This window comes from Gadus macrocephalus, chromosome 18, assembly GCF_031168955.1.
Source record: "Gadus macrocephalus chromosome 18, ASM3116895v1".
Classification (NCBI taxonomy): domain Eukaryota; kingdom Metazoa; phylum Chordata; class Actinopteri; order Gadiformes; family Gadidae; genus Gadus; species Gadus macrocephalus.
The window spans coordinates 5,652,670-5,790,017 of record NC_082399.1 but is presented as its reverse complement, the minus strand read 5'-3'; the positions used below and the strand labels follow the sequence as shown (position 1 = coordinate 5,790,017).

Sequence of the window (137,348 nt, the reverse complement as noted above, 5' to 3'; positions counted from 1 at the left end):
TAGAAAACATTCTATTTTCCCTCTACAGGTATGCCTATGACAATGCCAGGCTATCCCGCTGGTAAGTTGGCGTATGTCGACTAAAACGTGTTGATGTCCTGTTAATGACGTCATACTGATCATGGCATGTTGATGATGATGCCAAGTCAATGATGCCATGTTATTGATGATGTAATGTACGTCACTCTCTGCCCAGGGATGCCAGTCAACCCAGCCATGCAGGGCTACGGTGGAATGCCTATGATGCCATCCATGCCATCCATGCCATGTAAACTCTTCATTCATTCATAATCACCCATTCATTCAGTTTGACTCCTTCATATCGATATTCTCTGTTTGAATACCGACAACAAAACTTCTGTAATAACATGTCATACATGTATTAAAGACATGTATAATAACTGTAAATGTACAACATGTTAATGTATGACATGTATATGCCTTCCCATCACAGCCATGATGATGCCCCAGATGGCAATGCCTGCACCTCTGATGCAGATGGATCCAGCCCAACAAGCTCTGATCAACCAGCAGGCCTTGCTCATGGTGACAACACAACACAAACACAACCACATCCCTATGTCCACTCCTCTATCTGTGTGTTTGTTTTGGTGTCTATCCTCCTCTCACCCTTTCTCTCCTCTTCTCTCCCCTTCTCTCCTCTCCTCTTCTCTCCCCTTCTCTCCCCTCCTTTCCTCTCCTCTTCTCTTCTCTCCCCTTCTCTCCTCTTCTCTCCCCTTCTCTCCTCTCCTCTCCCCTTCTCTCCCCTTCTCTCCTCTCCTCTCCTTTCCCCTTCTCTCCTCTTCTCTCCCCTTCTCTCCTCTCCTCTCCTCTCCCCTTCTCTCCTCTCCTCTCCCCTTCTCTCCTCTCCCCTTCTCTCCTTCTCTCCTCTCCTCTCCCCTTCTCTTCTCTCCCCTTCTCTCCTCCCCTCTCCTATTCTCTCCCCTTCTCTCCTCTCCTCTCCCCTTCTCTCCTCTTCTCTCCCCTTCTCTTCTCTTCTCTCCTCTCCTCTCCCCTTCTCTCCTCCCCATCTCTCCTCTCCCCATCTCTCCTCTCCCCTTCTCTTCTCTCCTCTTCTCTCCCCTTCTCTCCCCTTCTCTCCCCTTCTCTCCCCTTCTCTCCCCTTCTCTCCTTCTCTCCCTCCAGGCCCAGCAGATGACCACGCAGGCCATGTCTCTCTCCGCGCAGCAGCAGCAGGCCCAGCAGCAGGCCCAGCAGCCCAAGGTTAAGCCCATAGCGGAGCGGTTCTCCAGGGACCGGGAGAGCGAGCGAGACAGAGACCGGGAGAGAGAGAGGGAGAGGGAGAGGGAGAGGGACAGGGACAGGGACAGGGACAGGGACAGGGACAGGGACAGGGACAGGGAGAGGGAGAGGGAGAGGAGGAAGGCACGTAGCCCCTCGACCTCCCCTCCCCGCCCCGTGTCCCGGCCCAAGGTGTCCCCATCCAAGCACACCCCGAAAACCAAAATCCGTGAGCCTCAGGTCAGTGTGTGTGTGTGTGTGTGTGTGTGTGTGTGTGTGTGTGTGTGTGTGTGTGTGTGTGTGTGTGAGACGTGTGTGTGTGATTATTAATATGTTCTGACGTCAATGGGAACACATGTGTTTACTTGGACATGTGTGTTTGTGTGATTATTAACATGTACCGATGACACTGGGAACACATGTGTTTATGAGTGTGCCAGGACATGTGTGTGTATGTGTTTGTGTGATTATTAATATGTTCGACGTCACTGGGAACACACGTGTTTATATGTGTGCGTGGACATGTGTGTGTGTGTGTGTGCTGCTCATTCCCTGTCTACAGGAGGTGCACCTATGGGTGGATACTGGTGAGTTGCGTTACTTCTGCTTAGTGTTTGTTCCTTCTGTGCTCCGTTTAAACAGCCGGAGAAACACGTGGACGACTCTGATCCGGAAGATCCAGAAAACTTTAGAGACAAGATGAATTACTTCCAGAAGAAAGGTGGGTTGTGAGACTGTTGTTCCTCTGCGTGCATTGTTAGTCGTCCTTTGATTGAAGATTTACATGATGACTTAGGGAACGTATTTTATAACCTTGAGCAAGCCGTTCAGTCTCTTCTTCAGAGTGCAGCCCTGTTGCTCCAACAACAGGAGCCATTGAAGTCCAGTCGGTCGTCGCTCACATGGGAGTCTAACCTCTGGCCTTCCGATCTGTCTCTGCGACCCACAGGCACTGAGCCCTCAGCCAAAGCCCCGCCCTCTAAGCCTGCTCACTCCCCAGCAAGAAAACCCTGGAAACCGCCCGCCTCTTCCCCTCCAGCCCCCGCCTCCCCACCCCCATCCCCAAAGCCCCCGGGTAAGTACAGGAAGAGGCTGGTTCTACTACTTCTACACCTGATCCACCAATTCTTATTGGGCCACGGATCATTGAATCAGAGAACCAGGAGTAGTCAAAGTCAAACAAAAGCTGAAATGTGTGAAATGTGAATATGCGAGGGGGTGATTTTGGGGTTAGTTGAAATTTAGAAAACATTACTTCAATCTTAATGGAAGGAGGAAAGACACACACACACACGCACGCACGCACGCACGCACGCACGCACACACACACATTCACTCACACACACACACACGCACGCACGCACGCACGCACGCACGCACGCACACACACACACACACACACACACACACACACACACACACACACACACACACACACACACACACACACACGCACACACGCACACACGCACCGCACACTCACGCACACACACACTGATTGAACTCCCACCTATCGGTTGAGCCTTCCTCCGTCCCGCCCGCAGCCCTGCGCCACCACTCCCCCCCGCCCCAGCGACGCCCCTCGGTGGTCCCCTCGTCCCCCCAGACCGAGCCCACCACCAGCATCCGGGACATCATCAAGATGTACAACTGCCGCCCCGTGCCGGAGCCCAAACCCTTTGAGCCCGTCAGGTAACACACCGCCGGGGTCAGGGGTCACCAACACAGTGCCCGCGGGCACCATGGCGCCCGCAAGGACCACATGAGGCGCCCGCAGGCCGGTTCTAAAAATAGCACTACTCGTTCTTGAACAACTCTTTCCCACCTTTTTTAAGTCATTGTTGATAATTATTGTGAGAAATCATTAACATGACTTAATTAATTAACATGTTTTCACATTGATGAGTATCATTAATCATTAATAGTAATATAGAACTAAAGGCAAACTGAGCAAATTTGTTATTTCAGAAGAGTGTATAGAACTGGGTGCCCTTCGTATGGCTCAGTACCCATGAAGTAGCACTCAGGTTCAAAAAGGTTGCTGACCCCTGGGTTAGGGTCAGGGGTCAGCGTTGTATCACGTCGTCTGTCTCTTTGAGGCCGGAATTGGTATTAATGGCTAGACTAATGACGCTTACTTGACATGAGAATGGAGGACGGATTACTGTGATTATAGAGCAAGGTATGTAGTCAGAGCAAGATGTTTGGGTCAAATGGTTTGAAGTGCTTACAGGGATCTGGGGGAAGGTTTGGGTGGTTTGACCGTTCAAGAACGTTCCAGAGATGGAATACTGTTTCTAAGCAATAAGGACACTGAGGTAGACTCCTTCTTTCACTCAGCGCCACCTCTGTCCCTTCTCTTATATACTATTATATACTACTAATACTATTCCACATCCTCTTGACAGAGTTCCTGGCCGCCATTTTGTCAAGAAGAACGACCCCAAGGAGGAAGCACTGGCCATTCTCAAAAGTAAAGGACCTCCACCGAAGGTAAGAGGAACCCGATGAACCAAAAATGTACCGATGTTATTCCTTGTGTATGCCGTATTGGTCGTCAACCAATAGACCCCAAGGGGGTTTGTCATATGCAAATTGACCAGAAAATCGAGATTCAGATACAATCTCGATTAAAATGTGGTAGTGGAATCTGGATATCTCTCTACCGCATAACTGAGCCCTGACACCCTCCCCTCTCTCCCCGATGTATCTCATTCACAGAAACATTGGCACCCGCCCCCGCCCCCGCCCAAGGCCCCGCCCTCCCCCACGCCCCCCCGCTCCATATCCAACAGCATGCGGGAGAAGCAGGGCTTCCTGGCCAACCTGTTCGCCAACAAGCTCGCCCAGAACCCCCCACCGGCGCCACCGGAGCCTCCTCCAAACAGCTGGAGTCCGCCCCCCTCCCCGCCGCCATTCATCCCAGAAGCGCCCTCCATGGCGGCCCCCTCTCTAAGTACGTAACCCCCCCCCCCCCCCCCCCCCCCTCGACAAATCCACTTTTAAAACATTTTTAATTTAGAATTTCTATGCATTTGGTATTTTGAATTTGTAGCTTTGATTTTATTGAAATCATTTGAAACTAGCAATGTATACGCAAAATGATGCAAGGCGAAGAGAAAACATTAAATAACAGCGTGGTAACTTTTGGTTTGAATGTGTTCAGATTCGATGCCTGACGACAGTGGCATCCGCACACAGCTCCACCGCTTCAACGCCAGCGTCTACTTCTCCTACTCCGCCATGATGGGGAAGCTGTTCATACGCAAGGAGGTGCGCACACACACACATGCACTCACACGCACACACACGCACTTACATGCACACACATGCAAACACACGCACACACCCACACGTAAGTGGGTGTGTGTGCGTGTACGTACACGCAAACACACGCACACACCCATACTTACACGCACACACACGCACGTACTAGCATACACGTGAGAACACACGTGTGATTTTGGTCACTTCTTATGCTCTGATAACGGAGTTGTTTATTTCCTCTTGTCCAGGTGTTCTATCCCAGAGAGAAGTTCAACCAGCAGTACGTCCTCAACCTGCTCTGTGAACAGGTTAGACACCGTCCTCTTCGCTGTATTTCAACGCATTTCAATCTGCTTCGCATATTTGAAACCCTTGCAAACGTGCTTTGTAACAGGCGTTTTACCATGCCATGTTTTAGTCATATTATTGTTGTGTTTTTTTGTAAAGCACTGTGTATGTAAAGTATGTTTATTAGGTTAGCCTCACCCTCACAGTGTATTGTTTTTCTTCTGTTTGCATCATGTCACAGTCTGGTGTTTTCCTGATGTTTAGCTCATGTCTTGGTGTTTTGTTTGCTGCGGTTTAGATCATGTCTTGGTGTTTTGTTTGCTGCGGTTTAGATCATGTCTTGGTGTTTTGTTTGCTGCGGTTTAGATCATGTCTTGGTGTTTTGTTTGCTGCGGTTTAGATCATGCGGGACACGTTTTCAGACAGCTGCATAAGGATCACCCGAGAGGAGCGCAGGAAGATGAAGGACCTTCTCGGTGAGACTCATGACAATAATCAGTAGCAATAATCAATAACAATTGTATTTTTTGGATAATATTTATTGTTAATTATTTGTGTTTTTCAAGGTACTCTTACAGTCGACATTCTTAAGGACATTATAACAAAAATCACAGTTCAGGTTCAGTTAAGTTGTTAAAAAATAGAAAGGTGTTATTGTCCATGGTGTGGTTCAGATGCTGGCTAGTGAGTAGTGACTAGTGTTGTCCTAATAGTGACTGTGTTGTCCATGGTGCGGTAGAGGTGCTGGCTAGTGAATAGTGTCATAGTAGTGATGTTGCATTGTCATGTCACAGGGAGTTTCCACGTCGGCACCAGCATCAGCAGCATCCAGGACGACAGCATGAAGAAGAGGATCGTCATCGCAGCCCGCGACAACTGGGAGAACTACTTCACCCGTCTCTTCCCCGTAGAGGTGAGTTAACATGTCACACGCACACACACACACACATATACACACGCACGTACACACGCATGAACCCACACACACACACAGACAGATATACACATAAACATAGCACACACACTCACTCACTCACTCACTCACTCACTCACTCACTCACTCACTCACTCACTCACTCACTCACTCACTCACTCACACACACACACACACACACACACACACACACATGCACTTGTAAGCATTTCCCTTCCTTACACACGTTCACGCTCAGCCCCGGTGTGTGTGTTGCAGGCCGGCAGCGGGGACACCCAGGTGCTGGGGGTCTGCCACCGGGGGGTCCGCCTGCTGAAGGTGGTCAAGGCCTCAGGGATCAACCCTAAACACCTGCATCTGCTCCGGAGCTACAGGTAAACATCCACCAACACACACACATTAAGGTGTGCACGCATACACACACACACACACACACACACACACACACACACACACACACACACACACGCGGGCAGGCACACACACACACACACACACACACACGCGCGCAGGCACACACACACACACACACACACACAGACACACACACACACACACACACACGCAGGCACACACACACACAGACACACACACACACACAGAGACACACACACACTCACACATCCCATTTTATGTTTGTGTGATTCTTTTTCTGTGTGTCCGTGTGTGTAGTTTTGCCGAGATGCTGTCTGTAGGGCTGAGCCAGAGCAACACGGTGGAGCTGGAGGTGAAGAACGAGACCATCCAGCTGCAATCACCAAAAGCCCCGCAGATAGTCAGCATGATGCAACTCTTCCTCAGGGAGCTGATGAAGGTACCATCTGTGTTTATATCCTCCTCACCCACACCCCAAAATAGACAGGAGAACTCTTTAGCCCAAGGCCCGGACATTGCCGGTTAACACACCGAAGTCAACAATGCAAGGCGACAGCCAGGTGGTCGGGAGCAGATAGGCAGAGTTAGGTGTCTCGCTCAGGGACACCATGACACCTTCCTGTTACAAGTCAACCCCGCTCTATCTTCTGAGCTAAGCAGACCGGGTTTTGGTTTTACAAATCCATCCGTTGGTTCAAACCCCCCATGTTCAGAGCGCTGCTTTTCTGTGTCGGTTGCAGGACTCGAACCATGTGATCGCCTGGAAGAGCTACATCACAGACGACAAGAGTCTCCTCAGCTTCTCCAGAGGGGACATCATCCAGCTGCTGCCAATGGAGAGGCTGCAGACAGGTGAGGACGTCACTGTTTGAATCCCGCTGTGTGGAAGGACTGAGTGGTGTAGTGAAGTACTGAGGGGTGTAGTGAAGTACTGAGGGGTGTAGTGAAGTACTGAGGGGTGTAGTGAAGGACTGAGGGGTGTAGTGAAGTACTGAGTGGTGTAGTGAAGTACTGAGGGGCGTAGTGAAGTACTGAGTGGTGTAGTGAAGTACTGGGTGGTGTAGTGAAGTACTGAGTGGTGTAGTGAAGCACTGAGTGGTGTAGTGAAGCACTGAGTGGTGTAGTGAAGTACTGAGTGGTGTAGTGAAGTACTGAGTGGTGTAGTGAAGCACTGAGTGGTATAGTGAAGCACTGAGTGGTGTAGTAACAGATATAGAGTATGTGCCCAATGTCCTAACAGAGGACGACGTTCACGTGCTATAGTGTAGAATTGATACCTTTTTTAATCGGAGGGGAACCACTAAAAGCCGTTAGCCGTGAGTGAACCCTCCACTGAAGAGGGTCTGCTCTCCACCCCCCGCCAGGCTGGCGCTTCGGCACCTTTCGGGGCCGGTCCGGGCTCTTCCCCGACGAGCTCACCCAGCCGTCCGCCGCCCCGGACTACCACCACGTCCACCTGGAGCGCCGGGTGAACAGGCGCAAGAGCATGAGGGCGCCCGCCGGAGCCCACGGCCAGCGGCCCCGCAGAGAGGGCTCCGTCCAGGGCTCCGTCCAGGGCTCCGTCCAGGGCTCCGTCCAGGGCTCCGTCCAGGGCTCTGAGATGGAGCTGGTTCAGCACGGCCTCATTGGGTTCGCCACCAGGTTCTTCAGGTAGGACGGAGACGGTGCTTCACTGGCTCGCACTGAGGATGTTTTAGATGTTGTTTATGTTTTATGTTTTATGTGTTGAAGATGTGTATTTTTATAAGAGTTGTTTATTAGATACCGCATTATTTTTTGCGGCTGGACATTTGCCCACCAGAGGCAAATTGGTGTCTTCCCAAAAGGAGGAGAAAATACTGTCTAAAAAATGAATTTCATTCATGGAAGTAATCAAGGTATTTTTTTTTCCACCATCAAAGGGTGGACACCGACGGGCTGCCAAAGACGGGGCGCGACTTCGCAGACATGGTTCAACATTCAGAGGTACGTTGACCCAACAACGACTGACCCCCTGGGAACCTCTGATTGACGGCTCTAACAGCTCCTCTATTGTGTTTCCAGAAGCCCATACAGCACTCCCTCATCTTCTACAACGACCCTGAGAACCACAGCAAGGCGGTTCTGTGTTTCACCAGTGAGTCCATAAGGAATCACTCTGCCCAGTTTTTTTTTTAATCTACCTTCCAACCCAACCCACATGCCGTTCTACTCACCCGTGTTCTGTGTTGTGTGCGTCGCGGTCCAGATGTGATGCAGTTCATGGGAGATATGGCGCTGAAGAAGAAAGCGACTAAGGCGGACTGCCTCACTCACATCCTATCGGTCGGTTTTAGTTTTGCATCTGCCTAGAGGCGCGGCCCGGACGGGTTCACGTGAAGCCTCGACATCCTACGCATTAACAAAAGAAGCGAGGGATTAGAAGTTGACCATTTGTTTTTTTTTCACTTTGTTCAGCTCGGCAATGAGAAGGAGTCGTTGAGAGATGAGATCTACTGTCAAGTCATGAAGCAGAGCACGGGCAACCCCCAGCAGTGAGTGTGTGTGTATTTGTGCGTGCTTGTGTGCGATTGAGAAAGACGAAGTGTGTATGTCATTGACTACACATTCATTTAATTTTCGTGTGTATGTAATTATGTGTGTCTAGTCACTGTTTGATAAGAATACAGTTCTGTGGTAGATCTATGTTATTGGTTGCTGATTGGTTGTCGTGACGTCCTGCAGAGAGAGTTGCATGCTGGGATGGCATCTGCTCCAACTGGTGACTGGTTTCTTCCCCTGTTCCACTACCCTGCAGCCGTACCTCAACCAGCACCTCCAACACATCACCCAGGACCCCTCCCACGCCTACCACGGTAACACACACTATATTGTGTTATTTACGTTTTATTATGTCAATGCAACAATACAATTCTTTACACTACACTCAACGTGAAGCCCAAACACACCACTGTGAACTCTAGAACATGAACACACCACTGTGAGCTCTAGAACATGAACACACCACTGTGAGCTCTAGAACATGAACACACCACTGTAAACTCTAGAACAAGAACACACCACTGTGGACTCTAGAACATGAACACACCACTGTGAACTCTAGAACATGAACACACCACTGTGAGCTCTAGAACATGAACACACCACTGTGAACTCTAGCACATGAACACACCACTGTGAACTCTAGTACATGAACACACCACTGAGAACTCTAGCACATGAACACACCACTGTGAACTCTAGTACATGAACACACCACTGTGAACTCTAGTACATGAACACACCACTGTGAACTCTAGTACATGAACACACCACTGAGAACTCTAGCACATGAACACACCACTGTCAACACTGGCACTGTACATTAATCCACATATGAATCGACAATGGTGAACTCTACACTATACACTAATGTGTAAAACTGTACCCCCCCCCCCACCCACCCCTTCCCCCCCAGAGCTCGCCATCTTCTGTCAAAACAACCTGCTCCAGTCTCTGAGCTACGGCGGCCGCCGCAACATCCCCTCACGTGTGGAGATTGAGGCCACCCTGGTGAGACCACCTGCCCTCTAGTCTGGAGGAGATGTTGTCCACTTCAGTGAGTCAAAATCAGTCATGGTGCTGTGTTCTCATTCCTCAGGCCGGTAAAACCACCAGAAGAGTTCCTCTGCATCTGCCGGGAGGGGTGGAGTTCCCTGTGACCATACGCAACTTCGGCGTAAGCCAACATTATCCTTCCGTCTCCCTCCCTCTCACTCACTACCTCCCCCCCTCCCAGGTGGTGGAGGAGATGGTGGCAGGGTCTGTCTGTCTGTCTGTCTGTCTGTCCCTCTGTCTGTCTGTCTCCCTCTCACTCACTACCTCCCCCCCTCCCAGGTGGTGGAGGAGATGGTGGCAGGGTTCTGTGCGGAGATAGATGTGGTGAATCCAGCCGAGCTCCGAGAGTTTGTCATCCACGTTAACCGCGTCAATGGTAAAGTTTCAAGTAAAACTAGCCCAATTGAGTTGGGTTTAACGGTTCGGTTCTCCATTCAAAGGTTGGGGTTAGGGGTTCCTATGGGTTGGATTTTAGGGTTTGGTTTTCAGTTCTAGGGTGAGAATTTCACATAAGGGTTATGTTTGAGGGTTTGGTTTTTGCTTCTTTGGCTCCGAAGGGGGAAATAACAAATTAAGACGAAGGAAAACCGCCAAAATCATGCAGAAAGCTTGTGGCCTAAAATAGTTACAGAAAAATACACAACGGATTAGGGTTAAATTAGGAGAATAGATGAGAAAATATGCTTAAATTAGGTCAGCCAAATAAGCGTAATGCAGCGGTTAAAACCTAACCCTCAAACCCAAACCCTTAAACAAACCAAGGGAATAACAGTATATTACGTCTCTCACTCCTACCCGGTCTCTGCCTCGCTCTTCTTCTCCTTCTTCCTGTCCATCTATCAGGTGGTGTGCTGCGAACCCTCAACGTGGCAGAGTACCCCTTTGACTTCCTGTTGGACGACAACTCCGTCTTCCTGTCGCTGCGGCGCGTCCTCTGGGAGACCCCGATGAACTTCAACAACGCCCTGTATGTGGAGTTCCACTACCAGCAGGTAACATCCACATCGCTTTCTGCACGATTTCGTCATACTAAAGACGAAAACTTAACAACATGCTGGTTTAAGAGCAGGTGAGAGGAATTTCAAGTCATGTTGTGTTGATGAATTGAGTGCAGTGGGAATGAAGGAGTGACGTGTGCTACACTCATACACTCAAACTATGTGTGCGTGCGTGTGTGTGTGTGTGTGTGTGTGTGTGTGTGTGTGTGTGTGTGTGTGTGTGTGTGTGTGTGTGTGTGTGTGTGTGTGTGTGTGTGTGTGTGTGTGTGTGCGCGTGTGTTGAAGTTTATTTGTCATTACACAGTCACAAGTTATTACAGATGAAATGCTGGAATTCCTTGCTCTCTAAAACAGAGCAAATGAGAAACAGCTAAATAAATGCACTGATAATACATCAAAGTATATGTGTGTGTTATATATATTTAATAAGAGCGTGGGTGCCTGTGGGTGTGTTTCTAGTTACGCGGGGACTTCCTGGACGGCAGTCTGATACTGCCCTATGACAGCGCCTCCATGGTCCAGCAGCTGGCCGAGCTGTCGGCCCTGGAGCGATCGGTGCAGGGTCTCCCCGGCCCGCCTTCACTGTGAGGAACCAGGCTGCTCTGCACTGCAACAGGGCTTGTACAGCAGAATGCATCATGGGAGATGTGGTTGCCAGTGCTCTGCCATTAGTGACGAGAGAGAGTAGTAGTAACGTCAGATCCATAATAATATACCGTAACCTAGGCTAATCTAAACTTTGTTTTGCCATATTATTTCACACGAGGAACTCTGGGGCAGTTTTGAACACAATAATGTCACCACATAATGAGAAGTAATTGCACGATTGATTATTAAACAGCAACACTATTTCTACCATTAACAAAACATTACTATTAATTTACATACCCTGCATACATCTAGGGGGTTGGGGGATGCACGGTGCAATAATGTGCACAGAGGTCATCTTCTATGTCGGCCTCACTAACCCACCTCTCTCTCTCTTTCTCTCTCCCTCGCTCTCTCTCTTAAGGCAAGAGCTGAAGGCGCACCTCCCAAAAGACGACTTTGTCGCCAGCAACCTCAAGGAGATCCACGCTCTCTCCCCGAGCCAGATGGCTGCCGTGGCAACGCTGGGTCCTGAGGTCGCCAAGATGCGATTCATTGGTGCGGGACTTTTCTAGGGCTGCAACTAACGATAATGTTCATAGTGGATACACCCAAACAATTATTTGTCCAGATTTATCAAGCAATAATTGAGTCAACACCATTTTCCCAGATGAGTATAATAAGAAAAGGTAGAAAAAGAGCCCTAAATAATCCATCCGATCATATCCTCACCTGCAGATCTCCTGAGCACCATGCCTCTGTTTGGCTCCAACTCCTTCCGGGCCGTGAAGGTCAGCATTCCCAGCTGCCCCTCCCCCTGCCTGGTGGTCGTCAACAAGGAGGAGGTGGCGTTTGTGCACCCCAAAACACAGGTACAGTAGCCATCCGCTGTCTTCCACAGCAGCGGATCCTCAAACTTTTCACCTCGGGACCCAAATGACCATTTCATTGTGTCTGTGGGACCCAGCGAAATACACAACATCAGCCAGTTCCGGTGTGCTCAAAGGTTTTCTGGATGGATTGAGACCCGTAGTTTAAGAGACCCAGCTCTATCTGGTTTTTCCTGAGTGAGGCTATTCTAAAATGACACCTACAAACACAATGCAAGCTATACACTATATACAAACTAATTATCTATAATTAAATAGAAACAGAGGGACTTTAGGGGAAAAATACTATTATTAAAACTGCACAATTTGTCACAATTTACACACACTGTTCTTCTGTCTGTGTGTAATATTTATATTTATGTATATTTGAATTTCTTAATTTAGGATATATTTACCGAACCTCGGTGACCTTATAGCTGGCTATCGCTAACGACTGCCATACATCTGGTAGTTTCATATCAACGCTAAATGTGTGCATTCGGTGTGTATGCATATCTCTGTGCCAGGTGCGGAGCTTCGCCGTCGCACTAGCAGACGTGCAGTCCATGCGAACCATCCGGGCGAAGAAGCACGACAAGATCCCAGTGGTGGAGATAAACTACGTCTACCCAGGGGGGCAGCCCGAGAAAATCACCATCCACCTCAAGCAGGTAATAGCACCATCGGACATAACTGGTATCAATAATACCATAAAACACAGAGTATACAAAGCAACCGGAAAACTAATAAAAAAAGAAGACGTGCCGTTGTGTACTGCAAGATTTTTAACAGAGATCACCAGGCAAACCGAAGCAGGTTTTAGCACATGCTCCGGGTAGTCGTTAAGGTTTTTCTTTGGTTATACCTGCGCTGTGATTCACCCTCTCTCACTCGTTATCTCTCACCTTAGGCCAAGGAGCTGTGCCATATACTCGCCGCAATCATTGAAGAATATGTGCGGCCATCTTCCAACGTTTAGCTCTATACACCACCTGAGACCGGAGACAGCAGAAACAGCAGTTGTCACGAAATCCATCGGTACTTTGAAGAACATGACATGAGTCTGTCAACTTTAGTTATGAATGGCCAGCTGTTTATTCTTTGAGACATGCATCATTTGTTTATCTCATTCAATTGCATCCAAATGGTATACATGGGTTCTCGCAGATTTTAATAAGTTATTTAAAACGTTATTGCATTATAATGATTAAATTAATTAAGTATAATTTTTAATTATGACTTAAATGTACATAAGCTGCACTTCATAAATGTACTTTAGGGAATGTATTGTTAAATTATTATTATGTTATTTGACTGAATGCTCGAATTTTTTATCAAATCAAGGCCCCCAATGTTTGAATGTTAAATGAACTTATTTCAATTGAATCAACTTTATTTAATGATGTTCACCAGTCTAAAATCCTCTATCATACGATTTTTATTTCACTAAAGAATAACTAATTTATTCGTAATTTATAAGCAAAAAAGTATTGGGCTTACAGTATACTACGAGTAAATATTTACATCATGTTTGCTGATTATTTGAGGGAATTGTTAATAATTCACAATGATGATTGAATGATTCATAAATATAGATGCAGTGGAGGATTCCACTCGTTTTATAAATGATTTTGTTGATATTTGTCTTGCTTTACAATTTGTTGATTTAACTATACCAAGTACAACTTCACTCATAAACCTGCAGCACCTTATATAAAGTGGCTAAATGCAGCCCTCTAGTCAAAGAGTAACATTTATTTTCAATGCATTTCACGTCACATCAATTTCGCAATTTAAGGACAGGTAAGCTTGCCAATGTATTCAGATGCCTGTATGACATGAACGGGTCACTCTGGCACGCTCCCCGGTTGAAACACATGGAGGTGGATGAGAAGCTGCAGACTGCAGGGGGCCAAATGTCTGTAAGGAGTGGTGGGACGGCCTTATCTTCTTTCCTTTTGGGATGGATTTTCCAGAGTAACCTATGTTAGCATAAAAAAAAACCTGAGGTATATGTATTTTCTCCCCCCTCATAAATGTAATGAGATTATTAATTGTCTTCATATGAGCTTGTGTTTCACCCGGAGTCCACCAGGTGACGCTGTTAACACACATTGACAAGGCGTGTGCTATGACAGCATGCGATATGCATTGTTTTGTTTAAACCAATATAGGTCCATGGTTTTAACCAAGGTATCAATCACCATATAGCCTACTCTAAGGAGTCCAAAGGTACAAGCCTTATCATTTTGTGAGATTATCTCGATTAACTAGATTTGAAAGGATAATGTCAGCAGCATGATGACCCCCCCACACACACACACACACACACACACACACACACACACACACACACACACACACACACACACACACACACACACACACACACACACACACACACACACACACACACACACACACACACACACACTGTAGCACTTCAAACTTTATACCATTTCCATATCCATTTCTAACGTATCAGCTATTCTATATTTTATTTCAAATGCATTCAAACTTGATCACTTTAGCTATTTGTTTCTTTCTCTTAATTTTTTTTAAATAGTGTACATGTTAGACTTTCGAACTCTGTTTAAACATTTTCACTTGATTTAAGCCATTAAACATTTCTTTACGCCTTAAACGATTTTAAACCTCACTTTGCACTACAGCGCTCTGCAACACATTTTCTAGTTGATAATGCTATTCTTTCTTACTTTTACTACTTTATTAGAGTGTGTGAATCAATACCATAAAACACAGAGCATACATAAATAAAGCAACCGGAAAACAAAAAAAAAAAAAAACGTGCCGTTGTGTACTGCAAGATTTTTAACAGAGATCACCAGGCAAACCGAAGCAGGTTTTAGCACATGCACTGGGTAGTCGTTAAGGTTTTTCTTTGGTTATACCTGCGCTGTACCTGGGATATTTTCAGGTCTGCCACCAACAGTCTTGATGAGTACACTGATGCTGTGACATCTTATGTCAGCTTCTGTGAGGACAGCTGTGTACCATCTCGCAGCAGGGTGAGCTACAACAACAACAAACCCTGGTTCACAGCAGAACTCGGACAACTAAGGTCGGCAAAGGAGAAGGCGTTTCGGAGCGGAGTCGAAATACAGGTTTAGGAAGGCGGTGAGAGATGCTAAACTCTCGTATTCAAAGAGACTCCAACGAGTTCAGTTCTCAGACAACGACCCAGCGTCTGTCTGGAAGGGTCTGAGACTGCTCACCAACGACAAGCCGTCTGCCCCCCCGCTCCGTCGACGACCCTCACCTGGCCAACGACCTGAACAAGTTCTACTGCAGATTTGAAAGGCAATGCAGTCCTGTTACCATGCCCCGTACCCCCGTTCACCACCCCCAGATCACCACACCCTCCTCCCCCACCTCAGCAGGAGCCCAGACGTTCCCTCTCCAGCCTACCTCTGAGACCCCCCCCCGTCCCCCCCCCCGTCACCTCTCTCCATCCTGGAGAGGGACGTCAACAGACTCTTCAAGAGGCAGAAACCCCGCAAGGCAGCTGGACCGGACTCTGTCTCCCCCTCCACCCTCAAGCTCTGTGCAGATCAGCTGTCTCCAGTATTTACAGACACCTTAACACCTCGCTGGAGACATGCCATGCACCAGCCTGTTTTAAATCCTCCACCATCATCCCCATCCCCAAAAAAACCTAGGCCCAAAGAACTCAAAGACTACAGACCAGTCGCCTTGACCTCTGTGGTCGTGAAGTCCTGTGAGCGCCTTGCCCTGTCGCACCTCACATCCATCACGGACCCTCTCCTGGACCCCGTGCAGTTCGCCCACAGAGCCAACAGGTCTGTGGACGATGCTGTAACCATGGCCCTCCCCTTCATCCTCCAGCACCTGGACTCAGCAGGAACCTACGCCAGGATCCTGTTGGTGGATTACAGCTCTGCCTTCAACACCATCAACCCCACTTTTGCTACAGGACAAGCTCTCCCAGCTGCACGTGCCCGACTCCACCTGCCGGTGGATCACTGACTTCCTGTCGGACAGGAAGCAGCATTTGAAGCTGGGGAAGCACGCCTCCAACAGCCTGACCATCAGCACCGGATCCCCTCAGGGCTGCGTTCTTTCTCCCCTGCTCTTCTCCCTGTGCACCAACAGCTGCACCTCCAGTCACCAGTCCGTCAAGCTCCTGAAGTTTGCAGATGACACCTCGCTCATCGGGCTCATCGCTGGTGGAGATGAGTCTGCCTACAGGTGGGAGATTGACCACCTGGTGACTTGGTGTGGCCAAAACCACTTAGAGCTCAATGCTCTAAAGACACTGGAGATGGTTGTGGACTTCAGGAGGAACGCAGCCCCACCCTCCCCCATCACCTTGTGTGACTCCCCAGTCAACACCGCGGAGTCCTTCCGCTTCCTGGGCACAGTCATCAGCCAGGACCTCAAGTGGCAGCAGAACGTCAGCTGCATCACCAAAAAGGCACCGCAGAGGATGTACTTCCTGCGGCGGCTGAAAAAGTTCAACCTGCCAAAGGCCATGATGGTGCACTTCTACACCTCCATCATAGAGTCCTACTCACCTCCTCCATCACCATCTGGTACGCTGCTGCTACCGTCAAAGGCAGGAGCAGACTGCAGCGTATCATCCGCTATGCTGAAAAGGTGATCGGCTGCAACCTGCCGTCCCTCCAGGACCTGCATGCCTCCAGGACACTGAAGCGTGCAAGGAAGATCATGTTGGACCCCTCCCGAACCCGGACATATACTCTTTGAAACAAGAGGTTGAGGTCTGTCAAGACCAAAACCTCCCGCCACAAATACAGTTTCTTCCCGTCTGCAACCGGCCTCCTCAACAACGGCCCCGGACCCCCACCAACACTGACACGCACACTACCCCCCCTTCCCCCATCAACACCCACCGTCATCTGCCTATGATGACAACAAGTTATGCACTACTTTCACCATCACTCACAATTGTACATATATTCTTATCTTATCTTATCTTATAATCTTATTACGGTGCATATGTATATAGAGTATCTCTATTTAAACATTTTTTTATTTTTATTTAATCTTATCTTTTTAAGTACTTATTATTCAATACTTGCTTTATTGTTTATTGTTTACTGTTTATTGTTTGTTAAGACAGTGCGCAACGAATACGAATACCAAGACAAATTCCTAATATGTGTAAATGTATTTGGCAATAAACCTTTTCTGATTCTGATTCTGATTCAATACAATGGTTGTTGATTCCATAGATGCCATACTGGTACACCTACACCATGGTGAAGCAGCATTTAAAGATATCAATGGGTGGTACTTAAGATGGTACCACACGAATATGAGCACGGCTCCTCGCCAATCACGTGGGTCCTTGACCCACATGGCCACGCCTCCTCCCGGATCCCATATAGCAACACGACTGGAGGGAGTACAGTAGACAAACCGAGGATAACCATACGGTTTAATTATACCGAACACGACTCGAGGGAGTAGATATAATACTATAATTTCATATCATTAATATATGTTTATGAGACAAACGGAGGATACACATAAGGTTTATGGGAACATCTACATCACTTCAGCTGAGGACATGCGGATGTAGAACAAAACAACAGTAGGTGAGTTCCATTGAAAACGCTTGATATCAACCAACCGAACGACGCGACATGTTATCCTGCGGCTTGTTCTATCTGCAAATTGTTCTGTTTCTGCAAACCTAATGCAGAATCGGGTTGAATGAGTAGAGGATCTGGTATAGCTGGCTAAGCTATCTAATTTGGAGCCAAGTTATTTGTTATGAGTCGTGCAGAACTTGATGTGAGCTGTAGTAAAAAAGTGTGAGGTGATCAACTTGAATCGAGACTGTGGGGGTGGGGGTTTGAATGGATTTTTTCAGGAGGGCCCAAGTAGGTGAGAAGTAGCCAAGTATGTTTGTGGGGGTTGGGACAGGGGCCTTTTCACCTAGGACAGTTACTCTGCATCAGTAATATGTACTGAATATGTAGTGGATAAATAGTGCCACTAAAGAAAACGATCACTCTATTAACAGCAAAACTGGCAGGAATGGAAACAATCAGAAAAAGAGTCAGACCACAAATCAGGCAATGACGTATGGACTGTATTGTTTATTTTTTGTTACAGTACAGGACCATTGCAACAAATCGCTGTCTCCAAACCCCAGATGAGATGGACATCCCAGAGAGTACTCTCAGGGATCTGCTAGAGATATCCAGCAGTGATTTTACGGATTCATCTTCTTGCACTGAAGAGGAATTATCTATGTTGGAAATTGTAATTATTGGGTTTATTACATTGCAAAAGGCTTGTGTATTTAAAGTATTTTTAATATATATATTTCATGTAATATTCTAATTTTCTGAGATTTTGAACTTGGGGTATTCTTAAACTGCAAACCATAATCATCAAAATTATAACGATAAAGGCTTGAAGTATCTCACTTTGCATTTAATGAGTCTATATAATATATTAGTTTCACCGTAAGTTGAATTACTGAAATAAATTAACTTTTGTACGATATTCTATTTTTTTTAGTTTCACCTGTAGATGATAAATAGGTCAAGCCGGCATGCAATTATTATATACATTCTTTAATTTAATACATTTTCTTTCTCTTTTTTTCAGAAAACTGTGCAACCGTTTTCCCTATCCCTGGAATCATCAGATGAAGAAGACCAACCAGCAGAAGCAAACAAAAAAGTAAAACGCACAAGAAAACCACCTTCAAGAACCATAGAGGCAATGGATAAAGCTGCACATGGAAGTAACCCTCAACAACGTCATATCAACGTGAAAATGTCCTCAAACACGGAACACCAACGAATATATGATAAGAAAAATTACTGCTTTTACTGTGAGAAGCCGTTTGCAAAGATTACAAGACATCTAAAGCAAAAGCACTCTGAAGAGGTTGAAGTAGCTAAGGCACTTGCACACAGGCAAGGTTCAACCATGCACATTCTTCTGCTGGGGAAAATAAGAAATATGGGAAATTACAACCATAACTGTTCAGTCCTATCCTCTGGGAATGGACAAATAATACCAAAAAGACAAGCAACCTATCCAACCACAGCAACAGACTATCTGCCTTGCAAGTTTTGCTTCGCTATGTATGTCAGAAAAGACCTCTGGAGACATCATAAGCGTTGCAAACTGCAAGTGGAAAGCGAAGGACCGGTGAAAAGAAAAGTTCAGGCAACTTGTTCACTGATGTTGCCCATGGACACAACAATTTCCAGCGGACTCAAAGAAATTCTTCAGGACATGACATATGACATTGTGACGCAAGTGGTGAAATCTGACAACCTGATACTTTCACTGGGAGAAAGAATGTTCCTAAAAAATTGAGAAGTTCAACGTCATCGGGCAGACATCAGAAACAAGTTGAGGGAACTTGCAAGATTGGTTTTGATGGCGCGAAAAATTGACAAAGACATTATCTCTTTGAAGGACTTGATCAGCCCAGGAAAGTTCAACACTGTCCTTGAGGCTGTTAAAAATATGATTGGGTTTGATGCATTGACAAACCGATTCTCAGTTCCCTCCACAGCACTAAAACTGCGCCACTCCCTTGTGAAGGTGTCGTATATTGTGCAAGGAGAGGCTCTGCGTCAACAGGACAATGTCTTAAATGGAAGGGCAGAACAGTTCGTCAAATTAATTGAACTAGAATGGACAACACACTTGTCATCCAACGCACTGCAAACCCTGTCCGAAAATAAATGGAACAGCCCAGCAGACATCAAAAAGCTCCAGGATCATTTGAAAACCCTTGCAGAGTTGTACAAAAAAGCACTCATTGTCCATCCATCACAAGGGTCATGGAGTGAGCTCTCACAAGTCACCCTGACACAGCTGATTTTATTTAGTCGATGTTGTGAGGGAGAAGTTTCAAGGATGAAAGTAACCACATACTTGCAGAGAAACAAAAGCAGTATGCACGATGAAATTCTGAAGAGCCTCTCACCATTTGAGAAGAAATTGTGTGAGAACTTCATCAGGGTGGAAATAAGGGGGAAAAGAGGACACACGGTACCAGTGCTGTTCCCAACAGATGTACAAGAGTCTGTGGAACTTCTGATAAGAACAAGAGATGAGGTTGGAATTTCCCCAAGCAACCCTTACATTTTTTCCCACCCACATTATGGATCTCAGCGGAACATGCGTGGATGTGAGTGCTTAAAGCGATATGCCGAAAGCTGTGGAGCTCAACATCCAGAAAATATCACATCAACAAAACTACGAAAGCATGTAGCTACAGTATCACAGCTCCTGAACCTTCAAACTCATGAACTTGACCAGCTAGCTACATTCATGGGTCATGATGTTGAGATCCATAGGGAGTTTTATAGACTTCCTGACGAAACCCTTCACGTTGCTAAGGTTAACAATATTCTTCATGCCCTGCAAGATGGAATGGGACAATTCAAGGAAGAATCCCTGGAAGACATTACCCCAAACATCAACTGTAAGTAAAGCATTTCGAGATTTCTGTTCATTTTACTGAACAAAGTGAACGCTTTATACTTGGTAGAAAGATTATTTGTTTATCTGCACATGTATTTAATTTAAACGTTTAAATGCAGATGAAGAGGAGTTCAGCAACTTGGATGCAGAGGATGTCCAATCTGAGCAGACAGCCACAACAAGTCAAGAAGGCAAGATTTTATATTAATAAATAAAGACAAATGTGTGTGACTCAATTATTTAATCACTTTAATTAAGTGCTAACATTTGCCAACCGTGTCTTTTCAGGAAACTCAGAGGATGGATATTCTGATGAATTCACTACTATCTCAAGACAAGCAATTGGAGACATTCAAAAATCAAGTCAAAAGGGTGTGTTATTTTGTTGACTCTGAAGAATGTTATCTACATGGAACACCTTGATAATTTGTTAACAAGAATTAAGTGTTCATTTGCATTAATCCAATCATTAACTTGCTTACTCTCTCCATTTATTTACAGCGAAACCCAGAAGACCTTTGTCCGAGACCGAGAGACAAGCTGTGGAACATCATTTCAAGGACTTTCTGATGCAAATGAAGATCCCTGGAAAAACGGACTGTCAAGGATTCTTAAATGGAAATCCGAGGCTAAGGGATCGTGGAAGAGACTGGAAAGTAGTGAAATACTTCATGCACAACAAAATAATGTCTCTCAAGAGAAAGTTGTGCCAATAGTATTAAGACCCATAGTCAAAATTATCTGCCGAAATCATGGCGCTTGCACTATGGAGCATCAATGTTATGTGCCTCTGTTACATCACTATTGTTTCCTGTTTGATTGGGGTCTTCCTCTGGTGACTTTCAGAACCTTCAGACAATTATATTTAGGCAACGCCTCCTAATTAACCTGTCTCCCCTCCCAACTTCACGGCAGCAAAACCTCAGTAGTTTGTTTCCTGGTTTTCAGGTACTTTGCTATTTGTCAATAAATTAAAAACGAAGAAATTAAAACCTTAGTGTTGTGTCATTTATTTTGTTCGGCATTTGAACCAGCCGTAACATAATAATGGGGACTTGTCCTTGATGAAACAGACAGCCAAGATCGGCTGTCGCTCAGTACCGAGCATCCACTACTAAATGGCAGTTGCTGCGTTTCGCTTTGCTGCCATTGTTGCTCAGCTGACTGATCTTGTCAGTCCGTCCAGAGAGTTGGTGTGGGATTCCAGATGTGAGCAGGCTTTTGAAGCAGTCAAAGCCGTCCACCAGCTCACGAGTCCTAACTGCCCTGAAATTTGCTGTTCCATTCAAGCTCGAGGTTGATGCTAGTGGTAAGGGTGCGGGAACTATTCTGATTCAGGAAGATCCGGCAGGCATTGACCACCCTGTGTGCCTCTTTTCTAAAAAGTTTTCACAGGCTTAACAACTACAGCACTATTGAGAAGGAGGCCCTGGCTTTGCTATGGGCTCTACAGCATTTTGATGTTGGTTCCTCCTGTAAATATAACGTAAATAATATATTTATTTCAGTTTTATGTTTCCTGACTAGTCATTTAATACTCTTACTCTTACGCTCTTACTCTTAGCTTGTATACTACTGTATACCTTTAGATGTATACTGATATGAACGGTTCACTCTGGGCATGTTTCCCGGTTGAAACACTTGGAGGTGGATGATAAGCCAAGCAGGTGTAGCATTGCAGAATCAGCAGGGGGTCAAATGTCTTAAAGGAGTGGTGGGACAGCCTTATCTGCTTTCCTTTTGTGATGGATGGTCCAGTTTAACCTATGTTAGCATCGAAAAAAAAATTAGCTTGAGTTTCCGCAGGAGTCCACTAGGTGGCGCTGTTAACACACATCGCCAATGCGTGTGCTATGACAGCATGCGATGTGAAGGATGTATGAAGAGCCCAACCATCTGGCCAATGGTGAGAGAGGGGAGAAAAGTGAGCTAGAAGGGGTAAACATATATCATAAATAGTGTCTTAATGTAAGTGTTTATTGTATTTCAATAGAAAGATTTATTCTCATTAAGATAGTTTGTTGACATACACATACCATAGTTAAAAAATGTCAATGCCTTCCTTTGTCTACAGGTACTTCAAGGAGTCCAAAGGTACAAGCCTTATCATTTGGTCATCTTGATTAACTAGATGTGAAAGAATAATGCAATAGCACACTTTTCCTGGTTACTGTAAGTGATGACCCACCCCCCCCCCCCCCCCCCCACACACACACAGTTGATGTCAGCCATTAAACATTTAAAGTCTTACACTATTCTCCACCTTACTTTGCACTACACAGCACTCACCTCATTTTCTGCAGGAAATGCATTTACTAGTCGATGCTATTCTATCTTACTTGAAAACAACTATGAGAGTGTTTGAATCAATACAATGGGTGGTAGGCGAACCCATAGATACCGCACTGATACTATGTTTAAAACATTTAAAGTTAAGTGAAACGATCACTGGGTTGTACCATTAAACGGATGATACCACAAATATAACCATGCCTCCTCGCCAATCACGTGGGTCCGTGACCCACAGGGCCACGCCTCCTCCCAGAGCCCACAACATGGCGGGTTTATTGGTAGAGCAACACGACTAGAGGGAGTACAGGAGACAAACCGAGGGTAAACACACGGCTTAATGATAAGGAACTCGACTCGAGGGAGTATACATTATACTATAATATCGCATCATTAATATGAGTTCATGAGACAAACGGAGGATACGCATAAGGTTTATGGGTAGGGAACATGTATATATGAGATCAGCTGAGGATTACACATGAGGATGTTGAACAAAACAACAGTAGGTGAGTTCCAATGAAAACGCTTGATGACACCGAATGACGAGACTTGTCATTCTACTGCATGTTCTGCAAATTATTGTTCTGATTATTCCAACCACCCTATGCAGAAGCGGGTTGAACGAGTATAGAGGACGTCTGAGATAGCTGGCTAAGCTAGCTTACGGAGAGCCAAGTTATTTGTTATGAGTCGTGCCATGCAGAACGTTGATGTGAGCTGTTGGGTCGAAACCCTTTCGGAGCGTTGATGGATGCAGTATTACAATGGAAAGGATGGCAGAATTGACCTCTGCTATGTCAGGGGGGTTCTGCTGAGTTTCACGGACACTTTATAGCTACGGTTTGCTCTGACAGATCAAGTGAAGTACTTTCACTTCACTTGCAGCAGACTGGTACAGCAGGTATAGTGACAACGGATTAGCGCCGTCTGTGAGGAGGAACCAAGCAAGAGGAAGTCAGTGACAGGTCCACATAAAAGAAGTTTCCAGCTAATTCGTGGGTGTTTCCTTTTCAGTCGTTTAATAACCTCTAATCAGTGGCCACTTTAATCTCAAACGGAACAATTTGGAGACGTTGGAGTTCACTGGCTGGCTGTGGATAATCTGTTTATGAAGCTGAAGAGGCTCCTGTTAATTCTGAGCCTCTGTCCCTGTTTACAAAAAAAATAGCAGACATATTGGCTGTGCAGTAACATTGCAATATCTAAAATGAATGCACCTCCCCGTCCCCACCCCAAGCCAGGTCGATGAAATGTGCTGCTCTGCGCTGCATTACCTATGTGCATGCATTACTCAATTTAATATAAAAGGGTTTTAAATCATTTAATTTTGTTCACCCATAGATCCTTCCACGTTTGTACTGAAGAGGACTCTAACGTGCTGGCCAGACCTGAACTATTACTAGGATCTCTTCTCTGCTCCAGGATCCAGTTTTCCACTTTGAGTGTTGCAGGTGTGTGTGTGTTTGGGGGAACTGGGAAGGCCTCGAGAAGCGGCAGGACGAGGTTTGCCCTCCGGACTTGTATACACCTCTGCTTCGCCCAGCCGTGAGCAGCTCAAACTGGATCTGGGAGAGCGCTGGTGTCTCGGGGGCGTGTACCAGCAGGGGACTGTGAACAGCCTCCCAACAGGTGAACAGCCTCCCAACAGGTGAACAGCCTCCGACAGGTGCAGTTGGCTACAGGAGGAGCATGTTGAGTGGCTTCGGTTGTCATGGAGCCGCAGGATAAAAAGCAGGTGAGTTGGCTGTCCCGCTCCCCGTCCTTAATCAGATGTTTTTTTGTTTTTTAAAGGGTTATGTCCTTGCTAGCCTTGGTGCTCGATACACCTACATGTTTGCATGCATCTCTTAAATATTATCCAAGACTGAGTTAAAGCACATAGATTTATGTGTGCTCTTTTAAATAAGGTTGTTATTCTATGCAATAGAATGCAACCAGTATGCTTTGTTAGCAACATTTGATTGCATCACTCAAAATAGAAGAGAACCAGGTCACATGTTCTTCATATCAGACATATTTTTTTGCATCATTTTTTGTCCAAAAAAAATGTTGTTTTATAAAATCGATTTATGTCTGATAGCAGACTAGCTCAAATTTGGGTGAACCAGGCCTTCACTTTATTTCACTTCCTATTAGTTTCAGCTCGTGGTGCAGAGTTTTGCCCTTTGTTCGCCCTCTGCACATTTGAGTTAGTTCTGTAAAATTTTACGCACTTTGCGCTCAGACCGGCTTAAACATCCTGTCGCAACAGACACCAACATTCTCTGAAAAAGTGTGAAGGTTTCAGATCGACAGTGTCTGGACTGCCCTCTGTGGAAATGCTCTTATTCAAATCAACTTTTGAAAGCTCCATCTTGTCTCTAGCGACCGAGTTTATTTTTGATAGTATATCTCATACCGCAGGTAACTAGACGTTCCACCCTTTTCAATTCTGGGTTTCTGGCCCAGGCTCTGAGCCGACTCCCCCAAGAAGTTCTGGCATAGCATAGTAAGACTTCTGGATCCAAGATTGGGCAGGTGAAATGCTGAATGCGTACTTCAATTCACCACCTGACACCCTGTGAAATGCAAGCGCTTACACTCAGTGTCTCCCTTTGTTATTGTCCTGTTCCTTTATTTAAACTCCCATGTTCTGGCGTTCAATGCCCTAATACGTGGAAGAGGTCAACAGGTCAATCCTCATGAATGCAGAAGTTAAACATAGACGTGTGGGACCTTTCACCCACGGTTTCAAACGAGTCTACGCTTGGAATGGAAAATCGTTTGCACCCACCCTTTACTCAACAGGTCAAAGTAGTCTTCCTCTGTCTCACCTATCTTAGTTGATGTTCCACCTTTTTGCCTCTCTGCTCCACCTGTTGTATAACCACTAACTCAAGTGTAGGGGAAAAGAGAAATGGGATAGTTCTAACTAATTGAGGCAGGAAGTTGAAATTCACAACTTTGTTGATATGGAAATTGTAACCCACCACAGTGACACGTAAAAATACAGACATGATACAAACTATGATTCATATATTTTTCTCTATTATATATATTCTCGGATTTTCACATATGGGTGAGCTCAACTTTACATACAGATCATCAGCATATATTTGTGTGACCCAGTTGTTTGCAACTGTTAGCCAACGGCCATCCTGCATTTGTGTATGTCCGCGTGAGGAGGAAGGGAAGGGACGGGCACCTGCACCAGTAGCACAATATCCAGTGTCCTCTCCCAGTACTGCGCTGGATCTGTTGCTGGAATACTAAACAAACCATTGGCACAAAGAACCGTCTATATAGTCACGGGTAATCTTCCAAAAGGCCGCTAACCCAAAGATAAACACCTCTATAAGGGGAGCGGCTCTTTTAAATCCCAGCAGTGGCTATTATGATGAGCATTAAGTTGGTCACCTAGGCAGGCATGTGATTATGTGTGTGTTGTGTGCGCGTGAATTGCTTACATGGCACGAGAGGTGCAGTGTTGAGAGCTCTCCCTGCGGCAGCCCACTTTTTGGTGTGTGTGTGTGTGTGTGTGTGTGTGTGTGTGTGTGTGTGTGTGTGTGTGTGTGTGTGTGTGTGTGTGTGTGTGTGTGTGTGTGTGTGTGTGTGTGTGTGTGTGTGTGTGTGTGTGTGTGTGTGTGTGTGTGTGTGTTGCCCGTGTGTGTGTGTTGCCCCTGTGTGTGCGGTCCCAGAGACTCACGCCTGGGACACTGGGTCGTTCACCATGGCCACCTGTTCTCCACTTTTCTGTTTCTGCTTAGTCTTGGTCGCTCGCGTGCTCTCAGTGCTCTCAGTGTCTCTGCCTCGCTCCATCATCATATCAGCATCCCAAAATGTGCTTGGCTTGCAGGAGAGGAACAAAGCTGGGCGTGGGGTTACACCGGGTTGGTGTTTCTCTCCCCTCCTATTGTGGAGAACCCGACAACCTGCCAGCTGCTGAAGCGGCTCCTGGCAGCGAGGGGTCCACAGTCTGTGTGTGTGTGTGTGTGTGTGTGTGTGTGTGTGTGTGTGTGTGTGTGTGTGTGTGTGTGTGTGTGTGTGTGTGTGTGTGTGTGTGTGTGTGTGTGTGTGTGTGTGTGTGCAGACCCCCCCCCCTAACCCACCCCTGTCTCTCCTGTCTAGAGAGACAGGACTGTGCTGCTGTGTGAGGGCTGGACTGGAGAGACAGGGGTGTGTAGGGGGGGGGGGAGAGAGAGAGAGAGACACAGGTCTTTGCTGCTGTATGAGGTCTAGACTGGAGAGACGGGGGGGGGGAGAGACAGGGCTGTGCTGCTGTATGAGGTCTGGTCTGGGCTTTGCTTTGCTGCTGTGTGAGTTTATTACAGCATCCGCGCTCTGTTGCTGTGACAGAAAGCGCTGAGCTGGTTTTTCACTTAGGCTGACTCCAGTTTGGTATCACTTATCACCTTAGGTATCACTTCAAATAAGAAACTAATAAATAATAAGCGCAGCCTCGGTGTGGTGGGAGGTCAGTGCTGGCACGGTGTTGAATGTGGGCGGTGGTTTGTGTGTGGCAGACAGCAGGGACCTGGCAGTGAACCGTTCTGGTTCGTTGTTGTGTAAGTTCGATTTTGATCTGTAACCAGAGGTTTTTCCGGATCCGGCCTACGGTATTGCGGAGGCTGATGAGTACACATTTGTCTTCATCTGTGTGCGCGTTTATGCTCGTCTTGAGGATTTTTTGTCAAGGCTTTGCTCGGGGGAATCATTTATTTTTAGCCCGGTGTGTGGGACGCAGAGCTTACACACAGACACGGACGGATGGACGGGAAAAGACAGACACGTTCATGTAACCAGAGGTTAATCAGTTATTTATAGCCCGGTTCGTGTGGGATGCAGAGCTCACAAGCTGATTCCTGTGAGCGTTTTGTAAGTTGTGTGTTCTTTGCTCTCTGTATCACTCTCTTGCTCTCTGGCTCTCTCATATATTCAGGCACGAGTGTGGGGAAAAGGTTGCGTTCCTACTACCATTGGTGTATGCGCTGTCCTTTTTTTAAACGCTGTGCAGCATTCATTTACTAAGCTTCAACCATTTCATAGTTTGGGCTTGAATCCGGTTACGTCAGAGAATGCGCTGTTAATAATCCGGTAGACTCACAAGTCGGTGTCTAAACGCTTGGCTCAACATTGGGGACAATCTCCCAGGTTTCATTGCTAAAGCTGTGGAAACAATTAGAGTTAAAAAATAAAAGTGAATGGTTCTGAAAGAACCCTTCAACAATCTTAAGGGTGGGCCCTTCTTATATTGACACAGTAATATACAGATGTTGTGTCTGCTTGTAAACACTGTCGCACCACCACGTCTTTCTTGTCCTGCGTTAAAAATATTTAGACAAAGTAGCTGGAAATATGGCTATATGCAGGTTGGAGGTTCCAGAAGACGATTTAACAAATGTATTTCTAGAATTGCCAGTGTACTACAAGAAAGGGGCCTGCCCGTTCACCCAGTTTTGATCTTGTCTGCCATCAGACTTGACAGAAGAGGATTGGGGCCACATGTGGTGTTGTGATGACATGGCTTTTCTTTTGGAGTTCTAAGTTTAAAGTCAATTCTGATTTTAATCTCAGAATTAAACAAATAATTTCCGCATTTGGAAGTGTACCTCAGATAAATAGAATCTGCTCATGTCTCAATTTGAATTTGCTGTTAAAGGGGATTTTTGTATATCATAAGGGGAAGGATAATGGTCTGATTCCAATCTTGTAGTATGAGGTGTATTATTAACAAATTAATAATACACTATTACAATCCTAGTATCACATGAATATTGATTAGTCACAAACTGTCCTTATTATAAACAAAAAACATACTAAGTAAGCGAAGAAGTGATTCAAATGAACATGACGTGCAATATTCCATCCCATCATGCCGTTGATATGAGAAGGGGATCCAGGGAACGGCAAGGAAGCACATAAACACAAAGACATGCACCTGACCGACACGTATATACACGGCGTGCATGTAAGATGATAACATGGAGGGTGTTGTTTCCAGGAGGGTCAGGCTGTGGCCCTAGGCCTGTCCACGGGCCTGGCTCTGAGCACGCTGAAGGACCAGCTCAGTAGCCTGCTGGAGCAGCACCAGATCTCCACACACAGACGGACCTCCCCACAGGTAGGCACTCACACTCTGTCCAGTCTTAGACTCGGTATGGACTAACAAACACACCCTTTGAAGTCTTACACTGCAAACATACACACACACACACACACACACACACACACACACACACACACACACACACACACACACACACACACACACACACACACACACACACACACACACACACACACCCCCTGTCAGGTCTTTGACTCTGTATGGACAACCAAACACACCCTGTGAGGCCTAACACTGAAAGCATACACGCACACATACTGTCAAGTCCTACACTGTGTCTACACACACTAACACCCACTCTGTCAAGTCTTACACTGTGTATGAACACAGACACAAACGAACTACGTCAAGTCCTAAACTCTGTATGGACATGCAACACCCACTCTGTCAAGTCTTGCGCTGCTGCGTATGAACACACACACGCACACGCATGCTCGCGCGCGCGCACTATGTCACACACACCACACACACACTAGAACTTTCCAAACTGCTTCAAGTTGTCAAACGTGTTGTCGTCATTCTAGGAACGGTGGCTGAAGAGCTTCCTGTACCATGGAAACCGCCACTCGTGTCTCCACTGGCCCGGAGCACTCCTCACCCTCCTAGTGGTGCTGGGACTGCTCTGTTGCCATGGCAGCCAGCCGGCTGGAAGGTGGGTAGCACTGGTTAACCCAGATTCGATTTTTGTGTCACATGCGGTTGTTTATTTGTGTTGTCGTGGGTTTCGGTTCTATGTGTGGTTCTGGCGTCATTCGTGTGACGAGTTTGTTCGTTTGTTTGCACCTTTTGGACGTGTTTTTATTGTTGCGCTTGGGTCCTAGTTCTGGCATTGAGCTGGTCAGCGCTGCGGCCCTGCTGCTGCTCTTCACCCTGAACCTGCTGCTGATTGGTCGACAGCAGAGGCTGAAGAGCAGCGAGATGGTGCGGCGCCTCAAGACCATCATCTCCAAGCTGGACGGTGGGTCGACACAAAGCTCCATTTAAATATGTTTCAGTATATACTACACGTGAATACTCCAAAAATAAACAAGATAACACTTTTTGCCGGGACTTATTCATTTTTATTAATGTGACGAGGCGACCGTCACGCACGCTACCCACAACCTCCCGAGTTTGAGAACTCCATCTCGGGATATTGCCCAACGTCCCGAGATGGCGAACCAATCAAATTGCGCCACACTAGGAGGTTTCTTGTGTAGCATATATACTAAACCCCGATATATACAAGACATGAATACAATGTGTTCCTTCGCTCTCCTACCAGCCTACCTCGCAGCAGGGCAGGGGGAGAGTTCGTGCTGGCCACCCTCCCTCTACCCAGACCTTTACACACCCTCCTCCCCGGCCTGGACCCTGACCTGGGCGTACCGGGACTCCCAGCTGGTCAACCTGCCCGTCAGCCTGCTGGTGGAGGGAGACGTGGTGGCCCTGAGGCCCGGGCAGGAGGCCTTCGCCTCCCTACGGGGCCTCAAGGTGGGTGTGCCCCCTGGTGTACCCCCTGGTAAACTCTCGTGAGCTGTAGTGTATCCACATTGAACATTTCACTTAAACAACAGTCTTTCTTTTGGCACTAAGATGACATATTATAGCTCTTGCAGTTACAGGCGATACACTACTATTTTCTTTGGGAATGTTATTTTGTGTTCCCTGTGGTATCCAAAATTGGTACAGAATAGCGATATTCTTCAAGGTATTGTATCGAAGGTAGAAAATCCGGTATTGTGATAACACTAGCGTCAACCGTCTACCCTCCCTCCTCCTCTCGTCTCCAGGACGACCAACACATTGTGCTGGAGCCCGGGGACCACTTCCCCACCTTCTCCCCCCCGCCCTCGCCGCAGGCCGATGAGAAGAGAGGCCCACAGAGCCCCCAGCAACAGCGCCTCTTCAAAGTGGTCCGCACACCTGTCCTTGACAGTGTCAGGTACGCACGCGCGTTTTTTTTTTAACCAAAGTATTTGTGAATCGCTTTGATCATTTGAAATTGAAATATTATTCTGCAGTGCTTTGAGCATGATGCATATCAAGGAATCATCCGGTCGAAAGTAGAATTAGACCGATGATAATGTTGGATTCTTTGTACATTGATGTGGAACTGTGGAAAGGCAGAGTGGAATGCTATTGAAGAAGAATGCACACTCAATGTGATTGGCCAATCAAGACCAAGTATTTAACAACGCTGAGGTGTCACTTAAAATAATGAACACCTCTCACCAATATAACTTTCTCTTGCCGGAGAATAGGTGCTTGTAAACATTACATCATTGCATGCAGCCTCGGTAGAATGTACACGTTCAAACTGCCTGTCACGAGCGTGAGGGATTTGGAGATTAACGCTTTTGACAACTTTGTTTTTTTCACAGGAACAGCTTGGAGTTGGCACTGTCCCGGCCAATCACGGCCATGGACAACGAGCGCTTCACCGTTCAGTCTGTCATGGCCAAGCTGGTCTGTCCAATCGTACTGGTGAGCAACCAGTAAAAACAAACACAAGCAATCCGCATTGATCGATGAAATGGGTCGCTTTTGACCGTAATTCCCTAATATTCATAGTTGGGTTTAATTGAAAGTACAAGAAAGAACAAACAGTGAACTCAGTTCACCGTTTCAGAATCTGAACCAGCAGACACCGATGCAGATGTTGAATGTGAACAAAAACGTTTTTACTCAGAACTTATGCAAAAATCGGGCACAAAAACATCAGTTCAAAAGAACTGGCATAAACTAACGACAAATAAATACAGTACTAGCAGGTTACAGATCATCAGAGCGATTTACGACATTTGAAGATCAAACGATAGGCAAACCAAAAAAACACACATGCACACCCACGACCGCCTATTTGCCGCGTGCAAATCATTCCAACAGTTAAGGCTGAGGGGAGCAAGGAGGACATCTACAGTATCAAAGCTAAACTACAGCAGAGTTCAAACTGTGAGACACCTCGCTGGGTGTCCCCCTGTATTGTGACTGTGCCGTGGTCATATGGTTAACCATGGGTTAACTGGGTTAACCATGGGTCTTGGTCCTGTGGTTAACTAGGGGTGGGAATCTCTTGGCACCTCACGATTCGATTAGATTCCGATTATGAGGTCAACGATTCGATTCTGAAGCGATTATCGATGCAACAATTTTTTTTATGTACATTTCCATGCGTTATTTTCAAAAATATATTTATACATTTGGGTTTGCTACTCATAGTTTGCTAATCACTTTCATGATGATCATTAAAGACATCAACAGATGAATTAACTTATCGAATATTTCATAAGAGAGAAAGCTTTTGTCACAAATATGACTTTCTATCAACAATGCATAATCAATGCAGCTTGCATTATAACACATCATTTTTTCTATATCATTAAAGGTAAAGCTGGTCTTGAATTAGAAGGAGTTCTTGTGTCTGGCTGTGAGTTTGCTCATGCTATGCGTAGGCTGAATCGCAATCGTGTCAAAACAAAAATCGGATTGGCCAATACACACTGAATTGGCCAACCCAGTTAACCACCCCTATGGTTAACTGGGTTAACCACGGGTCTTGGTCCTATGGTGGTTAACTTGTAAACCATGGGTTTGGTCGAATGGTTAACCATTGGTTTCGATCCTAACTTGTTAATGGTTAACTTGTTAACCATTGGTTTTTGTCTTATGGTTAACCCAGTTAACCGTGGGTTTTGGTCCTGTGGTGGTTAACTTGTTAACCATGGGTTTGGTCGTATGGTTAACCCAGTTAACTGTGGGTTTTGGTCCTGTGGTGGTTAACTTGTTAACCATGGCTTTGGTCTTATGGTTAACCCAGTTAACCGTGGGTTTTGGTCCTGTGGTGGTTAACTTGTTAACCATGGGTTTGGTCGTATGGTTAACCCAGTTAACCATGGGTTTGGTTGTATGGTTAACCCAGTTAACCGTGGGTTTTGGTCCTGTGGTGGTTAACTTGTTAACCATGGCTTTGGTCTTATGGTTAACCCAGTTAACTGTGGGCTTTGGTCCTGTGGTGGTTAACTTGTTAACCATGGGTTTGGTTGTATGGTTAACCCAGTTAACCATGGGTTTGGTTGTATGGTTAACCCAGTTAACCATGGGTTTGGTCGTGGTTAACCCAGTTAACCATGGGTTTGGTCGTGGTTAACCCAGTTAACCATGGGTTTGGTCGTATGGTTAACCCAGTTAACCGTGGGTTCTGGTGTGCCTCATGTGTCCCCCACTAGATGGCGTTCCTCCTGGTGAACACTGTGCGCTACTTCTGTGCCGCCCCCGGACTGACTCCTCCCGCCTTTAACTTCATCCAACTGCAGGTACTGACCCCTCTGTCCCCGAGCCCTACTGCATATGAACCTTTGTCCCCTAGCCTACTGTATATGAACCTCTGTCCCCTAGCCTACTGTATATGAACCTCTGTCCCCTAGCCTACTGTATATGAACCTCTGTCCCCTAGCCTACTGTATATGAACCTCTGTCCCCTAGCCTACTGTATATGAACCTCTGTCCCCTAGCCCCAGCCTACTGTATATGAACCTCTGTCCCCTAGCCTACTGTATATGAACCTCTGTCCCCTAGCCTACTGTATATGAACCTCTGTCCCCTAGCCTACTGTATATGAACCTCTGTCCCCGAGCCCCAGCCTACTGTATATGAACCTCTGTCCCCGAGCCCTACTGCATATGAACCTCTGTCCCCTAGCCCTAGCCTACTGTATATGAACCTCTGTCCCCTAGCCTACTGCATATGAACCTCTGTCCCCTAGCCTACTGTATATGAACCTATTTCCCCTAGCCCTACTGTCTATGAACCTCTGTCCCCTAGCCTACTGTATATGAACCTCTGTCCCCTAGCCCTAGCCTACTGAACCTCTGTCCCGAGCCCTACTGTATATGAACCTCTGTCCCCTAGCCTACTGTATATGAACCTCTGTCCCCTAGCCCTACTGTATATGAACCTCTGTCCCCGAGCCCTAGCCTACTGTATATGAACCTCTGTCCCCTAGCCCTACTGTATATGAACCTCTGTCCCCGAGCCCTAGCCTACTGTATATGAATAGAGTGCCAGAACACTGTTATGTAATATACAAATAAAGAACGTAGCTGATGTGTAACTCTGTGTTGTAGTTGATGGGGGTTCTGCCCATCCTGCCGCTGCTCTTCCCCATCATGTGGGTTCTGGTGAACGCCTACGGAGAGGCCCGCGTCCTGGCTGAGTCCAGCCGCGCCTCTCCCACTGGCCTGGTAGGACAGACACGCACACGCAACACACACACACGCAACACACACACACTCACACGCAACACACACACACGCAACACATCCAAGCAGCACACACATGTATGCAACCCCCCCTCTTGAGAGCTTACGCTAGCTGCTTCTACCTAGTCCTACCCAACACACACACACACACACACACACACACACACACACACACACACACACACACACACACACACACACACACACACACACACACACACACACACACACGGAGGGGGGGGGGGAGGGGGGTTTGAGGGAGCCTCTGTTTTAATCCCACCTGTGCTCTCGCCGCCAGCTCGCTAAGTTCTCTGAGGATACCCTCAGCAGCTACACGGAAGTGGTGTCCTCCCAGGTATAACTGCTCGCTGCCCCCCCCCCCCCCCCCACCGGCATCCTCCCCCTGCTCACTGCCTCCCCCTCCCCACTCAGACGTCTCCTCTCAGCTCTGTCTATTGACTTACTTCTTCCCCCAATTCACTAATGAGCATCCAGTCACCGAGTCTTTATTTGCATTTCTGTTGTTCCGACTCGCCATGCGTGTGACCTGTATATTGTTCCTCATCTTGCTTGGCTTGTTTTCTGTGGACTGTCAGTCGACGGTGCGATTTGCCCGAGGGCTGCGGATCGTAAGTTCCAATCGAAGACGGCGCCCCCTCCTCTAATCTTCCTGGCTTCTGCATACCCTTCTCATCCACCCTCACCCAGCTAGGCTATCACACCTGCCTCATGCTCCTGCCAGGCTGTAGTTAGGATGACACTAAACTAATACGAAGCTATCGTAATACAACCAACTAATACAAAGCTATGGTAGTACAACACACTAATTCAAACTTATAGTAATACAAACTTCTTATTCAAAGCTATGGTAATACAACACACATATTCAAAGCTATAGTAATACAACAAACTAATACAAAGCTATAGTAATACAACACACTAATTGAAAGCTTCAGTAATACAACAAGCTAATTCAAAGCTATAGTTATACAACACACTAATTCAAAGCTACAGTAATACAACAGTATAGTTATACAACAAACTAATGCAATAAATGAAATCAAAGCTATAATAATCCATCAAACTAATACAAACTAGTTATCATTAATCATCAGTAGACTCCCTTGTAATCTGCTCCTCCTGGTTCTTCCCTCTCTTTTTCTCCTAGATGATCTAGATAGAAACAAACCTGTCCTAATAAATCAGTGCCTGAGCCACATGTGCTGCATGAGTCGCACCAACAATCACCAACGCACCAACAACACTGCATCACTGCTCCTTTTCCGTGCATCCATTTCTCTCGCTCAAGCCCAAAGCATACGGAGCCGAATCCTGCCCCATTAATGTAGACATGACCTGGAACCACAGGGTTAATGGTGGAGCCGAGCGCACAGCCGTGACTGTGGCGGGGCGGCTCCATGTTTCCTCCTGCTCGCCCCATAGGACCCAAGCAGGATGTTCAGAGTTCAAATTGAGTGTTTCCTGCCTGTCCCGGCCGTGTGCTTTGGGCTACAGGGCGGAGTTCTGCTCTCACCGATGGTTCTTTGCACTCCACCGATTTTCTTAATTTCAAATTAATTAAAAGACTGACAGTGGATTCCAGCTGGTACACATACACCATACACGTACACATAGTAATGCAGCGTACACATATGACATAGTCATACACACAAATACAGCTCACATGCACATAGACCAGACACATGCAGCATACACACAAGCCCAATCTCAATTCTTGTATTGCTTCATAGATTTGACCTCCGTATTTGTAGAATCGACCTTAAAATCAGCCTAACCCTAATCCAATCCCATTATAGAGATTCAGTCAACGCGCTGCTTTGTAATTTAAAACACTACCAACGGTTGATTCTGCGTCAGCTCCCGATGTGTTTTTGATTTGTGTATGCGTGTCTGCGTGTGTGTGTGTTTGTGTGCAGGAGATGCTTCGCTGCGTGTGGAGACATCTGGTGGGCGTCCTGAAGGGAGAGTCTCAGACGCTCTGCTATACCTCCAGCCTCTTACACACTCTGGGATCTGTTACCGTGAGTTCTCTCAGTGGGTCAGGTTGGGTTTGTCGGAGATGAATCGAGATATAAACACTTAGACTAATTCAAGAGAGAGAGAGAGTAAAATAAATCGAGGGGTCCGGAGCAAGAATTGACAAAAGACTTTATCGTGAAGAAAAACAACAACAATAACAGCCGAGTAGGTCTTAAGAGTCACTGTCGTTCACAAACTGCGGCGTCTTTTTATACACACAAACAAAGCAGCTTCTCCTTGAGGTGTCTGCCTCCATTCAGTCATAAATCCATCTTAACCTGAATGGTCAGCAAATAGACAACAAATGGTCAGCAAAGATAGCCCAAAGATAGCCCTGCTCCTTTTAGGGGGGGCTCCATCTGTTCTAAGCCCAGACACCTAGGCACCGTGTGTTTTCCACTATTAGGTATAAAAGACCTCATAATAATCACAGTTTACCATAGCATATAATCAGTAATTTCTACCACAGGTTCTCTCTCTGTGTCAGGGTGGGTTCTCTCTCTGTGTCAGGGTGGGTTCTCTCTCTGTGTCAGGGTGAGTTCTCTCTCTGTTAGGTTTAGTAGGGTGGGTTCTCTCTCTGTGTTAGGGTTAGTAGTGTGAGTTCCAGTGTTTCCCACAGACCAAGGACCAATGTGTGGTGCGGGGGGGGGGCGGGGCGGCGGCGCACTCACTGACGTGAGCGGCGACGCGGCCGTCAGTGAGTGTGCATGTAACTCCGCGTTTACATGCGGACACATCTGATTTGCATAGATGTGGAAGAACAGCTCAATCGGAATAGAAAAGTATCATATATATATATACGCCTCAATCGGTTCAGAATAGAATTCAATGCAGAATAGAATAGGTGGTGTAGTCCGCTATAAATACTTATTCCGATTAGTTTGGGGTTTAACTTGGAGCAGCTGCAGTAGTTCGCAATTGGTCCACTCCGTCTGTACTTTAATGCACACCGAACCTTACCGCTGTCAAGGAAATTGGATTTATTGCCTGATTCACGTCTTTGTTATTATCACTCCGTAGTAGTTTCAGTAGTCCGGTAACTTAACAACCCCAGCGTGTCCGGTTGCTAAGCGACGGGTGACATCGGTGGGTTCATGTGTTAGTATCGTCGTTCTCGCTCCGTGTGTGTGTGTGTGTGTGTGTGTGTGTGTGTGTGTGTGTGTGTGTGTGTGTGTGTGTGTGTGTGTGTGTGTGTGTGTGTGTGTGTGTGTGTGTGTGTGTGTGTGTGTGTGTGTGTGTGTGTGTGTGTGTGTGAGAGAATGACAGGGAGAACGAGTGCTATGCAGAGATGAATGGACGGAACGATTTTTAGATTTCCAAATCGCGTTATTAAAAAAAAAGACAGAATCAATTCGTGGCGCTCGATGTTGATTCTGTGGCGCCGCGCCACACAATGGTCTATGTATGGGAAACACTGGAGTTCTCTCTCTGTGATTAGGGTTAGTAGGGTGAGTTCTCTCTCTGTGTTTAGGGTTAGTAGTGTGAGTTCTCTCTCTGTTTTAGGGTTAGTAGGGTGGGTTCTCTCTCTGTGTTAGGGTTAGTAGTGTGAGTTCTCTGTATATGTTAAGGTAAGTTCTCTCTCAGTAGGTACAGGTTAGTAGGGTGAGTTCTCTCTCTAAGTCGGTAAGGGTTAGTAGGCTGAGTTCTCTCTATGTGTTAGGGTGAGTTCTTTGTGTGTGTGTGTGTGTGTGTGTGTGTGAGGTTGTAATATTTGTGTATGTGTGAATGTGCGCCCAGGTCCTGTGCTGCGTGGACAAGCAGGGCATCCTGTCCTGGCCGAACCCCAGCCCAGAGACGGTCCTGTTCTTCAGCGGCCGCGTGGAGCCCCCCCACGACAGCCAGGAGGACCTCCGGGACGACCTGTCAATCAACTCTTACTGCCGCATGGAGCAGGACGACGAGGTGCCGTGGCTCCTCCCCCTCCTCTACACACTCAAGCTCTGCTATCTCATTGGTCCTCCTTGGCTCCTCCCCTTCTCACCCGATTCAGTCTATCGATATTCATGGGAGCATGGCTGACATTTATTTTTTTATGATTTTAACAAAACCAGATTAACATTTATTTTATGATGGAATGATGGAATCCTATTCACTAACCACCTTTCTTCATGAATTTGGGCCAATTGTTTTTTGAAACCAACAGCATTCTCATAGAAGAATTATCAGTAAAATGCCTTCAATACCTTGTATGCAATATGAATCAAATTAATGTGGAAAAAATGAGAGTTCAGCAGGTTTTTACCTTTTTAGTTGTTTTCTTTTACATTTAGTTCACGTCAAATGTAGTCGGATGTGTTATTTTCTTCCATTATTGCGCAATAGTACAACAACTTTCACGATTGCGATGTCAAGACAAATATCTGGGAGTCATCAGAACATCAGAGGTCTCTGATTGGCTTTCCCCCATGTCCCTCAGGTCCAGGAGGCGGAGGCTCTGCTGTGTCTGCCTATGGACCCGTCCCTCCAGCTGGGGGAGGGGCCTGAGCCCAGCGAGACGTCCCACGACACGAGTCGTTCGGCGGACACACTCCGCCCCCGCCGGCCGCCCCAGCACCCCTACGCCACACGCATCAAGCACCCGTCGGGCTCCAACGTCAGCTTCAGCCACGACACGGAGGGGGGCGGGGACCAGCAGGCCCAGGTAATGCTCCTATTACTATTACTATTACTATTACTATTACTATTACTATCCTCCTACTGTAAGGGGCGGGGACCAGCAGGCCCAGGTAATGCTCCTATTACTATTACTATTACTATTACTATTACTATTACTATCCTCCTACTGTAAGGGGCGGGGACCAGCAGGCCCAGGTAATGCTCCTATTACTATTACTATTACTATTACTATTACTATTACTATCCTCCTACTGTAAGGGGCGGGGACCAGCAGGCCCAGGTAATGCTCCTATTACTATTACTATTACTATTACTATTACTATTACTATCCTCCTACTGTAAGGGGCGGGGACCAGCAGGCCCAGGTACCACTGATACTACATCTATTACTACTACTACTACTACTACTACTACTACTACTATTACTATTACTATCCTACTACTGTAAGGAGGGAGGACCAACATGCTCATGTAAACTAACATAACTCTATAACGAGGACAACATAATAAAAACACATTATTAACCCCAAATCCTTCTACTACTACTATTACTACTACTAAAAAAAACATATTTATCGTAATTTTTTATAGAAGTTAAATCACATGATGGAACGGATGAGATGCAACCGAATTGTCTTGTTTATCATCGCCCATGGCCAAACATATTGAATATGTGATATGGATATGGCCCAGTGTGAAGTCTTTCTCTCCCCCGCCTCCCTTGCCTCCCCCCAACAGGAGCTGTCTCTGGGCGGCGGCGGCGGCGGCGGCGGCGAGGTGGACGACTTTGTGTGCGACTACCACCTGGAGATGCTGAGCCTGTCCCAGGACCAGCAGAACCCGGTCAGCATCCAGTTCGACGACCTGTCGTGGCAGGGCCACCTGTCCTCGCTGAAGCCCCTGGGCCTCAACATCCTGCTCAACCTCTGCAACGGCGCCGTCACCCAGCAGCTCTGCCGCTTCTCCGACCACCTGTCGGACCGCGCCCTCCGCGAGACCCGCGGCGCCGTGAAGCCCGTGCACGTGCCCTGGGGCCTGTGTGAGCTGTCCCGCCTCATAGGTGAGGGAGGGGGGGCCGAGGGGGGAGGGGGGGGGGGGGGGGGGGGGGGGGCCTGTGTGAGCTGTCCCGCCTCATCCTGGCTCATGGGTCAGGGATTGGGAGCCCCGGCTGAGGGATAAGGTGCTAGGGGGTGAGGGATAAGGTGCTAGGGAGTGAGGGATAAGGTGCTAGGGAGTGAGGGATAAGGTGCTAGGGGCTGAGGGATAAGGTGCTAGGGGGTGAGGGATAAGGTGCTAGGGGGTGAGGGATAAGGTGCTAGGGGGTGAGGGATAAGGTGCTAGGGGGTGAGGGATAAGGTGCTAGGGGGTGAGGGATAAGGTGCTAGGGGGTGAGGGATAAGGTGCTAGGGGGTGAGGGATAAGGTGCTAGGGGGTGAGGGATAAGGTGCTAGGGGGTGAGGGATAAGGTGCTAGGGGCTGAGGGATAAGGTGCTAGGGGGTGAGGGATAAGGTGCTAGGGGGTGAGGGATAAGGTGCTAGGGGGTGAGGGATAAGGTGCTAGGGGGTGAGGGATACAATAAGCTGTTGGGGATTGACACTTGATGCTCATTGTGATTCCTTGTGCGTGTGTGTGTGCGTGTGTGCGTGTGTATGTTTGTGTGTGCCAGGGTTCACCCCGGGTGCCAGGGAGCTCTTCAAGCAGGAGAACCACCTGGCCATGTACCAGATGCCCTCTGCTGAGAAGATGTGTGACTCCGCCCCCCGGCGGCCCACCAACCACTTCACCAAGCGCCAGCCCCCCATCTCCCACATCATGTCCCTGTTCGTACGGGACTCCTCCTCCAGTGAGTGGGCTTGGAGTAGTCTGTTCAACTCCCCCTTACCTCGCCCCATTGCATTGTGGTTCACAATCCTTGAGCCAGCTTATGATGTGATCGCTTATAGCCAGGGATGGATCTGAAACGTGGTAACCCTGTGGTCTCGGAGCCGGCTGGATCTCACTAGCCCCAATTAACTAGTCTCACCAAGCCAGCTGGTTTTACTAGCCCGAATTAACTGGTCTCAACGAGCCGGCTGGGCTTACCAGCCCTAATTAACTAGTCTCACTGAGCCAGCTGGATTGTACTAGTCTGAGGGCGCACTCATACTAGGCAAGTTTGCCTGTTCCGTGCTGCAGGAAGATTCAGCACGATTCCCCCCCCCTCCCCACTCCCCCCGCTGGCCCGTGGTCACACTGCTCCCAAAGGCCGTGGCCTGGGCACGATTGCTCCTTCATACATACGTCATCACGGCGTAATACGATAAATACGTCATCACCAAGCGTGGTGTCCAGCTGCGACTGAATGCTGTCGTCGGCCCAAATTTCAAGTAAACACTCGACTTCACTATCGCACCAACGTAAACCCACTCGTGAACCGCTTGCCGCCATGTTTTAAAATGATTGTTGTGGGGAAGAAGGGCGTGGACCTATAAAGAAAGAAGGGTCGCGCAAGGACTACGTCATCCAGCTCACGTTGCGTATCATCTCATTAGCATCTGTACTTTGGCCACGGCACACCTCTCCCGAGTGTGCCGTGGCCAAGGGGCTGTTCCGTGCTGGAATACGGATGGCGTGGTCACACACTAGCCAAACGTTCGAGACTTTAGTATGCAAATGAGCTCGGGCACGGGGCCGCGGCCCTAGTGTGAGTGGCCCCTTAATGAACTAGTCCCACAGAGCAAGTTCAAACTTATTAGCCCTATAGTGTAACACAGCTTTGGGCTGGTGGACTGATCATCAGCTGATTTGTTATCGGTCTCGATGCATTTGTTTATTTCCTGTCCGTTGTCCTTTGCATTGCAAATTCCCTGTGTGCCTACACATGAAATGGAGTGAAACAAGCTGTGGTGTCCCCAGATAACGTCCAGATGCTGTCCCACGGCTCGGCTGACCTCATCCTAGAGGCCTGCACAGACTTCTGGGACGGTGCCGACATCTACCCGCTCTCTGGATCAGATAGGTACAACTGGTGTAGATGTCTCTATACATTAAATATGTCCATTATTGAGCTTGAGCCCTGAAGAAAACTGTCTGCCATTTAATCCTATGGGGGTAATAGCGCCCCGACAATATACGGCCACTAGAATTGTTTTCTCCGCTGGCATGTCCAGATTATATTCTAAGGATCCTTACAGAGAAACACAACTTTTTACTTTGCTTTCGCTTGATGCGATCCGTTAGTTACTGTCTTACTCAAGGATAAGTCTCACTCTGAAACCATGGTGCTGCGTTGTTGTCCTTTTTAAGTTCTCCTTAAATAAAGAGAAGTCCTCCTTTGGTCTACACTCAAACGCTTGCACATACTTGGTAACGTTACAGGACCCACGGTAACTATCATTTGATCTCGCTACAGGAAGAAAGTGTTGGACTTCTACCAGCGGGCGTGTCTGTCGGGCTACTGCTCGGCCTTCGCCTACAAGCCCATGCAGGTGTCCCTGTCGTCGCAGCTCAACGGCAAGTGTGTGGAGCTGGCGGCGTCGGGCCCCAACCTCTTCGCGGGGCTGGAGCTCCCCTCCACCACCCCCATCAAAACAGGCTCCCGCAGGAACAGCTGGAGCTCCGACGGTAAGCGCCCTGAAATACTGCTGCTGAACAATGGGGGCGCAGTCATTAACAGCCACACTCTCGTGTGTGTGTGTGTGTGTGTGTGTGTGTGTGTGTGTGTGTGTGTGTGTGTGTGTGTGTGTGTGTGTGTGTGTGTGTGTGTGTTCCTGACACCATTATGTTATGCTAGTGTGTGTGTGTGTTCCTGACACCGTTATGATATGCTAGTGTGTTTGTGTGTTCCTGACACCGTTATGATATGCTAGTGTGTTTGTGTGTGTTCCTGACACCGTTATGATATGCTAGTGTGTGTGTGTGTTCCTGACACCGTTATGATATGCTAGTGTGTTTGTGTGTTCCTGACACCGTTATGATATGCTACTGTGTATGTGTGTGGTCCTGACACCATGATGACATTCTACTGTGTGTGTGTGTTCCTGGCACCATTATGATATGCTACTCTGTGTGTGTGTGGGGTCCTGACACCATGATGACATTCTACTGTGTGTGTGTGTTCCTGATACCATTATGATATGCTACTCTGTGTGTGTGTGTTTGTGTGTGGGGTCCTGACACCATGATGACATTCTACTGTGTGTGTGTGTGTGTGTGTGTGTGTTCAGAGGGCATCGGCGAGGGCGTGGAGCGGGAGGACTGCGTGCAGGCGCTCAGCGGGCAGATCTTCATGGGCATGGTGTCCTCCCAGTTCCAGGCGCGGCTGGACACCGTGCGGCTCATCGACGCGCTGGTGGCCGCCTGCATCCGCTTCGTCTACTTCTCCATGGAGGACGAGCTGCGCAGCAAGGTCTGTGTGTGTGTGTGTGTGTGTGTGTGTGTGTGTGTGTGTGTGTGTGTGTGTGTGTGTGTGTGTGTGTGTGTGTGTGTGTGTGTGTGTGTGTGTGTGTGTGTGTGTGTGTGTGTGTGTGTGTGTGTGTGGAGACGAAAGTAATTCATTGGTGCAAAATAAAACACCACTCTTATTTTTGAAATTGTGAATCAAGATTTCTTTCGATCAAGACTACCAATTCCACAGGGTTGCATTCCATTGGTGCCATAAACAACCTCATTTGCCTGTGCCAGGTAGTTCACTGCTGGTCCCACATCTATGTCTCTACTCAGAGCTGTGACTCCAGCTGCCAATGGAAACACACCTTCTTAAAATAGCTCTCCTCGCTTCTCTGTCCCTTTCTAACCATAACCCTGTTATGTTTGTTGATGTATCGCTTTCTTGTTTTTTTTTTTGTGATTTATTCTGAAGTGTCCTTGAGTACTTGTAGAAGCACTCCATAGATAAGATATACAAATACAGTTCTTCTTGTAGTAATGGACAATGTCCCTGTGGATTGTCATCATTCACCATGTCATCATTCACCATGTCATTATTCATCATGTCATCAATCATCATGTCATTTTTCATCATATCATCATTCATCATGTCATTATTCATCAATCATCATGTCATTATTCATCATGTCATTATTCATCATTCATCATGTCATTATTCATCATATCATCATTCATCATGTCATTATTCTTCATGTCATCATCCATCATGTCATCATTCATCGTGTCATTATTCATCATGTCATTATTCATCATGTCGTCATTCATCATGTCGTCATTCATCATGTCATCATTCATCATGTCATCATTCATCATGTCATCATTCATCATGTCATGTCATCATTCATCATGTCATCATTCATCATGTCATGTCATCATTCATCATGTCATCATTCATCATGTCATCATTCATCATGTCATCATTCATCATGTCATGTCATCATTCATCATGTCATCATTCATCATGTCATGTCATCATTCATCATGTCATCATTCATCATGTCACCTTGCAGGTGTTTGCAGAGAAGATGGGTCTGGAGACGGGCTGGAACTGTCACATCTCTCTCACCCCCAACGGGGAGGGGGGGGCGCACTCCAGCCCCGGCCAGGGCTCCTTACACGACGACGCGCACCACGGTAACCATAACGACCCGCACCACTGTAACTATAGCGACCCGCATCACTGTAACCACAACGACCCGCACCACGGTAACCATAACGACCCGCACCACTGTAACCATAACGACCCGCACCACTGTAACCATAACGACCCGCACCACTGTAACCATAACGACATGGTGTAACGAGCTCCGATCAGGGCTCGTTACACGACGTCGCGCACCACGGTAACTATAGCGACCCGCACCACTGTAACTATAGCGACCCGCATCACTGTAACCATAACGACCCGCACCACTGTAACCATAACGACCCGCAACACGGTAACCATAACGACACGCACCACTGTAACCATAACGACCCGCACCACTGTAACCATAACGACATGGTGTAACGAGCTCCGATCAGGGCTCGTTACACACAATAGAGTCAGCCCTCGGAGCACTCTACTGTTTCTCATGGTCCGTGCTCTGGTTGGTAGGTCTTGTAATAGATTATCGGCAGGTGGCATAAAATGAGACATGTTGGGCTTGTGTTCTGTCTAGTTGTTCTGCGAAGAAACAAAGTAGCTTTTTGGTGGGGCTGTTTTTGTCAAAACATCCAGCCGACGACCATGCAAAGTTATGCAAAACATATCATTGGTGGTGGCCATTGCCAACAAAATGTAATAGCACAGATTATGTTGGGATCAACATTTAAAACTCTCTCCCTGCTGCTCAATGTGTTTAATCTGCAAACCGTCCCTTTAATATACAACGTTTGTGTGTGTGTGCTGGGGGAGGGGGGGGGAACCACGACTATGAACCTTCCAAACATCTGAGTGTGTGTGTTTTGTGATTATTCTTAGTACCATGTTGCTTCCAGACGTGTGTGTGTGTGTGTGTGTGTGTGGGGGGGGGGGGGGGGGGGGGGATTATTTAAGAACCGTTGCTTCCAGACATGATTAGAGTGTGTTTTGTGTTAGATTCCCGCGATGAGGCAGAGGGTCCCCTTCTCCAAGAAGAGGAGATCCACTCCGACCTGGCCAGCTTCCAGCCTACGGACAGCGACGTCCCAAGCTTCCTGGAGGACTGCAACCGGGTAATCCTCTGGCCATGCTTCTACATGAGAAATATCTAGATTCTGCAACTTCAAGTATAATTGTTTATAAAATAGAATTGCAAGGGTTCGGAATCGTCTGTTTTTAGATGTTTCAGAGAGATTTGCACTTGACCCTAGCCTCGTGAGACCGTCCAGATATTCAAGTCTGCATTTCGCAATGAATAACTGTCTGGCCTTGACTGGGCATCGATTGATAGCCAAACATGGCCACGAATGTCCTTAAAAACTCCCACTCATCTGAACGAATAACATGGTGACTCCCACACTCTCTTCACTCTGGCCGTATTTGGTTTGAGGAAAGGCCGAAACGTAATCTTTTACCATGGTTATTCATTCTATTTCCGATGAAACCGATTGCTTTTGGTTGCTCCGTAGATGGCTAGACATTCCTTGGGCACCGCCACCGTTTGGAAGTGCTGCGTTGCTCCTCGTTCGTCGTCAACTTAAACTCCCTTCCCCTGGGGCAGGATCTATCCCTTTTATCATTTCGGAGAGGCTTTCAGCAGGCCTGGGGCCAGACTGATCTGCAGAAAGAAACGGAAGCCCCGAGATCAGGAAATAAGCGAAGAGAGCTTGAGAACTAGCTTCTTTCAACATTCTTTGAACTTTACAGACACTGATGTATTGTCTTTTCTCTTTCGTCTGACAAATGTACTTATTGTAACACGCTTTGGATAGAAGCATCTGCTAAATACCCTAAATGTAAATGTAGTGTAAATTGAAATGGTCTTCTGAGGTCACCGGTTACGTATGAGCCAAGCACGTGGCTTGACAAATGCTGCCGCGTTAGCTTCTGTCTTGATGAGAACTTATCCTCAGCCGTTCTAGAATGAATGTGGAGTTATCTACTGCCCACTTGGGATGTGGCCCTCGAACATGGTTGTCTACATCTCCTCATGCAACCATTCCTACCTAAAGCGAAGAACACATGTTTTAATCAAATATTTCTGTTTGTATTTTGCTCTCTGCAGGCCAAGCTTCCCCGTGGTATCCACCAGGTCCGACCCCACCTGAAGAACATTGACAATGTGCCTCTGTTGGTTCCTCTCTTCACCGACTGCACCCCAGACAGTGAGTTGGGTTTCCCTGCTTTGTTTGGTTGGTAGTGCGACCCAGACAGGGTTGTTTAGAGGGTAGTGCACCCCAGACAGGGTTGTTCAGAGGGTAGTGCACCCAAGAAAGTGTTGTTTAGAGGGTAGTGCACCCCAGACAGTGAGTAGGGTTGCCGTATTTTGTTTAGAGGGTCATGCACCCCAGACAGTGAGTAGGGTAATAAGGTTGGGTTATATACATAAGGATGCCAGTGCTTCAGTTCTCTGCTTGCTGTGATCACCTCCTCAGCCATGTGCGATATGATGGAGATCATGCAGGAGAACAGAGAGGTCACCTGTTGTCTGGGCAGTGCCGCAAACTTCCGCAATAGTAGGCTGTTTCTGCAGAGTAACCTCAGGTACACACACACACACACACACACACACACACACACACACACACACACACACACACACACACACACACACACACACACACACACACACACACACACACACACACACACACACACACACACACACACACCCCTACTCAAACCTACTCAAACCTACTACACTCACTCACTCACTCACTCACTCACATCTCTTATCTTTCTCCTCCTCCCTGCAGCATCGCTCTGGACCCGCTGTACCCCTCGCGCTGCTCCTGGGAGACGTTTGGCTATGCGGCGGCGGGCGCTGGCTTCAACGGGGACATGGAGGGACTGACCCCTCTGAGGCTGTCTGGAGAGCTCAACACCCTGGGCTGTTCCGTCTGCTTCCACCAGGGGGAGAGCGTGAGCATGGTCAAGCTCATTGAGCAGGTGAGCCCGAGAGAAAATTAACGGAGAACCAAGGAGGATAAACACAGTCATCGGATGGATGACTCCTCTCTCTGTCTCTAGGTTAATGCATAAGCATTAAATGACTCCTCTCTCTAGATTATACACATGCATTAGATGACTACTCTCTCCCTGTCTCTAGGTTAATGCATAAGCATTACATGACTCCTCTCTCTAGATTAAACGCTTGCATTAGATGACTCCTCTCCCTAGATTAAACACTTGCATTAGATGACTCCTCTCTCTAGATTAAACGCTTGCATTAGATGATTACTCACTCTCTGTCTCCCAAACCAATCAACCAGTATTGTTGGGGTTTTGGTTTTCATTTATCTTCTTTGTGATTGCTTTTTACCCCTCATAGTAACAAGAAATCGATCTTTTGAATGTATGTCTTCTTGAAGTACAACAATATTATCAATGGTTTTTATGACTTCCAGGCACGGCACACGACCTACGGCATCCGAAAGTGCTTCCTGTTCCTGCTTCAGTGTCAGCTGAGTCTGGTCATCATTCAGGTAGGAGGCAGGCTGAACCTGTACCCAGGGCACCATGGCTTGGCTGAGCCTGTATATGGTGAGAAACGGCTGCAGTTTGACGGTGTTTTCCCCTCTTAGTTCCTGGCCTGTCTGGCCCAGCTCCCCCCTCCCATCAACACCACCGATATCCTGTGGTTGTCCTGCTTCAGCTGTCCACTCCTCAGGTAGGCCGACCTCACTCCTCACCTGCTGGTTCTGCTCCCCCGGGAGTTGACGTCATCTCTTTATCGTGCACCAGTCAGAGCTCGCGTCTCGTCCGGAGAGACGGTTTTCGCACGATTGGATTCCCTCAAATACGCACACAGCTCAAGTCTCTTTATATAAAGTTTATAGGGCTCACTTTTGTAAACGTGATGGATAACAGTAGGAGAATAGTAAGATAGCTGAAGATAGGAGTCATCATTGTACTCTAACGGCCTATCCAACAGTTAGTCACTTCTAGGTTAACCCACCAGTCTATCTAACATGTCTCAACGGTGTGTCCCTTTTAGGTTAACCTAACCGTCTGTCTAACATGTCTCACTGTGTCCCTTCTGGAGAATCCTAACAGTCTGTGTAACATGTCTCAACAGTGTGTCCCTTCTGGGGAAACCTCCGGACAGTTCAGTCATGACGGTAGCAACAGGGAAGAATCTAGACGCTATTCCACGCAAGGTGAGAACCTTGTTTCACACTAACTGTTGGAGACGTGTTTTGTCTTGAAGTGACTGCCAAACTGACTGCCTGTCAAACTGACTGTTACTGATGTGTATTTAGCTGGAATGAACTATCACACTAACTGTCACAGACTTGTTTTAGCTGGAATTAACTGTCACTGTGTCACTAACACACAAAATAACTATTATATTGTATTTCTTGTATTTCTAGCTGTTTTAACCTACATTAAGCACTTTGTGACTAATGCTCTGGAAACCCACTATATAAATACACTTTACTTGCTCACTAACTCATTTCCTCCCATTTTGTGCGCGTGTGTGTGGTTAACCATTTTGTGGCTATCCTTCCGATCAGACCCAGAACTACTTCCTGGGCTGCTTCCTGTTGAAGTTCGGTCTGACTGTGTGTGCCTACCTGCTCGGTTTCGGCTTCACCCTGCAACAGTTCTGCCAGCTGTCAGCTGGCAAGGGGTCGGGAAACATGACCGAGGACAGCAACAGCACTGATCCAGACTCCTGCAGTCACATACTCACCACCAGGTAGATCCACACTCACATACTCACCACCAGGTAGATCCACACTCACATACTCACCACCAGGTAGATCCACACTCACATACTCACCACCAGGTAGATCCACACTCACATACTCACCACCAGGTAGATCCACACTCACATACTCACCACCAGGTAGATCCACACTCACATACTCACCACCAGGTAGATCCACACTCACATACTCACCACCAGGTAGATCCACACTCACATACTCACCACCAGGTAGATCCACACTCACATACTCACCACCAGGTAGATCCACACTCACATACTCACCACCAGGTAGATCCACACTCACATACTCACCACCAGGTAGATCCACACTCACATACTCACCACCAGGTAGATCCACACTCACATACTCAACACAAGGTAGATCCACACTCACATACTCACCACCAGGTAGATCCACACTCACATACTCACCACCAGGTAGATCCACACTCACATACTCACCACCAGGTAGATCCACACTCACATACTCACCACCAGGTAGATCCACACTCACATACTCACCACCAGGTAGATCCACACTCACATACTCACCACCAGGTAGATCCACACTCACATACTCAACCCCAGGTAGATCCACACTCCAGTGTTGTTTTCGTCAGGCAAGACGAAAACGAAAATGACGTCGTCAGACCCCTTTTTTCCATGACGAAAACGAGACTAAGACGAACGTCACCAAAGCCATATAAAGACTAAAATGTGACGAAAAATTTAGACATTTTCGTCAGACGAGAACTAGACGAGACTAAATTGTTAGTGAGAGCATGTGAGCGGAGCGTGGAGCGGGTGGTGGAGCGGAAGAAATACGTTGGAGCGGGTTGGAGCGCAGAGCGGTTTTAAATTCAAAGGCCGGAGCGGGGATTTGACTCCGCTCCAGTCCGCTCTAGTCCGCTCCAATTTTAACTGCTTCTAGCGGCTTACATGTAGGTGGTTCACGTAGAATAGAATGGGTTTCAATGGGAGCATCCAAGCAACCTGATTGGATAAAACGCGTCACGTGAGACCCTTCCACCCCCCCCCCCCCCCGCAACACTGGCTCGTGTGCTCGCGCGCAGCTGCGCCTGCACGCACACGGCACACACACACTCATACACTACAGAGAGAGGCTGGTGGACGAGGCACACACACACTCATACACTACAGAGAGAGGCTGGTGGACGAGGCACACACACACTCATACACTACAGAGAGAGGCTGGTGGACGAGTTTTCGTCGGACTAAAACTAGACTAAAACTTTCAAAGATAGAAATGACTAAAATGGGACTAAAACTAAGAAGCATTTCGTCAAAAAGACTAAGACTAAAACTAAATCTAAAATGCCTGCCAAAAACAACACTGCCACACTCACATACTCAACCCCAGGTAGATCCACAGTCACATACTCAATCCCAGGTAGCACCCAACTCACATACTCACCCCCAGGTGGAACCACGCTCACATACTCACCCCCAGATAGCACACGCTCACATACTCACCCCCTAGTGGAACCACGCTCACATACTCACCCCCAGATAGCACACGCTCACATACTCACCCCCAGGTGGAACCACGCTCACATACTCACCCCCAGATAGCACACGCTCACTCATGGAATCACACAACGCACAAGAATCCCATTTGTCCGATGATGTTCACTTTTAAAACACCGGTGAAGGACAACTGGCCAATGTCATTTGTAAATAAAAAATGTTTTCTATAAAATGATTTCCCTTGGCAGAGCATAGGCAACCTTTTGAGTCAATTCCGAAACATATTTAATGCCAGCCCTACAATGTTATCAATATTGTTAAGGGAAGTTAATTCATAATATTACCTTGGCATGTGCCAAAATTGTGGTTAAAGACAATTTTAAGCGATTTCAAAATATGTAAAGATCCTAAGCGCAGTCCCTCATAGAAATCCTTTTTTTCTTTCTCTCAACAGTGTGTCACAGAGCGCACCACGCTGGTTCGGAGAGCTGTCCAATGGTCTGCTGCTCACACAGAAGGTCATGGCCGGCTTCCTGGCCCTGCACACAGGTCTGCACACTGTTTGTATCAGATCCCTGCACCTAACACTATTGCCGTTCATTCATTCATATCAGTTCTGCACTTTCCACGATGGATGTTCATTCATTAATATTGGGTCTGCACTTTACACTATTGCTTTTCATTCTCTGTACCTTACACTATTGATGTTTATTCATTCATATCGGATATTAACACTTTACACTATTAGTGTTAATTCCTTTATATCGGGTCTTTACACTTCTTACTTTATTCATACTTTGCTGGAACAATAATAAACAAAACAATGGATATTTACATAAATGTTTCGATTATTAATTTTATGTTATTCCTGTATTTCTGTGTGTTAGGTTTAGTTTTTTGTGCAACTCAGATTCAGCTGAGTTTTTATTTGAGTAAACAGATCGTTTTTTCAATATAGGTTTTTGTCGATTTAAGTTTCAGCATGCTGCTATAAGGCTGCGGCATCCCTCCCTATGTACACAGCCACTCTCTCTCCCTTACCATGTCCCTGCGTCTCTCCTCCAGTGGTGGTTTCCCTGAGCTATGTGCACCGCTCCCAGTCTCTGTGGAGGAAGAGTCCCTTCAGCAACACTTGGTGGTGTCTCACCGTTCCCGTCGTGTGAGTACCCCCCCCATACCAGCACTCTCTATCTAAAATGTCTTCCATGCTCCTCCTTTGCTCTTAGAAAATTGTCCAAATAAATCCACCAGAAAACATAATAATTGATCTCTCGCTCGCCCCCTCGCCCCCTCTCTCTCTCTCTCTTTCTCTCTCTCTTTCTTTCTTTCTTTCTTTCTTTCTTTCTTTCTTTCTTTCTTTCTTTCTTTCTTTCTTTCTTCCCCCGCCCCCACCCATCTCTCTCTCCACAGCCTGCTCGGCCAGGTGGTGCAGGCCACCGTGGACTACCAGCTGTGGTGCGACCGGAGTTCCCCGTTGACCTTTGCCCTCTGGGACATCCCCCTGACGGCGCTGCTGCTGGTCTCCCTGTCCCCGCTGCTGGTGGTGCTGGTGAACGAGATGGTGAAGCTACATGAGATCAGGTACCTTTGAGTCCCCGTCCCCAATGCAGCCTGAGCTAGAGGAGCTCTAGGTCCCTGATTGGTTCAGGGATTCTATCTTGCCTGTCAATCACAGGTGTGTGAAGTGCAACGTTTCCCAAGGGTGGAAATATGAAGGGAGGGATCAGAGATCTTGTGTTGGGGTGATAGGTTTAAAAAACCTTGCTCACTCTCTTTGCACCTCTCAAACCTTCCCTATAGCACCTTAAACTTTATATTTGAACTTAATTCCACTTCTTTCCTCCAACAGTGGCATGCATGATCCTTCCTAAGGAGACAGTAATATCTTATATGATTTGCTTCTCAATTCTAAATATAGTATACTAGTACAGTATATGTTTCTATATAGTATATTTTATATTGGTGAGTCATGTGAGACATTTTTATGCAATGGTTTACCTAGTGATCCTTGTGCCCTCTTATACAATGGACTTTTTATTCCTGGGCAGGAATAGTAGCAATAGGAAATATCTGTAAAGAGGGGATTATAGCCAAGTGATTGAGTAAGAGGACGAAAGAGTTAGGCCTGAATTTCAACAATTACATAATTTGAATTTATAATAGTTATGATTTTCTCTAATTACATTCTGAATGCAGTACTGATCAAGCTGTTTTATTGTACTGTTTGTAACAAACTATTATTATTTATTTTTTACAGGGTGCGGGTTCGATACCAGAAGCGGCAGAAATTACAATTTGAGACTAAACTGGGAATGAACTCGCCATTTTGATTGGCTCTGCTCCAAGGAACTCATTGTTGCGCACACACCCCTGTGCCTAATTTCTTAGGGTACAGGACCAGGCCTCAGCCCACACACACTGCAGCTCTTTTAGTTTGAACGTATAGGGCTTTAGCACATATGTCATATTTGTATGACATATGTGTTCTATGTGTATAATACATTCAACGCACATATTTAAAACTTCTGATTTCGATCTACATTTAAGCTTCTTTTTATTGGGGGGGATTGACACAGAAAAGGTGGAGGTGTTTGCAAAGCATTTAAAGTCCAATCTTCTTGATCTAAATTCCTAATCCAAACTAACCCCTACCCCAACTAACCCAAACCCTAACCAAACCTAACACAAGTAAGCCAAAACTCTGCAGGAAAACTATTTATTGAAAGATCGTTTTATAGAAGAAGCATGAGGAATGTTTTTTGAAGAGGTAATACTCTCACAATCGCTTTTAGTTTGTCATAAAGATACACACTTCTGCATGGATTGTTTTACACACTCTGCATCACATTTATTCATATTGTAGGTCCACGGGAAATTGGATACAAAAATGCTGAGATTAGCAGGCTAATTCTGACGGTATACTCATTCTCGGAGTTGCCCTGATTGCATAAAGAGAAGAGTGGTTTCCAGATTTGATGGTGATTTGATTGTATCCTTAAACTAATCCTAATGGTTTTTTTTCAAGTGAAAATGCGATGCTAGCATGTACATGACTGTGTCCACTCTGTTGCCACTGTCCTGGGCTCAATCGAGGGTCGAGGCCTACAGAGTTGATGTGCTGTGTTTTAGGGTTGTTGCATATTGTTGCATATCTACAGGGAATGATGTAATGCTACCTCTTGTAAGTCTGGAAAGCTTGAACAAAACAAAAAAGGGTTAAAATGAGAAAGCTCTGTAAATAAGCCCTGGCAAAGACATTACATAATCACAAGAAGCTATTGTCTCAAGGTCCGCCTCACACAAAAGGATTTAGATTGTGCCCAATGCAAGAGCTCTGTTTTGATCCAATCATTTGTATGTCCCTGTTAAGAATGACTGCTCATGTTATATCCACCCACCTCTTGTTTCAATCTCAACAGGAAGGTCTCTACACAAGACTTGTAATGTGTGAGAACGACCATTGGGCTAAACACAACAATCCCTGCAAATCCTTGCAAAAAAATACAATTCTACTTGCGAGAATCTTTTTAATGCAGTCTTCTGGAAGGTGCTTTCTCGAACGGGTGCCTTTACTCTCTGCCTGACTAGTCGCTCTGCTATACAACGACGAGTCATTCAAATAACATTTAGACCTAGAAACAAACCTACAAAATGCCGGCTGCTATTTTTTGGTAAGCGGCTAATTTTAAATACGCACAAATGGTTTGCAAAAGTGATACATGTGGTTACACGCAGAGGATTATAAACTTAATTTTGCAGTTTGACTTCGTCTCTAAAATATCCTCCTGGTTAATTTGTACTTCTCATACTGTGCTCCCAATTGAACACAGCCTTCCTTAGTTTTGCCTCACACAGACGTGATGCAATTCATCCACAACGTTTGCTTCTCCATATGATGTGTCATGACCACATGGCATTTGTTGCCACAACTCACGAAGGCTCAGTTTGATATCATCAGAATAAATGAAAGGGATATCTGGGTGTTATATGGGTTTTAGTTGACCATATGTACCCATCACCAGTCCTCAAGCCTTTTATAAGCATTTTATTAGGTTAACGGTTCATTCTCGCAATATGAAGAAATAAACGGATGGGGGTAGGTGATGCCATTCATGTTGATGTACCAGCCATGTAGATCCTAGTTTAACTCATGCTGTCTTTTTAAGGAGTCACCGCAATGTGTACATTCTTTTAAAATGTTGTACATTTTATTTTTTGGTTTTCCACATTTTGTACTTGAGTTAATTTATGGTGTCACTGAGATTCTGTTAATGTTGCATGAGAAGGATATTTAGTCAGCGTTCTGGTTGGGAAATCTTTTAGTAATATTCAGTTTGTCTGCTATAACTTGTGATTTGAATCGCTAATGCATGTGCTGCTGGTGTTTAGTCAAACTATTTTCTGATGAAACTAGGAAAAACTATTCATGCATATGATTGACTGCTGGCTGACAGCCAATTTGTCATTTCATTAGGAGTACTGATGTTGATGTGGTTGTTCACAAGATCCGTAAATGTATATTTTGTATTTTTTCAAAAGATAAATGTTTTCTTTTTTGTACATTTCGTTTATGCATTGATTTATGTGCAGTAAATAAAGGCGGTCCTTTTTTATTACATGTTGGTGTACTTGTTATTACAGTATGTGTGCAACATGTTATGAACAATGAACTTCATCCGCACGTTGTTTAATATAATAACTTATTATTTTCAAATGTATATGATGAAGTAGAGCTGTGGTGTTTATTATTCCCAGACAAGACAGTACAATCTAAAAACGTAAAAAGGGTCATACAACATCCAAAACCAAAAGTACAAACTATAATAAAAGGATCAAGTTGCTGTGAGTGAAAATATATAACGAAAGGGCCCAAGGGTACAGACAGCTAGCCTGGTCCATCCATGTCCAATCTATGGGCTGCGTTCCAAATAACATTATTTTTCTTATTACTTCTATGTTCTCCAGCTACCCTTACAGAGTACCAACAGTTGCACACAGGATGCATACAATTAGGACACAGTACAGGTTTTATCACTGATTAGCACACCTGTAGTGGCATCCATGTATCTTCTGGAGCTGTGCAGAGGATTATGAGGCAGAATAACATCCTGCTATTTATGGGATAGTTAATTCATTAATTGGAATAGTATGATGGAATGGGTGGGGAACGCAGGGAATCTCTCGCGAGTTCACCTCCTACGCCCACCAACCGGACCCTCCGTGTGACGTTATTCCGACGTCCTGCTTCGCGCTTCTCGCTTCGAGCACCAATCGGGCATTCCACCTGCGCGTGTCCTCCTCGTCCTCTTGACAGCATAAGCGGTTCTCGTCGTACGTTAGTAAGTGAAGTTTTAGTACTAGTCGTCACTAAATGTACGCATGCGTTTAGACGCGTATGGTTGACGTCTAACGTACATTTGGACGATGTTTTAGACGCTTTTGAGTTTTGACACATCCATGGTGCAACGACGTGTTCGATGCCTCGCGTCTGACTCGTCGGGGTTGCCCTTAAGCCATCCCAGCCGCTGTTAGTGGGGCTAGCGATGTTGCAAAGGTTTGATAAGGTGAAAAATGTTAGTCCTCTTCTTAGAGGTGCTGGAGGTGAACATGTCATGTAGATTGTGTTGTGTACTGTAGAGGTTATGTAGCTGTACATAGGCTACGCTAGCTCTCTTTGCTCCCTTCACAACGTGAGGGGATACTTGTACTTAATATACTCAATGGTAAGTTATCTCCAGAAACCAAAGGCCATGTTTAAAGCAGCCTTATTATTGATATATTATATATTGGCCTATAATATATTATTATATGTATTTATTATATGTATTTATTTATCCATACGTCATGATTTAAGTTCCCAGTGCATCCTTGATTGACAGTTTTACATCCGATATTTACCTCTGTATATACTACAATGACATACGATAATGTCGGTGTTGTGTTCTGTTTGCCACCTAATAGGGCGTGTGCTATCTGTTAGGATGCTTCTGTTATTTAGGGTAAGAGGTTAGGCAGCCAATAGTGGTTAAAAGTTGAGATCATGCATCTCATTTCAATCCTCGATGGAAATGATCACATACAAGCACATGCGTGTACTGCTATGATGATCACAACAACGAGAGATCAGTGCCATCTAGTTCACCCTTCAGTGCTCACATGGTTATCGCTGTTCAATAGATAATGGTTTGTCCTGCCTAACGCTTTGTGTGTAGTATCTCAATATTCTCACACAGTATCCTACACCCTTTGGGGTGGATGGTTTCCTTCCTAAAGGGAGCAGATTGTAGGTCCTATTTTCTCCCCACTTGGTTTACCATTTGCTGTAAAAGAGAAATACGAAGATCCGTCATTTGGTCACACTTCTTCAGAGATGGATGTGGGGATCTCAAAGTGTCGCGTGTTCCTCAACTACAGCCCCAGTACTCTCTTCTCTCAGTGAGACGCGCGTCTGCATGTTGTTTCGTCCGCTTGCTTTTCCATCCAATGTTGGCTTACCTCCAACCTATGTCTGGCCTGCTCCAATATATTTGTAGAGACAATCGGTAAGGAAAAATAGTTGGAGGTATTGCAGCTGTTCATGCAAATCAGCTCAGCTCCCATTGTTGGGCTGGGACGATTGCAGTTTGACCTTCTGCTTCAAACAAACCATGTGCCTACAAACCTGAAATATTACCTAATATACTGTTAAATATTTATGCTGTGTAATATAATCCAGTTGAGGATGCATCTACTGTAGGCTTGCTTCGCTTTCATGGATGTGCTGCATGAGTTGTGTGACAGATTTTAAAGTGAAGTTGACTGTACACTGATTCCTGCTATGATGTCATGAAAGAATCACGATTACATAAAGATGCTTTTTTTTTTATTCTACACAAAAATAGCATGGAAAAGGAACTCGACTCGACAGACTTGCCTGAATGTCTGGCTCGCGAGCGTGTCAAGAGAAGTGAGCACCGATGAAGGCCCTCACGTTGTTGTGTCCCGTCTAGGTCGCGCGTTCCTTCGGCGGGGCGTTGCATCATGGACGCGATAAAGGAAGGTCCCGAGAGAAGCATGAGCCCGGGCCGAGTGGTGGCCCTCGCTGCCGGCCTCTCCATAGGGGCCGGGGTGGGCTACATGGTCTACCGCCACCTGAGCAGCACCAGTATCAGTACCACCTGTGAGTCCTCCGCTTCCCTTTCCTTAGTTTGTTCAAACGTATGAAAGACGCTGTGTTGGAGGCAGACACACTGCAAATAAAATGAGTTAATCTTTTTGTAACCGTTTGGTCCAAACCAATCATAGGCGATTTATTAAGTAGTTTTTAAATCAAAGTAATGTATGAACATACACAACATTATGAATAGTAAACAAGATAAATAATGAACTTCAGTCGTACCGTGATCAGGCACCAAATGTCATGAACCCTTTCTGATTGAGATTGAGAACCTGGTGTTATGCCAGGCATGCAGACATACAGCCTCCGACCGGGCTACACCCACACGGGCCCTTAATGTGACCGCTCGTTCACTTACAGACCTCTCACTTCAGCCATTTAAATGTACCCATCTAAAATATTCCCTGTTCAAGCATAGTCTTCTTGATGTTTTATGTTGCCGTTTACAGCCCAGCTGGTCAGCTGTGAAGAGTCTACGATGACTCTTCCCCTGGACGTGTACAGGAATATGTCAAGACACCAGGCCACCTTTCTGGATACGGTTAGTAGCATATAAGTAAACTCAACAGGCAGTGTTCTGTCATGACGCTATATATCTTGTTGCACAACAGTAAAGCTCATTTTTAAATGGCCACACACCATTTGCCTATGATTTAAATGTGCCTTTTTATTCTGAGAAGGTGTCTGTGATTTTTTTAAACACACTAGTGCAACAAGAACCCTGTTACAAAAGTAAGACATCAGCTTCCAATTCTACCTTTAGTTATGCACTATAAGCTAGAGATACACCTGCTGCTTAAACATGCATAAGGCGAGAACTAAAATGGTCTGGTATTCAGGCCGTAAAGATTATAATTAGAGATGTGTGGTTGTATTTAGCCATTGGCTGATAGTCAGATATTTTGGCGCCTGGGGCATGTCAGTGAAGCAAGGTGAGAGAAGCTTTGTGGTCGGGGCTGAGCGTACGAAAGGGAACCAATTAGAATGGCCTTGTCGAGTTTGAAGAAATTCAGAGCTTTGGAATAAGATAAACTCTCAAATGTGCAGACTGCTACAGGCTGTAACGGGCGGGAAAGATCAATGTTTCCCACCCGTCTAACCTTGCGGGTGAGATAAGGGCACTCTGACAATTAACATATCTTCTAAAAGCTGCGAGCCCGGGAAGTAGGTAATGGATCATGTTTACTTGCTCCCGACAGGCTTTCAATGGGATGAACGTGTGACCAAGAAAATAATATCCTAATGGAGTGTGGTCAAGTCCAGGATTGACAACTTGAATAAGCGGTGCTGCTTCTCTCGTTTCTCCTACAAGGCCAGAGAGCGGTCTGGAGCCCATGTCCAGGTCATCCCGGCCACAGGGGGTCCCTGCCCTCAGACAGCTGTGGGTTTACTCCTTCGGGGGTCCCCGGAACAGATACTAATGGCCAAGTGTGTCCTGGGCAACCTGGTCACAGACTGTGAGCCAGCCACTGAAGTCCTGGAGGTGCCCCAGACAGCCTTTGGGAGGATCATAGGTAAGCCTGCAGCACCAATGTCAATAATGACTTTACAGACTTTGTGGGACCTCCGACACTGCAGAAATACTTCACACGCCCCAACACAGAAAAGGCTTGCTAAGCTCAATGTTGCTCTGGATATTTGCTGGAATTAACAAAAGAATCCATGGACACATTTTGTAACTGCGCCTGAATTACACGTGAATTTGAAATCTAGTATTACCCTGTCCGTGCACTTGCAGATTTGAGGATCTAAATGCCAGAGCAGTAACATAACTTACATAGACAACTGATTGTTTTGTATTTTGTATGTTTATTTTTGCTCACGAAACGCTGGCAATCCGAGGTGAGTTGAGGAGTTGTGCAATAGTTTAGACATGGGTGATGATGAGGCTCTAGCCTTGATTCTTCACACAAAGCCACTCGCATATATTCAGCAGCGGGGTTTTGTTTTTCATCACCTTTAATCATTCCCTGTCCCAATTTAAAAACAACATAGTGAAGTTTCTTTCCCCTTATACTGGCTAGATAGATACAGTAGATAGATGGATACAACTTTATTAATCCCCCGCAGGAGAAGTTTGTTAAACTAGAGAGAGGGCTGGAGAGTTTGCAGCTCCTTCTTTGTGTCGCAGGCCGCGGAGGGGAGTCTCTAAAGCTAATCACGCAGACCACCGGCGCCAGGGTCGTTTGTCCCCGGGAGAGGCGGCAGGACCCAGGGGCCATGGGCAAAGTGACCATCACAGGCACCCATCAGGAGGTGCAGCAGGCCAAGGTGGGGTGGCGACACAAACCTTTTGATTCTGAAATGGTCCTGTTTTGGAACCATCATTGCATTTTCTAACTCCCTTAAATCTGCTGCAGCCTCAATTTGAGAATTGTAAAGAGAAAGGGGAAAATATCAGAAGAACGCACCCTCCCTCTCTGATCCGTTTCCAACACAGTATGGTTATCAAATCTTGCCTGAAGCACCTTCAATGCTGTTAGATGTTGGACTTGAATCGTAAGAAAACTAGTAGTGATATAGTTAAAAATTTAAGTTCAATAGAAAGTTCAGGAGAAATCTATTTCAAATGTACCTTTAAGCTATTCTGTTCAAGAGACACTCATGTTCCGAGTTAATTGGCTATTACAAATTCCGAGGCAGAGCTATCAGTGATTAGCTGTGGTAAAGGTTTGGTAACGATATCGGTATTCGGTACCAAAGTTATTAATGGAATCGAAGTGAAAACGTTGGTATCAGAACAACTTGACCATTATTAACCACCATTGACCCAAACCTGCTTCCAGGAGTTGATACTGGAGAAGGTGCGTGACGACACCACGGTAAGGAGGAAGATCTGCCAGTCATCCGCCCTTCGCCTGAAACGAGGGCCGCATGATCTCCAGGCCCCCAAGTGTGAGGACGCGGAGCCACAGCCGCCGGGACCGGCTGTCAACCACAACAACAACAACGGGCCCTGCTCCCTGAAGCCCGAGGAGCTGGCGCTGAGTCTGCAGTCCAACAAGCCCAGGAACAAGGAGGAGAAGCCCGAGGAGCTGGCGCTGAGTCTGCAGTCCAACAAGCCCGGGAACAAGGAGGAGAAGCCCGAGGCGCTGGCGCTGAGTCTGCAGTCCAACAAGCCCGGGAACAAGGACGAGAAGCCCGAGGAGCTGGCGCTGAGTCTGCAGTCCAACAAGCCCGGGAACAAGGACGAGAAGCCAGAGGAGCTGGCCTCCCCAGACTCCCTCTCCGAAGTGTCCAAGTTTGAAAGTGAGCCGGCCTTCCTCGCGTTACGTCACATGATGGAAATTGAAAGTGAACCTTAAGGCTCAGTTCTGGTTCCACGTCGACGCAACACAAGGGCATTGGGGCAGTGTGAGCTCAATGGAAAAGTATGGTTCCACGTTGGAGCCATTACGGACCCATTACGTCCAACGCAAGGGCCTGACGGGCCTGACGCGCCTCCCAAAAATGTTAACCTTACATCGAGGCGAGGGCTGTGATTGGTCCGCTACCGTAAACCCGATGTTAACCCGAAGCAGATCCAGAACATTTTCACGACTGTGTGGACATTGCGTTGCATCAACGTGGAACCATAACTAAGCCTTATGTCATCCGGTAGCCCCATGTCCTTATTTGGTCGCGTTTCCCCCCCCCCCTGTCGTTCTCCGGTCCAGTTCCCAGCCCGGACCTGAGCTTCCAGCCCGACGAGCACCTGGAGGTGTACGTCTCGGCGTCGGAGAACCCCAGCCACTTCTGGATCCAGATCCTGGGGGTTCGCTCCCTGCAGCTCGACAAGCTGACGGAGGAGATGAGTCGCTTGTACGCCGCGGGAACACCCAGCGTGAGTGCCCCATCGTCTCTCCTCTATGCTTTATTTATGATGATTGCACACTAGCCCCTAGCTGCTCCTCGTCGCGGGGGATGTATTAACCCTCCATTATTAATGAGGAAAAAGCTGATAATTGCACAGCAGGCAAAGATGTTTGCATTTTTAATTGACCTCACACTCTAGTAGGGGCTATCGTAATGTTATCACTTTTCTGGATGAATGACTCAAAGCTGGGTAACTCCTTACAGGAGCACATGATAGAGTCCATCGTGGTAGGGGACATTGTGGCCGCCCCGTACCGGGACCATTGCACGTGGAACAGGGCCCGAGTGCTGGGCCTGCATGGGTCCGGCCTGGTGGACCTTTACTACGTGGACTTTGGAGACAACCAAGATTTGCCCAAAGACAGCCTGCGCAGCATGAGGTAGACGGGGGTCTTGTGGTTAATAACCATTAATGGTGAAGTATTACAACATAATGCATCATTTTGATTTATCTGTCCTTCCAGGAGTGATTTCCTCAGTTTACCGTTCCAGGCCATTGAGTGTAGCCTGGCAGAAGTACAGCCAGCAGGTTTTATGCATTTTAATCCCTCTCAGTACTGTATAAAAAATAAAAAATAAACTGCTACTGCTGACCGCATGAATTCCACATCCTCAAATCGTTTTTTCTGCCAGATGAGGCCTGGACCGAGGCAGCCCTGGATGACTTTGAAAAACTAACTTATTGCGCTGAGTGGCGCCCCCTGCGGGCCAAGCTGTGCAGTTACTCCCACTCTGAAGTTTGCACCTGGCCAAGTATGAAGCTCTATGACAACAGCCAGGGCAAGGTGAGCTGTTTCACTCTTGAGCTCTCCACGTTGAGGTGGTGCCTTCTGGGTTTCTTCCGCTTACTTTGCAGAAACAATCTGAACGTTCAGAAGCTGGTTGACGTTTAGTTGTTATTCTTGTACTATAAACCCCTTCCACACATAGTTCCCGGTAAATTACTCTGATAACATTGCAGGCCACACTATTGCTGCACACTATTCACACATGCAGCTACTGCATCTTTTCACACATGGCATAGCAATGCCAGAACAATGGCCAGCAGTGGGCGGTAATGCAACACTGAGAGGAGCTCCCTTATTTTGGATCCTGTCCCGTTTCCAGACCTCTTCGAAAAACTGAGCTTGTTTGCAAACAAATTAGGCTGCATTAATGTTATTATTGGATCACTCAAAAGCATTGGCTCATTTAGATAAACAGTGGCAGATTAAAATACGTCCTTAGTGGAGTCTTGCGATTAGTTCGCTCACGGTGCATTTACGTCGGCCAGCTGCCATAAAACACGCTGACTGCAGTGAGTCACTTTATGCTTTAATGGCATCAACATATTTGGTGACTCAATGATTATGACTGGGACCCTGCATATGACCGTGAATGTGTTTTTGTTTGTCTTGTCCACGTGAAGGCTGTAGATCTGGGTGAGGAGCTCATCCGTCTGGGCCACGCCGTGAGCTGCCAGGATTCAGGCAGCGCAGGAGGGGACGCTGAAAACCTTGGCTCTCTGCAGAGAATGCTGGTAAGCAATTCACCATCAAGAATGCTTTGCAAACTCTGTGACCGACTTGATTATTTGAAATGAACAACTTCATTCACACAATTCAAAGTCCTTTTTAGGAGCCATTTTCACTAAATAACATAAGAAGAGTAAAGTCCTCATCGTCAATCCTTTACAGAAGTGTAAATCAAGGAATTCAATTAAACGGTTAGACGGATAAGGGTTTACGCTTAAAATAATTGGTTAACATTTGAATAGATACAAATACATCCTAGAGATTTTTCTCATTTCTTATTTTGGTCGGCAGGATGATGTGATCGGGGCGTCATCTGAGCTGAGCCTGTCCTGTATAAGCCTATCAGGTTGGTGTTACCAGGTTGGGGTTATCGCGTGAGATGCCCCCATAGTGGCTAATGATCTGGCCCATTGAAAGCATATGCAATGAAATCAGAATGGGACTAATCACTTGCCCCTTTGGAACTCCACGTGGCCGAGCAGCATTGGAAAACTTTAAACATGGATTACGGCTTGGTGGTAGACCCGAAATAATTTAGAATAGCAAGATGAGGGGCTGGGCATCCGGTGGTGTGGGACTCGGTAATAAGGGTAATAAAGTCAAATTTGGGCTGTGGTAGGAAAAACGTATTTAAAAAAAAAAGCCAATCGTAAATAGTTTTCCAATAACTACGCGCCCATCGTGGTTTATTCCTTACTAAATGCCCTTTGTACCTTTCATGTTCCAGAAGTTGCTTCCATCTCTGGAAGCGTTGACGATACCATTGATGATGAGCTTTTCTGATGTCAAGGTAGTCAAGTTCTCCTCAATGCCTTTCTCTATCGTAACATAACCATAAAATGATTCATAGTATTCTTTTTGATGTTTCACTTTGTAATATTAAGACAGACGGAAGGATTCTTGGCATATTAGCGGCTGACCACTTCAATTATAACCTAATTTGTTGTTACTTCTTATGGAAACAAACTAGAGCAAAATCTATTAACTATTATCTATTAACAAAGTCATGGGGACTATGTAAAAATGGACAGAACTTGCATATTATATTTTAACAGTATATCATCCCACTTTCATAACATGTATTACAGTCATTTGAAATCCATCCGGTCACTACTCCATACTATATCATTCACTGCCCCCACCCGTCTTTCCTCCAGCCTCCAGCCTCCAGCATGGACCGTCCACACCCCTGCATCCCTTTGATGTGGATTGCTGCAGGTGAATCTCTACCTAGCTGTGTGAGCCCCAACACCCTGCATTGATGAAGCGTTACTTACTTGAATGTGTGAAACAGTTAAAATCTTCCCGAAAAAGTAGTGGTCTTTAGTCACCCAAATGCAGGATTTATTTGTTGCTGTCGTTTATTTTTTTAATAGTGCCACTATTTCTGTTACGTTCAAGACTGCTTTGAGTTCATAATCAGGATATCGGGTTCAAAACTTCCCTGAGGCCAGTTCATGGCTAAGTCACCGGTTAGCTGGACCGTGGCTTTAATGTTTCAGTTTGCTGTGTGCGTGCGTGCGTGCGTGCGTGCGTGCGTGCGTGCGTGTGTGCTCGTGTGAATGCCCAGCTGTTAAATACATTGAATATATATTGAAGAGAATTATATTGTTCAGGTTATATTATTGTTTTAATATTAAATATCGTTATTTTGTGAAACTTAAGATGTATCTATAATACTGCAGTGCTATTTATCTGCAGAAATACAATAGTGATCTTCAATAAAGAATTTATTTGTCTTAAATGTGGAAGAGACTCTTCATTTGTAAATATGGCTAATCCATAGGTGGCTGTGGACAATGGGTCTAACAACATAGAATAAGATCTTCAGATTATTGTTCTAGGCGTGAAAGGGTTGTTAAGAAAGCTATTTAAAATGCTGATTTGCTTTCGGGATCTAAAGGAGCTGTAGGTAAGATTTGAGAGCTGTTTAGAGAGAGAGAGCATATATACCAGATGTAACATCCCTCTGCATCCTCCCTACGTTTCTCAGCCACTAAGAATTGTTGGGATTCACTTACTAACAGCTGGCAGATGGCTATGCATTTTCTATCAGATTAAAGTCAAATAATAGCTGTTATAAATCTTACCTACAGCACATGTAATTGCCATTTAATCTAGGCTTTGATATATTTGTTATATTTAGAAATAAAACTCAATGGTTTGTTCCGGAAGAAAAATCATGCATATCAATATATCTGAATGGAAATGGAAGTCAGTCATTCAATAACAGGAGAATGGTCAATGTTTTGTTTTCTATACAAGTCCCTGACCTCAATCCCGACCCACCAATCACAAGAAAGTAGGTTACGCTCGCACATGCGCAGAAGCGTCGGAGTAATTGTTGATATTCTGCTGTGTAGTATTGATCTTTAGACGTTGGCTTTTTAAGCCAATACATCCCCGATTAAGGGCTATTATTTGTATAAGTTAGCACAGGAAAGGAGCATGTCCATATGAAGGGTTGATGGAGGACGCCAGGGACATGGTATATTGGCTATGACATTATATTCTGGTTCATATGTCGCTATGTTAGTAGAGAAAGGCCGTGTGGTTTCTCTTTGTTATGTTTCTAGCAGCTAGCCTTTTAGCTAAACCTATGCTGATACCATTCAGAAATAACACACAAACTGCTCCTGCCCTTATACGCCACGTATTGATGATTATTTAAGACGTGTATTATAATGTGACTTCTACGAAAAACATGTTCTATGGGTCCTGGATACCAACCAGAAGACGGGTTTCCGCTAGCTATGCTAACCTAGCTAGCACTAGGAGATAAGGCCGCCAGGTTTCACGTAAACATTTCCGTGTTATGGGTGTCAAATATCTCGCTAAATGAGTGATGAAATGTCCACAGCAGTCAATTATCTCTTCAGACCATTTTTTAAATAATATATTGTACATTGTTTTGTAGCTTTCAAATTGGATAACGTTAACGCATTAAGCAACAAAGACGTTGTTGTTCTTCCTGATGCTCAGATGAGGAAATTGTAAAAGTATTGTAGCAATGATTAACAGCAATGATTATATGATCGTCTGATATCGCAGGGTCTACGCGCTAAAATGTATCATGTCAACATGTCCGTTATTGAAAGTCCAATTCAGAACGGTTTTATCCTAATTGGCTGACTTATTAAGTAGCAGGTAGGGACGGGTTAAAGGTAGTCTTCTAGGTGTTCTGGCCAAACACACCGTTAATACTGGACTTGAGCCCTTATTAAAACAAAAGGGCATATTTCTGATTATGTGTGTGTGCTTTCTTATTTTTAACACATTTTAAGGCTGAGCGCACCCCACGTTCCGAACGAAAGAGGAGGGATTCGTTTGGGATGTTTGATGGGTATGACAGCTGTAGTGAGGAGTCGACCAGCAGTTCCAGCTCGGACGATAGTGAGGATGAGGTGGTTCCCGCAACCCTGCCCATTATTAAGAACAATGGACAGGTTTACACGTATCCTGATGGCAAGGCGGGAATGGGTGAGTAAAACACATGTTCAAGACAATTGACCAAAAATATTCATACAATATTGAGAATTCATCACAATCTCCAATATTTATGAGTTGAACGAATGTCTTGTGTGGTCTATATTCAACAGCCACTTGCGAGATGTGCGGGATGGTGGGCGTGCGTGATGCATTCTATTCCAAGACCAAACGTTTCTGCAGTGTATCCTGCTCCAGAAGCTATTCTTCCAATTCCAAAAAAGCTAGCATCTTGGCTAGACTTCAGGTACTTTCTCGGATTTACTCAGTGGTGTGATTTGAATTTAAATCCATGCAAGTATTTGGAAGTGATACACATGTCTGTTTACGTGTCCACTTTTTGTTGTTTTTAAGGGTAAACCACCAACGAAAAAAGCCAAGGTGTTACAGAAACAGCCTCTCATGGCAAAGCTGGCAGCTTACGCACAGTACCAAGCCAGTCAGCAGAACCAGGCCAAACTGAAAGCTGGTAAGCTGGCAAAAAATGTGTCTGTCGATTAGGTGGCCAATGCAAAAAACACTCACCTCAACCTTCAAACGTTTGCCCCCCCCCCCCCCCCCCCAGCTGTGGCCCCGGTCGAAAGCTTTGACTGGGGTCGATACATCGTCAACAATAGCACGGCAGGAGCCCCCGTTGGCTGTTTCAAGCATGTGAGTACAGCCGATACTCAATATACTCCCAATATTAAGAGATAACCATGTTTTTGTATTAACCATATATGTGTGTTTATCTCTGGCTGGTAGGCCCCCATGGGAACCTGCTGGGGAGACCTAGCGGAAGGTGTGAGGGTGGAGGTGCTCAACTCGGACACCACCCTCTCGACCAAAGTCTACTGGATAGCAGGGATCATTAAACTAGCAGGTTAGCCTTGGGCTTCATTTGGAGCGTTTGCTGTTTTTTAATTAATGGTAATGCAGTGACTGGCCTCACACAACATCAGTGTCGATGTTCATCTTCTTAACCTCTCAGCTGTAGAAACACCCGCCTAAATTTGGACTGTATTTCACGTGGTACGATATTGTGTGTTTATATTCCTAATTTATTTTCAGGGTTCAAGGCGCTACTGCGGTACGAGGGCTTTGACAACGACACCAGTAAAGACTTCTGGTGTAACCTGGGCATCCCAGAGATCCACCCTGTTGGCTGGTGTGCATCCAGCAACAAGCCCCTCGTACCTCCGAAAAGTATATCAATGTTTATATCTATATTTTTTTATAACATATGCTTTTGTTTTATTCCTGCGTTTCCTTGGATCACTTATGAACCGATTTCCGATCCCCTTCTTAGCCATACAGCTGAAATACTCCAACTGGAAGGCCTTTCTCGTCAAGCGCCTCACCGGTGCCAAAACACTGCCAGCGGACTTCGCCACCAGGGTGAGGAATAATCGGTCTCTATAATTATACATCTACATCTCTCAACTCATAAAAATTTGATTCTATTTATTTCTGGATCAAGACGCTAAAACAATAATCACAAGGATGACATGCAAAAGTAAAATACTTATTTCCAGTATGGTCCTTACAATCTCAACAATCTCTCTGGGATTTGTATTTTACTCTCTCTATTTCCAACGTATGCATTGGGACAATGCATTTAAACACTCTATATTTGATATTAAAAAAATTATAATAATTTCCCCCTCTCGCTCTGCTAGGTGCACGAAAACTTGCAGTTCCCCTTTAAGAAGCTGATGCGCGTGGAGGTTGTGGATAAGAACCACCTGAGCAGGACGCGGGTGGCCCTGGTGGAGCAGGTGATCGGAGGCCGGCTGCGGCTGGTGTACGAGGACAGCCTTGACGGCTCGGACGACTTCTGGTGCCACATGTACAGCCCGCTCATCCACAACATCGGCTGGTCGCGCAGCATCGGCCACCGGTTCAAGCGCTCCGGTGAGTCGGCCACACGTTGTAGTCATGGGGGTTAATTAATTAAAAATAATACTTTTAAAATTCTGTTTAGAAACACAGAGCAATTCAGGACTGATGAGCGCTCTAAAATATATCTCTATGATACAATTTATGGATAAAATGTTTTGCTATTTTAATGCCAGAAGAGGGTTTGTAGTAAACCAAAGTATTAAACAATATTTAACCTTTCTACATTCAAATATCTAAACCTACTAAACATAGGTTAGATATGTATTGTTTTTGTACTTGCATTATCCCAAATTTTTACAACAATGTCCGAACCCAGAGAAATACTTATTTGTATTCAAGGTAACGGCCCATTACATTTGGTGAGGTGTAATGGGAATGTCAATGGCGTTCCATCCCCTTTACCCTTTAACTTATATTATATTCAAAAATATTCAAATATTCAAAAACAGTAATTCAGTAGAGACATAATTTATCAGGTTACTACATGATCTCTGCCTTTGTTGCATCATGTAGAGTTTCACTGCGATTGTGGTGAAGCCAAAACCCCAGTGTGCCGCCTACACTACTTACTGACGTCGTCAAATTACCTATTTGGTTCCTGTTTGGACCGCAAGCTGCAGATATTGTGCAGATAGTGTGCAGCATGGATAACACATGGATATCTGAGAAACGGTTGTGGTTTGGGTTACTGTGAGTGAGTACTGTAGGGTTACGCCGCCTTAGTACTTTAGGTTTATGGTATTTACAGTAGGGCTAGTACTGTAGGGTTGTGGGTATTACTTAAGGGTAGTATTTTAGGGTTAGGCTAGGTACTGTTCGTTTGGGTTTGTATTGAAGGATTGTGGGTAGTTCTTTAGGGTTATCACTGTAGGGTTAGGTAGTGTTGGGTTGGGGTTTGTACCGTAGGGTTAGGGTTATTATTCCAGTCTATATGTTTCAGCTGTAGATTCAGGGTAATGACTGTATTTATTGTTGATAAGTCGGGTAAGAACTGTACTAAACGGTGTGATTTGATGAAAATAAGTATTTATTTATTTTTATTTTCAGATGTGACAAAGAAGATGGAGGGTCAAATGGATGCTCCGTCACCACTATTCCAGAAGGTATGGTTATTGAATATGATTTGATGATATAGTGTGACAATAGGGCGATATGGAGTGTTTCCTTACTGTGTGTGTGTGTGTGTGTGTGTGTGTGTGTGTGTGTGTGTGTGTGTGTGTGTGTGTGTGTGTGTGTGTGTGTGTGTGTGTGTGTGTGTGTGTGTGTGTGTGTGTGTGTGTGTGTGTGTGTGTGTGTGTGTGTGTGTGTGTTAGGTGAGAGATGTGGACCAGACTGGGGAGTGGTTCAGAGATGGCATGAAGCTGGAGGCCATCGACCCACTAAACCTCTCTGCTATATGTGTGGCTACTGTAAGAAAGGTGAGTCTTCCCCCTTTTACAATATTTACTACTACTACAAATATAATCACAGCACTCACGCAAATTCCTGCATCAGTGCTTCTCTAACAGACTGAAGGGAGTTTAGAGCTAAAGAAGATTGTGTCGCTCTTATCAACAGCTTGGACACTTTTGTCCAAGGTGCATTTTATTATTCTCTTAGTTAATTAGTAGTTAGATTTAGTAGTGTGGTACGATACTAACCCTCCCCAACACAATCGAATCAACACTGAGATAGTGACTATTACTGTGCTCTTTGTTTGTAGGTGTTAGCAGCCAGCTACCTCATTATACTGTTCATTACATGTTATAGCAGAAGGCTACCTCATGATGAAGTACATTACATGTTATAGCAGAAGGCTACCTCATGATGAAGTACATTACATGTTATTGCAGAAGGCTGCCTCATGATACAGTTCATTACATGTGTTAGCAGAAGGCTGCCTCATGATACAGTTCATTACATGTGTTAGCAGAAGGCTGCCTCATGATACAGTTCATTACATGTGTTAGCAGAAGGCTGCCTCATGATACAGTTCATTACATGTGTTAGCAGAAGGCTGCCTCATGGTACAGTTCATTACATGTGTTGGCAGAAGGCTGCCTCATGATACAGTTCATTACATGTGTTAGCAGAAGGCTGCCTCATGGTACAGTTCATTACATGTGTTTGTAGGTGTTGGCAGACGGCTACCTCATGATTGGAATCGACGGCTCGGAGGCGGTGGACGGCTCGGACTGGTTCTGCTACCACTCCACCTCCCCTTCCATCTTCCCTGCCGGCTTCTGTGAAATCAACAGCATTGAACTCACACCCCCAAGAGGTAGAAATGCAACTCATCAGTTGCAATGACTCGCAGATTCATTAATGCGTAGACACAGACTTGCCTTAAAGCGTAACTGACACTAAGAATTTTATCCTATTGTCTGATTGGCTTTCTTGTGGTAATGCGTTTGTTGTGATGATGGTAAACCTATTGCTATGGCTTATTTTAAGCCAAGGAAATGCTAGCCGTATCTTGTTTTTAGTGTTCTGCTGTCCCTGTTTGGCTGCTCTTTAAAGACGGACACGTAGCGTCGACTGATAAGACATGATCTCCATCTCTCTCACCGTGTAGCTAAGCTCTCACCTCTTGTTTGTTGGCCAGTGTTTTCTAATGCCATAGTCTCACCTGACTGTTCCCCAGGGTGCACTAAACTACCATATAAATGGTTTGACTACCTCAGAGAAACGGGTTCAATAGCGGCTCCGGTCAAGCTCTTTAACAAGGTAGGCTACGTTACTGCTCTGTCTGGCTGTTTGATGTTCTCCTCAGATCACAAAGCTGTGCGTTCAAATTCATGTGCTCGTGCTGTTAAAAACCACTTTGTTTTGTGCTATTTTTTATCTCTGAAAGCCTATTTTGATCATCGGTTCAGCCGCACAAAAACACCCCTCCTACTAGTTGTACGTCCTTGCACTTAATGTATGCACTTATGTAGCATCTTACCGTAGCTATCTTTGTTGTGTACGGGGTTAACCTAGCAATTGTAAGTGCTTTGCACTCGGTTCTATGAACATCCTTACTGTACCGAGTCCCGACAGAGATATATTGTTGTTTCACCTTCATCTGACAAATGTACTTATTGTTTTATTATCAAGTCGCTTTGGATGAAAGCGTCGGCTAAGTGCTAAACGTAAACGTACACCTAACCCATGAGTCGTCTCCGTGTCCCTGGACCCCCCCGTCTCTCTCTCCGCCCCCCCATCAGGACGTCCCCAACCACGGCTTCCGCCAGGGCATGAAGCTGGAGGCGGTGGACCTGATGGAGCCGCGGCTGGTGTGCGTCGCCACGGTGACCCGCATCGTCCACCGCCTGCTGCGCATCCACTTTGACGGCTGGGAGGACGAGTACGACCAGTGGGTGGACTGCGAGTCTCCCGACCTCTACCCTGTGGGCTGGTGCCAGCTGACCGGCTACCAGCTGCAGCCGCCCGCCGCGCAGAGTGAGTCATTGTACACCACCTGTTGTTGTTGTTGTTGTTGTTGTTGTTGTTGTTGTTATTAACTATTTTTAGCATTACAAACAGAATTATTAGTATTGGCCACACAGCCAACAGACGATACTGGATCTATGTGGCTGAATGACTTTTGGGACTTTTCCTTACAATTTATTTCAAACTTTAAACTTGAAATGTTGTTTACTGCCTGCCAGGCGCCCGGGAGATGCCCTCTAGCGTGCCCAAGCAGAAGAAGAAGGCAACGCAGTACAAAGGACAAAAGAAAAGTGAGAATTCCCTCCCTGTCGTCTTGTTTAATCCAGCCCTGTGTCTCCATGTCTTCCTCTTTGTGTGTGTGTGTGTGTGTGTGTGTGTGTGTGTGTGTGTGTGTGTGTGTGTGTGTGTGTGTGTGTGTGTGTGTGTGTGTGTGTGTGTGTGTGTGTGTGTGTGTGTGTGTGTGTGTGTGTGTGTGTGTGTGTGTGTGGAAAAGCCTTACTTATACTTTTCTAGTAATTCACACTGCTGGTATGCTCATATTTGGTATCCAAAGGGGGAGAAAGGGTTGTTTGTGGTATCAGTAGGTGTGTTTTGGAGGTCACCCAATCGTAGAAGTGACTGTGAACGACCATGCTGTTGCTCAATGTTTCCCCCAGCTTTCGTAGCTTTGCTGGTGTTTTACTAGTGATGCCGAACTAGATGCTAGAAGTTCTTGGCAAGACTCTGCCAGGGGATTATTATTATAATTATTAGGGGGTCACGCACTGTGCTGAGTAAATTGGATACCTGGCCCCCACAGTGTATGATGTATTGTAATTATCGTTTTATTAATATTCCCTGTCAAATCCACTTGATTTGACCACCAAAAATAACCGTAGCCTTCCTGGTCTCATCTGAAATCCCAACATGACTGTGCAGTGTGAAGAATAAAGTGTCTCCCCATTGCTCTTAATGAGTAGCTTAACCCGAGTCTCGCTTGGCGTTTAGAGCGGAAGATCCCAGTCGGTCGACGGCCCTTCGGTCAAGCAGGGAGGAGGAGGAGCTTTTCTGGGGACGAGGAGCAGAGCCCGCCCCCCTACCCTGCCCCCGGACCCACCCGGCCACGCCCTCGCACCCACCTCCACCTCCAACAAACGCACAAATCAGGTAACTGCGCTTTCCTATTAACCTGCGTGGCTGCCCTCAATGTCAGATCAGGTGGGGCTAGGTGTAACGGCTGTGGCCTTGGGTTGGTGCACACCTCTGGCCGCTTTGGCTGCATGTCCCGGCTGTTTCTGAGCCTTGCTTTCTGTATATTCCCTTCCTTCCCCAGCCGTCTGCTCCCCTTCATGTAAAACCGCAGAACTGCGCTGTTTGGAAGGTTGTTCCATGACATCGCAGTGGTGTTTTATTTAGTTTTTGTTTGTAAACCGTACATGTTTTCTTGTGTACGGTTTACTCCATTTAACATGAAAGAACGGGGGGGCTCGAGCAACTGGTATTCCCCTCTTTAGAGGCCTGATGTTTTTAACACAGTCTCATGTCCCCATTACACCCGGTGTCATGACCCGGTGTCCCCGTTATTAAAGTCCCCGTTAAACCGCGGTTCATGTCACCCTTTCAGCCCGGGTCATGCCCCCTTAAACCCCGGGTTATGTCCCGGTAACACTCTGGTTCATGTCCCTGTTACAGTGCTGAACTCTGGTTCAGTGGTTCATGTGCCCGTTACACTCTGGTTCATGTCCCAATTGCACCCCAGGGCGGGTCATGTCCCCGTTACATCCCGGGGTCATGTTCCGGTTACATTCTGGTTCATGTCCTCGTCTCACCCCGTATCATGTCCGTTGGAGGTGTGCCCAGCTGTAGTCCACTCATCCCTGTTCCCTTTCTCCCGCTCTCTCTCCGGGGGTCCCCGAGCAGAGTCTCTGCTGCGGCTGAAGGAGGAGGCGACCGAGGGGGACGAGTTCACCTTCTCGCAGGGCGTGTCCGACCAGGAGAGCAACGGATCGGCGGGCTACTACATCAAACAGGAGCCCTGAGAAGGTTCTGCAACGGGGAACTGGGGGGGGGGGCGAACACACGACGACAGAACAGCGCCTTGTCAACCATTTTGGTTCTGTATTGGTTTTATTTTGAACGGGCCTGGAGATCTTACTGGAGAGAGGGGGTACAGAGAAGCTGTCTCTGGCCCTTTGCAAAACTTTGTAGCTGTGTCCACGCACGCACACGCGCATATATATTGTGGCCCAGTTCATCCTTCGGGAAGAGGAGGAGGGATCGGACACATTTTCTCAGCCCCCCCCCCTCCCTCTACCGGTTCATGGCATTGGGAGGGAAGAGTTCCAAAATATCTACTCCTTTTCCGGAAGAAAAACTCATCGAAATCCATAGCAAGAGACTGAGCTCTAGATGTGTCCCCCAGATGGCCGGAGAGTGGGAGCTGCTGGTGTAGACGGAGATAGGGCAGGAATAGGGGCTGCTGCTGCTGCTGGTGTAGATGGAGGTATTCTTGCAAGGTTCCATCAAAGCCACGTCTGGCCTTAACACCTGGCTGATGCCACCACTCTGGGACTGGATGCGGAGGAAACCGCACAGAGACCTGCAGAAACTGTGACTAAAAACATTTATTGGCGGTGGCGTTGGGTGTAATTAAACAGAGAAAAAAAAACAAAAAAATATCTTTCCTTCGCTGACTTTATTTGATGTTTTTTTTTTTTTTTGTTCCTTGAGAGCAATTTCACCAATCCAGAGAGAAGCGGGGGAAAGAAAAAGACAGAATTGTGTATGTTTTCGTTCTTCCTGTAGTTTTGAACAGTTTTGCCAGGTGGACTTATACTTTTGTTTATAGTACTTGAAGTTCTGTTATTTTGGTCATATTCTGTCTTAAAACGATGATAACTTACTTTGCATAAATGTTGGTGGCTGGATGGGGTACTTAATGTGTGTTGTTCTATAAGAGTGAGTCTATTGATAAAATAGTATGATAAACTATGGATAGAGAACTACAGTATATAAGATTTTAATTTGAACAGAGGACAACTTTCAATTGCTAGACGGGGTTGGACTCTAGCCACTCCCTACCACCATTATAAATAAGGTCTCTTGAATGAACATAAAGATAATGTGGGAGGGATGTCCTTCTGCCCTTGAAACCATTCACTTATATTGGACTACAGTCCTGGCATTTGTTTTTCCACTGATGACAGCCGTACACCTCCTCCCACAATGCATTTCAGGAAATTATCGAGCACCAGCACTCTCTTAGGATTCTCTGTTAGTTGGTTGTTTAGATGCAAGTGGATATTTATCAGGGTTCTATTCATCAATTCATGCAGAGGCCCAGATCCCCATGTTGGAGTATCGTCATCTTTCTACATAATTAGTTTGAAGTGTATTGGCAATGTCTGACTTAGTAATAACATTGAGTTAATTTGATGGCTTTGCCATGGTGCACATTAAAAACATCAAGACCTCCTTACATGCCTCCTGGAAGCCACCTCACTCAGACTTGTGGTTAATCTAAGACAGGCCTTTATAAACAGTCCACTTGGCTTACCATAACTTAATTTGAATATTATTACATATTTTTCCAAACGCCATTGATGAGATCAACACTTGCTTCAGCATGAGCTGAGCAGTGGCCTGTGATGTAAACATCTGATTAGTATGTAGGCCAGCGCTTCATGCTTTCTTATTCCCAAATCAACCGACATGCTTCTTCAGGTATTGCCATTGTCTTTTGGTGTGCATAAAAGCAACAAAATGGTGTCAGATTGTACTGCTGGCTTGTTATACCAGTCCAATCCGCCATGTTCAAATACACTACACGGGCTGGTCAGACTTAACCTGTGTTGTCTTTCATTTGTTTTTGGACCATGATTAACGTTTTCAAGTGGCTGTGTGGCTGCTATTCAGTATAGTTTCTTTCTCCCATAACTCTCACATGGTGAGGACACGAGAGGCATGTATGTATGTAATGGATGTGTGTACAAGAAAATGCAGCAGATATTTTGTCTCAATCAAGCGGCTGAATGTGTTGACGTTATGTAAGAGTATATGCAAGGTGTTTTCTGTTCCATTGCTTGAGTTCTCATGTCAGAGCCATATGTATGCAAGTAGTCAGTTATTCAGATGAGCCACAGAATAACCGGTTTATGTTCAGTAATAAATTAATACGCAATGCACTGCTATTACATATATCCTTAAAGGCAGCATTCACACAGTGAGTTCTAGAAGTGGCACAAGACAGAATATGTAGAAAGATATTTTTGCTTTATTATAAGAATGATAACATGGAGCAAAAAAATGACAATTTATTCCATTCGATTTTGTTTTCTTCATAGTTTCGAAAAATCGACACAAATCTGTATGTGACAATTTAGTTTATTGTTCTGAGTCGGATACTTGCAGCTATTTATCTACTACCTCCTGGTGAAATTTAGCACATATCCAAGAGTTTGTGTGTTTATGCTACTGCTGTGGGATAGCATATGCAAAATGAAAAATCTGTAACCTGAAATGTTTCTCTGGAAGACTAGACACCAAACATAAGAATTTTATCACAGCTTGCAGGATAGTCTTCTGATTAGATTAATATGCAATAAAGTTCCCGTATTCTATATTTTACGTAGACATCAAAGATCTAACCCTCTAATGTCACTACATTGAAATAGAAATTACATAAATATTCTAACCAGATATTGTATCACCTTTTATTTTGTTTTTGGGGCTGTTACCATAACCCATGCCGAATACTCTCTCTGTGACAATAGAACAACAACACATGAGCTCATTTTTTACCAGTACGATTCCGGGTTTAAATCTCAGGAAAAAGCTTTTTCTGCATTTCCTTCGAATATGTTTGTATTTCCAACTGCATTATTCAAAGCTTTGTGTGAGTCAAATAGCATGGGTTGAAATGCCAGCTGGGGGTTGCTGCCAAGTGTTTGTTCGGCTGAGGTCCTGTTTTCATATCCTCCTTGCTCGCATCTCGTCTAATTGTTCTGTTCTGTGTTCAGCTAATCGTGTTGTTGATTGATGAGGTCGCCCCATTATTTATTGAGAAGTTCAATATGATTGCTTGCAGTTTTACGTTAGATTTTTGTAATTGGCATTGTCATTGGTATTTTGATTAGGGGGTATTCAATGAGGTAATTTTTGGTTCCAAGTGGATAACAAAGGCAACTAAAATACAATGGTTCCAAGACCAAATGAGCAATAACATTGTAGTGTCACACAATCATAAGTAGAAGGGTGGGCTTTTGATTAGACTTTCATTTGAGAGTATATTTCCCATTTTGTAAGGAGGGAGGAGGGTAAGAATCAAGCATTTATAACTTTACTCACCCAGTTGCATCATAACCCAGTGCAAATCCAAGACTGTTTTATGGACTCGCGTTGCTGCTACGTTAAAAAATAAGTCCCTCACAACTCGCATTTTGGTTCATGCAAAATGCGCCACCTCACAAATTGAAATGGAAAATTTCTCACTAGTCACTAAGGTAATTTGCTTGCAGGGCTCAATACGATGGCTGAGGATTACCAGATTGCATGATAGCGGTGTGCTTATATATTTCCTCACTGTTCGCTGTTATTCCCTGTATTGGGATGGGAGGGGTTGGCGCAAGGGGACAACTCCTAATCGATGTTCAGACTTGAGAATGGGTATTTTGTTTTCCTCTTGATACTAACACGGGTCTTTTATATGTGATAGCCCCAATTATATTCAACTATATCGTGGTGCTATATATTTGATACATTTATTGTATTACTGTTGTGAATTGAGAGGGTTAAGTTATGGTGAAATTTATTTTGGATACAAATGTTGAACTTAAATCTATTAAAATTTAACACTGACCCTTTGAGGTACATATTAGATTGCAGTTTTAAAGTTTGTAAATCTTTTTGATAGTGTATGTTACCTTTTCATATGTTAAGTTGTGCTGTGATTAAGCTTTGAATTTGTAAATAAAGCCAAATGTTGGGAAAGTGCTGGTTATGAGAAGTCTTCACATTGTCAAGGTTCTGGTCCAAGTCATGCGCTTATGTTTTACGTTAAGTGCAGTGTTGCAAGGTCATGCCAAGTATAAAGCACACAGTTAATGTTAACTTAATCCCTCCTATCAGCGCCTTTTGAGTTGGCCCCCGGAAACAAATCCCATGTCCATCCGAGATTATACCCATACTTAATCTTTTAGGAAAAGGCTTGATGCCCTCAAGAGTTTGGACGTTAAAGTTTCAGAAATCAGGGAGAAGATTGAGATCTTGTCAAGTTTTATTCAAAAACCGAAATCACCATTTTAACAGCAGAAACCATCATGATACTCTCACAAGGAATGCAACTTGGGGAAAAGTGTTTGAAGCTGGAATGGAACAAGGAAGCCGGAATGGAACAAGGACTTCAGGTCCACAAAGCAGACCCAAAACAGTACAGTAAGACATGACGGGGGGGGAGTCGCCTTGACGGATCCGCCGTCTGCCCTCCGTGGGTAGAAGGGAGGAACACCAAAGGGGCGAAGACACTGGTCGTCCACCAGCGTGTCCGGTGTCCGGGTTGTAGGAGAGGGGGCAGGTGGGTTTAGTCGTACAGCCAGCTCTGGGCGCAGCTGACGTAGCTGGACACCTCGTCGTCCTTGAACCACAGGCTGATCTCGTGCTTGGCACTCTCCACAGAGTCGCTGCCATGGATGATGTTCCTGAGCGGTTGAAGAGAATCATTTAGCCCAATGGAACGTAACCCTTTTTTGACCACCACAAGGGCAGCAGAACTGCATTGGAGATATTGAAACATCTGTAGCAGTATTGCGACCATACAACAGGCAAGCCCGGATAAAGAAACAAGACGTTCATGACCGACGACTATGGGATCTGTTCCTTACTTTCCAACTTGGATGCAGTAGTCGCCCCTGATGGTACCAGGCTTGGAGTCGGCTGGGTTGGTCTCGCCCAGCATCACTCTGCCGGTCTTCACTGCATTCAGACCCTCCCACACCTTTAGCAGAGGACAGCCGGTAAGTATTCTGGGTGTAATATTCGGTTGTGACACTGATTTGCATTTGTCTTACGGAATTCTGTAAGACCGTATCTCGTGTTTATTCTCAAAGAAATATACATCTTGCATCACTGAAAATGTGTTAGAATTAAATTTAAATTACTGTCATTTTAGAGTGGAAGAAATTTTGATAATTTCAGTGACATATTATGCTCAGCGATCCTTTTCAAACTGTCGACTGCTTCCTTCAAATGTGTTGAAAATAGAAATGACATGTCTCAACTTGCTCAGGGAGCCATGTTTCTTCCAACTAAAGAAAGTGCTCCCGTCTCCTCAGTGTCGATGTGCATGTGGGTTAATTACCATGGCGACCACAGGCCCAGAGCTCATGTATTTGACCAGGCTGGGGAAGAAGGGCCTCTCCTTCAGGTCTGCGTAGTGCTGCTGAAGAAGCTCAACTTTGGCCTGCAACACACCAACCAGAAAACAATAGTCAAATTTCACAAATTATACAGTAAATCAGACTTGCAGTCAAGCTCCAGTAGATTTGGTTTAAAGTGCAGGGCAGCAATCATTCACCTCCACCTCCCTCAGACAAGCAGCAAATGAACACGCAAGCATTCATTAAGACTGATCAATGAACCAAATATTTGAATCTCTATTTAGCATTAGACAGCAAATGGCTGCATTCGTGTTTGCTAAATCTCCAACGATAACGCCATTTTCTGATTTATATATTCTGTCAATCTACTAATCTTTGCTGCAGCTGCAATGCAGTGAGGTACATGGTAATGCTCATAAGTGCTTACTGCATGAACCATCAGGTTAGCAGAGCCACAGTGCTTGTGTAAGCAGGATAAGAACCAGGCGCTTAACAGCAGAGCAACAGTCAGGAATAGCAGGGGTCAACTAATCTGACCCACCTAAGGTCGATGCAGACTCGCAACCAGTTCAAACAATCTGAGACAAGTCAGTAAATGGATATTTCCTAAGCAGGGGGTTTAAGAACGGTCCCATGAATTTACCGTTGTCATCTTCATCGCCACCAGTTTGAAGCCCTTCTGCTCAAACCTCTTGATGATGTCTCCGACGAGTCCCCTCTGGACTCCATCGGGCTTGACGGCGATGAAGGTGCGCTCGGTGTCAGACATGATTCTGGAAAGGATAGGTTAAGGATTACAGACAAGCCGCAACTTTTAAAGAAAAAAGTACAAAACTGCACACAAAATCACTCACAGCCCTTGAGCGCAATTATCCGCTTTGGGGCCGGATGCCGAGGCCCCCGACCCCATCGGAGAGTATATTGCATTGACTGAAAGCTACCTCAGTTGATGTGGAAGGTGCACTGCGATCAACGATCACTCAACTCGCTTTAGCGTTGACGGCTGCAGTGACGAGCCGGAGCCGTTTAGACACGAACCGTGGACATACAATTGCGAGCTTTTTGCGCATGGGCGAAGCTTTGTCGGCGCATGCGGTGTATCGTATTAGGAAGTTGATGGGAGCTGGGGCTTTCTTTGACCAACTGCTGTCAAATCCAGCAGCGAATGCCCGTCTCATTATGTTACACATCATCACTATAAGTGAGGGCGGCTGATTGGGTACTCGATTAGACTTTTGGTATACATCTGGCTGCGGTCCGGCGGCCCCTTCCGCGAATAATTGCAGCAAGGCCTTAAAAAGAGCATGGTCTTTTGTTCATGCCGGCTTCTATCACGGCACTAAATTTCCGCTCGTGTCTCGTACTTCCTGCAGACCATGTTGCATCAATGGCATCCACTCAAAAGAACGTGCTAGAACAACATTTAAAATTGTTCAACGACTTCAGTAACTCAAGTTTAAGGTGCGGTAGCGTAGAATGGAAACCCCGCCCGCCGTCATGTCACGTTTAGCGCTGGCTACGCCACGTATCACCAGCAAGTAACGATCAAAGATCACTGCACCGAGATCGTGAAACACAAATCCTAATAAAAACCATTAGTCTGATGCAAATAAGACCCATAAAAACAGCGTTTATTGCGTTACCTTGTGGATTCCGGTGTGGGGACGAGAAGTGTCTGCTGTGGCTGACGTGAGAAGAAGACCTGGTGACGCATCACTATTGCTTTTATAGCTGGAGAGGGAGTGGGGAACATAAAGCATCATGTACTGAACTTCAGCGCAAACCAAGCTTTTATCATCGGATTATGCATGTTGAAATGCTTTCTAAAGGTCGATTTACGAGCAGATAAAGATTCACTTATTTTCAGTTTTTTAACAAAAATGGACGGACTCAAATTTGATGTATTTTTTGTTTTGATATATATATTTTTTAAAGAGGCTAAACAAAGAACATTATTTTTGACTACAACCTCTTACATCCTCTTTTTGGGAAATCTTGGAAACAATTTACTTTGAACTGCCATTTAGTGTTTAGAAAATAAATGCATATTGACGTTTAGCGTTTAGCGCAGAACAAGCCAAAGTGGTGCTTATTGCGGAGGAAAAGGGGCGGACCTTGAACTAGTCCAGCTCATGGACGGTCCACCAGCTCTATGGACCAAGTCAAGATGATTGCGTTTTATGCCAGCCAATCAACCCAGTCAGTCATGGTTAGGTTAGAGTTTAGATGTTATTGTTAGGGTTATGGTAAGGTTTAGGTGTTAAAGTTAGAGTTGTGGTGTTATTGTTAGGGTTATGGTAAGGTTTAGGGGTTACGTTTAGAATTTAGGTGTTATTTAGGGTTAAGGCGGGGGTTATGATTAGAGTTTATATTTAGAATTTAGGTGTTATTGTTACGGTGATGGTACGGTTAAGGGGTTATGTTTAGATCTGAAGGTAGGGGTATGGCTAAGCCGTAGAGTCAGGTTTCCGGTACAGAGGACCGACCATGGACCTATTAAAGAAGTGACACTCACACGTGCGATGCTACTTGATCTTGTGCTACCAAGTTGAGTGAGATGGGGGGTGGGGGCTGGGCCCAGCGGTGGAACTGGACTAGGCAAAGGTGGACGTGAAGGTTAGGGGATGATTCGAATTACGGGGTCTGACCCTCTGATTAGGGCTTGGAGCACACTAATTAAGGCTTGAACCCCCCCCCCCCATTACAGTATATTCCCCACTTGAATTCCCCAGCTGTTCAGAGCGGGTACCGTGCAAGATTGTGCAGAGTTGTTGGTAAGTGGATAGTTCTTTAATAATGGCGATTTATATTATGTTGCAGTTAACAATGTTTAGTTAACTTAACTTGGAAGGGGACGTTTTTTAGACTAGTTAGCCTAGCATCATTATCTAACCTTTTTAGCTTAACTTGCCATATCAACATTTGGCAAGTAATTGAGCTTATCTACAGAGAAGTTGTATCCGTTAGATTCCAAATCTAACGGATTCCAAGTGTGTGTGTGTGTGTGTGTGTGTGTGTGTGTGTGTGTGTGTGTGTGTGTGTGTGTGTGTGTGTGTGTGTGTGTGTGTGTGTGTGTGTGTGTGTGTGTGTGTGTGTGTGTGTGTGTGTGTTTACTATCATAACATTAGCTAACTAATGATTACAGAGTCAACATGAGCAAATGTAGACGAGGCGCTTGGGTGAGTGTAGTATATAGCTCTAGACTTTTACCGTAGTGTGCCAATTCTGAGCTAGACTGTTACCGTAGTGTAGCCTACTTTGATTCTAGCCCAACTAGATTGCTACAGTAAGAAACCAACGAACTCAATACTGAACCAATGCACGAAATAATCGTGTCTCTAGAGAATCAAGTTAGACAACCTTTGGATATAATGGTGTCTGCACTCTAGAATCAAGAAAGACAATCATTGGATATAATGGTGTAAACTGTAAAGTAAACTCTAGAATCATGCTAGAAAATGTGCGAATGTAAGGTTGTCTACACTCCAGAATCATTCTGGAATCTGTGAATCTGTGGACCTTGGGTACAAACAGGGGAATGGATCTTTTGTCTTGTTTAAACTGTATTATTACTACATACGGCATTAACACTATAGTATAACGTAACATATGCAATTAACACTTTATTATTACATAGCATAAATGATAGGTTTACTATAATGAACCATAATAGTGAGGGGACTATATCATATAAGGGGTCCTTAATAGCTAAAATAATATGCATATAATGTGTGTGTGTGTGTGTGTGTGTGTGTGTGTGTGTGTGTGTGTGTGTGTGTGTGTGTGTGTGTGTGTGTGTGTGTGTGTGTGTGTGTGTGTGTGTGTGTGTGTGTGTGTGTGTGTGTGTGTGACACAACCTAAATCAATCGTTTTTCTTTGAGCTCTAAGAAGGTGGGTTTCTCCCTTACCATAGAGAATCTCACCGGACCTGCTCAGCCACCGTTTCCCGCCTCTCTTTCCTCTCCTATTCTCTGCTCTCTGCAGCGCTATTAGCTCCTAAACACATCCAACCATCTCCGTCTCCACCTCGAGCAGCGGATGCTCTTAGAGAACAAATGGATCCCTAATCCAGGGTCCCTAATCTTCCGACTCTGCACACTCACTCTGCACACACAGTCGACACACACAAATACACACACACAGCGCTTTCTTCCCTCTGCCCTATTTTTACCCATGGCTTGAGGGTGGGATTTAGCCGCCTTTTTTAAAATATCACACCGTGTTGTGGGTGAGAGGGTGAAGCAGCAGCAGATGGTAGAGAGATGCTAGCCTGGGTGCTCTGCAGCTAGGGATGTGACACAATTGCGATGTTCATAATCATATCAAAAGGGCCACAGTACTCCCTGAACATGCGGAACACGTTGCAGCAAGCTAGACTGTAGTTTGGTAAGGGTTTGTGGTAGTATATATAGGGTTGGTTGTAAAACGGAATCAGGATATTCCAGCATTGCGCTCGACAGGAGATTGATATACTCAGTGTTAAACTGGGTTATTTTTTAAAGTGCTTCTCTCCTTCTCATACAGCCATGCCTCTTACACACTGTTTCACTGCTAAATGTGCTTGCAGCCATTACGTAACTCTGTTTCATCCTTAATCAGAGCAAACCTTTTTATATAAAATCTGGAGATTATGACATGCACTCACAGTCCAGTCAGCAATTATAATCAGGCAGTCACCACTTTAATAGAGCATCTATTGTTTTGGGATAAACTAAATGCTGAAAGACTGGAACTAGCTGCTGCACAGTATAGAAGAAAACCCACTTTGTGAGTACTTGGAATGTAATTACAATTTAGTGTACTGTAAACATCACATATTTACATAATACATATTTATTATAATAAGATGGTGTTCTTCTCTCTGAATACTCCCGGCAAGATCACTTTATAAAGAAGGCAAGACTATATAATATAAGCTGCTCCTGTGAGTGGATTCCTTATTATTTAGTGGGTTTATAATTGTCATATTAACATCCCTTATTACGCCATATTACTTATATCAATGCTATAGTTCTGAAATGAAAGCCTTATTACCTTTATTCATGGCATTTTACCTATATTTGCCTACTATTTAGGAAGCATCCTTGCAATTTTGACGCAACTATTTAATTTAATCGTTTTACGTTTATTTCTGTCTACCGCCACAAGAGGGCATTCTGGTGCTGTGCCGTTCACTGAATCCATATAAATATTCACTGGAACCGCCCAGCACTCTGGAGAGCGGAGAAGTGGATGAGATCCATAGGGAATCAGCCTTCAGCGCGTCGCCTGTGTTCTGCTCGAGAATGCATGCTCTGTTCATCCTAATTCCTTTGAAAGTGGATCCATATCCATGATATCCACAATCACGCCGTCCCAGACACTATCTCTGCGATGTGATGTCTTCAGCTTCATTCTCTCACGCGGGACATGCGGGAGGTTTGGGGAATAATGTCTGAATTTTCTTTCCTCAAAGGAAATTCCCCACATAGGAATACGTAGACAATTACTGTTGATTTATAAAAAACATAATTGCTATACTTACCACTGGAGCGAGGTTATATAGATTAAGTCAATGTCTTTGTATCTGATTAGACTTTAACGTATTAAATTAGCTGAAATAGGTTATGTGTGTTCTTTTGTAACCTTTTGTATGTTTTATGTTGACTGTTTTATGGTCTTGGCAGGTCTCCCTTGAAGAAGAGGGTTTACATCTCAATGAGACTAGCTGGTGAAATAATGTTACATGTCGTATCGGCCTATAAGCTGTGGGTTAGTAGGGTCCTACTGGGCCTACCGATAGGTCCGTTATTATCCATTACTACTATGGTGTCAGCGAGAGGCAAGACCCAGCATCTTGGCAACATCTTCATAATGTGGCCAGGCAGGCAGGCAAGCAGGCAGACACACACACACACACACACACACACACACACACACACACATTCACACACACACGCACGCACTCTCACACACTCTCACCCTGACCCTTCATAACTGTTGTAATCTGTGGCTGGCCTTCTATAGCTCTGTCATCTTACTTGAGTTTGTTCGTGTCCATGTTTGTGGATGAGGATGGGTGTATACGTCAGCCTAAAGGTGTGGCCTTTTCTGCCCTGTACGTCTCCAGCTAAGTGATACTTAACCTGGCCGTGCAACAATGATACACTCCCCTAGTAGTTGTTGCTTCCCGTGTGCGCACTTGATCAAACTACACCTCTCTTGCATACTTGTCACACTACACCCTTCCTGCACAGAGAATGACAACGCTAAATTCATGTATTTTTTGCCTAAACATCTTTCCGTCAGTCTGTCTTTTTGTTTTGCTGCCTGAGGCTTCACTTGTTTGAATCATTTCTTTATTCATACTCCTCGCTGTTATTTGGGCTTTCTCTTCTCATACATTTAACAGAGGGGATTTAATGTGTGTATCTATAAATGCTGCAGGTATTTAATTGCTTATGTTTAATTTGAATGTTACTGTCAGGAATATAAATATGTATATTTATTCCATACTTTTTCCACACATGAATCAATAACGTTGCCTTTGCACAGCGGTGCGTTTCTTTCCATATTCAAAAAGTGTATTTCTTGTTTGTGTGTGGGCTTTTGTAAGCCATTAGATGCATATACATTTGCATCTCCAGTCCGCACATTACCATTTGTCAAAGTTCAACACTCACTTCAAAACTAACTTCAACACTAACTTCAGCTCCACCTTACTAGGGCTACTCCCCCTCCATGTGTGTCCCTCGGAAACCTGCCTCTGTTCACACTTGGTCCTGATCAACCCCTGATCAACCCTAGCTTGAACCCCTAGCCCCTCTGAACCCCGACAAGTTATGCTCGCAACAGGAGATCCATTACCACGATACCCCCCCCCCCCCCCCCCCCCCAAAACATTAAATGAAAACCCAACCCGAAAAACACCTTATTTTCGATGAAGTATTAGATTGCATGCATGCCCCCCCGCGCTGGGTCGGAGGCTTTGGAGTCTGACCACGGCCATGGGCCACACTGTGGCAGCTACGCCCCCCTGAACCACTGTGAGTAAGCCCTGCTGGTCGTTTTGGACGTCTGCTGAATAACGCGGGCTACGTCAATTGCCTTTCATGACCGTGAGAGATTGCGAGTTGACTATGGCGTCAGTAGTTAATTAAGGCCCCCCAACCGTACCGCCAACCAATTAAAATGTCTAACAAAAAAATATTTTTAAGGTTTCATCAAATACTCTGGGTTACTTGAACAGAACTAATTCTATAACATAGAAATACCAAATGTATGAATCCACCCATGGTGTTGTCTTGAATCCATTAGCGGTAGGTTTAGGGTGGGATGCTATGGACACGTCCCTAGCAATGTCTAGGAATGATCCAAATGTCAAAAACATTGAGATGTTTTTAATCAAAGTGTAGGTAGGTTAATAATATCTTTAACATACTCTGTAAATGCATTTGATAATGAGTCATTTTTTTTTACAAAGAAATCATTGTCATGAAGTAGCAAACTACGTTATCCGAGATAAATGCTCATATATTTTCTCTTTATGCAACACAGGCATGAGAGGCAAGTGGAGCAACAGGGGAACAGGTGAAGTCTTAAAATAGTTTAGTAGTTATAACCCTACTGTAGTAGACTACATTTTGAGCTCTCACTGTAAGGTGCTTTTGATGATAGAGTCCACTGAATGGCATTATACAGAGTGAAGGCGTAATTATTGTTTGGGACAAGGCTAACCATTCTGATCCCAAGTACAGAGGCAAAAAGGGTTCATTTTCAAGAAATGCAGAACCCTTCATTTCAAGAAAGCTATTAGAATAAAATGAAAATGAAAAGGTAGATATCCTCAACAATTATGTTTGTAAGGTGAAAGTCTGTTTTGTAGTTGTAATAGGTTCAGGCCCAGAAAATATTGCAATATATAAGCTTGAAATGGGGATACATTTGGTTGTAATAGAGCTTTATAATAGTTTGTGTCCATGTGTGCGTGCACATGCACCACTTGGCATTGGTATTGGTAGTACAGAGAATAAAAATAAATGTCCCCACCATTATTCACCTCAAACCTACACTCTTGCTTGAATAAACGTCATACGCCTGACGGAAGTGTTGTTCGAGCTGTCACGCAGTGATTAAAGTTAGTTGACCAAGGATTGCCCTCTGGAAAGCAAGGGGGTATTAAGGGCACAATAACCACTTTTCCCATGGTGCATATCCCCAAGTATATAATCTGGGGTTAGTTTTGACAGTTGATTCACGCGGTTGCTACAGAAGTTTTCATCTTCAATTGTATTGGGTGAAATTACAATGTTGCAGTGTTTTGTACCGTACTGTAACCAAACCGCTTGGGTGTCCACAGCTGTGAGGCTTTGCAAAGTTGCTGATGCCTCGTTAAATGACGTCCACTTTTGCAAACTTGCTAACTTCATTGTTCTGCTCCCATAAGGTTGGTGGAGAATCGGCAAGGTTCATGGGATGCGTAGGAGAGATCATGGGTAAAAGAGTATGTTACGAAGTAGAATATCGAAACGACATCTTTCATCATCAACCATTATTAACCTACGTTATATGGAATCGGACTGGAACCGCACTGCCCAGGCCGATTGATTGCAATGAGATGGCGTTTCTATTTACTCTCAGACCGGGCCAGTCTGTCTGTCCTGGTCTACCATTTGGTTAGCCATACACAGCCAGGCCATATTCGCTGGGCTCATTAAGTCTAGGAAGGGTTTGCAGAGTTCCGTCGCCAGTCAACCTTCCGTTACAACCGATAAGCTAAGCTTCAGCTAGTCCCATAATCCCTACAACCTATATTGCAGCTTTAGTTTCAAAGTAATCACCAGGAGCAAACATTACCGCAAAGTAAAAAAGTCTTGGGTTCAAATAAAAGTTGAACTCAAATAATTTAAGTATTGCCCTTTGCATTTCGTTTGTTAATAAGTGTGCCCATTTGAGTTCATCATTGCCTTTAGGTTTTTGTTCCAGTCGCAGTCTTTGTGTGACTACAATAAGAGGTAGTGCACTTTTAAAGATGACTTTGAGTATGCAGACAAAGTCATGCTTCTGAGATAAGATTTTGCTCAAGCAGACATGAAATAAGAAAATAGGGTTGTGTATATTCAAACTACACACAGACTGAAACCTGAACCTAGGTATCTGGAACTGTTCGCCAATGTCTACTATTCTGTCCTTAAGGAAGTACAACTTTATTCCTTTTGGACCTTTTGCAGTGCTACCTTTCTAACAAAACAAAAAAAAACACCCTCTAGTGATACAAATCTTGGCCCTGTAATCGTGATTCTTAAGGCCACGCGAAGTGTGTGTGTGTGTGTGTGTGTGTGTGTGTGTGTGTGTGTGTGTGTGTGTGTGTGTGTGTGTGTGTGTGTGTGTGTGTGTGTGTGTGTGTGTGTGTGTGTGTGTGTGTGTGTGTGTGTGTGTCCCATCTTCCTAACCAACAACATGACTAATTATAACTTATCATTCACAAGTGCCAAAATGCTAATAATAAAAATAAAACAATATAGAAAGTCGCATATGTAATAGATTTGCTTTATCTTGGCCTTGAAAGCAGCTGGCTAAAAAGCAACAATAAGATGGCGGCTGTGCTGGAGGTAGAGCCACGCATATAACGTTATCAGGTAGGTCAGGAGAGGAGGGGAAGCTCCTTGCTCATATCGTTATCAGGTAGGCTGGAGAGGAGGGGTAGATCCTGGTTCATATAACGTTATCAGGTAGGTCAGGAGAGGGGAGAAGGGTCCTGGTTCACATAACGTTATCAGGTAGGTCAGGAGAGGAGGGGTAGGTCCTGGTTCATATAACGGTATCAGGTAGGTCAGGAGAGGGGAGGAAGATCCTTGGCCATAACGCCTTATCAGGTCTGACTGCAGGTCATCACATATTCAACCCACAGTGTCTATTGTTATGGAGAGACTACGTGGAGAATATGTAAACAGCCTGGGGAATCTGAAAAGGAGTGGGCAAGGGAGACTCATAGTGGCTATCCAGTATGTGACGTGGAAGAGCTAGCAGCTAGCTCATTAGTGTTCAGGAGCGTTAACACTGTCCTGCCTTATATAGTGAGGGCCCCTACATGATCACACAGGAAATGAACTAAAAGTACACGGAGAGTCGTTAGTATTCATGGTAGTCAGCGTCCTTGCAACTGGCGTGCATGGACGCTTCTACTTGTTTTGTTTTATCTCACTGGAGGATCTCATCCATTATTTAGGACGCAGGCACGAGCCCGCAGACGCTTCTCAATAATTCCTAGGGAGCCCGCTAGGCTATCTCTCTGTTGCTCCCCTCTCTACTCCCCTCTAAACCCATTCCGGGGTGTCATCTCTGCTTCCCAACAGCGATGTATTTGCTTAAACTGGACAGAGCGATGCTGTGTAAAAGCAAGAGCTAAATTGGCTGGCTGAATAGATTAGAAGTGGCCGTGTAGGAGGAACAGGAGAGAAATGTTGTCGGATGAATATACGCCTTTTCCTACGTAGGATATTACGCATTACTATTTCCTCTCGGGAGCCTCTAATATGAATACATGCAGGGTGTTGTTTGGATGTGTGCTGAGGGTAGGGAGTTCCACTCGGATATCTCCCTCCCTATTAGACAAATGACATGGAAGAATTCCACAAGGTTGCAGCCCTTCTATACCGTTGTGACTCCAAGTTCTGTTTGATTAGCTGTGATAAAACAGGGTAATTCTCTAATGCCAGGAATTTCTTGCGTCACAGTGGCTTACTTACACTTGTGCATGTCTATCATCTTGCTCTGCCTGCAGGTGGCACTGTTGGTCTGGTCAGAACTCATTGTTGGTCTGGTCAGATTAGAACTCACTTTTGGTCTAACAGAACTAACCCTTGCTCTGGACAGAACTCAGTTTTGATCTGGTCAGAACTCACTGTTGGTCTGGTCCGAACTCACCGTTGGTCTGGTCCGAACTCACTGTTGGTCTGGGCAGAACTCACTGTTGGTCTAACAGAACTAACCCTTGCTCTGGATAGAACTTTGGTTGAGGCAGAACCCATTGTTTACCAGCATAGCTTTGTGCTGATTGCTGTACTCCTCATTGTCGTTCATTTTCCTGGCCTGCAAATTCACTAATGATTGACGCAACAGGACACTGTATCTGATCTGAGTTAACCTGTCCTTAGAATCCCAGGTGTCTGTCTCCATCTTGATGAAAGCAACATGATCGAAGGGTTTCTAAGGGTATAGCCTCCATGAGGGAGTGTTGTGCTAGCAACTCTGAGTCAACCTCCTGGTGGCCCAGCAACTAATCATCTGTCAGTGTGCGTGGCTGTTTTAGCTAGCGGCCAGTAGGCTTTATTGTGTTTGTGTGTGTGCCGGCGGAGGTAACGGTTCCTGTGCTGCGTCTCCCCCGACTCCCTCTCTTTATCAGTACTTTAGCTTATTGATCGGAGGTGACAATTAGCCAGGCAGCCGAGGGAAGCGCAAGGCTTGAAGTATGCGTAGCTGTGGAGAGATGGAGTCTTTGGATATAGGAAAAGATATGTGCTTTGTGTCATGATTTAGAAAGCAGGACACATGAACTAACTAGCCAACCATGGAAGGGCAGATTATGTCTTTATTAGTAAGTAAGTAAGTGAGGGCTCCTGTACAGTAATGCATCTTGACATTTTGAGCCCTGGGGGGAGGGGAGGGGAAGGACATTCAGGAATCAATGGGGTCCTATATGTCCCAACTGCAATTAAATGGCCAGACAGGAGAGATACGGGCTCATTGACACAGCCGCGTACAGGAAGGCCAGTTTGGAACTGCACACACTGTCCGTCTGAACATTAAGAAGAATTAATTGCTTTCTAACCACTAGAGGCCGGGAAGTACCCTCCAAAGTAATCTTGGCAACAAACCCGAACACTTATAACTTGCTACTGCATACCTGTCGCTTCCAAAGCCAAACCTACGCCCACTGCTTTATAGAGACGATTATAGACAAGTTCTTATTGTGCCTTACGGTGTGATGCAATCGTCCCAGCTGTCCTACGGGTTGATGTTAATGTAATGGGCATAACAAATGAGATTCATTATTCATTTATGTTTTAGTAATTATTTTCATTATAATTGTCATTTCATTCTCTCCCTCAAAGGGTTAAAAAATGTCTTCTGTCATTTACCTAATTTCATCTGCTCATCCACAAAGGATTGACTCTCAACTCACAAAAACGGCGGTAAATATTTGATTACAAACGTACAGTTGCCCCAAGCAGCCCGAGCGGAAAAGGTGATTAGGAAAGCAATATCTTAAAGATTAGCATCCTATGATATATTGTCAAGAGATAACCTCAACGAATGCAGCACAGCTCTATGCCATGAACAATGTTGCCTAATGTATATTGTTGTTCACAAGGACCACAATGACTTCACGTTGCCGGTTACACACCTGCTAGCTGACTTAACGTTTGTTTTGAAATTGTCATCCATCTTGTTAACTCGGTTATACACCGTAAACAACCTTTTCATAATTAGTTAATTGCAGAGGCCAAAATTGTTATTTGGGATTATCTGAGAGCCCTCCCTGCATTGTTCCACGGGTCCAACAAAGTATATGGATGGCATCCTTAAAAAACAAATCTAGATCTGTCTCTGTCTCCATCTCCATCTCCATCTTTCCACCTCTCTCTCTCCATCTCTCTCTGTCTCTCTCTCCAAACAGTTATTGCATCACAGGTAGCGACCATTGTTGCTGCTCTTGGCTCCCAGCGATGATGAGTCCTCCACTCACTTCAAAGTCCTTTTGGTTTGTCAATTGTTCCAGATCCCCTCCCCCCCCACACCTCCCCTCATCGCTACCACATAGTATCTATGATGTAAGCACGTTGGCTGGTAGCACTGAAATCAACTGGAAAGCCTCAAACTCTCAAATTCACTTCTGAGGGCACCTCGAAAAAAAACAACAATGATTAAACAATGCTGGAACGTTCCTTTGATCCACTTCACAACCTTCCAATAGCGAAGAGAGAACTGAGCCTGGTGCCGATGCTAATGCATGGTGACACCTCCGTAAATAGATTCCACACAACCCCCTGTGGGCTGTTGACTAATAATAACACTGTCATAGATGGTTCAAAGCAGTGCAAGAGCCTGTTTATAGATAAAGATGTATAGATGTACCTTATTTAAGCTCTGTTAGATAGATTTTATTACATCATGCATTGTAGGACAGAATGAAAGCAAACTCCCGTCTTTAACGCCTGTAGACAATGTTAGTATAAAATCACTTGTTTTCTGTTTTTCTGCTGTTGTCCTACAGATGGGTGACTGTCTCATATACCTGTGATGATCCTACAGTATAGTCACCATATCCAGACTCGTATAACTAATGTCCTTACCACTTCATCATGATGAACAATATCCGTGCCATCACAATCCACATTGTGCCCATTTTGCCCGTCAAACTTGTTTGGTTTGATGGACACCATGTGGTTTTGCCTGGAGATATTACGTTTCATCACATTTATTCAGCGGACACTTTTATCCAAGCGTCTTACATTAAGTGCGTTCAACCTTGAAGATACAATTGCATGATTAATTTGAGTACATACAATTCATCAAGTAAACAAACTGCTTCAAGTGCTACATTTTAGAAGCCATTTGTTTTTTGTTTTTTTTCCGTGGGACAAGATGAAGTTTGAACAGATAAGTTTTCAGTCTCGACGGACGATGTGTAGGCTTTCTGTCAGGGGGGAGCCATCCTGGGGACAGGGCAGCAAACAATCAGGATTTTTGTTCAGAAGCAGCTCGTGCCCCCACATCTGTGACATATCCTCTTGATGGTGTAGATCATGAATTTGTCTGAGCGTGTTGTCGCAGTGATGTTGGCAGGAAAGGACATCTAGTCATCCGGTGTCAAACCCAGGTTCCTTGCCGACCAAGCCACAGACAACACAGAGTTCTCAATATTAATGGAGAGGCTGTGGATGGGCGATACATTGCCTGGAATGAAAAGCAGCTCAATCTTGTCCAGATAGAGCTTTATGTCAAGTTATTGACATCCAATGAGATGTCAACACCCAGAGGATACACTGAGTGTCACACACCTGGTCACATTGTGAATAAGACAGAATTGGTTTTGTGTCACCTGCATAGCTGTTGAGAGAGTGAAGGACAGAAGCCATTGGCTTGGTGTAGAAGGAGAAGAGGATGGGACCCAGAACGGAACCCTGTGGGACCCCAGTAGTGAGACTACAAGGTTCACATAGGCATCGATTATTTCCAGGTTACCCTTTTAAGCGTGGTCCTTGAGATAGAAGGTGAACAGGTAGAGTGCAGAGCCTGATACTCCTAGTTCTTGGAGGTTGGAGAGCAAGATTTGGTGGTTCACTGTGTCAAAGGCTGCGGAAAGGCACAGCAGAATGACGACAGATGAGATGGAGGCGGGAACCAGCTGACACGGGCAGTTAGGCTGCCTGGAGATATGAGTCTGCTACCAGCCTGACGCAGGAGATATGAATCTGTAACCCCTTGAAGGGCGGCTAGACTGCCTTGAGATATGAGTCTGAAACCAGTTGGGAGCACACTGGCAGCTAGGCTGTCTGGAGATATGAGTCTCTGAAACCAGTTTGGGCTAGCTTGGCTCCTATCATTCAGTCGGCCAATCAGTGAACCCAAGCTAGTGAGATAATGCCCAGTCCATGTGGTTTTGGAGATAACTTAATTCTTATAAGTTAGGCTGCTGTGGAAATAATATAAATGCATGTTTTAACTGAAATCCAGATACTAGCAGTAACGTTCGTTAATGATGATCATGATAGACTTTATCCATCCCATGGGGAAATTCATTCTCTGCATTTGATCATCCTATGCGTTTTTTTACTTTGGACATTTTTACTTTCACTTACTTTACTTTCGACACAATGTCCATCATCGAGAATTCTAGATCGTATGGGTTCCGACCCGCTCCAGCTTCTCCAATCGGCTGCAACGTAAGGTTGACTCGACGATGCCCGTCAACACCAGACCTAACGAGAGGACCAGATACGGTTTGGCTGTGGGAGTCTTTTGAGAAACCCCATTTCCACCATCTCCCCTGTCCCAGAGTTTCCCTACTGGCTTGGTGAAAACCCCTCCTGCATATCACTGGCAGGACAGCGTTGTGTTCTCTGTGAATCTGCAATGTTTTGAGCCGGCAATGGTGTACATTTCAAGCGTTGGTGTTGTGGGCTGTGGGGAAGGCCAGGCGGCGGGGGGGATGGGGGGGCAGCCTGCGATTTTCAAAAGCCGGCCATGAATAAATAATCACCCCAGTAATACACAGTGCGTCAGCAAGGATGGGGAGGGGGTTGGGTTGGGGGGGGGTGGGGGGCTGCACTGCAGGCCCGCCTGTAGACCACGAAGGACCATTATGTGGACCGCGCGGCTGTCTAGAAAAACCCTTTAAGACGTGATTACAACCCGTCCCCTTTATCTGTATATAGAATAGACCTAGTGATAAAAAATGTAAAACGTTCTGAACACATTAACAAACCAATGACATGGTTGGGTTGAGTATCACATCTCGTGGATAATTTAGTCATTGATTTTTGTAATTGCGTAGCTGGGGTAAGAGAATGGACAAGAGCATGAGGGGAGAGGGAGAGCGTCTGTATGTATGGGGAAGGGGGAGGCAACGAGACTGACAGATGGGAGGACAGTCATGCTTTGTATGGATACATTTAATGGAGAGGGAGCGACGGAGATTTCTATTATGCCATGCTCGTGTTATCGGCCGAACGGCCCATCGGAGCCAACAGTGGGGCCCGGAGGCCTAATCCCGTGGGAGCCTCACGACGATGGAATTCTCCCTCCCTCGCATCTCCCTCAGTCATTCAACGAACCCTCGTCTCCTCTTTGTACTAAACAAAGATCCCATTTCATGCCGTTGGTATCTGACAAGTACTTACGCAAGGATTTGACCAATTAAGGGGATCAAAACAGGGGTAAATAGGTCTGGATTAAGCGATGGAAACCGACGGTCATGATTTAACAATACCGTGAATGTTTGCCTTGGGGAGTTCAATGTTGCTGATATTTGCCACTGTTGATGTTTGTTTGGTTGGAGGTACGCCTTACTGTGTGTCTAATGTCAGAGCTAATGTGGGAAAAGGCCACAGATCACATGCCACGCTAGATGTAACCATTGCCCTTTATACCTCTATCGGTCAAAGGCTAAGGTCCGTGCTGTAAATCTTGCTTTTGATATCACCTAGAAGGGTTTATGGAGGAGCTGGGGACAGCTCTGGTCCTGAGAGGAAGTCAGTTGATAGAGGGGGCTGAACACTGAGTTCACTACTGGCCCACAGTGAGCCACTATAGGAGCCACTAGCAAGTCTGAGCACCACCGTCACTTCATGGCTGTTAGTCACCCTGAGAATCCCACCACTTGCAAACTTTACATTGAGTGGAGCGTCTGGCTCTAATCGAGCGCTCCGTAGATAAACCAAACATGTACCTCATGGCGACAGGTGTCACATTGAAAATGCATAAAATAATACTGTGGAGAAGGTGAATGCGGAGAACATAAATCAACGTTTCCTCTGTAGGTGTTCAAACACAAGGTCTTCTTCTGGATGCATTATTGAAGAGTGTGGGTTGGTTATCCCTTCATCACACCTAATGGGATACTCTAATGAGACGCAGGTATTTAGAATACATCAAGCACTGCGACGGCAACGCAATTAGTCATTAGATAGACACGGTAATGAAAGAAAAGATTTTTACATTATGGGAATGAGCCCCCCTCCCCAAATTCTGCTTTTTAATTAGCAAATTTCCCCCCATAAATATTAATTATTCACAGCCGTTTATGTATCGATGAGCCGCAGCCGACTATTTTCTTTGTATCTGAATAAATTTTCTTTGGTCAACGGACATTTAACAAATATTATGCACTAAACTATAAGTACTGTACTTAAGTTTGTCTGTAATTGTATTTTTTAGTACTTTAATTCTCCAGAATTGAAGAGGTGGTGGTAGTATAAGTATTATTATGTTTTGTTTGTTACACATTGCCTTGCATTGCCTCACTTCTTTCAATTTAATCGTTAAAGCAAATTATAATTAAGGAATCAAATAAGTCAAGGGGAAACTCAAAAGTGTACTCAAACACTCAACGAGTCTGTGTATGAGTCATTAACCTGGGTTGTTCTCATTGCTGCACGATGGTTGATCATTGAATTTCTGAATTGCGTAAATGCCTTGTATCAAAATCCAATCCAATGACGTTTCGATGTTCTTGTCATTCTATTATGGTTCAGTTCGTCACTGGTTCAACGCTTGGATACGTTCATAGAAATCCTTGACCATTATTAGACCGAATGTAGTCAGACAAATAAGCCTTTTGAATACTGATCTTAAAGGTTGGGTATGGGATTTGCGAAACGCCAGCAGATTTTGAAAGTACACAACTGAAATGGTCCTACCCCCTCTCCTTCAACGCTGACTCTGACTCCACCCATTCCAATTACATGGACGCGCAATCATGCACGAGCGAACAACGATGCGCGAGAGCAAGCCATTAGCTAGTTAGCTAGCTCCAGTAGCTACCGCAGGATAACAACAAACAGAAGCTTTGAGTACGTGCACGAAGGGGTCGAGCGGGGGAGGGGTAGTGCAGTACGACCGTTTGATTGACGTACTTACTGTCCATTTGTTGACGAGCCACTCGGTGGTTCTGGAAATCATTGGCTGGAGTTTTTCGAGCCCTGCCCGTTCCACAGATGATTGACTTGTTTAATTTTCATGTCAGTACTTCTAACTCAATGGCTGTAAGTGGGTTATGATAAGGATTTCAAGTAATTTTGCAAAAATGGCCAAAAAAAGAGAATTCCATACCCAACCTTTAAGTAGGATGGCAGTCCAGCGCAAATCGTTCATAGCGGATGAACTGAATGAAATGGGCACAGTGGAAACCCTCAGATGTTTCTATAAAGATACGCAACAACACATCCACTGTAGTCGTATAGAAAGGGAAACTGTTCAGATGTGGAGAGCATATTTGACATGGGTTGAATGGACCTGAAAAGACGCTGGTTTAGGAAATAATTGTATTTCAACAAGCTATGACCCCAATGTGTAAAACATGACACTACAGTTGCATTGTAACATTTGTGTTGCATTGCACGTGCTGGCCTTTTCATTTCTACAAGCATCACCGCGTGCCTGACTAACCCTGTTGTTAGTCATTGTTTTTATGTTTCCAGGAGCAAATAGCCCAGAGTAATCTCACCCTTAATTACACAAAGCCTCACATCTGACTTCCTAATGAAAAAGATTGTTTGTGTGTGTGTTGTGTGTTTTGTGTGTGTGTGTTGTATGTGTGAGTGTTGAGTGAGATCACTTAAAATGTACTTTGCAATGAAACTTTTATGTTGTTGACTTTCTCGAAACCAATGCTTTCAAGGATAATTACGCAATAAAACACCTCTGTCTGGGCTCTCAATGAATTCCAATGTACAATTACTATTATTTTTCCTGTTTACCAGCGTTTCCCTTTGAATGTCAGCTGTCCTGTTTCAGCTTTAAACGTTTTCTTATCTGAAGGTACTCTGCCTGCAATTACGTTTTTTTTTTATCAACATCGTCAATTCGTCTTTCCCCTTTTCTGGCGTGTTGTTGTTTTTTTAAACACAGGAAAATGGATTAGTTTGTAAGACACTCTCCCCACCCACCAGCAGGGACCCCTCAGGGTTCACGCCTTATACAGTGCACCAAACAAGCCCTGGCTGTAAACACTTCATCTGTTGTGATGGAAATCTCCATAAGACGTGTTGTTTCTGACACTGAGACTCCTTAGTTATTATCGACAGTAGTCATTGTTCAGTTTGAACCGCGCTTATCGCCATGGGGGGGGGGGGGGGGGGGGGGGTGCTGAGACTGCCGAGGCTGGCTGGGACAGACCAGGCGGATTCAAAGGCGGCAGTACCACGCGCTACGTTCACTTGTGTTCTCTCAACTCCGGGGGATGCCACGAGTTACATTCCTGAGATGTCCGAAAGAAGGCGTGGTATCTATCTGTCTGCGGCTGTGCCCTCAAGGGCGTCTCCCTGCCATAACGGTGGAGTGGGCCATCGTTCACACTACAGCGCCTCAACCTTTGTATGCTTGTTGTGTTGCGTGGCCTCTCTGCAGAGACTGCTTTTATCTTATACTATTTTTACCCTTCGCAATCAACTCTATCCTTTTAATGCTGAGTTGCGTCGTCAATGCAGTTTTGAGGAATCCCCATCACACCGTTTTCCATTGAGGACTGGACCAGGACAAAGCCTTTAACTTTATAACTTCATAAACGTGGCGGATGTGCAGATATGCCTATGCATGCTTCTAACCTCTGCCATTCTTCTGGTGATCATTTGTTGATGAGCACCATGATCACATATGATCATGACATATGATCACACACAGCTGTTCAGCACCCAGGCTCTGGAACTCCCTCCCCCCACACATAAAACAGTCAGACACCATTACAACCTTCAAGTCACAACTCAAAACTCACCTGTTCAAACTCGCACACAACGTCTAACTGATCACTGTTTTGATTGTTTTTTAGTTTTGTCCTGTTTTTGTTTTATTTATTTCTTATTGCTTATGTTTATTTATTTATTTATTTATCTTTTTCCACAATGCCTTGTTTTTTTAAAAAATTGTATGATGACTATATGCTCTGTAAGGTGACCTTGGGTGTTTTGAAAGGCGCCTCTAAATTAAATGTATTATTATTATTATTATTATATGTATATCTAGTGTCTGGTGCACGGAGCATAATATAGATATCTAAGATGAGGTGTGGGAGGAAGGGTTTCGCAGAATTCATAAATGCTCTATAAATGCCAGGGTCTAATTTATACAGTTCAAGGTTGTGCACTGATTGCTTTACTCCCAGATTAATCTTATTATCCCATCTCACCCTTTTGTGATAGATGTACGGCATCAGCTGGCCACCTTTTGTAACTTATTTTGGTTTTGTTCAAAAATTGAATTGGACATTTTTGATCGGTACTTCGAGGTAAACACGAGGGCATTTGCTCCAAACTGCCAATAGGTTCTGTGTTCCTGCTCAGAGGATACTCTTGATCTGCCCTATAATGAGCGACTCGCTCCGATGTTCGGCATTGTTGGTTGCCAAGAGAATCTTTTTCAAAGAATTGAAGTCTACCTCTGCTCCTCGTTTTAAAAGATGGCTCAATGAGATAGCTTCCTCGCACCTTGAGAGTATTCCCTGTGGCAGGATTATGTCCACGGAACGGTTCCGTAAGATCTCGGGTCCTTTCTTGATGTAGCTTTTAAGCATATTGTGTGTTTTTCGGGACTGGGCTCGGACCCCTTCGGTTTAAATACAAACAGTGACACTGTGTTTGTATTTTTGGTCGTATGTGATTGTGTCGGGCTTTGCTCTTTGCGTGTTACCATATTCTTTATATTTTCTCGAATTTATATTTATTACGTTTGTGTAGGCCTTGTGTTTCCTGGGAGAGTGGTTGGGAGTTTTATCCTTTTTGTTGAGTATTTTTATGTATCTTGCTAAAAAAATAAATAAATCTAGTGGGGTCCAGTTATGTTCATGTATTTCTTATTATTATTATTACGATTTTTTTTTTGCTAAACCTTCGAATGCTGGTAGCTGAGTCAACATGGTGATTGTTAAGGGGTTTAGACAACCCCCCAAGCAATGTTCTGCCTGAGATAAATTCATGGAACGAATGGATGATCTTCCTTAATAGGGGTTGCCCGCCCGAGTATATCCCAGATCAGTGATACCCTACGAGGGGTAAAGGCACTGCCAGGGCTACTGGTGTGGTTCCCAGGGGGGGAGACGCACGCACGCACGCACGCACGCACGCACGCACGCACGCACGCACGCACGCACGCACGCACGCACGCACGCACGCACGCACGCACGCACGCACGCACGCACACTATAAACTAATTTATCAATCACGTTCGTTTTGTTCTGCCTTCCAAGACTACCTTCATATCGACACTCCTTATATCCCGAGACCTGATGACCTTCAAGAACGCCTCCAGGGAGAGAGAGAGCGAGAGACCTTCACAGAACAACGATCGGCCTTACCACATGGTTTGCTTGGTGAGTTGGACTGAATTGAATATCATCCCAGCAGATTACTCCAGCCACTCCATCCATTTATCTACACACAGGGACGATAATGAATCGCTAGTCGTGTAGATGATTATACAGTTAAATGTACACACCACTATGTGTGCCACTAAGTAGGCAGTGCACCAGTCCTCATTAAAAAAAACTACTTTTGAAATCCCTGAGGAACCATCTCTGGCCTCCTAGTTCACCAGGGAACAACCACTGGGGTCCTATCCCCCTGGGGAACAACCACTGGGGTCCTATCCCCCTGGGGAACAACCCCAGGGGTCAAAGCTCACTGGGGAACCAGTCCGGGGGTCCTAGCTCGCAGGGGAACAACCAAAGGGGTCCGAGCCCACTGGGGAACAACCCCAGGGGTCAAAGCTCACTGGGGAACCAGTCCGGGGATCAAAGTTCACTCGGGAACCGGTTAAGGGTAACTAGCTCTCTTAAGGAATGCAGTGAGTTTAGAGTAGCTTCGAGTGTGTGAGGTTGTGTGAAATATGAATGAAATACGCGACACTGCGGCTTAATCGAAGCAGCAGTGCTGAGCGTTTCTTTGTCGTAATGAATTTGAATCCATCAGAGAATAAATGGTGGATGAGATGATCGCTCCTTCCTCGTGTACCTCACCGTGAGAAAGAACTGGCCACGTCCGTTCAGATGATTTAGGGTTGAATGATGAACACACACGGTTACCTCTTCCGTTGTTTAGCCTCTGGAATATATAGGCTTCAGTCCATTGGGCTTACAGTGTGAATGACAGGACCTGTCTCTCCGCCCTTGGATTTATATACCCTATATACGTGGTCATCTGTGATATGGGAGATATGGTATTTATTATATAGTCTCCTCCAGATCTATCTTTTGTGAAATATGGAGTCAAAATGAAAAATAGGTAATTAGGGTTGAAAACAAATAATGGATTCATATAATTTCTTGGTCGTCACTCTGTGGGGATATTGGAAAATGTCAATGTTCCTGTGGATGATTTACCTCACTTCTGTCTCTGTGAGGGTATGTGTGGCATGTGCACATGCGTGTGTTTGTGTGTGTGTCTGTTTCACCCTTCCCTGAAGTGAGTAGTAATAATGATGATTACCATATAAGAGACTAACTCTGCCCCTGACTGATATGGCAATACTAAACAGGACTCGCCACTGTATCCTTCAGCTGCACAGCTGATAATACCTACAAATATCAACCTTTCCCCTGTAATATTTTCTCATCACATTCACACCGGCACACAGATTGCCTTGCGGCAAAGTCTGTATTTTGATAAGCATGGTTGGAAATTCAATTTGATGTGGGTTTCCAAGTGCATGTGGAGAAAGGTGTGTGTGTGTGTGTGTGTGTGTGTGTGTGTGTGTGTGTGTGTGTGTGTGTGTGTGTGTGTGTGTGTGTGTGTGTGTGTGTGTGTGTGTGTGTGTGTGTGTGTGTGTGTGTGTGTGTGTGTGTGTGTACGCGCCTTGGAACCAGAGGCTGACATTGTCGATGGCACCAAGGGTTAGATTACATTTTTGTCCATAGAGTTCAAGGACCACCCCAAGAGAAACCCACCTTCTTAGAGCTTCAAGAAAATAATTAATTTAGGTTGTGTCACAATGCCACACACACACACACACACACACACACACACACACACACACACACACACACACACACACACACACACACACACACACACACACACACACACACACACACACACACACACACACACAACCGCTCATTCAATGTTTGTTTTGCCAAACTCACATTGTCTTGCACGTCAGAGTTATATAGGCTTGGACATGAATTACCCAAACATCTGTCACGTTGTAACACAACCTTTGTGTTTGATTGCTGTCTTTGTGGGGGTGTTGACGTGTTGATGTGTCCACACCCTATACTGGAGAGGCCTGGAGGTTCTGATTCAATATTGTAAGGAAATGTGCAGAATATTCTGTGCTTCCATGACACAAACTAGCGAGACATGTTCCCCGAAAACCATTTCTCATTCTGCCATTCATACCCTGAATGCGGTAGAAAGGTTTCAATCATTGATTTATTTTGGAAGCCTCTCCTTCTAAACAGTCAACGAATAAAAAAAACGACACCACCCCTCCAACACCATCACCATAACCCCCCCTCCTAAACACCATCACCCCTACCCCCGCTCTTAAACACCATCACCCCTACCCCCTCTCTTAAACACCATCACCCCTCCCCCCTCTCCTCCTAAACACCATCACCCCTCCCCCCTCTCCTCCTAAACACCACCACCCCTACCCCCTCTCCTCCTGAACACCATCACCCCTCCCCCCTCTCCTCCTAAACACCATCACCACTAACCCTCTCCTCCTAAACACCATCACCCCTCCCCCCTCTCCTCCTGAACACCATCACCCCTCCCCCCTCTCCTCCTAAACACCATCACCCCTACCCCCTCTCCTCCTAAACACCATCACCCCTCCCCCCTCTCCTCCTGAACACCATCACCCCTACCCCCTCTCTTAAACACCATCACCCCTCCCCCCTCTCCTCCTAAACACCATCACCCCTCACCCCTCTCCTCCTGAACACCATCACCACTAACCCTCTCCTCCTAAACACCATCACCCCTCCCCCCTCTCCTCCTGAACACCATCACCACTAACCCTCTCCTCCTAAACACCATCACCCCTCCCCCCTCTCCTCCTAAACACCATCACCCCTCCCCCCTCTCCTCCTGAACACCATCACCCCTACCCCCTCTCTTAAACACCATCACCCCTACCCCCTCTCCTCCTAAACACCATCACCCCTCCCCCCTCTCCTCCTAAACACCATCACCCCTCCCCCCTCTCCTCCTAAACACCATCACCCCTACCCCCTCTCCTCCTAAACACCATCACCCCTCCCCCTCTCCTCCTAAACACCATCACCCCTCCCCCTCTCCTAAACACCATCACCCCTACCCCCTCTCCTCCTAAACACCATCACCCCTACCCCCTCTCCTCCTAAACACCATCACCCCTCCCCCCTCTCCTCCTAAACACCATCACCCCTACCCCCTCTCTTAAACACCATCACCCCTACCCCCTCTCTTAAACACCATCACCCCTACCCCATCTCCTCCTAAACACCATCACCACTAACCCTCTCCTCCTAAACACCATCACCACTAACCCTCTCCTCCTGAACACCATCACCCCTCCCCCCTCTCCTCCTAAACAACATCACCACTACTTCGTTTCATTTGAGTGTGTTTTGTAAGACATGCCGTTGCCATCCTTCAGCTACTGGTGAGTGAAATGGCTGTGATCATATCTGCTCCTCGCTGACTGCGCCTGCCTCTATAGAATTTAGATTTGATTCTGCCCCCAACTCATTTCTAACCAATCAGGGCCGCTGTTCCCTGATTGGTTCAGGGAATCCATCTCGCCTCTCAATCTTATTGGCATACACAGCGTTATCATGGCACCACCACAGGTGCACGAAGGTCCTTTTTTGGGGGAGTTTAGGAGACCCACAGCACTTTTCAGGGAAAAAGCCAACCTCACTCAGACAACATATCGCCGGAGGAGGAGAATCCAGTTATTTGGTTGTTTTGTCCGCCCTTTATCGGGGACTTTAGATGGTGGGACTGAAGCGCTTAGTGTTTTTAGTTTTTCACAATGGAAGCAGTAATAGAAAAAAGTGTGATAAGGTCATTATATCTACGACGCCCATTGCCCTCACTGTGACCGTCTGATATATGGAAGGGAATGGATACAAGAGGTGTGACACAACGACAATAACCGGTCTTCTACTGATCGGAAACATCTTGAAAGCCATTCAATCCGATCTCTTCAGCCCCGGTCCTGCGGAGCCTCCGGGCCTCATCAGCGATAACAGCAACGTTGGCTTTTGGCAGTTCTTTGTTAGGCTGGTACTCCCTCCCCACCCCGCTCCCTCTCTCCTACTTTATGATATAACATTGATAGGAAGCCCCACCGGCCCTCTCCAGTAGAAGCCGGGAGACTTTGAAGTGGGAGAAGTTTGACAAAACGCCCTGAGGCGGGTTCTTCATGGGGGCTGCGGGGAGTGTGTGCTTCTGCCTGACTTCCACTGACACGGAGGGGAGGCGGCGGAGGAGCTTTCACACGGGAAGGGCATTAAAGAAAGTTTCTGGAGGACAAAGATTGCTTTGGTTTGAATTTTCCCGAACACCAGCCGCAAACGGTACTAGCTTATCCTTTCTATTGAACTCAACCCCTCCCCTCGATTAAGTATTTTATTACCTGCCCTAAATTTATTGATTGATAATCCGCTGTAAATTATTAATTGTCTACCCTCCTAAATTAATTAGTTAATTACCCCCCTCAATACATGAATTGATTATCCCCCAATTAATTGAGGGATCATCCCCTTTTGGAGTTTCTGTGGTTGATGGCTGGTGTAACTTAAGCAGCCTGACCTGGCCCGAGTCTGACGGATTAGACTGGGGCTGAGCCTGGTAGAGGCTGCACATCTGTGGTGCATTGACCAATCAATGCACACAGGTTAAAGCAGCCCTCACCACACAAACCCAGGAGACTGCCAGACCTGTTCTGATTGTTAGTATGCTTTACTCCACAATAAAGTGTTTACTGGTCAGAGGAGGAGCCCAGTTAAGCCGCTTAAAAAGAGTGTGGCAGACACCTAGGTGGCGTGCAGCACTGACATTCCTACAACCCCTCAATTAATTTATTGATAACTCCCAGTCAATTCATTTATAGATAACTTCCCCCTCAATAGATGTATTGACTGCCCCCCTCAATTCATGAATTGATTATTCCCACCTCAATTAATGTAATTATTATACCCCCAATATTTTTTTTATTATGGCGACAATTAATTTATTGATAACCTCCACCCTCTAAATTAATTTCTTAATTCCTCCCTCCAAATTAATTTCTAAAGAGCAAAGAAAAACACTTGTTCTCGATTCAATTAGCTTCACCCACTGGTCAGCCATTTTCCAAAATATGGCTTCATTATAAGATATCCTTCATTCATTAAACAGCCGGTAATGATATATTATGTAAGGGCAAATCTTTAATTAACAAAACTTTCTCACTGCCTCATTCTTAATAGAGAGTATATTAATATAGTTAAAGGGTTTTGGCAGAGGGATGAGCAAATTACATTTCCTCAACAAGTTTAAGCAAAAAAAAAACGAAACATCTCTGCAGTCCGTTCAAGTGATAAACAACAGTAAAGAAGACGCGGGCCTTTGTTTAATGTGCCGGCAGCCTCGCATAAAGGTCTTTCAACTCCTGCTCCAGTGCCGGCTTTGATAGAAAGATAAACACGGGCAAGAGATATGCATCTATCACTAAGAGGCCCCCTTGTATCTCCCAGAAGCATGCAGTCGGCGCGCCATCAACACACTGTAGTGTCCACCCACCCAGAGACATGAAGGACAGAACAACTCCAGCCTTAAGCCCCAAAGCACAAAGAGCACGAAGTCTGCTTCATATTTGCAGTGCGACCCCAACAAAATAAATAGAAACACATTGTTTTAACGAAGAAAAGCACACAAAGTGCAAATGTAGCCAGGCTGTTTTTTTCTTGTCGATACGAAGATGCCTCATGTGTAGTTCGGAAAACTTTTCAAAAACATTATTCTGGCTCCGTCCCGACACGGCCTTGAGCTTTGAATCTAAAGTTCCCTTCACACACTGTCCATGGCTTCCACTTCCTAGGGTAAAGAGATGACAGAAAACCACGGTTATTTTATTAGCACTTATCTCTTTACAAATCTGCCCCCGCTGTCGTCATTAGCCGAAGAAAGAATATACGCACAAAACACTACACTTAATATCACATGCCTCTATGAACATTTCTGGGACACTATCAAACTAATAATTTGTAAAGCTCCTTTAACTAAAGCAACACATACCATGTTGATTTTGTGTGACGGGGCAAGGCCACAATTTGAGGTCAGAAGATGCAGGTCTTGTCCCAGAGCTTCTCTTGATTGAAAGCAATGCTTTGCTCTGGACGGAAGAAAGCCATTATTGCCATTATAATGTGGGTGGCCTCTTGGGGAACACTTCCACGAGTTCACAAGTCTGGTAATGAATAAAGTCATATTTCTGGGTTCTGTGTTATCTACCTGTGGTTAAATAGGTATGATTATTACGATTTTCCCCTTTGGTTAAATACGTACTTGTAAATTTTTATATTTCTCATTCTGCCATTCATACCCTGAATGCGGTAGAAAGGTTTCAATAATTGATTTATTTTGGAAGCCTCTCCTTCTAAACAGTCAACGAATAAAAAAAACGACACCACCCCTCCAACACCATCACCATAACCCCCCCTCCTAAACACCATCACCCCTACCCCCGCTCTTAAACACCATCACCCCTCCCCCCTCTCCTCCTAAACACCATCACCCCTACCCCCTCTCTTAAACACCATCACCCCTCCCCCCTCTCCTCCTAAACACCATCACCCCTCCCCCCTCTCCTCCTAAACACCATCACCCCTACCCCCTCTCCTCCTAAAAAAAAAAACACAAATATTTTATATTTGTGGTTTTTATTAATTTTCAAATCTGTCGTTGATTTTCCCGGTAAAATCACAGCGCAGATTTTAAAAGCAATCTAAGCAGAAAGGGGTATTCAAGGAAAAGACGTTGTCTTATTAGGACACTCTTGTTTGTGTTCTAACCTATACAAGTAAGTGACTTTGCTGTCTTGCAAGGAAACTCTTGTCTTTGTTATAATCGATTTTAGTAAGTGGCATGGCTGTCTAATAAGGACAATATTGTCTGTGTTGCCATCGAAGGGCGAGGTCTCAAAGCCCCTTGCTGATGGATTCAAAAGGAGAGGAATTCTAAAGCCTCTCAAGGCACATACTTGAATGGAACATGGTATTCCGCTGTATGTGGTCTAGCTGTTCCTTGGTCGAGTTCCGCTGGGCTACTTTAATGGAAACCTCGGGTGCTATTTGGTGACAGACAGGCAAACTATTCATTCAAGTACCCAAGAAGATTGCCTCCCTCCTCTTGTTCTTATCCAAACTCTCATGAAGAACAACAGACAAGGAGATGCACTCTGAGGAAAAATACCAAGATGTCTATATCGGCTAGTTCCTTTTATATCTGCTTGTACAATAGTCCTTTTGCACATCTTTTACAACAAATAAGATTCTAGATTCAATAAATAATACATTAATCAGCCTTGACACCTTTTTTTCTTTGTGAGCATTTACTAATTCATCATCTAATTCCCCTCATAGAGATTAAGCAATTAAACAGCGCTTAACACTTTATGCAAAACGCAAAACATCCAAACTTCTCTGGGGCTTTCTCAAGTCAACAGGGACAGTACGCAAAGAGCAACACTGTCGAGCAAATTATTAATGTTGCATCGTTTTCATTGCATCACTTTACTAAATGACAGCATGAGTAGTGTTGAGGAATCTGTCACGGACAGGCAGAAAGGCTTAGAGACACGGCTGCCGGTGGTAGAGCCCATGCAGCCATTTTGAAGCGATGAATCAGCTGTGAATCAGTGCAGTTATTTGCAGTAGCAACATCCCCTTGCTTATCTACCCTTCTCCGTATGGTCTTAAGATGGGGCTACATAGTGTGTATTTCAATTTGATAAGTTTTGCATTTTTGAGGATTTTTTTGATGAATTCTTTATACTTTTTTTTTTTATCAGTTGCAGACCATCTGTGCCTTCTTGTTGTGAAGAGCATATTTGGATCATATTTCCTATCTGTCTTTTTTTTTTTTCCTTAAAGTTGTCATTATTTTCACTGCTTCCTTTTACACAGAGAGAGAGAGAGAGAGAGAGAGAGAGAGAGAGAGAGAGAGAGAGAGAGAGAGAGAGAGAGAGAGAGAGAGAGAGAGAGAGAGAGAGAGAGAGAGAGAGAGAGAGAGAGAGAGAGAGAGAGAGAGAGAGAGAGAGAGAGAGAGAGAGAGAGAGAGAGAGAGAGAGAGAGAGAGAGAGAGACTTCCCCTAGACGCCAGAGCTCAGGGTCACAATATAAGGGCCTCTCACACACTCATCATCAGAGTACTCACCATGTAAACACACACATCATACTACTGAAGCACACCTACGTAAATACACAATACTACACCTTGGAAACAATAGAGGGGAATTTGAGTGAGAAATGTGATATGAGCATGCTTCAAAGATCTGAACCACATATTCCACAAAATAAAGCATTCCTTGTGTGTGTCTGTGTGAGCGTCTCTGGAGTCGAAGTCTTTAGTTTCACTTTCACTTTCTTCACTAATTCCGATTCTTTTTCTTGAGAGGCACAGCTTGTGAGGTTTAACCTTTGTGTGTCATTTGAATTCACATTACATTCTTTCAAATGGTTTTAGTTACTTTCCATCAAAACCGGGAGGTAAGAAAGCCTTGATGATATCTCTGTAGAGCAATATTTCAACAAGCGAATATCACTGGGCAAGCTAGGGTTTGATTTTTTTCAACTATTTACGAACCCTATGCTCTCTCTCTGCCCCCTAACTACCCAAGCAAAGTCCTGTTTTTGGTTGTGAAAAATGATAAAATGCAACATTAAGCAGTTGAGGCCATCGTGTAAGCGTTCAGCAACCCGGTAAACTGCCCTTGCCGGTGTGTGTGTGTGTGTGTGTGTGTGTGTGTGTGTGTGTGTGTGTGTGTGTGTGTGTGTGTGTGTGTGTGTGTGTGTGTGTGTGTGTGTGTGTGTGTGTGTGTGTGTGTGTGTGTGTGTGTGTGTGTGTGTGTGTGTTTCCTCTGCAGTTATTTTCCCTCATGAGCTAACTGGTCTTCGGGCTCTTGCTGGTGTTGAAAACAGAAACATTGAAAGAAGTCCTCCCTTTGTCTATCCTATCCTTAAGTCCTCGGTTTACCTGGAAACCAAGGACTAGGAAACAGAATAAAGTCCTTCCTTTACCTGGAAAACAGGGGCTAGTAAACTGTCTTGACTCCTCCCTTTACCTGGAAAACAAGGACTAGTAAACAGACTAAAGTCATCCCTTTGTCTAGAAAACAAGGACTAGCTAATAGCCTAAGTCCTCCCTTTACCTGGAAAACATGGACTAGTAAACAGACTTAATTCTTCCCTTTACCTGGAAAACCAAGACTAGCTCTAAACATCCCTGGAGCTCTCCTTGTACAGGACTCGCATGCAGTTGTTTGTTCTCTCTCTCTTTGTAGACTGCTGCCTGCTGTTGCATCAGATGAGCTCTGAGACTTAAGGCAAGCACACAACCTTTTCAATGTGAGATGCATAATGTACACCCAGCAAAAAATACCCATCTGTGCGCAAAGGAGAGGGGACTTCAGATAGATCTAAGTGAGTTTAAGAGACTGGAAAGAGAGGAAAGTCTAGAGCTTTTTTAATTGCAATTTGATGTTTGATTGATTAATCTTATTTTATGTTATTTATTTTTTCATCACAAACAAGCACATGCCTCCTACTATAGCTTAAAACATTTCTGTTTCTCAACCGTAGGACACTCGGACAACCGATTTAATATTTGTTTGGTTCAACCAGCGTGACATAATTGGAATTGGTCCCGGTGCAAATATTTGGTCTTGCCTCCCCAAACACAAGCGTCGCTCGGGCGCACACACAAACACGCGTGGACACACACAGCAAAAACGCACGCAGGCACGGCCACACAACCACTTCAGACAATTGCAAAGCAGACAATTGCTCTGTCACCATGGAGAAGCAACGGTTCACCATGCAGCTCCCGTCCTGCAGCCCGGCCTTTGATCAGCGCCACGGACGGACTGCAGCCCAGGCTCCAGATTTAACCCCCAGCCCTCCCCCTGGCCCCCACAGCCTGATCCCAACAACTATCAAACATCCACAATAGTCTCCCCGCACCAAGGTAGCTCACACGGCAGGTCGATAAGCAGAGAACAAATGGCCCCTAAAGAAAAGCGCTAGCAATACGGTCATACACAGTATACGAATGAACGGATGACGGCAACTGATCACACGATACCCTGCATTTATTTCATTCTTCGTTCATCACCCTCCATCAATTGCACAGAGACTGATTACAGTGGATGCACATTTTCCGACATATGAGACTATTTCTATAGATTAAAATCCCTGATCCCTCTCATCAAAGTGAGAAACCCGTACTCGCCTGTAAGAAGTTCATCCTACAGGCCTTACTAACCCTAACCCTCTTGAATGGGTTACTTTGAAGACTGCGTTGTTATGATTAGGTTTAGAGCTTATTGTGCTCATGGTTAGGGTCAGTAGTACTGACATTACACAGAGGGGGCAGTATTGAGGTGCTCATTAGCGGTAAACAGCAACAGCTGAGTGTGCAGGTGAGTCTCAGGAAGTGAGACTTTGGGTCGAGAGTCTCTGGAGGTGGCTCTCTACAGGTGGTGACTCAGAGTAATAGGACCTTACCCGAAGGACACACTTTTCTCTTCCCGACACTTCTATGAAAGAACTCGAGGAGCGGGCTGGTCACCGGGACTGACGGTTCACCCCACCGCGACGAGGCGTCACACTGAGAGAGAGCTCTTCGCCTACGGTGGCTGTAGTCCTGCGGTGAGTGCCTCTCACCTCGGCCCCCCTACATAGGTAAGTTTAGGTAGCCTACATACTTTAAGTCCGACGCACCACGTAGGGACAGACGTTGGTATGTCCATCGCGTAACATGCGTGAAACGGTGTGAGTGGATCCACCTACAATAACGGCCGAGAAATTAGTGGCCGTTATTGTATTGGGGTATTAAATCCCACCCCTTAAGACACGACTTTTGAGAATAGCATGAACGAATGAATAATGAAGCAACTTTTTTCGGATTTATGGTCTATCTAACAGGTATATGTGACATATATGTGATATGTATATATATATATGTATGTGTTTGAATATATGAATTAAAAAATGGTTAGGGTGGTTAGTGTGATTGTAATTAAGAATGTCCGTATTAGATTGATTCAGACCATGCTGACCTTAATCTGCCTATGTTGGGTTGAATTTCCTTTATTTTCTTCCTTTCTCAAAATCGACCTAATGCTAGTAGCCATCTTGGTTCCAAGAGCTGGTTCTACGAGTTAGCTGGTTCTAAAAGCTAGCTGGGTGGGGAACTGAATAAATGATTGCTAGGTAAATAAGGCCCGTCTTGGTTCTTAGCTGGTTCTAAATGCTAGCTGGTTCTAAACACTAGCTAGTCAATATATCAACAAAATAACAATCGTTAATTTTTCTGAAAGGAAAAAAATGGGATGCATTTACATTTTGCCTGGCCGTATCATGGTAAATGAAAAGAATAGCCTTTTTTTCTCTGGTTAACCAAAGCTTGAAACGCATCATAGTGAAACATCAGACAACCAGCCAAGAACAAGCCAAAGTAGGCTACTTGTCTACTGAATTATTCTATATTTCAACATGCCATTGTGATGATGATGCCTACTTATGGCAGGCCTATAAAGTTAACGGATAGGCCGCGTGTTGTGAGGGTCGAGTCGCAGCTCATCAGACAGACATGAGACTAACTACCAACTGTCTCGGAATGAATATCCATGAGCAAGCTGTGAACCTGTGCCATGCAGAAATCTCTTAATATATTGTTACATTCCCCGGAAGATGGGGACATCTGGTCAGCTTATTCTGAGAGCTGGATGGTTCTGTGCAGAAGGTAAAAAAAATACACTTAACAAACTTCAGCTGTTTTTCATTTTTGGATAAGGAGGAGAAGACAAGTGATGTACATGGTCCCACTTGACCCAGACCCTCTCCCTGCACTGCGCATTATTATACCAAAGAAGAGGAGAGATTTAGACATTTGATGAAAGGCTGCACTGGGGCACGCAAGCAAGCACATGCACACACACACACACGCACGTTATTATATTAAATAAGCAGAGAGATTTGGATGTTCTATGCAACCACACACACACACACACACACACACACACACACACACACACACACACACACACACACACACACACACACACACACACACACACACACACACACACACACACACACACACACACACGGAAAGCCGCACACACGCACACACACACGGAAAGCCAGACGCACGAACACACGGAAAGCCAGACGCACGAACACACGGACAGCCAGACGCACGAACACACGGACAGCCAGACACATGCACACACACACGGACAGCCAGACACACACACACACACACACGGGCAGCCAGACATACACAGACATCATTATACTAAAGAAGCAGAGAGATTTTGGTATTTTATGAACCCCAGTCTGCACACGCACACAGAAACACAACCACACACAAAGACACACACATGCGGCAGAGATGGAAACGGCACAAAACATGACTCATGAGATTTCCCCTCCCGTTATTGTTTACTGCCACAGCCACTGCATTCATCAGCAGTGCAAGCCTACACATAACTGCTCCCTTATGGTGGAGGCTCCTGTGTTTGCTCTTGTCAGCCCTTTTCTCCTTGGTGAAGCTAACAATGCCTTGACATCCATAGCGCCTCCTTCTGTGTTTTGCATTGTTATTCCCAAAGCATGTGGGTGGCATCCAGTGTAGAGTAGCTGTGCGTCTGTGCAAAGGTATAGGCCTCGGAACAAGCACTCAGCCTTTGGTCTGCGGAAGATGAGCCCATTGATAGGCTCCAATGGCTTTTGTTAACGACAAGCTAAACCTGTATGGTTTGGATAACAAATATAAAATACATTCCTCCGATTGTCTGATATAAGATCTCTAAGGGCTATTTCAGTAAGGCTGAAATACCACCAACGGCAAGTCAGTCAGAACCATGTGAATGATTTGGATGAAATACATTTTCATGACAAGGAAAAGGCCCTTCACCTGATTCTGTAACAGTTTGACATGTTTGCGTGTGTCGAGACACTCATCCCGAGTTTGTTGTCATTGTTCGGGTCCAGAATGTTGGATATTAATTGCTTTTGCTTCAAAGAGGAACGCTTGTTTACCCATCCTCTTTCAAGTCCTTTTTGGCCTACCGGTACATTCCATTGCGGAACATTCCATCATAGAACATTAAATTATGGAAAAGTTCCATTGTAGAAGAGTTGTAGATGTGGCGTAAGTGAAGAAACCGTATGCAAAATGATGCACAATGTCAAGTGCAACTCAAAGACTATTTAACCGAGTTCCAAAATGATGCTGTATTAGCGCCTCATTAGGAATACACGCTACTCATTGGCTGTGGAAAAATTGTGCTGCCAATTTACGTCACATCTTTCACTCAAACAAACACATCGACTAGGGGGTCGGAACCTACCGCCCGAACATAGCTGCAGCTTCTGGAATCTGTCCCACTTCAAATTGTTTCCCAATCGGCCTTGAACACAGCGTAGTGTGGGCCCAGCTTTAGGCATAGTCTGACTGATTGGTATTTCTTTAAAAAACCTTCTCCCTACATAACAGTTGCGAAGCACTCGCATTACTATTAAAGCCACAATTTATAATATTTCAACAAGCTTGTTGCATAAATAACTGGAACATTTTTGTCAATGTTGATCGATCCATTTTTGTCCATTAATATTTCAATAATGTTATTTTAAAAATCAAAACCTATAACTCAAATTTTCGAAAATACCTCTTTGTTGACAAGAATCGTACTTTCAACCACCCAGAAACCCCCCCCCCCCCCCCCCCCACTCAGTCTACCCAGCCAGCCGAGCTTCGTTAGTTTGCAGCACACAGTTGTGCGGTTAGAATGCATCGAACACTGTTATTATATCCCTTTTTATCGGCTTGCTTTCCGAGCTTGTCAACAGGTTTAAGCGGGATATGCACAATCACTCCCAAAGTTACACATGTCTATATATCGTGGGTGCTTTGCATAGCACGGTCCACTCACACACACACAGCAGCACAATTTAATAATTAGTATTATGATGCAATCTGCGGTACATTACACTATCTAAACACATATTTATACAAGTAGCAGCGTGGTTGATTAGGTTCTAATCCTGTTTGGGTGGTAAAGTCCACGTATTCAGCCCCATATTTGACTCTACCAGTATGTGAGTGGTCTTCAGCTATCCCCCATGCCGCTGCAACCCCCCTTTTAAGAGGTTCAGCTCAATGTGTCACAGGTCAGAGACTTCCTTCAAACCCATGTGATTGTTAGCTCCGCAGACAGAATGCTAACCAGGAAAACTTGATATAGACATTGCTTTTTCGTCAGAACATTTGGATATGAATAAAAAAGCAATTATGTTGCCAGTCACTCAAAACTTGCAACATTTCAAACAAAATGTTTTATATTCATGTTTCTTGGGAAGGAAAGGTTATCAAAACCAAGTGGTTGTTTGTGTTCAGTGTGTAAGAACATTTGCATCTTTTCCCATGAAAATGATTAGCTGAACTTCATTTTAGAGTAGTTTTATTTCAGCTACTCCCCATTTTGTTTTGGAGATAGAATAGATTTGTTAAGGTCCCACTCAACTTTATTATTTAGTTTCATTTTTTGGGGGAAATTAGTAACTTTAAAACAAAAACAACCCTTCCTTTATAAAATATAAACGTATGATCTAAAAGACAGCCGCTCTCACCCGAGACTGTGTCGTGAGGAAACTGGATATTTCATGCGGAGAAAGTCCTGAAGGCAAACTTCTACTGCTAACTCATGGACAATGGGAATGTTTGTATTATATATAGACAGGTGTATAAAATTAACAGTGGGTGTATCTAGCTGTTGTGGTTCACTAATGGGTTCTTCCAGGGATTAGGTTTAGGGTCAGTTAGGGTTAGGGCTGGGGTTAGTGTGTGTTTTCTTTGTACACTTTTTATGTATAGTGTTTTCTATGTAAACATTAAAAGCGCACATTTTTATTTGCGCTTTTAATGTTATTGCGACCCTGTGCATGTGCAACAAATTCACCCTTGGGCACATGAAGTTGCATTATTTATAAATGTTATGTGTTGATATTACGTGTGGACATATATTTGTTTTTTTTAATTCAAGCAAATAATTATAGTTTCTTAAATAATATTTTCATATATTTAAAATTGGCTTTTCACTCATGATCTCCAACATTATGAATGCCTTTACTTTTCCACTCAATTAAGTCTTATGTGGATTTACTGCTGGATTTTCCGAAGCAGTGCAAATAAGGAAGACCACTCAACCCGTTCAAACACTTGGCAGCAAACCAATCAAAATATTCTTGGAGAGTTAACCCGCTTTACTTTCAAATTTGAGTCATCTTCACATAAGACATGTAAACCAAGCAAATATTGAAGGTATTTAATAGATGCATGTAGAGCTATTTGATTAATTACAAACCGCATGCCGCTTTACCCGTAGAAAATCCACAAACCTTGCTCCAACCAAACGCATAACTCGAGGAAGCTCAGCCAGAGAGAGAGAGAGAGGGAGGGAGGGAGGGAGGGAGGGAGAGAGAGAGAGAGAGAGCGCGCTGTTCCCCCTGAGGTGAGAGTGGTGAGAGAGAGGGTTAAGGGCAAAAGAGGGAGAGGTTAATGAGGGTTAGAGAGAGGCAGGGTGGTGAGAGAAAAAGCGGACGGTAAGGAAGCGAGAGAGGGAGAGCGAGAGAGAGCGTGGCGTGGCCGACAGAGGGAGGTGAGGACGAAAGAGAGGGTTCAAAGGGCGAGAGAGTGGGTGTAGAGGGTGACGAGGGCATAGAGAGTGAGCAAGAGAGAAAGAGAGGGTAATAAGTGTGAGAGAGAAAGAGAGGGCCAGCGAGATACTGTAGAGAGGGGCGGTGCTTCCGAAGGATTTCCGTGACATGGGTTGACTGGCGGGGGAGAGAGGCTGGAGGGAGGGACTTCCGAGAGAGCCATATCTGCTCTCGTAACGTTTCGGATATTGCTCGGTCGGCTCCACATTTCTTCTCCTTGTCGTTGTCGTTGTGTTGGTGTTTCACTAGGGAATCGGGTTGGGGTTAACTGACACACACAGTGCACAGGAAGTAAGAGATGAGAAATTGATGTTTTCCCATAATGCCCCTCATAACTTAACTTGTCTGTCCTTGTCTGTCCGATTACAAGGCATACCCATGGATCTTGAGATGACCAGTTATACGTTTTACAATCAGCAGCGATTGTTGTCATTGTATTGTAGGTTTGTGAGCAAGTGGCTGTTCCGAGAAGTAATGGCAACGTTGATTCTCATCTGATTCTCAAAGTCTTCTTATTATTTCCGGTTTGTCTTGGTGTATTGTGTCACGTCTGTCTTGTGGTATATCAGGCAATGGAAATATCTGGTATTTATTGTGCCTTGCTGTAGCTTATTGCATATCGTTGTTTTATAAGTCCTTCTTAGCTCACTAAGTAAACTTTAACACCATGAACTATACTGTTTATCAGAATGCGTTCTTGTGTGACATCCCTTGTTGGCAGTTGCTCCAGACGTTGCTCCACCTTTCTCACATCAATTCCCCAGTATCGTGTTGAGGCTTATGCTGTTTATTTTCCTGTTAAAAGAAAGAAAACTTGTCATCCAACTGTGTTGTTCAATCTTGCCCCCCAAAAAGCGCCACAATTTAGCTAATTGGAGGAAATAGAGGTAACAAATGATCGACCAGAACTTGATGAAGGAGTATTGCCTGCACCGAAAAAATAACTCATTTCAAAATCATTGCTGTGGGTGGACAACATAAGGAGGTGGTCCTAATAATAGGATTATTTATTGCACACAGCACAGGGCAGTAGGCTCACATAGGCAGACCTCCATCCAGACGGACCACGTGTGCCTCAGGTTATTCAGAGAGCAGAGGGGAGCGGCAGGGGGTGAGACAAGCGGATGATGAGACTGCAATTAAAACAAGGCTAACGAGCCCTTGTTAAAGGCATCATTTAGTCGCTGAATCTCCACATACAGGGAATTGGTGACATGGTGACAGGCTGATCAGGTTTATTAGGGTCATTAGGGTTATCTGGATGATCAGGGTTATAAAGGTCATGAGGTCTTCAGGGTTATTAGGGTCATGATGTCATTAGGGTTATCAGAGTAATTTGGTTTATCCAGGTTAGCAGCAACATTAGGGATGAAAAACACAGATACGGTGAATCCCAACGTTTCTGAACCAAATATACGTTTTATATCAGCGTTTCTGGAAACACAGTATATCAACATAGTTTGTTTTCCCTGCTCATGGCACTTTTTAATGAGCTTTTGGAGTTTTGAGGGAAAATAATGGGGGTAGGCTAATATCTGGTTAACAAATAACCTATATTATATATTTTATTGCACACCACGTATTTCAAACATGTGGAACAATAAGCTGGATTTGCATTCTGGTTCTCATATATATATATATATATATATATATATATATGTATGCACTTGTTTTGAGCCCTTGGCCTTCGTTTCAATTGTCTCAACTGTTTAGACACGAACATGAATATTTTACATGAACACAATAATCTTAACAAGCCCCGAGATAATTGCTTCTTGGCTCATTTGATAGGAGCGGGACGCTGGGATGAGACAACACTATTTGTTTAGTATGTCAAAAAGAACAGTTCACTCTGCTTGTTTGTTAGTTTGTGGGTTCAGTGTGAAGTCCCATGAACACAAACCCAGTTGAAGATTCATCGCCTTAATAGTGCACTTCGGTACTTACTAATTCAAAGATAAATGGTTTCAGCTGGTTTTTACTCCAAAACCCAACGCCCTCGTTGCCTTAACGACGTTACCTGCTGGCAGGAAATTGATTTGTTTTGAGCTTAAAATGGTGTTGGCTGACTAGAAAAAAAATACACTTATGTGAGGTGTATTTTGAAGGCAATCTTTAGTTATCTCACGTCTGGGTGCTAGTTACGTCACTTAAAGAGATTTGGTAGCCCGGACAGGTTTGGCAGTGACGCAGCCGATAAACCTTTCATAAAGCAAAAAAAACAGCTCATTGATTTAAAAAATCAATCTGTATCTATTGATACAATTCATTAAGTAATCCGACCCCCCCCCCTCCCCCCTGAGATATATAAGGGTAATTAATTAACGTTTAGTTCAACAGGTTAATTAACGTTTTGTTCACCAGGGTTAGGGTTTAGTTCATCAGGGTAATTAACGTTTTGTTCACCAGTGTAATTAACATTTTGTTTAGCTGGGTAGGGGTTTTGTTCAACAGGTTAATTCACGTTTTGTTCACCAGGGTTAGGGTTAAGTTCAACCGGGTAATTAACGTTTAGTTCACCAGGGTTAGGGTTTAGTTCAACCGGGTAATTAACGTTTTGATCACCAGGGTAAGGGTTTTGTTCAACATGTTACACCAAGTTTTGTCTTAATTTGAAAATCTGGTATGTAGCATTCCAAGGATCATAGAAAAGCAGTTGTAGCTGAAAAGCCAAAAGCCATAGGGGTTCATTGGATCTGGGGGGGGGGGGGGGGGGGGAGAAAGACTTCCACTTAATTTAGCTTTTATTATTTTCTATTCAAGTCCAGAAAGCCCAAATAACTCTGCGTCCAACAGCTAATTAGACAGCTTCACGTTTGAATACCATGGAAACAAAACAATTTCACTTGACTTGATGAAGTTGTCTCTTTCCCCCTTTTTGTCCTTTTTAAAACCCATTTGTAAACTAGTCCCATTAACTCAGGAAAACAGCAGAGCTCTGTGTTTGTCACTTTGTAATCTTGCAGGTGTCTCGCTGCCTAATGAATTTCTCCCCAGCAGCGTCCTGCATCACTCCTATCCTCTGACTATGGCACGCTAATTAACATTTATAAAATAACATTTTCTTTCTCCGAGAGGGAGAGAAAAACAGGAGATGGGTGGTGCCTTTATGATGTGATGAAGTAGTGCGTCAACGGTCCAAAGCAGCCCGGGATTGCAGATCTATGTCTGTTGAACAACAACAATCAAAAAAAAACAAGGACAAGCCCACGTCTCACACCAAACAATGAACCTGATTTAAAGATCAGTGGGATGTTGCTGGCGGCGGCACCATCCAATGAACAATAACAAATCTCCTAAAATGATTCCTGCCTGTGAAACATACTCCCTCCACCATCCATAGTACATGGATCCCTTAGTTAGTACCATAATGGTCTTCTCGGCGCAGGGTCGACAGTTAAATATACTATAGTTTACGCCGTGCGTATAGAACTATAGTTTATTCACTTTGAATCCGTCTCTTATCGTCGGCACACCGTGGTGGTTTGTGACAACGCTGAGCTGTTTTGTTTGGAACAGCGTGTGCTGCTAGCTGTGGCAGAGGGTGGTGCATGTGATGGATCGCCAATGAATTGCTTTTCCAGGGACGCAGTGGGACATTCAGAGAACTTTGGGATATTAGCCGATAAAGTGCGTGCTGTTTTTGCGGTTGTTATTCTGGAGTTTTCTGACTTGATCCCCCCGCCTACCCCGGACACATTCTTAAAGAGGTTTGAGGAAGTTTGATGGTCCCGGGGAACATTTAATAGGGTTCTGTAATCTGAAGCACATCCGTTGCTTCCTTCTTGTTGGATAAAACATTTATACTATTTTTACTTGATATTTTTTTTCAAATAAAGTACAAATGATGATATTCACAAGTTCTACCGGTTTTCAATGTTGCAAACAGCATTTATTATTCATTATTTATGATGAATAATTACTAGTGGTTAGACTGGAACATTTCAAAGGCATTACAACTGTCACAGTCTAATTCAACAGTAGTTTTGTGTTATTTACACTGAAATGAGGATCCTTTCTGCATGACTTAACATCAATGAGGTGGCTTTGGCCCCCTGCTGTGATGAGGATCCCCCCCGGAGAATCTTGTGGAGGATCTTTCAAAAATAAACTATTTACAAGCAAGGTTAGTCAGTATGTTGTTGATAACGTAAACGCAGGAAGTGATCTTCAATTTATTTTTTTCTTGTGTCCCCTTGGTATGACGTACCACATTTATGGGAAAATACGTACAAATTGAAGACCCCCCCCCCAGAGAGTGACAGTATAATTTGAACCCTTTTAACATCAGTGACAACTACATCACTGACATTAACATGAATGACAGTATAATCAATGACATTACCATCAATGAAGTCACTGGCTCAAAAGGGAGATGTCTGACAGCAATGAAAATTGTATAACATTGAGATTTGTGTGTGGGGTTTGTGCAAAACATTATGAACCCTAAGATTAATTTAACGTGTGGCTGCCCATTGGATTCAAGCAGCTAGATCAATTCTATCTGTGTAGAGTTGAATTTGTCAGTGTTTATGTGTCTGTTTGTGTGTGTGTTAGTATATCTGAGTCCTACAGGGGGAACATGACCCTGAAATCTAAAATGCAACGGCAAGAAACACCCAAAAGACAGTCGAGTCTAGTTTATTTTCTGCAAACATTTGAGGCATTTTATCACCCAATTAAGTTTATTTTTCACTGCACGCTGTTGCTACTTCTTAGAAACAGTGCTGTCAAATAAAAAGGCTTTTCCGCGATAGATAACGAAAATGTCAAGATTAAGAAAATGCTTCACAAATAACTTCCCTGCTTGAGAGGTGGATGCTGAGCTACTTTCGACTGAGTTGGGCCGTTAAGGATATTAGCATATTGAGATAATAATTGATGGAAATCTGTTATTATGGTGCGATGCGGGTTCTTCCTTGTCGGGCCCCCAGGGTTCCCCCAGGGGCCTCCTCTTCCTTGCTCTGCTGTACGCCTTTCGGATCCTTAATGGCGGGAGTGTGGGGCTTCAATGGTGCGTGGGCGGTGAATCCCGAGCTTGTCTACGTAGGATCGTACTGTGTGTGTGTGTGTGTGTGTGTGTGTGTGTGTGTGTGTGTGTGTGTGTGTGTGTGTGTGTGTGTGTGTGTGTGTGTGTGTGTGTGTGTGTGTGTGTGTGTGTGTGTGTGTGTGTGTGTGTGTGACTAATAGCATGCTACGCTGCGCTCCGATGGGGCGGTCCGAGCGGTAGACCCCCTCCACCACAGCCTCTGCAGATAAACCCCTTCTCCACCGCATCTCCCGGTACAGTTTCTTTCACAGCTTCCTTCGCGGTCGTAATGGATGCACCTATATGCAAATCTTGCCAGGGCGTAATTATTTATTTTGCCGTTGCAGCTGGTGAGGTTGACGCGCTAAATTAATTGTCTACTCGCATTTGTTATTAATTGATTTCCGTGTCACACTCTGTAAATATTTTAGAGGAGGGTGCTGTGGCCTGGCAGGGGGTGGGAGATGTGTGTGTGGGGGGGGGGGGGTCTTTCTTAGAATCTAGTGAATGTTAACTTCATCAGTGCACCTGTGAGTCACTGAGGGGCTGTTTGTGAGTGGAGTGTTATCCTTAGTGTCAGGTGTAATGGAAGTGTGGTGTCGTAGAGTGTTGGTGTGGCTCAGTGGACTGCGGCATCAGTGTGGTCGTAGTGTTGGTGTAGTCTATGAGGCTGTTAGTCAGAAGCAGAGTGATGATGTCACAGATACAGGCTCTCTCCCTGGTGGTGCGTTGACGGCCATGTGCTGCATCTCCTAGCGTGTTTTGGATTTGTTTGTGTTACTACCCACACACACACAAGCACAGACTCGCAGTCACGCACACGGGCAGGCTGGCTGACTGACACACAGACACACACACAGACACAGACACACACTGTCACAGAGAGAGGAACTCTAAGAACATGTTGTGTGACAGTGAGTTGTAATGAAACCCCAAAGGCGCGCACACGCCTCATGTTCACACGGAAACCAAACCTGTGTGTAACAACCCAAGGGAACAGGAAAAACTCTGAAGCATGAATAAAGCAGTAAACAGCCAAGTCATCACTTATGAACCCTTGTTAATAATGGAGAGCAGGGGGGGGGGGGAACACGGTGTTGATCCCCAGCATTAGGAGGGGCGGTGGGTCATCGGGGATATTGGACAAGGTCTGCGACACGCAGGGGCCCCATTTCGGCGGGGATTAGATGGAAAATACTATATGTCATGAAGAAGGTCATTGGCGATCCCCGCCGGCGGTGGAGCGAGGGCGGGCGAACGAGCGGCCAAAGTGCTGAACGAAGGACCTCCACCGGCCTCGCGGGCACCGCCGGGCCGGTTCCTGCAGCATCAGGGAGGAAGGACCTGGGAGCCTGAGGCCACATTCCCTCATTAGGCTGTGTGTGCGTGTGCTCACACACTCACATGTGCGTGCGCGCGTGCACACACACACACACACACACACACACACACGTACACACGTACACACACGTACGTACGTGTCAATAATCATACAAACCCACAGCTGAATTTAAATGAGTTTTTCGTTCATTTCCGTACACACCTTTATTCCTTCTTCTTTTGTACTATTGTGTCACTTCACCTGGACGATTTAAACCGGACAATATGTTACTTTATCAGACTACTATACGGTACGATAAAAGACTGCTATTTAAAATAAAGCAACGTAAGCTCTAACTCTCTGTCACTGTTTCTGTGTCATTTAAAAAAGAAAAAAAAAGAAAAGGGAAGGGTCCCATTTCTGTGCAGAAGCTTGTCAACGGGTCGGTGTGTCCGTAAACTGGATGACAGTGAGGGCCGGACCCTACCCAGGCAGGATTTGGTTAGGGTTACTGTGTAATGAAGTGTACTCTGCCTGTCCAAAAAATAAATGTGCTACAGTGGTTTCAAAGTAGCAAAGACAGATGGATTGGTCGGGGCTCTCATTGGCTAACATCTGCTCCTGCTGCCTACTATGTCATCTTATTAGGGAAGGATTTCAAAAGAAATGCATTCTGGCTCCAGAGAAGAGAACTGGAGAGGAGGAGGAGGAGGAGGAGGAGGAGAAACTGAGTGTCAATAAGGAGGCTTAACAATGGGCCAGCAGGGGTCCCCAGCCCACAGTGAAAGAGTAATTGTCTGTGAGTAGCACTGCTGAGGTAACCGGTCAAGGTTACAGCATAATAGAACAGGTAACAGGATTGTATAACATGTTACAGGTCCAGCTAGCTAGTGTAGTTTAACATAACAGTTAAGGTAACATGTAACTTATCCCAGTAATGGCTAAGCTTTTAGGTCCGGTTGCCAGCATATATGATATAGTTCAAATATTGATCAGCATCATGCTGATTTAATGCAACGGGTAGTAGTAACATTGCTTTCCAGGACGCCTTGTTTCTGGAAGATTCTAACTGTTTTGTATCATGAAAGAGTTCTTCAATGTTTGCTAGGTTGAGGACTCGGTCATTAGTTCAGACATTAGAGATGAGGATCCAGCCATGGTGAGGATCCAGCCGTAGAATCTTCCCTGGCCGTGTTATAAGTGTGTGTATATATACACACACTTGCAACGTTGTTAAAAATGCCCTCGAAATGATCGAAACAAACAAGGGGATGGTGTTTTCCCTCACAGGTTCTGCAGGTTTCAGTCGGATCTCGTCGGTGTTTGCCAGCCAGTCGTGTGTTTTGCTCCTGTCATTAGGAGGGGGGAAAAACAAGTGTGTGTGTGTGTGTGTGTGTGTGTGTGTGTGTGTGTGTGTGTGTGTGTGTGTGTGTGTGTGTGTGTGTGTGTGTGTGTGTGTGTGTGTGTGTGTGTGTGTGTGTGTGTGTGTGTGTGTGTGTGTGTGTGTGCGTGCGTGCGTGCGTGCGTGCGCGCGCGCGCGCGCGCGCTCAGATATTTTGGGGACGCTCCGGGACCACTTGTCATGAAAGGTCAAACATAGGTCAGGATGGGAGGATGTCAGGCTCTCCCAGACCAGATGACCAACACCGACTCACCATAGCCTCACACACCGTCATAACACACAACACCACTGACAATAACGGGTGTTCTTTCGTTATTGTCTCACTATAGTTCCAAGGGTATCGCACAAATGCAGGGCCTTCCGTCAGAAAGCCGGACTAGCAGCCCTCGTTGTCAAGTGTGTGTGTGTGTGTTATCATTTCATAATAGTGTTCCTTTAGTACACATCTGACTCAAAGTTTGTTTATGGCTCGGTGTGAATGGGAGTGTGTCCCTTGACGCTGTTCAACTGTTCTCAAACATGTCCAATCGTTTCTCAGCCCTGGAATAGCAGGTGTGTGTGTGTGTGTGTGTGTGTGTGTGTGTGTGTGTGTGTGTGTGTGTGTGTGTGGCCGTACTGGGGTGCCGCTGTCAGGGGACATTGCCTCTAAGCCTTCCCCACTTTATTTTTTTATTTATGTATTATTTATTTATTATAGACGCCCCTGCCTGTCTGGCCAGCAGCATTGCTGACGGCTCTTTGACTTCATTTGAAAACTGGTGTTTGACTTGTGTGTGTGTGTGTGTGTGTGTGTGTGTGTGTGTGTGTGTGTGTGTGTGTGTGTGTGTGTGTGTGTGTTCCCTGCTCTGTTCACTGTGTAGTGCAGTGATGGGATACTTTGAAGGGCAGTCCTGCCCAACACGACGTACACAATACACACACCACACCGGCCCGTCAATCAATAAATACGTAGAAAGAAAAATGGATTCGGAAATATCGTCACTAGACAATTTACTCGAACACAGATTCCATTGTGTTTGTTTGATTGACACCGCTCAGATTGGCATAAACGGACCTGTCCACACACAGTAGAACAGACAGACAGCAGCCCATGCAGACATGACCACTAGATACTTTAGATCCTAGATACTTTCTGAAGACAACAGTTAGAATGTATAGAAAAAGCATAAATAAACAGAAAGGTGTGAAGGGGTGATGTTCTGCCACCAAGTGTGAGTGTGATTAGCCGTTACAAACCGTTTGAAAATCTCCCTTTTCCTGTGTTTTCGTGACATCACAAGGGGGAGTGTCCACCTAGTATGCTGGATAGATCACTCTACCAGCCTGCCCAGTGGACTGTAGCAAATGTGGATTACGTATCCATCATACATCTTGCGGGACGCTTGCGGGACGCCCAATTTATAGGAACCGGAAGGCGAAGAAGAACCCAAAAACAAAAAACGACCAACGGGAAAACAACAGCCCAGCGAGGAGAGCGGAGGCAGGGTGTGGGCCAGCAGTTTGGGTCTAACTCATCATTCAATATGTTGGGTGAATATGGTTTCCAAAACTTTCTTCACTTCAGCAAATTATAACTCTTTAATCACGTTGAGAGGTGATTTGAAAGGCTATTCAATTTTGTAAGTCAAGCGTGACCTTACTAAATACTCACACTGCTATGTCGTTATTTCAATTTTGGATGACGAAAATATATAATTGTATTACAAATAACTCGATAGGAGTCGACACTTAATGTGTTTGAATACGCTGACTGCGATTTTGGTGACACATGTAAATGTAATTGTGTTCTACATTTACTGTGTTTTCATGGTAAAGACAGTGTGTGTGTGTGTGTGTGTGTGTGTGTGTGTGTGTGTGTGTGTGTGTGTGTGTGTGTGTGTGGCGGGTGAGGCATTAGCGTTTGTGTGGTTGGATGTGTGTGTGGGGGGGGGGGGGGGTGCATGTCAGTTCCCCCTCCTAATTGGCCAAGATATTAGTTCTCTCAGTTCAAGGGTATCAACTGTCTGGATGATTGTCTCAGGATTTGCAGCACAACATTTCCTTGTTGTCTCCCACAATCCTTTGAGCTTTGGTGCCGGGATGTTGTGATACCCCTGTAACACTGGGATGTCTCACCTTGAGGGGGTGGATGGGGGGGGTACCCGAACGCAGAGCTCAGGCATGGCACCCTGCCAGAAGGCTGTAATTCTCCCATTTTTAACGGCTTGGGAAACAGAGCCGGGGTGTAACTAGTAACTCAGAGAGGGGGTTGAGGTTGACGGAGCATGGCCGGTCTCGCTCCTTTCCCCCCCAGATAAACGTTTTCTCAGGAAAGAAACCTTGTGTCACGGCTACAGATGAAAATGTAAAACAATATGCAAATGGGTTGCATGTTCTCCCACAACTAAATAAATCACCGTCCATGATGTCCGCCTTACATCCGCAGTGAACCAACAGGAATACAGCGTTTCATACATATGCTCCGATGCGCTTCAAGTTTAGTATGCGCGCAGGAAAGGGGGATTGAGACATCCTGTGTGATTCACACTGTGTCATAAACACAGAGCCGCACAGGCTCCTGTGAATGAGGCCAAGGTTGAAGAAGACTCAGCGCGAGTGTTGTCGGATGGCTGTGAAGCGCACCGCGTCTGAAGTGTTTGTTTCCCCTCTCCTGGTCTCGGCATAATGGCTGTAATGACCATGAAATGCAGAGGTTAGGTCTGATACAAACACAACCCACGGCGCTAGGTTCGTACACACACGCCGTCCAGAAGGTGTTGTCCAGCTGCCGGCTACTGTCGGCCTGATTCCAGGAGAGCACAGCATTACCAGGAAACCTGGCACCAGCCACGGCATCCTCCACCTACTCCCCCCCCCCCAAACCTCCGCCCTCGTCTCCCCCTCCCTCCCTCCCACACCTCCACCCCCTCCAGCCCTCATCTCTCCCTCCCTCACACCCCACACATCCGCCTCCTCACCCACCACACCTCCAGCCCCTCCACCTCCACCTCCACCTCCGCCCCCCCACCCTCCCCCCCCCCCCCCCCCAACTCGACCCCCGACCTAACCTCATCCCCCCCCACACGCACACCCCCTCTACCTCCATCGCTCTCCCCCCACACCTCCATCTCCACCTCCACCCTCGCCCTCCTCACCTCCACCCTCGCCCTCCTCACCTCCACCCCCACATCCCCTCCCTCATCCCCCCCACACCTCCACCCCCACATCCCCTCCCTCATCCCCCCACACCTCCACCCCCACATCCCCTCCCTCATCCCCCCACACCTCCACCCCCACATCCCCTCCCTCATCCCCCCACACCTCCACCCCCACATCCCTCCCTCACCCCCCCACACCTCCACCCCCACATCCCCCTTCTCATCCCCCCCCACACCTCCAACCCCGCCTCCACCCACACATCCCTCCCTCACCCCCCCACACCTCCACCCCCCACATCCCCAACCTTAACCCTCCACCCTCCCACCCCCACCACCGCCGCCACCCGTCTCCGTTCCCCCGCAGCACCCCACCATTCTCCCCCTCTCCTCCACCGGCTCCACCAGAGTATGAAGAGCCATTTCCAGGCAAGGGGCACCATTTAAAGCCAACGAGGTCCCCGGAGTGGAGGGAGGGAGGGAGGGAGGGAGGGAGGGAGGGAGGGAGGGAGCCGTGCTGCTGCTGACGCCGGCGTGCGGCCGTGCCGCTAGCACTCCAGTCTGGCCCCTCACACATCATCATGTGGCATAAAACAAGAGATGATATATGGAGGGAGTGGATCCTCTCGGATTTCATGGGACCTGCTGGATACAGAGTGAGCACCCCCCCCCCCCCCCCCCCCCCCCCCCCCCCCCCCCCCCCCCCAACCCGGCTCCAACAGGATTACAACATAGTACGCCGAGGCGCTAAATCTTTAGCCTTCATCGATCGTATATTTGGATGAATAATACAGTGGATGAATATAGGACTTCTTTCATGAATAAAATTGGTGATCCGTCTTTGGGACACACACACCCACACACACTCTCTCTATCTTGTCTCTCTCTTTCTCCCTCCCCCTCGTTCAGGGTTTGTGTCTTTTAAACTTTTCGAGGCAGACATCTCTGTCTGACTTTAACTTGAACTGCGGCTGATTTGTGATTGTCTCACACTAGTAGTGGAGAACACGCAATGTGTCGGGTGTATGCCTGTCTCCCGTCACACACACCTCCACCACACTCTGCATTTATGAGAGAGAGAGAGAGAGAGAGAGAGAGAGAGAGAGAGAGAGAGAGAGAGAGAGAGAGAGAGAGAGAGAGAGAGAGAGAGAGAGAGAGAGAGAGAGAGAGAGAGAGAGAGAGAGAGAGAGAGAGAGAGAGAGAGAGAGAGAGAGAGAGAGAGAGAGACTGTAAACACAAAGATGTAAAAGAAAAGCCGAGTCGGGACAGAGGGCTGTGCTGGATTCAAATGTCACAGTGTGGTAACGGTTCACCGCCACTTCAAGGGAACCGTTCCAGCGGCTCGCCCGGGGGGAGGCTCGCTCTCTCTGCAGATATTTATGAAGCGCGCACAGCAAGGCTATTGGATAACAGTAAATACCACTTCTTTACTTCTCCCTGTCTCTGATCCTCCTCTCTGGGTAGGGCTCCTTGTCTGTGACCTTGGTCCGTGACGTTGCCAGGGAGACGGGCGTCGTAGAACATTAGAGGCTCCTCCTGTTTCAGCGCTTCACTCAGCACACCGCCCCGCACGGCCACAAGCGTGGGAGATCATACTGTGGTCGCACCACCTGTGTGTCTGTCTGTGTGTGTCTCTGTGTGTGTTTGTGATCCTTGGTGTGTGGGCTATCGATAGCTTATCATTTATGTATACAGTGTGTGTGTGTGTGTCTGTGTGTGTGTGTGCGTGTGTGTGTGTGTGTGTGTGTGTGTGTGTGAGACGCACACAAACACACACACACACAGTATGATCTTTATTGTGCTGTACTTAGTGCCCAAAATGTATTGGAATTCCAGTAATGCATTCAGGAGTAACTCTTAATGCAAAACATTTAACCTAGACTTAATTATCTCAAGCTACACAGTAGCTCTAGACAGTAGCTCCAGGTACAGAGTAGCTCTAGTATGTCTAGAGTCTAGACAGTAGCTCTAGACAGTAGCTCCAGGTACAGAGTAGCTCTAGTATGTCTAGAGTCTAGACAGTAGCTCTAGACAGTAGCTCCAGGTACAGAGTAGCTCTAGTATGTCTAGAGTCTAGACAGTAGCTCTAGACAGTAGCTCCAGGTACAGAGTAGCTCTAGTATGTCTAGAGTCTAGACAGTAGCTCTAGTATGTCTAGAGTCTAGACAGTAGCTCTAGACAGTAGCTCCAGGTACAGAGTAGCTCTAGTATGTCTAGAGTCTAGACAGTAGCTCCAGGTACAGAGTAGCTCTAGTATGTCTAGAGTCTAGACAGTAGCTCTAGCTACACCCTCACTCTAAACCCTCAGTCACCATATTCAAAAACACAAACTCGCTAACCCTATCACCAATGGATTCAAACTTAGCCTATCCTTAACCCCAAATTCACTTCCCTAACCCTATCATGTTAAATCTAAAGATTCAACCCCCCTTAACCCTCTCACCAACCCTTAGCCCGCACATTCACTCCCCCTAACCCTCTCACCAACCCAGAACCCCCACATTCACTCAGCCGAACCCCTTCATGCCGAATTGAAGAAATGGCATTCGAGCTAGCCTAAAACCCATTACCAGTCGCTCTATTAAAATGTTGTGGTTTCAATAAACCCGTTTCAGACGTGTTTCATTAGAGCTCAGGAGGAGGACGCGCCAACCCACTCTCTGCAGCGCACACACACAGCCACCTCTGGCTCAGCCATCTTACTGAGCGCTCGTTACATAAGCCAACTTAGGGGAGCGAGTGTGTGGGTGGGTGACTACATCTCATCCCACCAAGCAGCATCCAATGGTCTCCCTCTCTCTCTTTCGTCTACCTCACAGGCCACAGGTCCGCCTCTTCGTCTCTCTGCTGATCAAGGACAGGTGTGTGTGTGTGTGTGTGTGTGTGTGTGTGTGTGTTGTGTGTGTGTGTGTGTGTGTGTGTGTGTGTGTGTGTGTGTGTGTGTGTGTGTGTGTGTGTGTGTGTGTGTGTGTGTGTGTGTGTGTGTGTGTGTGTCAGGCAGAGTGGGCGCAGTGAGTGTGTGCTCAGAAGCACATTAGCTCAGAAGAACATTAGTGGAGACATTTTGACAGTAATTTGCAGCTGTGAAATCTGCTGAGTGCCCATATGGTGTATGTATTGGTACTGCAGGGTGTATCACCCTGTTGTATACCGGTTGTGTTTCCTTCTCATTCCTGTTGCTGCTATGATACCTGTACTTCCCATCGGGGATTAATAAAGGTTTATCCTATCTTATCTGGTCTTATGATGTTGTTCCTACCAAGGATGTACGTGCCCAGACGAGGTTCATTAGAGGATATACAGTAGGATGAGGACCGGCTTGGTAAAGATTATATTACCTATCATTACGTCGTCTTGACCTGTCTTTAACTCTGTCTTTACCGGCCTTAACCTGTCTTTACCCGGCCTAAACCTGTCTTTAACTGTCTTTGCTGGCCTTAACCTGTCTTTAACTGTCTTTGACGGCCTTAACCTGTCTTCAACGGCCTTAACCTGTGTTTAACTCTTTGTGTCTTTAGCTGTGTCTTTAGCTTTGTCTTTAGCTCTGTCTTTAACTCTGTCTTTACCATATTCTCTGCATCTGTCTTCACCATGTATTTATCTCGGTCTTTACATCTGTCTTTACCTCTGTCTAGGAACTGCCTCTGATACAACAACAGATAATCATTCTTGCGGTGTGGAGATCACTCAACCATGTTTCCAGAGTGTGACATGATCAACATGCCTGTGCTGGTGGATTACAATGTTTATGAGGCTCGTTCACCGTATTCCAAGAGCGGTCACGATTGGCCTGGCTGCATATGTAAATGATCTCATTCAACTCCCCTTGCGCGCTCTCCCTTTTTTTTTTTCTCTGTCTCTCTCTCTGTCTCTCTGTCTCTCTGTCTCTCTGTCTCTCTGTCTCTCTGTATCTCTCTCTCTCCCTTACTCTCTCTCTCTCTGTCTCTCTGTCTCTCTGTCTCTCTGTCTCTCTGTCTCTCTCTCTCTCTCTCTCTCTCTTCCTCTCTTCCTCTCTGTCTCTCTGTCTCTCTGTCTCTCTCTCTCTCTCTCTTCTCCCCCCCCCCCCCCCATTGCAGTAAACTTGATTAAAGTTGTGTAGCAGGGCTTTACAGAACGACTGTCCCGCTCCAGCAGCAGATGAGCGAGTCGCGAGGCTCCGGCACATTTATCATGGCGGCTGAAATCAGACATCCACACCGAGAAAAAATAAATACAAATCAGTGACAGACAGACAAACAGACAGGCTGGGCTGGGGCCGTTGCACATGGAATGCCCCCCCCCCCCCCCCCCAATCCCCCCCCCCCCCCCCCCCCCACCTTACTGGAGTGCAAATCAAAAGCATCCATCAAGAGTGTGATGTCCTTCAGAGTACAGCAGATGTCTCACTGTAATCTTTCGTATGCAAGTAATGTTTGTGTGTTTGAATGGTCGTCTGTATGTTTCATGTTTATTTGCATGTATGTGTGTATACATGTATGCATCATGTACGTGTGTTTGTATTTATGATAGTTTGTAGGTAGGTATGGATGTACGTTTATTTGTATGTATGTGTTTGCGTATTTATGCTTAATTGTATGTAGGTATGTTTATGTGTATTTATTTTGCATTATTTGTTTGTTTGTCAGGGACACTGCAGCATACATTATTGCATACATAATTATCACAGTCAAAGCCATAACAATGTGTGTAGAGGTGTTGCATAGAAGGTTTCTAGCCCAGTCCCTGGTCTGCATGTACGTATATGATCGTTTCTATGCATGATTGTTTGATTGTTTGTAGGTATGGATGTATGTATGTATGGCTTGGCGTCGGTTGTCAACAATCGGCGTGCGGGCCCCCATCAGTGGGCGGTGAGCTTAACGATCACACACACTACACACCACCGTTTGTTGTGCTCCGCCCCCTCAGGGAGCCTGGATTCTTCACTGGAGCAACGCGGCGCCATTATAGTGCATTGTGTTTATTTTGAATATGTGTGTGTCTGTGTGTGTGTGGCACTTGACGACACAGCAGGGGACAAATAAAGACTTGTTTCGCCAAACCTACTCATTATTTTCATATTCAAAATATGAAATCGGAATGTAGTTGCAGGATAGAGAGGCACACATTGTAATGTCCTTGAACCCTTTCCCTAAACATTATATGCTGTCGATATATATATACAGACAGCATATAATGTTTAGGGAAAGGGTTCAAGGACAGTATATATATATATATATATATATATATATATATTAGAGCTGTCAAGCGATTAAAATATTTAATCGTGATTAATCGCATTAATGTCATAGTTAACTCACGATTAATCGCAAATTCTTTTTCTATGCTAAATATCCCTTGATTTTTTTTGTCCCATAATTTTTCTCATTTTAATTCTCTTATCAACATGGTGAAGTGCATCGGCTTGCCTTGTGCAAATGATTTTTTATTGATAACAACATTGGCATATACTGATCAAAACAGGACGATACAAAAAAAGAGCCTATAGTGCAATTAAACGACTGCTTTGAACAAATTTCATTTGAACAGAGCAGTCAGGCTACTGCTTCTTTGTTTTGAGCCAAAGAAAAAAAATGCCGTTAATAACGCGTTTAACTGACAGCTCTAATATATATATATATATATATATATATTGAGTTGGCAGACTTCAGCTCCCCATCTCGGCGGGAAATCTCTCAGGGACCAATCAGTGGGTCAGTAATCCTGGTCCCTAAAGCTCCTCTGTCTTCCTCTCTCAGCCCTGCCATCCACTCAGAAAGCATTAAGACGGAGGGAAAGGCCTTGTTCCTTTCCGTGCCTTCCATCTCCAGTGCTTGAAATATTCAAATTGTGCCTGGACGACGCCCCCTCACATGCCCGTTTCATAAACAGTTTCACTACATCTCTCCGAGTGCTCCGGCGATAAATAAACCACACGGGCCGGATGCCCGGGGAGTTCCCCGCCCCGGCCATGCCAGCATCACCAAGGGGTTGGCTAATCCATCGTGAAGTCTTCTTCCAGGATTAAAACCAGTCGATAAAGGCCCCTGTAGTGTCCTGACCATATCACTGCCTCGTCAGTCGGCAACACCCTAGTTTTAGTGTGTGTCGTGTTGTGTGGTGTGTTCACTGAGCAGTGTGTTAGTCTGGTTTCCTTCTCATGGCTGTTGCTGCTATGATACCTCTTATTCCCATTGGGGAAATAGAGGTATAGTTTTGGTGGGAGCCACACAAGTTGGCTTCTAACCCCACCCTAGCGGTTTTGTTGGGCGCCACATCGTTTGGTGTCTAACCCCACCCAAGCTGTTTTGGTAGGCACCACACAAGTTGGTGTCTAACCCCAACCTAGCTGTTGTGTTGGGCACCACACAAGTTGATTCCTAACCCTACTCTAGCTCCTTTGCTGGGCACCACATGAATTGGTCTGCTACAAGGTTTCAGCCTCTTTTTGGTTCTTTCTGTCTTGGCATCTGTACGACATTCATGGATCCGGTTCCCAGCCGGCTCTTAAGACCCAAATGACATGTTTCCAGTTCCAAGTTCGACCTTCTGTTGTGGAATCTGCTCTCCTTCTCGGCCATCGCTTCCTGTGTGACGCTTGTAGCCACAACCTTATTGTCAGCCACCAATGGCAAACAAACCTCCTATAGACACAGACGTTAATAATAAACCTCCTGCCGACCCATGTTGAAAATAAACCTCCTGTAGACCCATGTTCATAATTAACCTATTATCCACATTAAGTCTTCTATTCATATTATATACTAACCCTTTCTAAGCCCTTACCCTAACCCTATTGTTTTATGTCTTCCAGCTACTAACTGGAAGGGACATTACGCATCCATTTTGGGTATTTTATCCAGTTTATCTTTATTAATTATATTATCTGTATTATCCATATTAAGTCTATCCATTTTAAATCGATTCTCCATATTATGTATACGATCCATATTAAGTCTATTATCCATATTATTTTCTAATATAGGTATTATCCATATTAAGTCTATTATCTGTTAACTGTGTCATCCATATTAAGTCTATCATTCATTGTCGGACAGCCCAGAGTTGATGGGATTCTGCAGTGGGCGCCACTAAAATGAGATACATCTCTTTGGAATAGGAAAAGACAGTTTTTGTGTGTGTGTGTGTGTGGGGGGGGGGGGGGGGGGGTGTTAGGGAGCTAGCTTGCTCGGACTGAAGGGATGGAAGAGAAAGAAAGTGGAAAGAGACGCCGGCAGGGGAAATTACTTTCGCCTAATTGTAAATTCGACAATTTAATCCGGTCATAAAAGGAGCCCAGGAGAGCGGGTGAAGGGAAAAGAGAACATTTTTATTGACGAAAAGGCGTCAGTTCTCGCAGAAAGTTGAACTGGACAAACAGGGCTGCCGGAGAGGCTATTGATAGTCAATCTCGCCCGCAGACAGCAGAGGTGACTATTGAATTGATAATTTGGGATTAAGGGCTACTGATGGAGCTGTCCAAATATGCGAGTTTACCAGCAGCAACATTGTCCAAGTCATTAGCTTAGCATAGGCGGAACGACTTATGTCACATGTTGTAATAATAGCCTGTCCAGATTTTCTCCCTGTCGATCTGAGTTGTTGGGTAATTCCCCCCCCCCCCCCCCCGCGCCCTTTTCTACCTCGCTCACTAAACCATTTTGATCTCCTCACAGAGGGAATTTATTAAAATCATGAATTACAAAGGTTTTAATGATATTATAAAAAATGAATTCCGTAGCTGCATCCCAGATTGAATCATTAAAGGGGTTGGTCATATCGTGATGTGTTTTACAGTCTCTGTTGATGAAGAGATAGAGACACGCAGTAGACAGGGGTCATAGATATTTAGCAATCAGGGGACAGAGATACAGCACAGTCAGGGGACAGTGACAGGGAGCAGTCAGGGGCCAGACACGGAGCAGTCAGGGTACAGATGTCAAAGCACGGCCAGACAGTACAGGCAGGGTAGCTCTGGGGGGTCGGAATTCCAGACAATCCGGTGTGTCTAACAGTGTTGCAATGTACTCAAGTTGCACAGAAGAACAAATTCAACATGCAAAGATAAACGCACTAGGCTATAGGATTTACGTTTGTGAATGTTTGTTTGTTTCGATTTCCTCCGTGAGAGACGACATCACGATTGGACTTTAATCCGCACGCTCGAGATAATGCGTCAAGATAAAGTCGAATAATATCGTCGTTTCGTAACTCATTACGAAGTGTATTTCAAGAGACACGATGCGGCTTGAAACTAAAAACAAACACACAGACACCCAACACCGTAAAAACGTTGCATATTTTATGAAACGCCTGGCTACACTATTACGGTGGGTATAGTGGAAAACATAGCAGTGTTACATCTGACGCATTCCAGGGAAAACAAGTGAATAAAACTGGATGTTGATGTTGGGATATTCGCCTCCCACTCTGTTGCTCTGGGCCGTGCTTCTCCTGAGGGTGCGTGGAAAGGCGGCTCTTTGTTTTGTTTTCTGCGAGCTTCAGCAGTCCTTGTGTGCGGGGATAATTACAAATCCTCCGCAGCCACACTTTCTCTCAGGTAACCCCAAAAAACAAGGACCAACCAATCACCGGGCGAGCGGCGGCGTTGCTCAATATCTGCGTCTTTTCTGGTCTTCGTTGTTTACAAAAAAGTCCACAGGTAGAGAGGACTGCAGTGAACAGGGAAAACAAACACACCTCAAGACCTTCGCTTTCCTTTTTCATACCGTACGTATAAAATGTACACAATGTTAATAATTGATCTCTTCACGCGAACATCAAAGCAGACACCGCGCGCCTCGGTAATTAACATCTTCCCTGTTTATTTGAGTTTCCATCAGCTTGATCAAACGCGCCCTTCTTTTCTTCAGTGTATTTATTCGCCTCAGCCACAGTATGGCTGCCATTTCGCTCCTCCCGGGCTGAGAGGGGATTTCTTCGGCCAACGTAGCCCAGGGCCTTCTTCCAGGGGCCTTGGGGCGTTGGGCTTTGAAACATGCTGTGAGGGTCGGGGCTTCGTAGGCGTGCGTGTCTGCACTCGACGGAGGGAGTGCAAGAAAGCGGGCTAGCGAAGAGAGAGAGAGAGAGAGAGATTGTATTTGGTGGGCGTGATCTGCATCTTAACATTGTGAAAGAAATCCCAAAGTGTTTGAGCGGGCCGGCTTTCTCTGCAGAGTTCATGTCGGGGAAGGACCTTCGATATATTCCGTGCGGACCCCTTTCAGAGAACGCATGCAGATCCTTTTAGTGGGTTATTGCTCTCGAAAAAGTAGTTTTTCTCTCTGAAGGAGAGCTCGGGCGGTCTCCGATAAAGTTAAGTTAGGGAAAGTGTTTACACTGAGGCCCAAAGGACACAGAGCGCAAATTTCGGTTCATATTTCACCCAAGAAAGCAATCGAATTGCACTGCTTTGACGAAGCAACGACGCGGAACATGAATGTAGCATTTGCTCGCTTCCTATAGTTAATTTCATTCGAAAATATTATAGGTGGAATAACATATTCATTGGTTGTACTCAGGATTTGCGAATGTGTAGGTCGGTATTTGTAGTTTAAGAAAAGTTTCTAAATCTGTGAATGGATTTGTAATTCGGCAACGTGATTCTCCGCTTGTACTTTTGAGAAAAATGCGTGGACAGCTGCACACAAATACAGCTTCTAATCATGTGATTTTTTATTGAATTCATTGCTGTTTGATTTGTAATCATAATGAAGGCATCAAAATGAACTCAGAATTCAGCCTCAATCAGCTCTCTAAATGATCACTGGTACAAGACAACCAGAGTTTGATAAACAGACACTACTGGTTTTCAGCCTCATTACAAAGTGCACTAGGGCATGGCTAGTTGGCTTGCATCCTGTTTTGTTCGAGATATTAATACAAAGAGAAACTCATTTGTGAGTGGATGAAGGTCTCAAAAGGGGATTTTAATAAGCGTATTTCTACAGTGGCCAGGCCACACGTTATTGATTTGAAACCTTTACAGACGCTCTCTAGTGTGGGTGTCTCAACAGAATATTTCAGCTTGCATTCCCGCCGAGAAATGTTGACCTGGGCCGGCCGAAATTGACCTCGCTGTTCACCTATTTACATGCATGCAGATCTCCAGCAACATGATTTGTTGAAACCGCTATTAAGCGAAATACAGCGAAACTTTGAAATTTAATTTAGATTATTAATCATGGCATTGAGCTCATCTGTTATTAACCTACGCTTTAAATGGGGGATATTTTGCCACCAGGTGTGAGTGTGATTAGCTGTTACAAGCCGTAAAATTATCCTTTTCCTGTGTTTCAGTGACATCACAATTGGACGTGTGCACCTAGATGTATGCTGGATAGATCAGGCTCCCAGCCTACCCAGTGGACTGTAGCAAATGTTGCTTATCTATCCATCATACATCTAGGTGGACACTGCCACTTCTGATGTCACTGAAACACAGGAAAAGGCAGATTTTCATGGCTCATCACACTCACACCTGGTGGCATAATATCACCCCTTT

The 137,348-nt window shown here is 45.4% G+C and overlaps 6 protein-coding genes across 21 annotated transcripts in view; 5 read left to right on the top strand and 1 right to left on the bottom strand.

Moving 5' to 3' along the window:
* Nucleotides 1-13,868, top strand: part of myo15b (myosin XVB) — a 41,097-nt gene extending 27,229 nt beyond the window's left edge. Inside the window, exons 37-67 of the mRNA XM_060037149.1 lie at nucleotides 29-61; nucleotides 197-268; nucleotides 455-546; nucleotides 1,147-1,482; nucleotides 1,885-1,963; nucleotides 2,192-2,317; nucleotides 2,787-2,934; nucleotides 3,651-3,735; nucleotides 3,964-4,198; nucleotides 4,409-4,515; nucleotides 4,758-4,817; nucleotides 5,198-5,273; nucleotides 5,592-5,710; nucleotides 5,990-6,105; nucleotides 6,404-6,545; nucleotides 6,847-6,958; nucleotides 7,471-7,756; nucleotides 8,008-8,071; nucleotides 8,150-8,222; nucleotides 8,334-8,410; nucleotides 8,543-8,619; nucleotides 8,810-8,940; nucleotides 9,543-9,637; nucleotides 9,726-9,803; nucleotides 9,962-10,058; nucleotides 10,526-10,674; nucleotides 11,140-11,264; nucleotides 11,693-11,826; nucleotides 12,007-12,140; nucleotides 12,665-12,808; nucleotides 13,048-13,868. Coding sequence (XP_059893132.1) covers nucleotides 29-61; nucleotides 197-268; nucleotides 455-546; nucleotides 1,147-1,482; nucleotides 1,885-1,963; nucleotides 2,192-2,317; nucleotides 2,787-2,934; nucleotides 3,651-3,735; nucleotides 3,964-4,198; nucleotides 4,409-4,515; nucleotides 4,758-4,817; nucleotides 5,198-5,273; nucleotides 5,592-5,710; nucleotides 5,990-6,105; nucleotides 6,404-6,545; nucleotides 6,847-6,958; nucleotides 7,471-7,756; nucleotides 8,008-8,071; nucleotides 8,150-8,222; nucleotides 8,334-8,410; nucleotides 8,543-8,619; nucleotides 8,810-8,940; nucleotides 9,543-9,637; nucleotides 9,726-9,803; nucleotides 9,962-10,058; nucleotides 10,526-10,674; nucleotides 11,140-11,264; nucleotides 11,693-11,826; nucleotides 12,007-12,140; nucleotides 12,665-12,808; nucleotides 13,048-13,116 — 3,671 coding nt within the window. The 3' untranslated portion in view covers nucleotides 13,117-13,868. The remainder of the gene's footprint in view (nucleotides 1-28; nucleotides 62-196; nucleotides 269-454; nucleotides 547-1,146; nucleotides 1,483-1,884; nucleotides 1,964-2,191; nucleotides 2,318-2,786; nucleotides 2,935-3,650; nucleotides 3,736-3,963; nucleotides 4,199-4,408; nucleotides 4,516-4,757; nucleotides 4,818-5,197; nucleotides 5,274-5,591; nucleotides 5,711-5,989; nucleotides 6,106-6,403; nucleotides 6,546-6,846; nucleotides 6,959-7,470; nucleotides 7,757-8,007; nucleotides 8,072-8,149; nucleotides 8,223-8,333; nucleotides 8,411-8,542; nucleotides 8,620-8,809; nucleotides 8,941-9,542; nucleotides 9,638-9,725; nucleotides 9,804-9,961; nucleotides 10,059-10,525; nucleotides 10,675-11,139; nucleotides 11,265-11,692; nucleotides 11,827-12,006; nucleotides 12,141-12,664; nucleotides 12,809-13,047) is intronic.
* Nucleotides 13,869-17,497: 3,629 nt separating this feature from the next.
* LOC132446309 (uncharacterized) lies at nucleotides 17,498-21,598 on the top strand. 4 transcript variants are annotated; one of them, XM_060036545.1, is made up of 6 exons: nucleotides 17,498-17,736; nucleotides 18,264-18,413; nucleotides 18,765-20,607; nucleotides 20,726-20,797; nucleotides 20,895-20,978; nucleotides 21,108-21,598. In XM_060036545.1, the coding sequence occupies exons 3-6, from the start codon at nucleotides 19,551-19,553 to the stop codon at nucleotides 21,320-21,322; spliced, it is 1,428 nt and encodes a 475-aa protein (XP_059892528.1). In that variant the 5' UTR covers nucleotides 17,498-17,736; nucleotides 18,264-18,413; nucleotides 18,765-19,550; the 3' UTR covers nucleotides 21,323-21,598. The 4 variants fall into 4 exon arrangements, with proteins under 4 accessions (XP_059892528.1, XP_059892526.1, XP_059892527.1 ...); XM_060036543.1 differs by having other exon boundaries at nucleotides 17,498-17,740; XM_060036544.1 differs by having other exon boundaries at nucleotides 17,498-17,744.
* Nucleotides 21,599-23,134: 1,536 nt separating this feature from the next.
* tmem94 (transmembrane protein 94) lies at nucleotides 23,135-55,270 on the top strand. Of its 8 annotated transcripts, none has more exons than XM_060037668.1 (33): nucleotides 23,135-23,400; nucleotides 24,240-24,633; nucleotides 28,879-28,998; nucleotides 29,529-29,656; nucleotides 29,826-29,962; nucleotides 30,269-30,477; nucleotides 30,777-30,928; nucleotides 31,368-31,470; nucleotides 33,213-33,299; nucleotides 34,110-34,226; nucleotides 34,543-34,599; nucleotides 34,841-34,873; nucleotides 36,182-36,286; nucleotides 38,022-38,186; nucleotides 38,701-38,925; nucleotides 39,639-39,960; nucleotides 40,568-40,744; nucleotides 41,797-41,899; nucleotides 42,293-42,504; nucleotides 43,107-43,288; nucleotides 44,340-44,463; nucleotides 45,410-45,525; nucleotides 46,518-46,617; nucleotides 46,888-46,996; nucleotides 47,209-47,401; nucleotides 47,860-47,937; nucleotides 48,037-48,122; nucleotides 48,531-48,612; nucleotides 48,970-49,154; nucleotides 51,109-51,203; nucleotides 51,720-51,813; nucleotides 52,065-52,235; nucleotides 52,912-55,270. In XM_060037668.1, the coding sequence occupies exons 2-33, from the start codon at nucleotides 24,610-24,612 to the stop codon at nucleotides 52,982-52,984; spliced, it is 4,164 nt and encodes a 1,387-aa protein (XP_059893651.1). In that variant the 5' UTR covers nucleotides 23,135-23,400; nucleotides 24,240-24,609; the 3' UTR covers nucleotides 52,985-55,270. The 8 variants fall into 8 exon arrangements, with proteins under 8 accessions (XP_059893651.1, XP_059893650.1, XP_059893654.1 ...); XM_060037667.1 differs by having other exon boundaries at nucleotides 23,135-23,404; XM_060037669.1 differs by having other exon boundaries at nucleotides 23,139-23,219.
* A 474-nt stretch (nucleotides 55,271-55,744) lies between these two features.
* On the top strand, nucleotides 55,745-64,923 carry tdrkh (tudor and KH domain containing). Of its 4 annotated transcripts, none has more exons than XM_060037676.1 (15): nucleotides 55,745-55,993; nucleotides 56,928-57,089; nucleotides 57,644-57,813; nucleotides 58,260-58,351; nucleotides 59,123-59,324; nucleotides 59,942-60,081; nucleotides 60,597-61,059; nucleotides 61,467-61,633; nucleotides 61,870-62,045; nucleotides 62,130-62,194; nucleotides 62,299-62,450; nucleotides 63,074-63,184; nucleotides 63,471-63,525; nucleotides 63,907-63,969; nucleotides 64,337-64,923. In XM_060037676.1, exons 2-14 carry the CDS (start codon nucleotides 57,025-57,027, stop codon nucleotides 63,960-63,962), a joined length of 1,914 nt encoding a protein of 637 aa, XP_059893659.1. In that variant the 5' UTR covers nucleotides 55,745-55,993; nucleotides 56,928-57,024; the 3' UTR covers nucleotides 63,963-63,969; nucleotides 64,337-64,923. The 4 variants fall into 4 exon arrangements, with proteins under 4 accessions (XP_059893659.1, XP_059893657.1, XP_059893660.1 ...); XM_060037674.1 differs by having other exon boundaries at nucleotides 55,746-55,993; nucleotides 64,344-64,923; XM_060037677.1 differs by lacking the exon at nucleotides 56,928-57,089 and having other exon boundaries at nucleotides 55,750-55,993; nucleotides 64,344-64,923.
* Nucleotides 64,924-65,474: 551 nt separating this feature from the next.
* mbtd1 (mbt domain containing 1) lies at nucleotides 65,475-77,927 on the top strand. The gene is made up of 17 exons (XM_060037242.1): nucleotides 65,475-65,667; nucleotides 66,464-66,659; nucleotides 66,779-66,912; nucleotides 67,020-67,134; nucleotides 67,231-67,316; nucleotides 67,410-67,527; nucleotides 67,716-67,850; nucleotides 67,954-68,042; nucleotides 68,324-68,558; nucleotides 69,594-69,649; nucleotides 69,860-69,964; nucleotides 70,659-70,806; nucleotides 71,170-71,252; nucleotides 71,735-71,969; nucleotides 72,179-72,250; nucleotides 72,948-73,106; nucleotides 73,860-77,927. The coding sequence occupies exons 1-17, from the start codon at nucleotides 65,647-65,649 to the stop codon at nucleotides 73,976-73,978; spliced, it is 2,106 nt and encodes a 701-aa protein (XP_059893225.1). The 5' UTR covers nucleotides 65,475-65,646; the 3' UTR covers nucleotides 73,979-77,927.
* Nucleotides 77,928-78,195: 268 nt separating this feature from the next.
* LOC132446787 (nucleoside diphosphate kinase B-like) lies at nucleotides 78,196-81,111 on the bottom strand. 3 transcript variants are annotated; one of them, XM_060037243.1, is made up of 5 exons: nucleotides 80,956-81,111; nucleotides 79,956-80,085; nucleotides 79,294-79,395; nucleotides 78,818-78,930; nucleotides 78,196-78,634 (listed from the first exon to the last, which is right to left on the bottom strand). In XM_060037243.1, exons 1-5 carry the CDS (start codon nucleotides 81,063-81,065, stop codon nucleotides 78,517-78,519), a joined length of 573 nt encoding a protein of 190 aa, XP_059893226.1. In that variant the 5' UTR covers nucleotides 81,066-81,111; the 3' UTR covers nucleotides 78,196-78,516. The 3 variants fall into 3 exon arrangements, with proteins under 3 accessions (XP_059893226.1, XP_059893228.1, XP_059893227.1); XM_060037245.1 differs by lacking the exon at nucleotides 80,956-81,111 and adding an exon at nucleotides 80,254-80,378; XM_060037244.1 differs by lacking the exon at nucleotides 80,956-81,111 and adding an exon at nucleotides 80,167-80,191.
* Between the last annotated feature and the right edge of the window lie 56,237 nt (nucleotides 81,112-137,348).

Excerpts from the sequence above, each read along its gene's own strand:
- tmem94 (XM_060037666.1), top strand. The coding sequence starts at position 27,717 with ATGCAGAGCTCACAAGCTGATTCCTGTGAGCGTTTT. Across the intron at positions 29,963-30,268 it reads CATCATCTCCAAGCTGGACG|CCTACCTCGCAGCAGGGCAG; the intron begins GTGGGTCGACAC and ends CTCTCCTACCAG. Across the intron at positions 36,287-38,021 it reads ACACTCTGGGATCTGTTACC|GTCCTGTGCTGCGTGGACAA; the intron begins GTGAGTTCTCTC and ends ATGTGCGCCCAG.
- LOC132446787 (XM_060037243.1), bottom strand. The coding sequence starts at position 81,065 with ATGTTCCCCACTCCCTCTCCAGCTATAAAAGCAATAGTGATGCGTCAC. Across the intron at positions 80,086-80,955 it reads CCCACACCGGAATCCACAAG|AATCATGTCTGACACCGAGC; the intron begins GTAACGCAATAA and ends TATCCTTTCCAG. Across the intron at positions 78,635-78,817 it reads TACTGCATCCAAGTTGGAAA|GAACATCATCCATGGCAGCG; the intron begins GTAAGGAACAGA and ends TCAACCGCTCAG.
- LOC132446309 (XM_060036545.1), top strand. The coding sequence starts at position 19,551 with ATGGCGCGAAAAATTGACAAAGACATTATCTCTTTGAAGGACTTGATC. Across the intron at positions 20,608-20,725 it reads CATTACCCCAAACATCAACT|ATGAAGAGGAGTTCAGCAAC; the intron begins GTAAGTAAAGCA and ends GTTTAAATGCAG. Across the intron at positions 20,979-21,107 it reads TCAAAAATCAAGTCAAAAGG|CGAAACCCAGAAGACCTTTG; the intron begins GTGTGTTATTTT and ends ATTTATTTACAG.
- tdrkh (XM_060037676.1), top strand. The coding sequence starts at position 57,025 with ATGGATGTGGGGATCTCAAAGTGTCGCGTGTTCCTCAACTACAGCCCC. Across the intron at positions 57,814-58,259 it reads CACCAGTATCAGTACCACCT|CCCAGCTGGTCAGCTGTGAA; the intron begins GTGAGTCCTCCG and ends TGCCGTTTACAG. Across the intron at positions 62,451-63,073 it reads ATGACAACAGCCAGGGCAAG|GCTGTAGATCTGGGTGAGGA; the intron begins GTGAGCTGTTTC and ends GTCCACGTGAAG.
- mbtd1 (XM_060037242.1), top strand. The coding sequence starts at position 65,647 with ATGGAGGACGCCAGGGACATG. Across the intron at positions 67,528-67,715 it reads AGGGATCATTAAACTAGCAG|GGTTCAAGGCGCTACTGCGG; the intron begins GTTAGCCTTGGG and ends ATTTATTTTCAG. Across the intron at positions 68,043-68,323 it reads CAGCGGACTTCGCCACCAGG|GTGCACGAAAACTTGCAGTT; the intron begins GTGAGGAATAAT and ends TCGCTCTGCTAG.